General features: G+C 37.5%; 1 protein-coding gene and 2 non-coding genes across 7 annotated transcripts; 1 reads left to right on the forward strand and 2 right to left on the reverse strand.

The window, feature by feature from the left end:
- The first annotated feature begins 40454 nt into the window (after positions 1-40454).
- LOC149941430 (uncharacterized) lies at positions 40455-94426 on the forward strand. 5 transcript variants are annotated; one of them, XR_016481269.1, is made up of 5 exons: positions 40455-40736; positions 85077-85184; positions 86109-86348; positions 93447-93803; positions 93881-94426. XR_016481269.1 is itself a non-coding variant. In XM_090178382.1 (5 exons), exons 3-5 carry the CDS (start codon positions 86134-86136, stop codon positions 93682-93684), a joined length of 381 nt encoding a protein of 126 aa, XP_090034508.1. In that variant the 5' UTR covers positions 40455-40736; positions 85077-85184; positions 86109-86133; the 3' UTR covers positions 93685-94426. The 5 variants fall into 5 exon arrangements, 4 of the variants coding, with proteins under 4 accessions (XP_090034508.1, XP_090034505.1, XP_090034506.1 ...); XM_090178382.1 differs by having other exon boundaries at positions 93447-93607; positions 93680-94426; XM_090178379.1 differs by having other exon boundaries at positions 93447-94426.
- A 697-nt stretch (positions 94427-95123) lies between these two features.
- Positions 95124-95207, reverse strand: TRNAL-CAG (transfer RNA leucine (anticodon CAG)). Its single transcript has one exon. It is a non-coding gene; the product is annotated as a tRNA-Leu (tRNA).
- Positions 95208-95319: 112 nt separating this feature from the next.
- On the reverse strand, positions 95320-95403 carry TRNAL-CAG (transfer RNA leucine (anticodon CAG)). The gene has a single exon. It is a non-coding gene; the product is annotated as a tRNA-Leu (tRNA).
- Positions 95404-114116: the final 18713 nt, after the last annotated feature.

Below are 114116 nucleotides of genomic sequence, written 5' to 3' on the forward strand. Positions count from 1 at the left end.
GAATCGAACACTTGGTGGTAACAGTTGTACGAACTTTTAAATCGGAACATCCGAAAACACAGTATATATAATAGCCTTGGAAAGTTGAGGCACTTGGTTAGAGATCGCGGTTACGCTTCTGTTCTATACGGTATAATTATCATAGAAGTTAGACGAATAACGAGAGTGATTTGAAATTTAAATATAGGATATGACGCATTGTGTTTTCAGCGGGTGCTCGTGGCGTTACTCAATTCGCGTTAAGCGCGCCAATAATTTCCGTCCCGCCGAGCTCTTAAAGGAAAAAATACATATAATAGGAAAATAGGCAATTAGCATCTGGCGCTTGGAAGAAGCTGACGCTTCGGGGGCCCTCATCAACATAATGCCTAATGCCGGGTACATCCGATATTGTTATTTCTAGTCGCGTGGGCCTTCCCGTTGAGGACAGCGGGGGGCAACGCGTGCCGACGACTTTCTCGTCAACGTCATTACGCCACTGCGATTCAATGAACGCTACGGATTCAGTCACCTGGTAACATTGTCCATCCGCCTTTGAGGAAACTTCCAAATTGGTTCGATATATGGCGCGGTATTTCGAGGAACGTCTTCGTTCTCTCGTAGTAGAAAATGCGCATCTGAGAATTAAACTAATTACGCGTGATATTCGGAGATGGCGCAACGAACCTATATTGATATGGTTACGAAAATGTTTGTCACCGAAGGATATTACTACCAGTTAAATAAATAACGATCTCGCTTAAATGCCACGTCTTCTGTTATGGAGATGTACTTGCGTGGGTACTTAACTTGCCTCGGCGGGTAGTCCGAAGTCACTGGAATGGAGCGAGCGAAGCTAGCGAAATCTCAACTCGATTGTAACGCGTGGCGTTGCGAAGGATGCCGCACTTTTGAAAGGGGTGGGAAACAGCCGCAAACAAAGAACGACATTTCTAGCTACGCCACTGGCTATGTAACAAACTAGTTTAACGGAAGTCAATCTTTTAATTTCTTACTGTGAACTGAGATATTTTATTTCATAATTTTTAGTTAATGGGAATTTACGTCCACTTGCATTAATAATATGTTTTAACTTCAAATGGTTGAACAATGAGGCTAACATTTTGGTCGAAATATTTACCATAGATTTAATAGATGTAGCTAGATTTTCAGATACCACATCAAAAGTAACAATTGAACATTAAGTTTTGAAATTATAGGTCTTAATTAGAGAAATAATGAATTCCTTAACACACTTTCTTATTTTTATATTCATATTCAATTTATTTGTCAACTGCATCGGTAAACATTCAGGAAGAGTAGTTAGCGAGCTACGCTCCAGGTGTAGTATTTATAACAATCAGTATGAGTGGGGTAAACTAAGGTTATATCGTATTTAGCAATACACGGTTTAGTCATTTACTGTTTTAATAATTGACTGTACATGCAAGTACAAGAAAATTTTATGTTCAGCATAAACATCACCGTATTTATACGCTGTAATTGAGAAATCGAAAGTTTATGTCGTCTTTTACTACGCGGCCAAAGTAACTCAAGTTCTGAGCGCATCGACCGTCCCGAAGGCATGGAGCGTTTTCAGTTTGACTGCTCTCGAGCGCTCGACAACGCCCCGATCGGATTTTAATTTTCCATTTTTGTGCGTGAATCTGTGCCGATCAATAAATACGTATTCCATTTATTGCTCTCCAGCGCTCTGAGATCACCCTATCGACTTTTAATGTTCCATTTGCCTGCTCGGATCTGCTCCGATCAACAAATGGGTGTTCCATTTGTTGCTCTCGAGTGCTCGAGATCGCTCAAACCGATCTGCCGCTTTCGACAGATCCACTTTTCGGAGAAAGTGTTCCAAGCGACTCGGTTAGCTAGGACCATTTTTTGGCGTGTTCCATTTCAACTCTGGAATAATTACGTCAGTGACGGATTCGGTTAATACTGAAATTTAACCTTTTGACGTAATTTTGGGCAACTCAGTTCTACAGTTTCTAAATTTCCCCGCTATTTAAGCCAAGCGACACTATTGGTATGATTCGGGTTTTAAATCCATCCATACAGTAACGGTAGACGCTTTTCAACAATGAGTTATTAAAAGCTCTGTTTAAATTTCAATACGATAATTTCGGAATTTAGTGGAAAATTTATTAAAATTCAAACTATTTTTGCATTAGGCCCAACTTGATTCAAAATATTTGATATCTTCGACCGAATTAAAATTTAACGCCAGTTTTCAAACGTATGATAATTCTGATCTCCGAAATCGATAAGGCTCTTGCATTGATACTATAATTAGATTTTCGGAACCTGGCAGCCCAGCTGACGAGTACAACGACACTCATTTCGGGTGAATCCGTCTAATGATGTATTTAAAATCTAAACTTTTAAAACAGTTTGAAAAGTTCCCATTAATTTAGACAAGCGGTTTTAAATTCCATTCGAGTACGAATAACGGAATTGTCGCTTTTCATCAATGAGCGTCTTCCACGAAACACGCGCGCAAAGGGATATGGAAGTATCACTCATTGAAAGGTCCGAGCGAGACTGTTTTAATGGGATTCTGGTACGAGCGATCGGAGTGAAGAGCGCCTACCTTTAGTGACAAGTTACCTCGGCCATTCGAACGCTGGCCGAGTCACGGACTCGCGCGCCATTTCATTATTAAAATCGGTCGGGGATTCGGACGACGTCGCGGGTCAGTGCCGATCGAGGCGGGATACATTGACGGACTTCTTCAAAATCTAAGTCGAGCTACTTGGAGACGAACGTATACGGGACTTGTTTACGACTTTGGCGCGCGCGCCTTGAAAAATCGATGTCGCGAAGGGAAGGTTGCACTCGGCGGGAATGACTGGCAGCCAGTCAGTGTGGAGGGAGAGACGCAGAAAATCGAGGATTTTAATATTTAAAGTATGTTTCTCCTTCAGAAACATATCAAGCGTTCTGCCACTCTACTCTTCCATTGATTTTGATTGTATACGATGTGGGTCTAGTTTGTGACACGCAACATTCTTAACTGACTCTTTCATGGGCTTATGCCATATATTATCATATGTAATCTTATCACGCGTAGGTGTACCTTTAAAGAAAAAAATAAATAAATATGGTTTAAAAATAAATTAAATATAGTTTAAAAATAAATTAAATATGGTTTAAAAATAAATTAAATATTGTTTAAAAATAAATTAAATATGGTTTAAAAATAAATTAAATATTGTTTAAAAATAAATTAAATATGGTTTAAAAATAAATTAAATATGGTTTAAAAATAAATTAAATATTGTTTAAAAATAAATTAAATATTGTTTAAAAATAAATTAAATATTGTTTAAAGCTAAATTAAATATTGTTTAAAAATAAATTAAATATTGTTTAAAAATAAATTAAATATTGTTTAAAAATAAATTAAATATTGTTTAAAAATAAATTAAATGTTTAAAAATAAATTAAATATTGTTTAAAAATAAATTAAATGTTTAAAAATTATTAAATATTGTTTAAAAATAAATTAGATTTTTAAGATCTTGTTTAAGAATAAATTAAATATTGTTTAAAAATAAATTAGATTTTTAAGATCTTGTTTAAGAATAAATTAAATATTGTTTAAAAATAAATTAAATATTGTTTAAAAATGAATTAGATGTTTAAAAATAAATTAGATTTTTAAAAATAAATTAGATTTTTAAGATCTTGTTTAAGAATAAATTAGATTTTTAAGATCTTGTTTAAGAATAAATTAGATGTTGTTTAAGAATAAATTAGATGTTGTTTAAGAATAAATTAGATGTTGTTTAAGAATAAATTAGATGTTGTTTAAGAATAAATTAGATGTTGTTGAAGAATAAATTAGATGTTGTTTAAGAATAAAGTAGATGTTGTTTAAGAATAAATTAGATGTTGTTTAAGAATAAATTAGATGTTGTTTAAGAATAAATTAGATGTTGTTTAAGAATAAATTAGATGTTGTTTAAGAATAAATTAGATGTTGTTTAAGAATAAATTAGATGTTGTTAAAGAATAAATTAGATGTTGTTGAAGAATAAATTAGATGTTGTTTAAGAATAAATTAGATGTTGTTTAAGAATAAATTAGATGTTGTTTAAGAATAAAGTAGATGTTGTTAAAGAATAAATTAGATGTTGTTTAAGAATAAATTAGATGTTGTTTAAGAATAAATTAGATGTTGTTTAAGAATAAATTAGATGTTGTTAAAGAATAAATTAGATGTTGTTGAAGAATAAATTAGATGTTGTTTAAGAATAAATTAGATGTTGTTTAAGAATAAATTAGATGTTGTTTAAGAATAAAGTAGATGTTGTTTAAGAATAAATTAGATGTTGTTTAAGAATAAATTAGATGTTGTTTAAGAATAAATTAGATGTTGTTAAAGAATAAATTAGACGTTGTTTAAGAATACATTAGATGTTGTTTAAGAAGAAATTAGATGTTGTTTAAAAATAAATGAAATATTATTTCACGTGGATTTGTAAAGGGGGATGGGAATGAGCTTATATTCCTTACACTTTTGAAAAAGTATATCCGGCTATTTGAACAATTGAAAGCTAATTAAAAAGGTTAAAGGTTTTCAAAATTTCACGAGTTCAAGTTGGCTGGTTATTATCTGATTATTATCTAACTTCTTTAATTACCGTTTGCATGTCTAAATGGTTTCAGTGTGAAAAATACATATATGCCACATTTATTAGTGATTATGTTACGTATGATATTATGTAAGCGATTTCTTCTTACGTAATTTCAAATAAACGGGGCAAATTTTCTGTTTTTGCGAAGTATGGCTTTTTTGAACCATGTAGGCGGTTCCGAGAATTTTCTACCGTATCGCGGGCGGGGAGGGTCGCTGATGTAACCGGCATTCGCGACCCCCCTTTTCTCCGAAAGCGGCTTACGCGAATACGGGGTTTATTAAATTAGTTCACGGAGTTAGAAACAGTAATGACAAACTCGTCACCGCTTAAGATAGTTTACACTAGTGCTTCCAACCGACTGTCAGATAACAGTTGCGTTATTTGAACTGAGGGAATAATCAATAATGTACCCTCGATTTTGGTTCGGGGGGGGGGGGGGAATCACACACATTAAAAATAAAAAAAAATAATTGTACATACGCCTCTGGAAATAATTAAGATAGTTCCAGGGCCGGATTGGCTAGTAGTTGGCCCCACCGGCTATACAATCGTGTGGGCCCCATTTCCCATTAATACAAAATTTTTCCTATTTGGCCACCAATTTGAATCCGGGCCTGGATAGTTCAGATATCAGACAACGTCAAGATATTATCAGATCAGTTGATATTGATCAAAATTCCAAACCAGATAGTTTAACCCCAAAACTAATCTGAATTAATTGTTAACTGAAAAAAACAAGTTGGTCTCACTCTTTGACGCGCACGGAGTGCCGTTAATTTCCGCCCCCTCCAACCCACCGCCTTAAAGGGAGAGTTACCGGAAGAAAAAGTTGGTCTCATTCGATAGAACAATAAAAGTAAAAGATTGGAATCGTCTACGCTCGCGTCAACGTGAAAGAGTGAGACCAAACAATCCAAAGCGGTCAAACTTATGGCCTGTTACAAAAGTCTGCTTTGCTAGAATCACACATGTTAAATTCAATGGGCTAGCACTTTGGCTAGGGCTTTTGCAACAGGCCCTTAAGCTGCAAAGTATGCGACCATGAGGACAGAATCGCCATCTTGCCATATTCTTAGTACATAAATAAGTTCTTGCAATAATATGATTTATGCAGTTGTTAATAATCCATAATAAATATTTGCTCTAAGAAAATACCAATTTAATCACCGAGATAATATAAAATTCGAGAATGACATATTCTATTAATTTCTGTTCTGCAAAATAAATACATTGGTATTTCTCGGTATTTTTTTTTATGAATTTGCGAATTTACATGACTGTTGGTGCCTAAACTACCCAAATGTTTGATATAAATTTCCTAAAATCAACACATTTGAATCCCAGTTTAAGAATTTCTTTAAATCATATTTCCACTAATTTCAATAATTTAAAAGAATTATGTTCGTCGTGTTTTGCTTACCTATTTCACCTTTGATACTTTCCGTCTATCTAACGATAGGAAATCACATGGCCTCAACAGCATTTGTATTAGTTTGCCCACCCGGGTATCCTGAGGGTGGGCGGCATCCACTCTTTAACTTAGGATGGCAATTTATATATCAAACGATAGGAAATCACTTGGCCTCAACAGCTTTTGTATTAAGTTACGGTACGAGTTATTAGTAAGTTTTTTAATTCCTTCAAATTTGTTTAGGATTTAGATATATTATCCCTTTTAATTATGGACTAATCTACTTTTTCGCGTATTTTATCAGCTTTTGTATTAGTTTGCCTACCTGTGTCTACTAAGGGTGTATGGGTTTGCCCACCCTAATACGCCCATGTGGAACTAATATTACGGCCTGGGCCGAATTGTTTATATATTCTTCTATTCGCGACCGCGACGAGTCCAGGTGGCGTAACGGCGCTAGCTTAACTCCGAGGTTGCACCTATGATCTAGCGTCTGCTACAGACAAATTAATAAGTAATAGGAACGTTTTTTCTTAAATAAACTTATCCAAAAGTAATCAAACGATGCAAAGATTATATTACAATGCAATTATCATTATAAGTCAAATTTACGAATAACGATGAGGAAAAACGAATAGCGTCGGCTTTAGCCACCACTACCTATCTAGGTTTCAATGCCGAACCAAAGGGGGTGTAGCGATAGCAGGGTCCCCACTCAAATCTTAAAATTTTTATAAGAAGAATAGGATTATATATATAAAAATATAGGAATATTTTTTCTAAATTATAGGATTTTATAGGACTTTATATGAAATTTATTTACCAACTTTATGCATTTAAAACCAATACTATATTTAGTGAAATAAATCTTTAATTTTCACTTAAAAACCATTTAACCATTTTATCACCAAAATATACTAGTAGGCTAACTATGTTCACAATAACAAAAGTATAGACTAGAATGACTTTGTATATTAGTTTATCCTATAGCTAAATCTAGCAATTTCACTGACTTGTGAGTTGCGGGATTTGAAACGGGCAAAATATCACAATTATAAGATTTTGTAGGACTGTTTGGTGATTTTGCAAAAAATATATAATATTTTAGGACATTTTTGAACTTATAGGATATAATAGGAATTATAGGACCTCTGGAGGCCCCGCGATAGTTTTCGGTCGCGAATTAAATTAATTTATTTTAATTTACTTTCCATGATATTATGTGTATTAAAGTCGGATAAGTGTTCAGAAAAATTAAGCTGATGAGATGAATGATAACAAATCAGTTCAAATCGATTACTTGGGATAATGTATCAGATACAGTTTGAAATCAGATTTATGTTTGAATTAAGGGTCACATAAAAGAGTAACCTGATCTGACTAACTGATTACCTTCAGATATTTTAATATTTCAACCTGAATAACGTGATCAGTTTGGACTATTTCATTTCCACTAGGGTGTCAAAATGAAGTTTAAGGGACCCTTTTTAGGAACTATACTTTCAAGAAAAATTGAAAGAAACATTTCGCCCAGTGACAGAAGAAATTCGAGCCCTGACGAGTCACGAGCTTATTCGGTGTCTCGCTCTGTATCGCACTGATAACTATTTTCTAGGAAACTTAATGTACCTTTTCTTAAGCTATGTTGAGAAACTGTTCAGTTTCTAATAAATGTTTAGACTTGAATCCCCAACGCACGATCGACCAGCCAATATGCCCTCTAAAATCTAGGCTAAAATTGTTTCTACAAGAGTGGGTCCTCTTAAACATTGGACAATACATGTTTAAAATGCTAATGACCTGAAAACTAATATTTTTAGATCGCTCTCGACCATATCTTTATCATAAAGATATAAGTGTATCAGTTCCCTGTTTTTCACACGCTAAATTTTTACTGAGAGGTATTACTAAAATGCCAAAATGAAACAGAACCAGAAGAAGGGGTGAAAAATAGTTTTTAAGTTGCGTATTTGTCTCACTAGAGGGATTTATCGATTTAGGTATAACTTCATTTCTACGTCCTAATTATTTCGAACTGACACAAATAATTACCGACGTTATGAAATATTTTGTAATTTATAACTGTTAAATCTCTACTTAAGTATTTCCCTTAACTTACATTAGATTAAAATTAAAATTTACTACTGTAGGTAGTGCGCGAACTTGGTTTTTGAAAAGACACACGCGTGCACGTCCAAAATTCGATTGCGAACTTCATGTGTGGAGTCGGCTTCGCGTCGCGTCGCTTGCTTTTCGCCTCATGTATTTATCCAACTTTGAGGTCCTTTTATCTACAAATTAAATTTTCGGAAATTCGGAAAGATTTATTTTATCTCTGGTAGTAGACTTCACCCTGGGCTTCGGAGTGATGCGTGAGGAACACTTTTACAGGCGACATTCCGATATTCGTGATATTTACCATATTCGCGGGTTTATTATCCTTAGTCAAAGTAGAGAAGCGCCTTTTTAGTCGTATTTGTGGAAAAAGCCACCAAACTCCGCACACTTTTAAAAGCCCGTAACTAGCGCCGCCTATTGGGAATTATATTAATTTCTGGCGAAAGAAGAAGGCGCTTTAGCGGTGTCTCATCTATATAAGTAATATTATCACTTTCTCCAATAAGGGTTGAAACCAGAATCGATTTCTAAAGCGATATTCATCAGTTTTTTAACGCATTAACCCATTTATCTTAATTAATAAATAATTATTGAATGAAAGCTTTGGTGGACTATTTTTGGCTGGAAGTAAATAGAAAACATGACGCCTAGGAGAACGTGAAGGGTAAACAGTCTGCGCCCAATAAATCTACACTGTCCCCCTATAACTGGTCTAAACTTAAAAACGGTCTTTCTAACAATATTGCAACGTCTTTTTTTGGTCCACAAGAACGACTTTTAGTAGGGCAATGAAATTTCGATCGCAGAGTGCGTGTAGAATTATCATATTTATAGCGTTTTCCATTTGACCGCTCCAGATTCGCTCATTGATCTTCAACGACCGAGAGTGTAATGGAACGTATTTCGACAATTGCAGAGCTTTGTTCTCACGACCAAAGGAACACGCGAAACGGCTTGATCCGAGTACGATCTCGATCCATCTTTCTGGAACGCCCTAGAGCCGCGACAAGCCAATGTTATTAGCTACGAAACGATAGAAAATGTTGCAACTCATTCGTATACCAAATAATGATGTTACGGTTTAATAACTGCTATTGGGTCTCGTGGTTGTTGTCGCTTTTTTATCCGACTGAACAATCTTGCCAGTTTGTGAGGGGAGGTTTGGTAAAGATCCTGTACAGCCTCGGGTTTTTGCCAATCTATAGACTCTCGCGGAAAGGCTCGGCAGTCGAGCTGACTTTTCGTCGTAAACAACCTACCGATTTCCTCCTCACCATCTCTCTCTCTCTCTCTTTGAGATAAGGAAATAAATTTCAGCGGCGTACTTCAGGGGTGGGCGGTTCCGGCTTCATATCCCCCCTTAGACGTAGCATTGTTAATTTTTCACCGACTGCTTGACGAATTTCTGGCTATGCCAATGGAACCCTGACATGTGATTTAACACGGTGAGTTACGTAATCAGGCTCCAGGCCCGCGAAGTCTAACTCAGACTGTCACTCACCCCCTCCCCGATCGATTCGAATAAAATCTCTTTTTTAAGCTCAAACTCTCTAGGTATACACTGAGAGAAAAAACCCTAGTTTTAACAGGATAATTTTACATGAACCGTCTGTATATCCCTTGCACAGAATAATCCTGTGATAATTACTGTTATCCTTTAATTTAACGGAAGATATGTACATGAAACGTGTGTGTACAACTAGTACAGAATAATCCTGTACAAATTACACGAATCCTTTTTTTTATACAGGAACATAAGTACATAAATGGCCTGTATTCTATAAAAATGGGTTGGTCTTGTAAAATGTACAGAAGGACATTGTAAAAATGTTCAGGAATATTTGCAGCTGTATTTATTACACACATCGAGAGTGTAAAATTAACAGTTCATTATGTAAAGTTTTCTTGAATAACAGATATGTACTTAAACGGCTAGCTTCAGTAAGATTAACATTGAAGTTCTTTTAAAACATTTAGCATATCTGACACTGTAGATATACTGGAATCCATTAATTTCAATTTACAAACTTCAAACGTATAATTTATCGGAGAGCCAGTATTTTTGAAAAACTGGTTATTTCAGCACACAAATGTTTTAAACAGTTTTATTTATGGTTTTATTGCTGTGGGGGCGCGCCCCGTACGACCACCCTTCATTTACTACTTGTTAGTTAATAGCATCTAAACCCCGTAAATTTAATTATGCATAAGGCATGGTAATTTCTTTGATAATCCTTCACCCTGCAGACCAAGAAGTGATTTGGAAATGTTTTCGATTCCGACATTGCCCAAAATTATATTTTTGGGTGCACTGCCCAAGGCAGGGATTGACTAAACTCTATTTTGAAATCTATTAATGATAGAGTCATGATATGTTTTGTGGTTATAGTCATCCATTACCGGCCTCAAATTGTTTTAATTAAATTTTAATTAAAACGTTATACAAATTGTAAGAAATAAATAAGAAAAATGAATAAATATAAAAACCCTGAGATATTTTTTACAACCTAGGCGAGAGTTTATTTCGGAAAAGAGCGAGCGTTTTAATATTTAGTCGTTTGTCGAATTGATTTACAGCAATAAACAATTCGGTAAAATACTACTTACGTGATAATTTACTTTGGTTTATAGAGAGGCATAAGGCTCTGCCCGAATTCTCTTGAACCAGAGAGGCTCACAATTAGATTAGTACCTATCTGGCAAACCTGAAAACCCAGTTACCTCGTAAAACATGTAAAATTTTGTTCCAAAGTCTTCCGACTTTATTGTTATTTTTTAAACAAAATCATTTTTACTAGTGAAATAGCTGTGTATCAGTAATTACGTAAACATTTAAATTAAAATCGTGCTATATTTTGAAATATAGTCTCTTTACGTAGGCTACCTTAGCTATATACTACAAATCAACCTTACGCGTGAAACTTTGAAAATACTAACAAAAAAGGGCTGAACATGAGGCGTATTTTAAAAACCGAGAACAAGTTGTGCATTATCGGGTCTCCCTGAGGGATTTGACCCGTTTAGCCCCGGATTTTATCGAATTGTCTGTGCGGATAACCTTTTTTTCCCCTAGCTACCATGTCAAAAATTCAGTTTCATATTCGTAAATTTGACTAAACGTGTTAGTGTATTTTCTACAATAATGTTTGTTGAATTAATTATTTGCTACTTATCGAATTTACTGAGATGTAAAAAGTATTTTCTACCGACGGATGTGTAAAACCAACTTTAATATGCCAATAAAATTACGTATAAGGTTCACGTACTCCAGACTGTTATTCATGTTGATTAACATAAAATTACTTGTAATATTATAATACGGAATAAGCTGCTATATTTACAGAAACGTCTTGGCATCCCCTGCTTCCAACACTTTAATGTAATTTGAACAGGGCTTTTTTCTCTCAGTGTACAGAGCGAAAAGATGCTGTTATTTTCGATGGTTTTGTGACTGGTTGTGGTTAATACGTCGAGACCGAGATTTCATTGAATCGTTGTTCGATTGGTAATAGTTCCCTCTAACTAAAATCTACCATTTCATGGATCGAAAAATGGGGCCTTTGATATCTCTGATACCGATAGGTCAAGAAATGTTAATTATAGTTGGTTTCTTTTCGCTTTGTTCTCGGATTAAAGGGGTACTCTTTTAACCGTAAAACGAACTGTTTCGGGGTTGAGAATCACTCTACACCATAAACTATTCGCTTGTTCCGGAGTATTAGGGCTACTCTTTTTACTCCCGAAAAGGAGGTGTTAAGAGAGTAAATCGGATTTTGTCGTCTGATATCCAGAAATTATCTGCTAGAAAGACCACAGGCAGCCATTTTGGAAAAAACATTTTTACCCCGACTCAAACTATATATTCACCACCACAGAATCGGAGTAAAATGACGTCATAGGGTTACTCGTCTTACCCTACTCCGAAATCCCGAAACAAGCGATAAGAAATTACTTTATTTATCAATCTATAGGGAATATCGAGATTTCACGAATTTAGGCAATCGGCTCGTGTAAAATTGGGCATTTGATTGGGGTAAAAATTGTAAATGCTTCATCGATAGGAAATATCAATCTGGATGGCGATTTTCTCAAGTTGGTGTTGTACTTGAAATAAACGCGTGAAAGCGTATTAAGGCCTAGTCCATATTGTAGGTGTGATTTTTTCTGAAGTACCCCATAAAACTGACAGGGTGGCTGGGACTTATCGAATTTAGCGGAGGAGAGAGAGACGAGAGTCTACTGTTATATCCTGTGCACCCTTGTTCGTAATGTTTTTCCTACTTATGCCGGCCCCCGCAAACCAATTTGAATAAAACCTCTTTTTATCGATGTTTTAGGGCCCTCTGACCCATGTGCCTCTAACCTCGTTTGGGTCTCCTACCATTTGCCAAGTTCCGAGCCCATAACACTATAAGAAATAATACGAAAAATTAATTCAGGTATAGCTTAGAATATGGGACTGCAGATATTCTAAGCGGAGTATCGCCATCTATGTTTAAGTTTGTGATTAAAAAGCTACACAAACTTGCTCACTCTAGAGACAAATGTAAGATAATATCTATTTCGTCCTACGTCAGATAATATCTATTTCGTCCTACGTCAGATAATATCTATTTCGCCCTACGTCAGATAATATCTATTTCGTCTTACGTCAGATAATATCTATTTCACCCTACGTCCGATAATATCTATTTCGTCCTACGTCAGATAATATCTATTTCGTCCTACGTCAGATAATATCTATTTCGTCCTACGTCAGATAATATCTATTTCGTCCTACGTCAGATAATATCTATTTCGTCCTACGTCAGATAATATCTATTTCGCCCTACGTCAGATAATATCTATTTCGTCTTACGTCAGATAATATCTATTTCACCCTACGTCCGATAATATCTATTTCGTCCTACGTCAGATAATATCTATTTCGCCCTACGTCAGATAATATCTATTTCGTCCTACGTCAGATAATATCTATTTCGTCCTACGTCAGATAATATCTATTTCGCCCTACGTCAGATAATATCTATTTCGTCTTACGTCAGATAATATCTATTTCACCCTACGTCCGATAATATCTATTTCGTCCTACGTCAGATAATATCTATTTCGCCCTACGTCAGATAATATCTATTTCATCCTACGTCAGATAATATCTATTTCGTCCTACGTCAGATAATATCTATTTCGCCCTACGTCAGATAATATCTATTTCGTCCTACGTCAGATAATATCTATTTCATCCTACGTCAGATAATATCTATTTCGTCCTACGTCAGATAATATCTATTTCATCCTACGTCAGATAATATCTATTTCGTCCTACGTCAGATAATATCTATTTCGCCCTACGTCAGATAATATCTATTTCGTCCTACGTCAGGTAATATCTTTTAGACGCCTAAATATCGGAGTTTATGATTACTTTACTCGGAATTCAATTGAGGTAAATAGCGGGATCTATATCAGTCGGTTTGGCTGATAACGGCGCTGTATTTATCGGTCTCGAAGAGCGAAGTTGTTTACCTTTTTCGGAAAATGGGTATTTTCTTTTACTTAGTTCCCTCCTTGATCTTTAATACCTGGAAAATGGTTCCTGTTTGTTCTCGAAAAACTGTCAATAATGAAGAAAACATATTGAAGCTCGCGTGGAGCGATTTAAATGGGCTATTTTTGAATGTTGGGTATGGATCGTGCTAAAGCTTACTTACGACGCGTTATTTCGCGACACCCATACGTCGCTTTGTTTTCAGAAAAGTTCGGTGTCGTAAACAAGTTAAGTGTCGCTTCAAAGGAGCGGCGAGACGACGCGCAATAGATCATTTTCATTTTTCTCTACGATGCGCTACTCGCATCCTTTAGTGATTCATTCCTCAGAAAATTCCCCCAAAGGCTCTCATTATTGCGTTTTATTTTAAAAAAATAAGTGTTTCGATTGTGTAATTTAAATTTTGTATAAATATTTCTCTGTTTTTCTAAATTTTTCGTAAAAGAACCGAAGAGATTATATGATTTTTGTGAATGTATACGCTGAAACTCCCCATATGCATATGTAGTTTGCGTGGTTGGAAAATAAATAAACAGATTTTTTAGTTAAAGTGTTATTATTATTTTATTTACTGCTTTATATTAATTTTATCATATATTTTATTCATTAGTAAATACAACAATTTTATCAAATTGTAACTTTTGTAAGTTAACCAAAAATAATATTTGAGTAAAAAATACGGCATTTCTGCGCGTAGATTTTATTTTATTTTTAAATATTACGTTTTAATTTCCTGTTAAAGGCAGGGTTGGAATTTTTAAAAGTTGTTTTAGAATTCAACATTTTGGATAAATTATCTGGGATAAATTAAGTTAAAGCCACACGAATACTATCACCCTCGGTAGGATTTATGAAAAAATATACCGTGCCTTCGAATAGATTACCGTCAATTTCTATCCTGATGGAGATTTACAATAACGAGAAAAACTCTTACAAAACAAGTTATCGAAATAAACAAGAAATAAACAATGAGCGGCGGGCGTAGTAGCGTGCCGTTTGATAACGAGCCGGCGACGTTACGAGGACGGCCTCAGAAACTTGATTCTCCACTAAACCAGTAAAGATAGTGGCCTCCACTATACCACCAGCCATCAGGATCCCGGTAGAAATAATCGAGCAAAAACGGCTTCCCGGTTAACCTTCAAGAATCTCAAATAACGGTACGTAACACCAGATAATCGCCACGTGTTTACCCAATTTTTAGCCATTCTTCGCACCGGGTTAAGCCCACATACTTTACAAAACCAGTCTTCATTTATAATTTAATAATTTTAGTTTCCCAAAAAATGTCGCCTTTTGGCTGGTGCCCTAGGGCGTGTGTACCCTCTGTTCTCCGTTAACCAGGCCCCGTAATCGATTCTTAAATCGTTTGTACACCTAATTAGCGATTTCTCACATTTGATCCGTGATTTACATGTTCGATTCGTACACTTTCAAGAAGTGTATGTATGAAGAACATACGATACGACTTGTTTTTAACGTAATTAACGCCCATTATTAACGACGCTGTAGGTACTAGAAATGTTAAATTAGGTGATACACCATAAATAATAATAATAATTTGTCAGCGATGGACCTTTAACTACGACGTCATTAGACGAGGTTCAACGTAGACGTTGTATTAAAAAGTTGGTATTGGTGGGAGAGGGGGTGGCGAAATGGGTCGTACGGATCACCTACGCTTATAAGGAGTGGCGGGAGATAAATCTGTGACGGAACGGATTAAGGGTAGGGTGGCTGGGTAGTTGGGATCAGTCGTGTGACGTCCCTTCTTCGGCGTCGTAGGTCTTCCCGCCCAGATATGTACGCGATAATGTAATGACGGGTACAGCGCGCGCGCGGGGGGTTTATTTCGCCGCAAACGTGCGCCGCCGAGGAACGTAGACCTTTCCCTCCTCGTGCGTATCCGTTTTCCACGTGCTTTTGTCTCACGTGCTAAAGTGGTCTCATTCTTACCAGGAAAAGTCTGCCGGTCGTTTCCCCCCCGCTTGATCCCTCCCCTCGGCGATGTAAGCGGCACGTGTACGGAACAGCGCGGACTATTCCGTATCGGCCGCTTCCCTTAAGCCAGGCGCTCACTGCTCTTCGTAACGTCTCCGTCCTACTTTTCACGAGCCTTTGTTTCGTAACGGAGACAATGCCTTGTGGAAGGCAGGACGGATACGAAACGAATAGTCAGTGGGCACCTAGCCTTAGTCTTCTCCTCTTCGTTTTTTCTTCTTTCTAGCTATCGTATCTTATATAACGAGCAAGTTCTCCATTTTCACCCAGCGCATGCGCCGAAGAAGACGGAGCCGTATGGTACTTTCGTCTCTTCAACGGGGGAATGTTACTGACTGTCCTTGCTCGGTGGTTTTCCTAGTTTATCTTGGAATATATTATTGTTGCTATGGTGGAGGCGACGTAACGTTTCTCGTTGCTATTTTTAAAGTTAGGGATTACCTTCTTTAAACTCTGTTTCGAAAAGGCGCCTGCAAGCGGGGACGGGCCTAATGCCCACTTTTCTGGGAAATGGATGCCCTACCCCGAGGGCGCCCATGTTTAGAGGCGTGTTATCGAAGATTCCTTTTAGGGAGGAGGGCACTTTTAGACACCTCGGGGTGAAGAATTTGGGGAGCTTCAAACCCACTGGGGAGGGTGGCACCTAGGAGCAACAGCACTGCCCACACAAGGAGAACGCAACTCGCCAAAAGTCGTGCATTTTCTTGTGGACAGTTTTCATTGGTTAGACGCTTTAGCGCCTGCTGCCGTCGAAAGGGGAAAATTCGGAAAATGTCTTCCCCCGCCCGTAAAACGTTCAGCGAAAAGGCTTGTCCAATGAAAGTTGTACACATGTTCACTGCGTTAGCGTGTTTAAAGGCTAGCTGCGTTCTCCCAGCTGCCCCAACTCAAGAGTCGGAGGGAACCAAAAAAGTGCTCCGAAACCGTTACGTATTTCATTGGGAGTTACCAGCGCGAATCCTCTGAGCGCCTCCTACAGAGAGCAGTGACGTCATTCAATAAATCTGAATCACACTCGGAGGATCCCAATGGAAAACGCTATTAGTTGCTCCTAGGTGGCACCGAACATTCCCAATTGTTAAATGGTTGTTAAAGTTTCGATTTTACCAGCTCTGGAAATCGTTTTGGGGATAGCTACCCAACCCCGCCTCATCTCATGTTTTCACTCAGTAGTTAGGTTTTGGCGTTACCATTTGGTTATTTTCGTAAGTTCTACATTTCAAAAGACCCATATTTCTTTATTTTATCGTTTTATCATCTACTTTTGTTTTTGAAGTTTTAGCTTAAACGATATCTTGGCGAGTTTTATCGTCTTTATAATTTATAATTCTGTCGGTGCTACCAATTCACGTACAAGGAAACAAATATAATAATAATAATAATAGTAATAATACTGGATTTGTTGTTTTAACAGATGTCATCACGAATGATTTTTATGTTTAAAAAAAGTTTGATTTGTTGTTTTAAATTATGTTATTTAAATTGTAAATTTTTTCTTGTTTTTACTCAATAAATGCTTACCTGCTAGACAGGTAGGCTTAAAAAAATAAAAAATAAATAATAATAATAATAATAATAATACTAATAATCAGCTAGGCTAATATCCAAGGCACCACCTTAGGCCCAAAGGTTTAAAGTGAACCCTAAGAGGACCGTTTTCAATTCTTTTATTTATATTTATTTAGACGTTTTTGGCTGGAAGGGATTAAATACTTACTACAATTTAATACAAAACCAAATCTGGTACTATTTTTAGCCATGTTTTATATTTTTCGCGGTTTTCAACTTATTTAAAAAAAAATTACAGCTCAGACTGTGAGCGCCGTCTGGTAAGACTACGGGTTTTTAAAATACGGCTTCTAATGGCGTTACCCCTGTGAAAGGATCTTCTCCCTTGTGTACCGTAATTCTATTGAAGAATATCATATTAACTGTAGCGGGCGCTTCTAAGCCCCTCCCCTCTTCTTTACCTCAGTATATTTACTCTGCACTGTCTTAACAGAATTAATAAACGTGTAGGAAAAGGAAGATGATAAATTCCATTGTACGAGCTTAATTATAACCTTTAGATTGTGGTGCGATTTAAAACTTTTCAACATACAGACCGAATTGCTATATTTTTATTTTCAAGTGTATGTGTATCTCATCTGTTATTTGTTAAAGGCACCACCATTACCCCAAGTGAGCTAGCGACTGTTAAAACCATTATTCCAGGTGACAGCTCTCTACATGTACTTACTATTACCGTTAGCCCCAAAAAGTCTGTATGGAAACGGGAAATCGAAGAATTCGAGGGAAAACCTATTCTATCGAGCGGGAAGGTTACCCCCTAACTCTACGCTATGCAGAAGGAGTTGTTCCGAGTTTTCACCTGGCTAGTTTGGGGCCCACAAGCCAAACCATTGGAAATAATATGAGTAAACTGTGAGTGCTAAGAAAAATATATTACATACATGTACTAAACTTTTTTGAAATCAAACCACTTTTACACAGTATAAACACATTTATTAAAAACGCTAGTTTAGTACGTTATGCACAGGTTATAGCCAATTTCTTAGATTTCTTCGATTTACATACATGTATATATCTAATATATATATTATATATATATCTAATATATATATTATATATATATATTATATATATTATATATATATATATATATATATATATATATATATATATATATATATATATATATGCAGTTTACTCATTATTTCGAATGGTTGGGCCCAAATTTTCTGGCTTAATAAACAGCTAAAACTGGTAACTTTTGAAGCCAATTAGCGGATTAAATCGCGTAGGAGGGTGGTGGAAAGCCTTCATGCCGCGCGAACAAACAGCTCCCTATACTTACTATTACCGCTCACCTCTCTGACCTCACTATTTTACTGACGTCAAAGAACGTATAGCGCCGCATCGTAGTCGAAGTCCGAATTGACTGAATTTAATTGAGCCCTAAACGGATTAAAGATGAGACATCTTTAGGCGTTCCCTTTGATAGTGATCCCCTACACAGAAAAAACAACGTTTAGAATCTAAACATTTTCCTAAACGCCATCTTGTAACGCTTTTTTAAGCACGTATTAAACCTAAACGCGTTTAGACATCAAGTGTTTATAAGGTAAACGCGTTTAGACATCAAGTGTTTATAAGGTAAACGCGTTTAGACATCAAGTGTTTATAAGGTAAACGCGTTTAGACATCAAGTGTTTATAAGGTAAACGCGTTTAGACATCAAGTGTTTATAAGGTAAACGCGTTTAGACATCAAGTGTTTATAAGGTAAACGCGTTTAGACATCAAGTGTTTATAAGGTAAACGCGTTTAGTCACTAAGCGTTTAAACGACAAACGCGTTTAGCCGCCAAGCGTTTATACGATAAACGCGTTTAGCCGCCAAACGTTTGTATTATAAACGCGTTTAGCCGCGAAGCGTTTGTATGATAAACGCGTTTAGCCGCCAAGCGTTTATGTTGTAAATGCGTTTAGTCGCCATGCGTGTATGTTATAAATGCGTCAATCCGCCATTCGTTTATGATAAATTCGTCTAGTCGCCATGCGTTTATGTGATAAACGCATTTACGCGCTTGTATATCGTGTGTAATTTCATGTGTATCTGTCTTTCTACTGTACACAAGCCAGTGGACAAACCAGACAAGTTTATTTGCAGCGAGCGTTTTATTTTCGAAACTAGTAAAAGAACATATTTTTATAATAATAATCACTTATTTTTTCGTTAACTAAATTAATCCCTGTTTGAGCTTATCGTGTCCGCATTTGAAACATCGTCCTTGGAAATCTCGATGATGGTGACGACGGCTACGGGCTCTACATCTTGTTACTGCTTCGTCCTTGGGTTCCGAAGTGGAAAAGCGTACCACTCTCCTAACTGGACTAGCTGGCGCGTGCAGAAATTTCACAATTGGTGACCAAGACGAAAATAAAACAATAGTTAGTAACATTATCGAGCTGGTCTAACTATATATAGTTGAAAATTATCTTCATTAGTCTGTGTGCACCCTCTGAGTGTGGTAGCAAGTTAAATTTTTCATTGCATTAACTTTTTTAAATTTAAGTCTGAAATTTTAGTTTCCACATGTCAATGTAAAGTAGTTAAATTGTAAAATCGCTTTAGGATTTAAAAAATACTCAAACGTCATTAAAAAAAATCTATAATGAATAAGAATAATTGTTGCATTAGCTGAACAATTAAAGGGAAACAAGGCTTAAACACTGAACTTGAGATTGGAATTTTTATTATACTAAAGTTTTATCGCTTTTGTTAATAAGATTTGAATAAGTCGACTTACAATAATGAAATAATAAGAAAACTGTAAACTTACCAGATTTCAATTCTCAACGTTAACACGTCGATTAATCGCGGCTGTTCTGTCTGCGTCGGCTATTGTTGAAAAATGACCTCAACTTGCTTTCGGCTTTGGTGACTCGTGTAACACGGTTAATATCTAAACCCCTGGAGGAAGTTTATTGTTTTTTTGTCATTTCTAAACACGTATGTTTTATTAATGTTTAAGAGGCGTTTAGCTGGCGTTTATCTTAGGTAGTGTGTAGTTTTTACACGTGTTTTTAGCAACGGTGACAAGCGATTCTACGTTTAGCATCCATCCGTTTAGAAATTCAACACTTTGGCGTTTACAATTTAAACGCAAAATTTAAGTGTTTAAGTTTTAAACATGTTTATTTATTTTTTGATGTTGAAAATCTAAACGTAGTTTTTTCTGTGTATAAATAACATAAATAAACTGTTGGCGCTCTGGCGGAGTTGGTCTCCGTATGAGGTTCTGTGGCCCTTGCTTCCTCGCTTTTTGGACTTACACCAGTGCTGGGTTGCACTGGATCGCAGTGTGCCCGTTGTCCGTTTTTTGGTGCCTTCACTTCTAGGCGTTGACTCCCGTTCTAAGTGAGCTAGATGTCTGTTGATGGTGCTACAACATCCATATTTACTCCCACCAGCTGCGCGCGAGGTGGGAGTTGGTCATCCTATTACTGCGTCTTTTGGTGGGTGGGGTGGCTCGCGTCTAAGATGTGTAGGGTTAATTCGCTGCCCATTGGCTGTTTCGTCACTCGTCCGGACTGTGGGCGCTTGAGCAGGGCATGTATGATGAGACCACCGGTGATTATAGGATGAATTGATATCCCAGGCGCACCGAAATTAGGAAGAAAGGCTTAAGTAGCACCCACTTTCTCTTTAACGTTCCGCCAACACCTCAGCCCCAAATAGTTCAAGAGCCCATGACAAAATAAGCACGATGGGTCAAGGTATTTTTTAATTAGGTTAGTGATTTGTAACAAAGAACTGTTTGTCTTACGGGTCAAAGTTGGGGCTTTCCGGAAATACGAACCACGTGACGTCACTTCCGGTTACCTTGAAAATTGATATGACCTGATATTGGTATCATTCGATTGGTCTCAACCTGCTCTTACCAAATATCGCTAAATTAACCTTCAAATCTGATCCAAACGGCGTATAAGACTAAAAAAGTAATTTTTTTCTTATACATGTAAAATTGGGAGGGGCTCGAAATTAGTTTTTTAATCTTATACGCCTCGATTTTAGTTGTTGTGTGGTAAAGCAAACCCCAATAGGACCACAAAGTGCAGTTGTCGAAAACTATCTTTTTTAAAGGGATCTTCAAGGTATTACTTACCACTTACGATATGGTGGCCTGAGAACAAAATCAACGTAACTTTATACCCAAATGTCAAAAAGAGACGTGGAATTGGGCTTTCAGGTGAGGATACTTTTATTCCATGTGAAAATGTAGGCTTTGTCCATGAACGCGCAGAGTGACCCAAAAGTGGTTGCGAAATAACGAGAGTTACGTGGGGTTACAGAAGTATTTTTTTCTTCCCGAGATGGGTCATAGATAAGGTTAAAAAAATAAATTTCAGCTCGGCATTATTCTTCTTTGTCATGTTAACAGATGAGAAACAGTCAAATAAATGTCCGACTATGATATATTTACAATTGGGAAAAGGATTCAATATTTTTCTTATCAGCTGGCGGACAAACGTCTCCGAATTTACTTAAAAATTAACCTTTGATCGATGCGCCCGTTATTTTTATTTAATGTATGAGGCTCTTTCCATGAGCGCACCCAGAGCGACCTTTCGGTGTCGACGCATCTGAACGGTCATGGAAACGGGTTAGTGCGATAAAAGTGGTCGACCTTCTTGGCACGACAAAAGAGGTGTTCCGGGGAGAAAATATCGCTCCTTTTTGTTTCTTGGAAACGGTCATCGCATCGTTCTCACTACATTTTGGGTGTTTCTCTCCTTATTCCTTCTATACTCGGTGTGCCTCTTAGCCAATTTCCGAATTGAAAAACAACTGGTAAATCTAGTGCTTCTAATTTCTATCGGAACATATCAATCCGTTATCTTTTTCTCACATGATCAGGTACAATCTGAATTATATATCCAAACTGCTTCACTAATTTCACCGTCAAATTTACATTTATATGAACGTATAAATTTGTGGCGTAAGCGTAAGTCAAATTAGTTTGGGTGAAAGTCGAGTTTGACTTAATCCACCGCATTGAGCTAGAAAGAAGATATTAGGATAAATGCTTCAAAGTGCCAGTTAGTAGCACTACAAATGGAGCGATCTACTCATCAGTGGGGGTTCGATTCGACAATGGAAACAGGCGGCGATATCGCGTCGCGTAATTTTCATGACCGTTCAGATGCGTCGACACCGAAAGGTCGCTCTGGGTGCGCTCATGGAAAGAGCCTCTATAGCTCCCAAAATAACTATCTCTATACTCGATAAAATCTGACGCTTGTAGACAAAATAGCAAGCTTTTCAGTTTTAAACACAGAAAATCTTGTTTCATATTTAGAAAATTTGCATAATCTCTCCCAAATTTTGCCAAATTGTCTGTAATATGCCTTGCGCCGAACAATGACTCAACGTAATTTTTCCTTGTAGGAACCGGGGAATTTAATCCAAGATTTTAATGTATTCGATGATGGCTGTCGGTTGTTTACTTTCAGAGACAAATGTTCAATTACTTATAATTGTGGTACGAAGATTCAATTCTATACGAAAATAAATGGCCATTTCAGTACCAGAAACTCGCTTCTACCAGTGTAATATTGCCGTAGAATCAAATTCTCACCTCTACCGGTAGAATGTTGCCGTAGCCGAATCAAATTCTCAATTCAATCAGTGGAACATTACCGTACCAAATGTACTCTTTTACCAGTAGAATATTGTTGAAGCAGATCCAAATGAGCGGCTCTACCAGTGGCACATTACCGTAGCCGAACAGATACGCCTCTACCAGATGAATGTTGCCATAGCTGAACTAGAAACTAAACCTTTAACCGTACCAGAAGCTCGCCTCTACTATTGGAACGTTGCCATAGAGGGAATGCAGTACCAACCGATACAGAAACAGTTCGGTGTAAATTAACGTGTTCATGAACATAATTTAATTGTTTTGGCTCAGCCTTTTTTTAAACACGTTGGACTAATTAATCTTATTGCATTTACTCCCACTTCCAAGGGGTAAAATATATCAACGGGACGTAGCTCTAGATTTTGAAACAAAACGTGAAAGCTGTAACATAGTCTCGTTCAGTTTCGTTGAACCGCGTCGAAGACCCCAACCGTTCCTTCCGTTATTCCCATTGGCTCAATTTCATTATAATTTCGATGCCATCGAACTGAGATGTACGTGTCACGAGTTGTCCTTATTATTTGACTCGGATGGGGAGGGGGGGGGGGGGCGTACATCATATAACCACCACTTACAGCTTCGATTATTGTTTGGCTTCGATCGAAAACAATATCCTATAATAAGTTCATTTCCCCGGCGATCCCGTGCTAGTTTCTTTCCCCCGCCAAATCTCGAACTGATCCGTGCCTCGTTATTAATCACGCTATATTAGACGAGTTAAGCCCACCCTCGAAAACGTGAACTTGGGAATTTCTAGGAGTGTAGATTTCGCGCAACAAAGTTTTCCCTACACGTTTTCGAAGAGTGACTAAACCATTCTATAGTATCTTGGTTTTGCATTTGGAAGATTTTTCAGAGATTGGCCCGATTGGGGTGGTTGTCGAAGCTGCTGTAAATCTGTAATTGACACACTGCACCCGCAACTCCGAATTTCGCCCGGGTTTTCCTAGTTTTTACCTCTCCGAGGGGACTTTGTACCCTAGGAGGGGTTATACAACCACCGTGTCTGTCTGTCTGTCTGTTTGTGGGTGGGTCTGTCTGTCTGTCTGTCTGTGGGTCTGTCTGTCAGGCCTGCGAACGCGTTCGCATTTTTGAGGCAAAGGGTAATCACTGCGTACGCAGTTTCTTAGAATCAGGGAAAAGGTTTTTCCAAAAGCGCCCTCTTTTTGTCATTGGGTGTAGTATAATTTCTTTAAATCGGCCGGGATTCAAACCCGAGCTCTCTTGAACGACAGGTGAGCGTTCTACCGCAGAACCACGGATAAAGTTACGCTTCACTGAAAATTAAAAACTTTTCCGAGGAGAGGTATATTTTGGCTTGCCAACTTGTTATTTTCGCACTAGACATTCAGCATAAATTATTTTTGGGGTGTTTTGCATTCTTATTTAGAAATAAAGTGATATTTCAAATATAAATTTCGCCCGGATATTTTTTTGATTTTATTTCTGCACTATACCTAAATTGTTTTTGGGTGTTTGGCATTCTTTTTTAGAAATAACTAAAAGAAGTGAATATCAATTGAACTATGTTTTGAAGCTTCTGAGTCGAATCTTGTTTCAGTTAATCGAATTATCACTTAGCAATTACACAAACAAGAAATTGAATCATTAATCAAAACCAACACTTGTTTTAAAACTAAAGTGGGACAGACTTACGTTTGAAATCATTTTTAAGTAAGCAGATCTCGAGAGCGTGGCATGAAGGGCTTGCCACCACCCGCCCACCTAAATTAATGGCAATAAAAGTCTCTAGATGACTTGGGTCTAAGTTAGTATATTGGGTATTAGGCTATCAGACTAGCTGATTATTATTATTAATATTATTATTATCACTCTGTTAAAGATTGTCCTAAATCTGCTAATAATCAAGGTTAAAATTTTTATCTTATCCTATCCTAACCTAAAATCTAAATCTTATCCTGTCCTAACCTACATCTTATCCTGTCCTAACCTACATCTTATCCTGTCCTAACCTACACCTTATCCTGTCCTAACCTAAAATCTAAATCTTATCCTGTCCTAACCTACATCTTATCCTCTCCTAACCTACACCTTATCCTGTCCTAACCTACACCTTATCCGAACCTATCCTAACCTACACCTTATCTGATCCTATCCTAACCTAAAACCTAAATCTTATCCTGTCCTAACCTAAAACCTAAATCTTATCCGGTCCTAACCTACACCTTATCCGATCCTATCCTAACCTAAATATTATATTGTCCTAACCTACACCTTATCCGATCCTATTCTAACCTAAACATAAACCTTATCTGATCCTATCCTAACCTAAACATAAACCTTATCTGATCCTATCCTAACCTAAACATAAACCTAAATCAGATCCTATCCTAACCTAAACACAAACCTTATCTGATCCTATTATAACCTAAACATAATCCTTATCTGATCCTATTCTAACCTAAACATAATCCTTATCAGATCCTATCCTAACTTAAACATAAACCTTATCTGATCCTATTCTAACCTAAACATAAACCTTATCCTATCCTACCATAAAACTTATCCTATCGTAACATAAATTATCCTATCCTAACCTAAACCTTATCCTATCATAACTCAAACCTTTGCCTAAATTAAGCAAAACACTGCGAAAAGCTAACGGAATTTCGGAGAGCCCAGAGAATAGACAAGATGTCGTAGTCCGCACCATAGTTTTAAATTGACTGGCCGGGGGGGGGGGGGGGTGGTGCGAGGTGACCTTGAATTTGAATGCCATCCAATTTCCCACATAGTACTTTCCCTATTTCTGAATTTCACACTAGCGCCACTACGAGGAAAATCGAGCGACGCATTCCTCCGGCGCCTTACGTAAGACACTCGTCGCCCCTTACGTAATCACGCGCTGGCTCCAGATGAGCCAAAAAGGGAGAGCGCTCAGTCTACGCTCTGGGAAAGTTTGACGTTCTTCGAGTTGTTACGAATCGAGATAATTCCTCAATTACGCCGCTCACTTTCGCCACGTCATTTCATTTTATTTTCGTACAATAGCGGATTAAAGATTCTTTAAAAGTTTCCTCCAAGTTAATTTAGTTTTATCGCGTTGAATGACTTTACTTTAGTTGTTTACCGGATATTACAAGTACCTCCAGAAGCAGGGCCGGATTGAGACTTTATGGGGCCCTAGGCCCAAGTTAACTTTGGTGCCCCCTTTCAATAGCGAGCGAAGCGAGCTAGGCGCTTCCTCAATTTATAATTGAGAAATTGAAGGAAAATTCATTTTGCTGACAGATTTAGTATGTCGTCAAGGGCTAGACGGCAATCCGTCAGAGAATGTGACAATCAAACGTTTCTGGTTCATAGGGGTGGACGCATTTATTAAAATTACTCTGGAAAATATTTTGTGAAAAGCAAATGATTAAAGTTTATACTTTTATTTTTTTCGAACCCTCTTGGTGCCCCTTGTAGGCTTGGTGCCCTAGGCCCAGGCCTATTCGGCCTATTGGTTAATCCGGGCCCTGTCCAGAAGTATATAACAAGGCCACAAAAAGGAAGCGTACGCAATGTATACCGCGTTGTATTACTCCGCCTGCCTACGTAAAGCGTTAAAATTATACTACCTATTGATATTTACATTTTTAGAAATCATATTTTCCCAGTGTAATAGTTTTAGAAAGTCAGGATATGTATAACACTAGAGATCAAATTAAATTCCATCGACTGCTATTTTGCCAAAGTTGAAAAACAATTTGTAGGAACGTATAAACGCTGAAAGTGGCATTGAATGGTGTAGGTTTTTATATTGTTCGCGGAGGCCTTTTGTACGAATTTGGTGTAGAATGCGTCTTTCAAGGTTATTCTATTTCTGACCTTTCCGGTTCAAGTATAATAATTTTATTTTTGGTTATTTGTTAACGGTTGGCCATTGTATTTCCACTAAGAAATATACGCCTCAATGTCCATGAAATACTTATTTTCGCGCATTCTCAAATCTATTATAATCATAATCCATATACAACCATATAAAGAATAAAGAACATTGTCATTTTTAAAATTTAAACAGTGCAAAATGAAAGTTTTTATTAAAATAAAAGTACTTAATTCTATTTGAAGATACGGATGAAAAGGATACCGCGAATGTTCTCGGAGCCTTCGAAAGAACCTCATTTCGAAAATTTAATATTAGCCATTCTAAAGAAAAAAGGCCAATTTTTTTCAAGCGATATAGTTTAAAATTTCTAAACTGAAAACGTCATCTTCTGCCTCCATATAAGCCTCAGCGTATAAAGAACGCAATCACCTTGGTTCTTTTAATAGTAGCCCTTCGCTAATGTAAACCATTTCTCGTCTGACTCTTCGGGATCGCCTGTATTATGTAGAGCGAGCCGCGTGAGAAGGTAACCTGGGCTGAGATGAGCGGGGGACTTTATTTCGTCTATGGCGCGATTCAATCTATTTATTGCCACAAGGTTTTTAACGGGCCGAATCCCTCTGAAAGACTTCCTTAACCTTAATCCGTTCTACCATTCCATTCAGCTCCGTTCCTTCTATCCCGGGCGCTGCCAAGTTAAGCTCGTTTAACGTTACTCTCGGCGGGGGAATGGATGAGAACGGTACCTAGTCTTTGTTTCGCCTTTTCAGGGTCAGTCCGTTGCCTGTTACGTAAGACCGACTCATTTATTGCCAAAAGAAAATGGAGGGGAAATCAGCCCACCACTGGCGTAACTGTAGAAAGGCGGATGTTTTTCAAGCTTTTGGGAAACGATTCAGCCCTAATTAATCGGTACTGGGAGGAAATATTTTCGTTACCAAAAAAAATTTACTTTAGGCGGGGTCGTTATTTAAATTTTATGACGCGGTCTTTCCTAAATAGTTTTATTGAAATATTGTTTTTATTCCTTTGGGCGGGTTCTATGTCTAGTACTTCCAACAGATTGTCAGATAAAAGTTATCTGAACTGAAGAAATAATTAAGATAGGTCAGATAATCCGTATTTACGCTCAGATATTATCAGATCAGATGATACTGGTGACTTCATTATATGAACTTGGCCTTATGACCAGTGACCCCCTAGCTTATGAATTATAATAACAGTAAATTACTGTTATTACACTTAATTACAGCAAATTTGGGATAGTACCATAGACTAAACTGTATTGTTTCCACCAATAAAAAGCTCTTTTTTGGCTAAGTATAGAAACGTTTCTTAGTGTTTTTTTTTTTTAAACAATGAGATTTTGAAAAGTCCGGATTTTTTCATGGATTTTTTAACGTGTATTAATCCGGTTTAATCCACGTGGATAAAACCGGACTGGTTACCGTTTACCGTTCCAACCCTGATATGCACCCTTTAAAATTATTTAGTTTTAACTAACAACTAGGCGTTTCAATAATTATATAACTGCATTGGGCTTATACCAATTTTAGCCAACCCTTTTAATTCATAATTCTGGTCGCGTTTTTTTCCAAATAGCGACTTTAGCCGACGTACCGTTGTAAGTACCTTAATAACCTTGAAGAATTGAACGGCACACGTGATAATGCAAATGCAGAGTGAAAGGAAAATAAGTTTAATCGCTATTACGAGCGTTTGTCGAATCCTGTTTTATATAACGTTGGGGCGCTCCTAAGCGTTCATTGGCCCACCCTCTGCCTCCTCAGTCGACTCATTTTCCTTTTTACGATGCGGCATTTTGTTTTTACTCGCCATCTCGACGGAACTCACGTGTCCGAAAAGTTGCCAAGCAAAATAATGAGTTTTCCGGCACCTTCAAAAGCCAGTTTTTATCTCTCCCAGTCTATCATGTCACGTGTAATAGTTATCTACGAATAGTATACACGTAATCACTTACAACATTCTGTTTGGTCATTTAGAAGGGTGTAAGGTGGGACCATAGACAGTATATGTCCCTAAGGGGACGAGAAATCGCCTACCTTCCACTGCATTAACGTCGCTGTTACGCTCTGTTATTGAAAGAGGGGGGAAACACGAGAGCTTCTAACTTTCTAAGCGCTTCAAATGACCTTGAAAGTTCCCGTTTTTAAAGTACGGCCGTCTTTATTCAGTTGGGGCCCTAGCATCGACACGAACTCTTGCAGCTGGCCGCAAAGCGACTGTGATGGGGTCTAAAAATCAGAGCGTATTATCGTCCCCTTAGGGATATATACTGTCTATGGTGGGACGTTTGTGGATTAAGGAGTTTCGCGTTTTGACCGCTAGGAGCACTGCTTATTGTCATTGCGATTATTTGGTCTTTCGCGGAAGTAAATCTAATTAGCGAAGAAATAACTATGCGAGTATGTATTTTAAGTACAACCATTGGCAGTGGCCCCGCCAGCAGTAGTGGGGTGGCGGAGTGGTTAGCACTTTCGCCTCGCAGCAAGAGGAGCCGGGTTCGATCCCAGCTTGTGGCACTGGGTGAAAACTCGGAACTACTCCTTCTGCGTAGAGTTTGCAAGTTCTCTCCCCACTGGTTTAAGGGGTTTTCCCCGAGATCTTCGGTTTCCCCTTCCACAAAAACTTGTTGAGGTTAACGGTAATAGTTAGTGTAGGGAGCTGTTGGCTCGAACGCGTGGCATGCAGGGCTTGCCACCACCCTCCTACGCATTGTAACCCGGCCACCTGAATTAATGGCTTCATAAGTCGCATGATGACTTAGGCCTAAGGTGGTTCCTTGGGTATTAGCCTAGCTGATTATTATTATTATTATTATTATTAGTCGCAAGTAAGCACGTGCCTACGTTGAAATATTTCGGGCCTACTTTAGGGGCTTCCAAATTTGGAAATGTGCCTGTATGGGCTTCTAATATTTGAAGCCACTACATGAAAATTAATGTATTAGACGGTTTTTGTATTTAAAAAGATGATAAACCTTTAAATTGTTGTTTAGAAAATACATTATTTGCGAGCCCTTTCTTCAAAGTTTTATCGTCAGAGTGACACCCGCGATGCGCTCCTTAAAACCGTATTTTAAAATTGGTCACTCCTGAGGAGCGCCAATGTATCTACAACTTTCAAAGCAATTCAGTTATTAGATGTGAATGTTTTGAATAATCCGATAAAGATCAGGGTTATGAAATAATTCCCAAAATGCCACAACGCCGCGACACTAGATGGTGGAGCGAGAAAAAAGGTCTTCATTTTTATAGAATTATGGTTTGATTTCATAATTATAACATTGCAGAATATGGTTGAAAACGGATAACCCGAGGAAGCCGCTGACAGGAGACTACCCGAGGTGGTTATCACCGATTTTGTTGAAACTCGGGGGTTAGGTAAACCTTATGGTAGTATGAAAATTGCTAAAAGGGAAAAGTTGCAATGGGCTTTAGTTTTCCTATGGCAAACGAAAATGTTTTTTTACCTCTCCATTTAAAAAAGCATGGGATTTTCTCGGTTACCCAAATTTTGTTAAAATTTAACCAAAATTGATAAATTTTTACCCAAAATCCTTGATCAATTTTACCCAAAATAGGTCAAATTCATCTTTTTGGGTAAGTTTTGAAAATTTTAATTTTTTAAGTAAGTAAGTACACTGTGAAACCACGAAAATCCCATGCTTTTTTAAATGGAGATTTTTTCGTTTTGAGAGGTCAAAATCATTTTCGGTTGCCATGGGAAAACTAAAGCCCATTGCAACTTTTCCCTTTGGCAATTTTCATACTACCATAAGGTCTACCTAACCTCCGAGTTTCAACAAAATCGGCGATAACCACCTCGGGTAATCTCCTTGTGAGTGTCGCGTGTATGTTTCCCAATTACATAGCTTCAGCATTTTTATTTAATTTGTGGTTTTAGATGAACTGTTAGGTGATACAAATTCTCTAAAGTCGTATTAACGGATACCGTTGCTATCTGTGAAGCTACAGTAGCTATGTGTAAGAAGGTCTGAGTGGTTTGACGTAATTTGGAATGAAGCTGAAAGTTGGAAGACTCCTGCTATTTTCGGGTCCCGGCAGTGCCATTTTAATCCACACCAAAGGTCCCTAGGCTTCGAGCTTCTTTAAGTCCTGAGCCCTTCAACATCGTTAATCATGCAACCGGTTCCAATCCAGTCTCCAATAATTGGTTATTTTAACCCAAATTTCAATTATAATATAAATAACAAAATATTTATTAGAGTACTTTGATTACGAAGTAAATAAATAAATAAATCGCTTTAAGCTCCACTCTAACCTCTAGATACAAGTTCCCTTACATCTACTTTGTTACGACTTATCTAATATTAAAACTAGAGTGACCGGCGATATGTGCATGTTCAAGTGCCATATTCAACTAATCTTATTAATAAAAATTTACTAATAAATCCTTTCTCATGTAAAAATTCACTTTACAATCCAAACCTTTACTAAAGTAACTCATCTCTACCTAAGCATAAACTACACCTGGATTCGAAGTACTAAAACTTATCACTTTAAAATTGAAAACTATACTTTATGTAACTAAGTAATCTAACAACAACGGTGTATAAACATAACAACTAAATTTAACTAAGGTAAGATTTATCGGGGGGCATCGATTACAGGACAAGTTCCTCTAGGGGGGATAAAACACCGGCAAATTCTTTAATTTTTCTAGTATTCCTTAAATCAATATAAATTAGCATAAAAGGGTATCTAATCCTAGTCTTAACCCTAACCTTAAATTCAACAATATATAAAATTTATAAAGGACTAATATTTCACTAACTAATAATTTTTTTTAAATTAAGCCAAAATGCTCATAAACAAACTTTATATAAACCTCACGTCTAACCGCAGCGGCTGGCACGCATTTAGCTGGCTAATTCGCTTTAATCTATATATACAAAAACTAAATAAACATAAGTAATATTTCTACCCCAAACTTCATCAAAAAACGTATAAAACCTTAAAGTAACCATAAAAGATTTTAAATTAATCTAATCTGCTAACCTAGAAAGAGCAATAAATATAAAAAATATATGTATAGCTAAATCACTTGACAATAATGAATGATAATTAATATAAATTTAAGTAATTTAATTTTACTTTTTTTATTTGAATTAGGGGGTAAAAATAAAAAAATAAATTAAGTTTAATAAATAATTATCTCTTGTGTCTCTGCGACTACACCAAAACTTAAAAGTCAGCAAATTAAGCTTTTAGGCCCATAACCTAACGATGAGAATAACTCCTTTTATTATTATAAAACCTGTTAACCTAATTGGGTTTGAAATTTTAAATTTATTTACGTCAGGGATTTTTCCATGTTAAATCCCATAAAGAAAATTTCATACTGAATTTTTCAGTTACACGAAGGTCTACTAAATAACTGAGTTTGAACAAAATCGGTGTAAATCACCTCGATTAGCATTTACCATCGAACCTTTAGTACGATTACTTAAATAATTAATTAAATTGGTGTATTACTAATTACGTTAAATATTTGACGAATGCGACTCTCGAGGGGCGATATTTCAATCTTCGTCATTAATTCAAGAATACTTTCCGCTCAAAGTAAATTTCATCTCGAATTTATGGAGCGAATGCGTGAAATGCGTTCGTAGAATGATGAATTCGTAACGTGTGTTAACGCGAAAAATGTCTGAAACGGTTCCGCCAATGAAGCATCGTGAATTTTTCACGAAAATGTCGTTGGCTGCCTCATCCATTAAAAGCTAGTTTACTTTGAGGGAGCCGATGTTTCTTTCTTTAATTCCTATTATCTCTACTGCAGTCGTTTATTCCTGGAATTCCCCCTTTAAATATGGACGTATCTTTATTTTTATAGCAAACGAAGTTTTTCTCCAAATCTCTCGCATCCATTATAGACGCGACGCACTCACCTTTATATTGCATTCAATTTCAGAATTATATTATTTTAAATGGCTAGACGTAATATTATTCTGAGTAAACACGTGTAAGAATCGGGCTCACCGCGGCTTCAATAATGTATTTAGCTTACAGAGAACGTAGGAAATCGTCTATTTTACACCAATTGTAAAACGCCATCTGGGATCGGTTGTAACAACATTTTCTTTTACACTTAATTATTATATATTTCAATAAATCGAGTAATTAAGAGGAACTCCAATTTAACTCTCAATTTAGTTCGTTCAACTTTAAAAAAGTTTGATATAATGATTTGATTAATTTAATAAATCATAAATAGAAAAATTGTTAGTAGATTCTTGATTATCGTGTCCAGGAAAAATATTTTAAAACAATTCCCCGACAGATGGCACTGCTGCTTCAATTTGAATTTCCAATTTTATGCCTAAGTTTTACTTCTCGCTTCTGTAAGCCGGCTACCAAAACTCCTCAAGTCAGTAACTGAAAATTGTCCGCCACTCTTTCATAGGGAACATTCTACTTTCGTTTAAGAAAAATGACTGTTAAAGCTATGGTGTCACCCATGCACCATACTTTACTGACCATATAACAACATTAACAAAATGTAAGATAAAAAGAAATAATTAAGAAGAGAGTGTCATCTTATAAGGCCCACAGACACTTGTGGCGTTACTGCCAGCTAGGAGCAACAAACACAGCACCCCACACAAAGAGAACGCAACTCGTAAAAAGTCGCGCATTTTCTTGCGTACATTTTTCATTGGTTAGACGCTTTAGCGCCTGCTGCCGTCGGAAGGGGAAAATTCGGAAATTGCCCGTAAAACGTTCAGCGAAAAGGCTCGTCCAATGAAATTTGTACACAACACTGCGTTAGCGTGTTTAAAGGCTAGCTGCGTTCTCCTTGTGTTTGTTGCTCCTAGCTGCGTTGAGTTTGCAAGTTCTCTCCCCACTGGTTTAAGGGGTTTTCCACCGAGTTCTTCGGTTTCCAATTCCCAAAACTTGTTGAGGTTAAAGGTAATAGTTAGTGTAGGGAGCTCGCGTGGCATGAAGGGCTTTCTACCACCCTCCTACGCATTGTAACCCGGCCCCCTGAATTAAAGGCTTTAAGAGTCGCTTGATGACTTAGGCCTAAGGTGGTGCCTTGGGTATTAGCCTAGCTGATTATTATTATAAGCTTATTGCTTCAAAACATTGCGTGTCTGTGGTGATGGAGTTGTTAGCACTTTCGTTAGCCTAACAGCAAATTATCTCCTCGCTGCTTGGGTCTAGGGTGGTGCGGCTGGTGCCTTGTGTATTGGCCTAGCTGATTAATACTTTGGACCAACATATTACATCAGTTAGAATAGTACTAGGCAGTCTACATTTGCTCTACTTAATTACCACGGACCTAATTATAATACAGAATAATAAAATATTAATAACGTAGTTGTATGTTCCTATGGATTCTTACCCCTTAAAATGTGTTAGCCTGCAAGTACTTAGCGGAGGGTGTGTGTGTGTGTGTGTGTGTGTGTGTGTGTGTGTGTGTGTGTGTGTGTGTGTGTGTGTGTGTGTGTGTGTGTGTGTGTGTGTGTGTGTGTGTGTGTGTGTGTGTGTGTGTGTGTGTGTGTGTGTGTGTGTGTGTGTGTGTGTGTGTGTGTGTGTGTGTGTGTGTGTGTGTGTGTGTGTGTGTGTGTGTGTGTGTGTGTGTGTGTGTGTGTGTGTGTGTGTGTGTGTGTGTTTGTGTTTGTGTGTGTGTGTGTGGGTGTGTTTGTCTGTCGGTCTGTCTGTTCGCAGTTTCGGGGCATAGTGTATTCACTGCGTTTCTTGAATTGGCAGTGCTTACACCAAATGTTCACGGTTTACGTTTTATTGTGAATTTGCGATATCATCGGGCGGATTTTAACCAGGCTCACCTGCTTGCCAGGCGAGTGTTCTACCACAGAACCTCCGACACATATTACGCTACACCGATATTTAGAAAAACAGCTTTGGCGAAAGTCCGTTTTCATTTACGCCTTTATAAAAGTATTAACGTCAATTTATCCTATAATATTTTTAATATTTCTGAATTAAATTAAAATTTAAATTATCTAATTATTTTAATATAAAATACGGTCGCGGCCAGGAATCGAACCCGGGTCATATTCTAATCAGACGGATTGTTAACCGCTGAGCCATTGACTTTCATAAAAAGAGTCACAGGCTCTTACGAGGAGAGGTATATTTTGGCTTGCTAACTTGTTTTTGTATTCCGTAGCAGTATCAAACAATTCATTTCACAGAATAGTAATTAAATCCTATATTACTTCAGAAGGCTTACTTTATCAATCGGACTATATTTCCAGCGGAAGACTACTTGACTTGCCTGATGACGTCACTCCTCGAATTGCTTTATATATTTCCCAAATAGACATTCTAACGGAATAATATTATCGACTTATGTCTACAGCAATCAAATAGAATGCGCCTAGACACGAAGCCTTCCGCTATTAGTTACTTTATTTCATTCAAGGTAAAACGTAATTAGAGAAGTATAGAGAGAGAGCGCGACTGAGAATGAAATAAGAGATTAGCACTCTCTAGAGATGAATAAACGCCGTCTAAAAATATCTTGTTTTCGACAGATTTAACATCCCCTCTTTGCGCGTCCCACCCTACTCATGTTTTCCTTCGAAAGTATTTTTTCGGATATAAACCCCCCACTAACCTGTAATTTATTTAAATTTTTGAAAGTTTTCGATCTCGTTTATTTCCTACGAGGTGGCGCTTGGATTTTGTGATTTATCGAAGGAAGTCTGTTTTTCCGGGGCAGGAAACCTTGGGCGTTTTTTCAACCTGTTTACTACGTGGGCGGCTGTTATTTAAATTGCCGCAAAATAATTTTTTTCGCCACAGTCTGTTAAGAAACTGTTGCTATTTGCGAAATCAATAAAGGTTAAATATGGAATCGCGTCGGTTAGATTTTGGTCACCAATGAGATTCAGGGCTGCTTTGAGTTTTATTAGGGGGGGCTTACTTTTTGAGCGTGAGAGGGTACGTTGTGAGTTAAAATCGTCTTAACAATGGCATTATCCCTTAAGCATAAATAAGTCCATTCTTGATGTTTATCATTAAATAATAATAATGGCTCAAAATCGCCATTGGAAAAGTGAACTCTCAAATACGTCTAGTAAAGTTCAGAACGTCACGCTAAGATCCGGAGATTTAATTCTGATTCTATGTAACTTGAGTGGCATCACAGCTCGACTGTGGGATCCGTATACATATTTTTAGCTTAAAATTCCGTACTTAAGTCAATTAAATTTATACTTGAAAGGTATTAGACTTGAATTAATAATTATTATTTAATTAATTATTAATAATTTGTTGATAAATTATTAGTTATTAATTACTTAATTATTAATTATTTGTTGATAAATTATTAGTTATTAATTAATTAATTATTAGTTGATAAATTATTAATTATTAGTTGATAAATTATTAATTATTCGTTGATTAATTATTAATTATTCGTCGATAAATTGTTAATTATTCGTCGATAAATTATTAATTATTCGTTGATAAATTATTAATTATATGTTGATAAATTATTAATTATTCGTTGATACATTATTAATTATTCGTCGATAAATTATTAATTATTCGTCGATAAATTATTAATTATTCGTCGATAAATTATTAATTATTCGTCGATAAATTATTAATTATTCGTCGATAAATTATTAATTATTCATTGACAAATTATTAATTATTCGTCGATAAATTATTAATTATATGTTGATAAATTATTAAGTATTCGTTGATACATTATTAATTATTCGTCGATAAATTATTAATTATTCGTCGATAAATTATTAATTATTCGTCGATAAATTATTAATTATTCGTCGATAAATTATTAATTATTCGTCGATAAATTATTAATTATTCGTCGATAAATTATTAATTATTCGTCGATAAATTATTAATTATTCGTCGATAAATTATTAATTATTCGTCGATAAATTATTAATTATATGTTGATAAATTATTAAGTATTCGTTGATACATTATTAATTATTCGTCGATAAATTATTAATTATTCGTCGATAAATTATTAATTATTCGTCGATAAATTATTAATTATTCGTCGATAAATTATTAATTATTCGTCGATAAATTATTAATTATTCGTCGATAAATTATTAATTATATGTTGATAAATTATTAATTATTCGTCGATAAATTGTTAATTATTCGTCGATAAATTATTAATTATTCGTTGATAAATTATTAATTATTCGTTGATACATTATTAATTATTCGTCGATAAATTATTAATTATTCGTTGATAAATTATTAATTATTCGTCGATAAATTATTAATTATTCGTCGATAAATTATTAATTATTCGTCGATAAATTATTAATTATTCGTCGATAAATTATTAATTATTCGTTGATAAATTATTAATTATTCGTTGATACATTATTAATTATTCGTCGATAAATTATTAATTATTCGTTGATAAATTATTAGTTATTCGTCGATAAATTATTAATTATTCGTCGATAAATTATTAATTATTCGTCGATAAATTATTAATTATTCGTCGATAAATTATTAATTATTCGTCGATAAATTATTACTTATTCGTCGATAAATTATTAATTATTCATTGACAAATTATTAATTATTCGTCGATAAATTATTAATTATTCGTTGATAAATTATTAATTATATGTTGATAAATTATTAATTATTCGTTGATAAATTATTAATTATTCGTTGATACATTATTAAGTATTCGTTGATACATGATTAATTATTCGTCGATAAATTATAAATTATTTGTCGATAAATTATTAATTATTCGTTGATAAATTATTAATTATTCGTTGATAAATTATTAATTATTTTTTTAGAAATTATCAATCATTTTTTAGAAATTATTAATTATTTTTTTAGAAATTATCAATCATTTTTTAGAAATTATTAATTATTCGTTGATAAATTATTCATAATTTTTTTTAGAAATTATCAATTATTTTTTAGAAATTATTAATAATTTGTTTTAGAAATTATCAATTATTTTTTAGAAATTATCAATTATTTGTTGATAAATTATGAATTATTTGTTGATAAATTATGAATTATTTGTTGGTAAATTATCAATAATTATTTGTTGATAAATTATGAATTATTTGTTGGTAAATTATCAATAATTATTTGTTGATAAATTATGAATTATTTGTTGGTAAATTATCAATAATTATTTGTTGATAAATTATGAATTATTTGTTGGTAAATTATCAATAATTTTTTATTAATAAATAAAGACGCATATTCCAAACCGCGCCAATTTCCCGTTAAACGGCGGATGAGTACACCACATCATGGCTTAAAATATAACGCTTGTATTACTCCGCTTAACTATAAATATGTAAAAGGTTCATGTTTCGAGTGAGTAACATTAGCAGCATACTTCTGTCGTAAATACTTCCACTACCGGTAATTGTATATAAGAAATCAGCTGTAAATTAAATTAAATTGAATAGATTGCGTATCCTTCGTTATACACTAAAACGAATCGAGATTTTTGACACGAATTATCACGTTTCGTTATCTGTTGTTTTTCTCGGATTTGGATTTTTAAACGCTGCAATAACCTTTAATAGACAGGTTTTTCTGGCGAAAGGAATGAAAAACACAATAGTGGTCCGTATCCTTCGCCAGCCCAAACACGAGAAAATGTTCATTACCTAGAAGCGTTCTTCCTTGAGATCCGTTTTAAATAACGGCCATGGGGCGCTTTTTAAAAGTAATATGGAAACATTCTTCTTAAAAACCTTCGTTACTTAAATTATAGAAAGTGAAAACTGGAAGCGTAACACCCACCCTTGCCACCGCGACCATCGTCACCTGGCAGTTCCGATTGAAACGCGGAAGCGGGGTGAAGTCGCCGAGCCTACGAACGCCAGGGGTAATATCGTCTATCCGAACGAAAATAAAAGTACGGTAATTATAAAACCTAGGCTATAACGGCAGACTGTTTATCCGTACATTACCTTGGAAATCCTTTAATACCCACGATCTCTAAGGTGAAATAACGCGCTTACTTTGAGAGATTTAGATCCAGAAAGATATAAGAAAGTGCTTATATAAAAAAGAAACTCGCGTGAGTACGTATATTACAATGACTCAGTCTAATTATAATTGTAAAGCGTGGAACTGTAAAGGGAAGAGGGGGCCGGCACTGGGGAAGGGAACAAGGTGACGCAAGATTTTCCGTCAAGGAATTCTGCCTCAATTTCCGCATGAGCATTTTATACCGCATTTCTAAGGTCATTCGAAGCTTACGAGCCTTTCTCTCTTCCTAATTTTAAAAGTTAGATAGGAGTCTAATCTTAAAAAAGGGGTAACGTTTTTCTTAGTTTCTCTCTCGCTACGAGAAGGACACCGTTGGATTAAATTTACGGAATGGAACCTTGTAAATTTCTCCTTCCCCGTGCTTGTATTTTTACCTGCGCGGGTTGTTTTTCGACGTTATCTAGCTCTTCTTGAAAAAAAAAATACATTCCGTATCCGAAGGGTTAATTCGCGTCTCTTTAGATATTTGGGTTGAAACGATCCAGTAGGTCCCGACATCTAGCGGCGAATTTTTCTTGCAATTATTATTAAGTTATAGTTCATTTAAATACATTTTTAATATCTTTTGATTATAATTAAATTTTTGAAAATAAAACTTCTAATTATTTTTTACTATTTTTGTGAATGTTTGATTGGGAACATAGATGGCGCCTGCGTCTCTAACGAAATTGTTAAATCGATTTTGTTCTGAAGCAAAAGATAATATTTGGACAGTGTTTTGTAAAAATGGTCGTTTTATGTAGAGTAGTAGCCATGTGACATCGGACGACACCACTTATGCTTTTCCCATAGGGGAAAAATGCCCCGAAAATGACGGCCATGGTCTAAGGCTAAGCTAGGATGTCAAAGCTATTACGAAGTATATTTTTTCTTACATTTTAGTGTTTGCACTGGAACTCGAAACTTTTAAATTATTTTAATATTTGGAAGAGTTTTAAGTTTTTATTTCATAATTTTATAATAATTTTAAACTTGAATAAAATGGTGATATTAAACTTGAAAGGAAGGGTATCGATCATTTACGAAAGTGCAATAACTTTGGACCATGTATAGTTGGCAATTTAGCTGACGTTTCAATAAAAGCTTATGAAATAGTCCATTGTCAAGAAATGCGTCAATGTGACGTTTGGTGGCGCACTTTAGTCCTTTTAGATTTAATTGGGAGCGCGAGCTGGCGCGGATCCGGTTCGAATGGGACATGACAGCGAAACGCGATGAAAATAACCTTTTCCCGTTCGCTCGCGATATTGCTCGTAAATTGGTTTTGTCGTAGAAGTCCAGTGAGCGTCCGCGTCGTTTCCTATCGCGTGTCCCGCGTCAATACTCTCTTCAAAATCGATGGAATATCGGGCGATCGGACGCGCCAATCCTTGCCGACCGAAACTAGATCAACATAGATATGAGGCGGAGAATGCGAGCCACTCTCCTTGGCTAAATTCATAATAGCATAGAGCGCCGAGAGAAAAGGCTTCGTAATTCCCAGGGAAAGCAATATAGCCCGCGGAAGCCCATCAGCTTCGCTCTCTGATCTATTTAGGCTCCGGCGTTCCGTGACGTCACTTCGCTCGGGGGAGAGGGGGAGCCAAATAAAAGGGAAAAAGAGATGGCGTGAGTTGAGAAGAGGGACCGAATGCTATTCCAACTCAGGTGAGCCGGGCTTAAGGGAGAGTCTCTCGTTTTCCCGGCCGCGCACCCACCTTTTCACCAACAGAAACAGAGAGAGGTATATATTTTGTCGGCGGCGCGTCGTGCTCGCCGCCGCTGCGCCGTTTCCGTGAAAATAAACTGGCGGGAAAAGCGTCCCGGCAGCTCAAACGGATTTGGCTCGCTCGCTTTACACCCCTCTAATCACGCTTCCTTCTCTCGCTCCGTGCCCACGCCGCTGTTCCTGAAATCCTAATGTTCTGGTCTTAGAGCAATCTGTTCAAAGGTAGGATAACTCCCTCCCGATACCGCGTTGTCTGTACATCCTCTAAACGTCTCGTTTGGGTGGTTTTTTTTTTGGCCCTTTTGGTCGACTCTTATTGTAAATTTGGTAAACTTTAAGGAATATATACAAAAGTGGTGTTTACAAAGTGCTCGTTTCACGGATTTTTATATTTCACGTCTCTCGTGTTTCTTCGATTTGGTGTCGGTTATTAGCGCTGTTGGCTCGCCACCACCCTCCTACGCGTTGTAACCCGGCCACGTGAATTAATGGCTTTAAAAGTCGCTTGATGACTTAGCTATAAGGTGGTGCCTTGGGTATTAGCCTAGCTGATTACGTAGCGATGTGATTTTATTGGGTGTAATAAAAATTGCTAATTGATTAATTTTTGTGATAATTAGGTGTAATAAAAATTTATAATTTATTAATTTTGTTCTATCCCAGTTATAATTACTAGTACCTTTAAAAGTAAAATTTTGACGATTCTGTAAATAGGATATCGTTTTGAAAATTTAAAATTTTCAATTCCATCTGATCCTCGACTTTAAAACTCGAAACCTAGTTTCCGTTGCAAAAACATTCTTTTAAAATACATTATTTTACTTTTATCTTCGCAGAAAAAAATGACATCGATAAAATAATTTGAAAACCAATTTCGGCGCTCAATTATTATTCCGTGGGCGACATAAATTTAAAATCCAATTTCAAAAGCAATTTCTCCGCTTAATTAGACGCGCGTTTTAAACTCTAATACGCTTTCACTTGTCCGAACGCCGCAAAAACGACTCCAAACCCCGGGAGGATAATTCCCCGCTAATGCCCGAGGCGGATTACCGACCCTGTTTTATTACAAAGTACGTAAAACAGTCTCGCTCGTTCCACCAGAAGTATATCACATTCCTATTACGAGATAAATATCCATCTGCCTATCCCGCTAAGCATGATCCAGTTGATTTTTCAAAATACTTTTTGGAAGAAAAATAGTGAAAAATTTAAAACCCTATTATGCAGCGAAAGCTATTTTTTTAATAAATATTTTTAACTATTTATTTAGTTGAATTTTTGACTTTTTACATAGTTGATCTTTTGACTTTTTACATAGTTGAGTTTTTGACTTTTTACAAAGTTGAATTTTTGACTTTTTACATAGTTGACTTTTGACTTTTACATAGTTGAATGTTTGACTTTTTGCAGAGTTGAATGTTTGACATTTTACAAAGTTGTATTTTTGCCTTTTTACATAGTTGACTTTTGACTTTTACATAGTTGAATGTTTGACTTTTTACATAGTTGAATGTTTGACATTTTACAAAGTTGTATTTTTGACTTTTTACATAGTTGACTTTTGACTTTTACATAGTTGAATGTTTGACTTTTTACATAGTTGAATGTTTGACTTTTTACATAGTTGAATTTTAGACTTTTTATATAGCTAGGCGGAGTAATACAAGCGGTACATTTCGAGCCGTGATGCAGTGTATACATCCGCGGTTGATCGGGATAGTAGCTCCCATTATGAAGTGCAAAAGCCCGCGAACTAAACTTCTGGTTCCAGTATAATCTCAACTAATATAAAAATATAAACAGTCAAGAAACGCGTCATCTTGGAGCTTTTTTTATTTATCCTCCTCCTTTATTTTTAATATATGTTATATTTGATTCGTCCCATCCCGCGTTTCAGCGTGTCAACCCTCAAACCGCAGCCCCCCCCCTTGTCTTTCTTCTTTGAATGCGCCGCTGACAGTCACCAGAAGATGCACCTTGCCAAGAATATGTTCCACCCCCGCCTCCGAAATGAATTTTGGCATAAATCGACGCGTCTCTCGTCGAAGGCGCGAGCCCAAAAGACAGTGACGACTCGCAAACTGAGACATTCGCCGTGTTGCCGGTTGCCACGTTTTCCCGACCGATTGGGCTGGATCGAGCGGAGCTTTCATCGAGGGGTCCGACATTTGCAAATTTTGCGTACGCGATTTTGAATCTCAAAGTGATTTCAGAAATCAGAAACTGATTTTCAGATTTCAGAGCGCAATTTTATAAAATAGGTTTCATTCTTTAAAGAAATCCACGATAATTTTATTTATTTTTATTAATACAATTTGAAATGGTTGTAGCTGGCAACTCCGTATTATTCGTCGAAAACTCGTCAGCAATTATATTTAGGGAGTTTTCGCCTCCCGCGAACTTGATACCAGGTCCGGCTACGTATACCTTTTGAATATTTATGGGTTATTTTCCATCAGCGCCGTCATTGTCACTGTATACTCGCCGAAGTACGCCGTATGACAGGCCAAGGCCCTTGCTTTCTTTATTCGCGCGGAGATCTTCTGTATGGTCTTCCGCTCATGCATAATCATTCCAAACTTAGAAAAATCGCGCCTACGGCCTCCTACATTCGCTCCAAACTTTGTAAATCGACGCTAGGGGGCTTTCAAATTCCTCTTAGTAAGCGTAATTCCCGTCTGGCGTCTTCAACAGACCCTTTTCGTCTAGTACGCCCGCGAACGCCGCCATCTCTAGTTTACCTCACTTTAATAAGGTAAATAAAACATGGCGGCGCCCGCCTCTCGTTTATGTTGTTAAAGTACGTAAGAAATGCTCTAGATATTATCTCCCCCACGGCGAGACGTAAACTAATCTTTTTTGACTTTTCACTGGAAGAGAAAAGGTGAAAGAATGGACACGGACTATTCGGTATCTGCCTCCACCTGGAGGATGTATTCCGAACTTTTTTCCGAAACTCGAACGTGTGAATCTGGAGAATTTGAACGTACGCGAGAGTGATACCGACGTTTCAAATATTGATCAAGGGATTACGCGCTTTTTGGCATTCGGCGGCTATTGTCCCTGTTTGGTGCCGGCTTTTTGGTGGCCTCACCCGCATACCCCGAAGCCGTTCCTTTTGTTAACTAATTAGCCTTCATTTCTAGGCCCGCCGTTAATTTTCTTAGCTCCACTTTGCTCGTAAATTCGTGATACGTATTCTAACGACCTAATTTTAGCGGATAGAAAGAGCGCTTAGTGTACGACCAGAAGCGTATAATATCGCTTTTACGTGAAAAGTACATTAATCATATTCGCTCGAAACGGGTACCCAGTGATTTTGCAAAATACATTTCTGGAGAAAAAATAGTGTCGGGGAAAAATACGTCATAACATCATTACGAAAATTATTACATCTAACTAAATAAGTCACCTAACTAAATAATTAATCTAAACAATTTCTGGGTGAAAGTGTTTACACCTATTATATTTACCATAAGCCTATCATAAGGACCTTATGATAGGCTTATGTATTTACCTATAATATGTTTATAAATATCTTTCTGAACAACAAATATTTAAAAAAGAGTTAAATTTAAATAATTAAAACAATGTAATGATTTTTTTAACAATCGAAAGATTTAATTTAACCAAGAATATATTTATTTTTACTTTGGAGAATGACTACTTGAGAGACAAAGTCAAACAAGTAGAGATACGTGACTTTTGAAATAAATTCGAAATAACAAGCGTGTTTTTACATTAAATTAACTTAATAATTTATTTTTCTATCGCTTTCACCCTATTTTTTTAGTATATTGTAATTATTAGTTTATTATTGAAATTATCATAGATATATAGAACTAAAGGGTATCTTTTTTAAATTGGGTGTTTTGACTCGTTTGACTTTTGCTCTTGGGTAGTGATCGTAAGTCGGAGTAATAACGGCAGTTCAACACATCCGCGTTGCAACTTCTCTCGTAAAAGGTATATTATACACTTCTGATATAACTATACTTTTACAAAGTGCTTCAAGGGATTTGTACGTTAATTGCGAACCTAATGACTTTGCATGTATTCCCAGAAAGAGGCTTTTGTTAAATTGCATTTACGGCTCTTATATCCGAGAATGTTTTGATTTCTACTTAGGTAGAATGAATGACTATTCACGGGCAGAATTTTCCCTCGGCGCTTCAACCAAGTCGGAATACGCTAGTTTTAGGAAACCCACGAGATACGGGTCTGATTTGATTGTTGTTATATCTGTAAATCTAATTTGGTCGCTGCCCGTTTTAATTGGCATTTACAGTAATATCGAGATTAGAGGTGGTGTGTTTTGTGGAAGGTTCATTAGCGCGGATCAACGTACGCGTGGGCTTGTTATCAATTTTATTTTCTAAAGTAAACCTTTAGTAGCGGCTAGAAAAGGTTACTTTTAACTACTCACGTTTATAGTAATGAGGGTAATGACGCGCTAAAATAAAAGAGGTCAGCACCTGGAAAGAGGTTAATACGGTGATTTAGTATGGCGCCTAAATTTCCAAATCCACGTTCCGACTAAAAGTTGAGCCTCTTTACAAACAGAAACTTGTCGTCTATTTTTGACCTATTTCCGCCTGTATAAGTGTTCCAACCGTCTTACTTTTATGTATTGCCGAGAAGCCTACACAATCCCTTTTACGAATTTCCTCTTCGCTTTGTTTACCCTGTATTTTTTTACTCCCTGATTCAAAAGGGATTTTGAGCTAATAAATATTCATTCATTCATTCGCGTGTTGATGTGAACCGAAGCCTTTATATATATAACGTGAAACTCAATTGGAATCTAATAAATAGCGTGGAAACTGTCCAAACCCTAGACGCGTATTATATTTCTCGTATATTCAATTAAGGTAATATTTTTTTGGCAATATACGACACGGCGTGTTTCGTTTGAAGAGAGCACCGTTCAAGGTCGCAATATATTTACCAATTCGACGAGTCGGGTTAAGTAGTATCAGAAGTGTGTAAAAAATTAGGTACGAGAGAAGTATCCACTAAAAATTGCACCGTTTTATAAACCATATTTCCCCCAATATAATACACGTAGAAAGGCAGTATCTGATGTAGTTCCCCAAGTACTCCCAAAATTAAATGAACCGAAGTTATCAGACTGCTATACTCCCCGTGTTGGAGGTGTTTTCCTTATGAAATTACATTTTGACCTCGAATTTGAAATTTTGCGCTCCTATAGGCCGAAAAAAGTTTTTGTTTTTATTAAACCATTTTTTATACATAGAAATAGCTATATCCACAATTCCCAAGTGCAATTTATCGCGTCAAAAGACGGGGATGGAAATTAGCTTTTATTTGACTCGATTTTCTCATCATTTTCATCAGGAAAACGCCCTGCGATTCTGATCGCTATTTCGATAACTTTGGTTCATTTACTTCTGGTACTACTAACTATAATATACAGATATATATATATATATATATATATATATATATATATATATATATATATATATATATATATATATATACAAAGTGGATAATCTGATTTATGTTATCAATTCATTTGATATTGCTTAACATGCAAACCAGATAGTTTAGTCCCGACTAATCACAATTAATTGTAAACCAACCAGGAGAAGGTGAACAGATTTCAGATGCCTCACGGTTATCTTTTTGCAATTCGTTTCAAAATTTTAATTACTATTTATTTAAATTTTATTTCCACCAAATGTAATAAACGTATAAGTTCAGCCAACTGAATCTGGTGAGATTAATGATAACGGATCAGCTCAGATCGGATATTTGGGAAAATGTATCAGATACAGTTTGAAATCAAATTTGCTGGGTAAATGGAATATTAAAGCTTAACCTGATCTCTAGGCCGCTGGCAGAGCTATATGTAATCTTGAAAGTATTCATCCGCCTGTACTACCTTTTTTCAGGCTCCCTAAAAACAATACTGCTGATGAAAAACATAAAATAGTTACTTTTTTTAAGTTAAAAGGAACCACCTATGGACTGCATTGTAAAGGATGATAAAATTAGCGAATAAGTAGATTAGCCATTATGAAAAGGGATAATAAAGCTAAGCCCTAAACAAATTTGAAGAAATTTAAAAACTTACTAATAGCTCGTACCGATAGGCCTTTGAGCAAACAAAAAGACGCGAAACTTGGACCAAATAGATCTTCGAGTGACAAATTAAATTAAATAAAATAGCCAGAAATTCCAACGGTAGACCGGTTTCGTCCTATTTGGGACTCGTCAGTACCATGCGGGAAATCTGGCTCGCGACTATAACACCGAATAGAGAACGTAAGCCTAAATATTAAAAATTTCAAAACGAGTTGCATAGCAACGGAAAGCCGAATAGGGGGAAGAGTGGTGGAGATTAGTATATGCGCAATGTTAAGTTAAAAGGAACCACTTTTTTTGAAACTATTTCACCGGGCAAAATAAGGTTTATAAATAACTATATATCCCTACGGGGTTTGCAAAAAATCGGGTCTTTTATAATTTTTTGGGTAAAACGATGACTTCTCAAATTGACTATAGCTATATATCTGATGAAATTCATACAAAATGAAATTTTCTCATAAAAATATCAAATATTTTACGGCAAATGATCCTAGCTGGCCGCGACTTTAAGGAAACTTTGGTCCATGTAAAAAAGCGAGGGCATAAATCCATACGGGTAAAGACGAGAAATATTTCGATATACCCTCGATAAAAGGTTCCGTACGAAATATAGAATGCTGCTCTTTTTAAATCGCGGTTTACTTTGAACGGGAAACTACGGCGTAGGGATACAACTCGATGCGAAGCCAACATTTTGGAATATAAGGGGCTCTTTGGGGGCGCTCCCCAGACGTCTGCGCTTTCTGTATTTCAAAGAGAAAAATTGTTGGAATGTCCCCTATACGGTTGCCAGGGTAACGGAGAAGGTTTATTACTGGAATGTAGTAACAAAAGTAAACTTATAGTCGTAAATCGCAACTTCGGAACCGCGTTTCCGTCTGTTTACCTTTACGGAATCCGAGCGGCGTGGAAAGCGCACCAGGCGCGTTCCAGAGTTACGTTCGACGATGGCTGGTGTGTCGGGAAACCAAACGTTCGATCTTTTCCCTGAAGTGCTTATTTGGATGAATTGCAAAACTGGCTTTCGTTCCTGGTCTTGGTGTCTTTCTTGGAAACGAATTTCCATTCAATCGAATATTGTCTCGATGTATCAGTATTTCGTTCTAGCTACCTGTGGCGCCATCTCGTTGAGCTTCTAACAACAAAATTCCTCTTTGTAAGGTTGGCTAGGTGAAATATTTTAATTTTTTCAACAGAACCGAAGTACATAATATATCCAACGCGGCAGACGGTTTCAATATGGACTTAGCAGCATGACGTCACGCTGTAACTTTGGCTGCGTTCAGTAACTCTCAACGAAGTATCTGAAAAATTATTTTCGTTGAGACCGTTGCTAACGTGACGTAGGATCTTGTTGAACGCTTTTTACGCTTGTTGTAAATTTTTGTACAATATCGTCTGTTGCAGCTAGCCTTACTCCGTGCTGCGACGTCACGTGACCTTTGAGCAACGGAAAAACCTACTCTTACAGCCGATGACTTTGTTGTTCAACGGACGGTTAACGTGACGTCAAAACCGGAAGTCAAAAAACCCTTTCAGTAAAAAATCTCTGTCCGTTGAGCTCAGCGCTGAGCTTTTTTAGAGTTACTGAACGCAGCCATAGGCTATGACTGCCATGCTGGTATGTTTTTTTTTTCAATTGGAAAAAGCTTCGGTGACGTATAATCTACGTCATGTTTCCAATTTCCCGACAAACTATGTAAGTACAACTCGAAATTTAGCGAGTGTATTACTGGGCCATACCTTATTCGTTAGAAATGTTTACAGGAAACTAACCCGAGGTAAATGGCTATCCTCAATGACGCTCGTTTCTGAGAAATATTTGTTTCCCGAAGATTGGCGAGTCCAATTACTCGCGAAAGTAGACCTGAAGGCTGAACTGCCGTGCAAAGCACAAAAGCATTAACGACCAAATTTTCGATTTACAAATTTTGGTTTTATTTCACCCTATTTTATACGTTAAATTCAATTTTCAACTAATTTTCGAATTTAAAATTTTTGTTCTTAGAGAAATGACTTGTTGCAAAACGCATTATTTTAGGTTTTTGCTTTATTTTCTAACCAAAAACGCATTTATGTGTTTATTTTCTTTAAAAGTCAAATCAAGACGCATTTTTTCGCGTTTTAAGACATAAATAGTAGAACATATACGTGGTAAAAAGCATTTTTTTAATGATATTTCTGAAATATCGTTTGGCCTGTAAATTGTTTAGTACCAGAATATAATTTGAGTTGAAAAATCCAAGTCTACTATATAAACTTGAAAGAAGTAAGTTGGGGTATCTTAAGGCAAAGAAAGTTTGAATTTCGCGGGTTTTCTCCATATTTTGGTTTTGGTCGTTAATGCTTTTGTGCTTTGCACGGAAGTATACGGTTTCTAATTACTCTAAAGTTAATTAAAATATACCCTGGGACACTCCTTCGTGTAATTTAAAACGCGAACACGTCTTTAATTAGAAAGGTACTCATTGGGGTCACGCGATACCTGGCCCTTCCGAGCTTCTGGTAATTTTAAAAGTCCGGCCAATTTTTCTGACATTGTGGCCAACTAGTTTTTTATTAACGAAATCTAATAGGCATTCTAAAATCCACTCAAAAGAAGAGTTCTTTTGAGTAAGCTATCTTAATTAAGGGTGATGGTCCATCTACCTGCGGCGGATAGTTCGAGGCCAAACTGGAAGAGACGATCGTTCATTGGAAACGGAAGAGGACGAGAGATATTTTCTACTTGGCGCGCCGACCTTCTTTTACCGCCTTTTAATGCCCCGAAAGAAAAGCCCGAAAAGGTGGAATATCCACTCGAATGAAAGCGCGGGGTTCTGGGGCGGCTGCCCCGGCCTCGCCGCGTCTCCGTTATAAGCGATCAGCCTAGCTTAGATGGCAGTTCGGTTGGAAGGCTGCGGGAGAGTGAAATCTGGTCGGTTTCCGAAAACGCGTTTGGCCAATTTGGCTAGACCTTTCCCCGTTAAGCCTCGGCTTTGGCTTTTACGCGCCAGAACGAAGAAGAAGCCCCAAAGAAGCTTTGTCCAATATTTCACTCTCCGGGAAAAAAGAAAAGAAATAACGAAGAATACAGTCACCCGCGCGTTCGATCTTCCATTGTTAAAAGACCACGAAACCGTATAATTCTCCATTCGGGTTGGTGGCGCTTTTAGACGCTGCCATCTACCGGCGAGGAAACAATTTATTCAAATTTGGGGGGTTTGGAAACGCGCGTCTTTTAAAGGTTGTTGAAGATGGCCAAGGCCACGGTCACCTCCGAAGGCGCGTTCTCCTTGATTAATGTCGAAGGCTTCCCTCGAAAATAAAGGGGAAATTAGCTTTTTCCTCTTCGCCCACCTTTTGTACAATCCGGCAGCCGCGAAATCTCGAACGTTGGTGGGCGTCGGGGTTTCGTTCGCTCTAACTTCCTTCTTGACTTATTTATGAGGCGATAGCGGAGCATTTATTTTAATTTGTTCCTAACGCGTGCTCGGGTAGCTGTAAAAGTAGTAGATACAGCTGCTTCCAAAAGCGCCAAATTAATATTAGCAAGTGATTAAAATTCAACTGGCATTAACTAATAAAAAGTTCAAACGCGGGGTAAAATAACAAGCTGTCTGCTTTAGACAGAAGTGACTACACATAGCAACGGTTCCCATTTTATTGGCTGCGGAATATTTTATATGGTTTCCTTTCCGTGGTCATCGTTTGTTAGGTTTCGTTTTCATCATTTTTTTTTGTTTATTTTAGGCAAGGTTAGGTTACGTAAAGGTTAGGGTAGACCAGACTATGCTAGATTAAGGTAAGGTTAGGCTAAACTAGGCTTTCTAAGTTAGAAAAGGTAAGCTCAGATTAGATTAGGTTCAAGTAAGGTTAGGCTAGGCAATACTAGGCTAGGTTAGATTCGGTTCAAGTAAGGTTAGGCTAGGCAATACTAGGCTAGGTTAGATTAGGTTAAAGTAAGGTTAGGCTAGGCAATACTAGGCTAAGTTAGATTCGGTTCATGTAAGGTTAGTCTAGGCAATACTAGGCTAAGTTAGATTCGGTTCATGTAAGGTTAGTCTAGGCAATACTAGGCTAAGTTAGATTCGGTTCAAGTAAGGTTAGGCTATTCAATACTAGGCTAGGTTAGATTCGGTTTATGTAAGGTTGATGAAAAAATAAAATATGGAACCATTCATAACGTTAGTCACACGTTACAAGACTCAAAATTTTCGAGTGTAAGTAATAGATTTCGGAAGCGCGACCGCCGCTAGGTAAATTCAAGTAACTGGAAATTTTAACTATAGCAATATTATAGCTTTTATGTAGTTTTTGAAATAAAAGCATTTCAAGAAACCGGATATTTATAGAGTAGATAGTTTTGAACGGCAAATAATCATTAATTTGAAATCAAGCGTCCTAATTTTATTTATTTTATAACATGTTTGGAAAATCTTCAAAGACGAAAATTATGGTCATATTAATGCTAACAAAACTTGAAAAACTTTAAATTATCCAAAATCACGATGAAAACGGTATCGTATTTTCTGAAAGAGTAATGATTGAATAATATTTACGGTGTAGAAGTTGGAAGTCATTCAGAAATGTAATTTTGATCCATACCTAAGAGTTGTATCTTGGGTTTAACCTAATCCTAGTTCAAAATTTTTCCCAACACTATTACAGTGACGTAATATACGATCGTTGTCTTTTTTTGCCCCTTGAAACGAAAGGAAGAGAAATAAGAGCGTAAAACAGAAAAGCTGGAGAAGGTGTTCGAATGCAGAGGGCGGGGAAGCGGGGGCATTTGTTTTAAAGGAACGCGTTGAACCGGAAGTTTTATGTCGTTCTCTTTTGGCTCCAAATTGACGTTCTTCCGGTTGGACACCTCTCCTCCTTCCTCTCTCTCTTTCCTTCCGCCATTTCTTTTCATTTTTTCTCCGTTTTTTGTGGCGTCTAAAAATTTATTTTCTTCGAACGTATGTCTTGACCCGTTCCTCCACTTAAGTCGTATTCACGACAGTCAACAGTTTCACTTTAATTGGTCAACACAGTTGGCCACTAGAGTCGATCTGACCGTGTTAATGGAAAAATTTTCCATTTTGTTGGATTCATTATAGCTTTTATTTATTACTCAACTTTCTTGGAGCATTTGAAAGAATCCCCTAAAATGCTGGTTCGTGTGAATACCATAATACTAAGAGTTTAAGCTATTTACGATGTTATCATGTTATTCGTTTTTGGATATAATTGGCTATCAGTAGAAGTATATAATAAATTATGTACGAGAGAAGTATTAATCCACCTAGTCTGCTAATGTTATTCGTTCGGTAAATGTAGCTTCGCATGTTTTTTCAAAAGATGTTTCGGGAGGAAACATTGTGTGAGGGAAATTGCTGATTATAGTAATTTTCTAACAACGGTAAAGAGCGTGAGGGGGATTGGGAACAGCAATAAAGAGAGCTAGGGGGATTGTGAACAACGATAAAGAGCGTGAGGTAGATTGGGAACAATGATAAAGAGCGTGAGGTGGATTGGGAACAACGATAAGGAGTGTGAGGGGGATTGTGAACAACGATAAAGAGTGTGAGGGTGATTCGGAACAATGATAGTGAGCGTGAGGGGGATTGAGAACAACGATAAAGAGTGCGAGGTGGATTGTGAGCAACGATAAAGAGTGTGAGGGTGATTCATAAAAACGATAGTGAGCGTGAGGGGGGTTGGGAACAACGATATTAAGCGTGAGGGGGATTGGTAACAGCAATAAAGAGAGCTAGGGGGATTGTGAACAACGATAAAGAGCGTGAGGTAGATTGGGAACAATGATAAAGAGCGTGAGGTGGATTGGGAACAACAATAAGGAGTGAGAGGGGGATTGTGAACAACGATAAAGAGTGTGAGGGTGATTCGGAACAATGATAGTGAGCGTGAGGGGGATTGAGAACAACGATAAAGAGAGCGAGGTGGATTGTGAGCAACGATAAAGAGTGTGAGGGTGATTCATAAAAACGATAGTGAGCGTGAGGGGGGTTGGGAACAACGATATTGAGCGTGAGGGGGATTGGTAACAACGATAGTGAGTGTGAGGGGGATTGGGAACAACGATAGTGAGCGTGAGGGGGATTGGGAACAACGATATTGAGCGTGAGGGGGATTGGTAACAACGATAGTGAGTGTGAGGGGGATTGGGAACAACGATAGTGAGCGTGAGGGGGGTTGGGAACAACGATATTGAGCGTGAGGGGGGTTGGGAACAACGATATTGAGCGTGAGGGGGATTGGTAACAACGATAGTGAGTGTAAGGGGGATTGGGAACAACGATAGTGAGCGTGAGGGGGGTTGGGAACAACGATATTGAGCGTGAGGGGGATTGGTAACAACGATAGTGAGTGTGAGGGGGATTGGGAACATAAAGAGCGCGAGGTGGATTGTGAGCAACGATAAAGAGTGTGAGGGGATTGGGAACAACGATAAAAAGCGCGAGGTGGATTGGGAACAACGATAAAGAGCGCGAGGTGGATTGTGAGCAACGATAAAGAGTGTGAGGGTGATTCATAAAAATGATAGTGAGCGTGAGGGGGGTTGGGAACAACGATAGTGAGCGTGAGGGGGATTGGGAACATAAAGAGCGTGAGGGGGATTGGGAACAACGATAAAGAGCGCGAGGTGGATTCGGAACAACGATAGTGAGCGTGAGGGGGATTGGTAACAACGATAGTGAGTGTGAGGGGGATTGGGAACAACGATAGTGAGCGTGAGGGGGGTTGGGAACAACGATAAAGAGCGTGAGGGGGATTGGGAACAACGATAAAGAGCGCGAGGTGGATTGTGAGCAACGATAAAGAGTGTGAGGGTGATTCATAAAAATGATAGTGAGCGTGAGGGGGGTTGGGAACAACGATATTGAGCGTGAGGGGGATTGGTAACAATGATAGTGAGTGTGAGGGGGATTGGGAACAACGATAGTGAGCGTGAGGGGGATTGTGAACAACGATAGTGAGCGTGAGGGGGATTGAGAACAACGATAGTGAGCGTGAGGGGGATTGGGAACAACGGTAAAAAGCGCGAGGTGGATTGTGAATAACGATAGTGAGCGCGAGGGGGATTGGGAACAACGATAAAGAGTGCGAGGGGGATTGGGAACAACAATAAAAAGCGCGAGGTGGATTGTGAACAACGATATAGAGCGTGAGGGGGATTGGGAACAAAGATAGTGAGCGTGAGGGGGATTGGGAACAACGATAGTGAGCGTGAGAGGGGATTGGTAACAACGATAGTGAAAGTGAGGGGGATTGGGAACAACGATAGTGAGCGTGAGGGGATTGAGAACAACGATAGTGAGCGTGAGGGGGATTGTGAACAACGATAAATAGTGTGAGGGTGATTCATAAAAACGATAGTGAGCGTGAGGGGGATTGGGAACAACGATAGTGAGCGTGAGGGGGATTGGTAACAACGATAGTGAGTGTGAGGGGGATTGGGAACAACTATAGTGAGCGTGAGGGGGATTGAGAACAACGATAAAGAGTGTGAGGGGGATTGTGAACAACGATAAAGAGTGTGAGGGTGATTCGGAACAACGATAGTGAGCGTGAGGGGGATTGGGAACAACGATAAAAAGCGCGAGGTGGATTGTGAACAACGATATAGAGCGGGAGGGGGATTGGGAACAACGATAGTGAGCGTGAGGGGGATTGTGAACAACGATAAATAGTGTGAGGGTGATTCATAAAAACGATAGTGAGCGTGAGGGGGATTGGGAACAACGATAGTGAGCGTGAGGGGGATTGGTAACAACGATAGTGAGTGTGAGGGGGATTGGGAACAACTATAGTGAGCGTGAGGGGGATTGAGAACAACGATAAAGAGTGTGAGGGGGATTGTGAACAACGATAAAGAGTGTGAGGGTGATTCGGAACAACGATAGTGAGCGTGAGGGGGATTGGGAACAACGATAAAAAGCGCGAGGTGGATTGTGAACAACGATATAGAGCGGGAGGGGGATTGGGAACAAAGATAGTGAGCATGAGGGGGATTGGTAACAACGATAGTGAGCGTGAGGGGGATTGGGAACAACGATAGTGAGCGTGAGGGGGATTGAGAACAACGATAGTGAGCGTGAGGGGGATTGTGAACAACGATAAATAGTGTGAGGGGGATTGTGAACAACGATTAAGAGTGTGAGGGTGATTCGGAACAACGATAGTGAGCGTGAGGGGGATTGGGAACATAAAGAGCGCGAGGTGGATTGTGAGCAACGATAAAGAGTGTGAGGGGGATTGGGAACAACGATAAAAAGCGCGAGGTGGATTGTGAACAACGATATAGAGCGTGAGGGGGATTGGGAACAAAGATAGTGAGCGTGAGGGGGATTGGGAACAACGATAGTGAGCGTGAGGGGGATTGGTAACAACGATAGTGAGCGTGAGGGGGATTGGGAACAACGATAGTGAGCGTGAGGGGAATTGAGAACAACGATAGTGAGCGTGAGGGGGATTGTGAACAACGATAAATAGTGTGAGGGGGATTGTGAACAACGATTAAGAGTGTGAGGGTGATTCGGAACAACGATAGTGAGCGTGAGGGGGATTGGGAACATAAAGAGCGTGAGGGGGATTGGGAACAACGATAAAGAGCGCGAGGTGGATTGGGAACAACGAAAAAGAGCGTGAGGTGGATTGGGAACAACGATAAAGAGCGTGAGGTGGATTGGGAACAACGATAAAGAGTTTGAGGGGGATTGGGAACAACGACGGTGAGCGTGAGCGGGATTGGGAACATAAAGAGCGTGAGGTGGATTGTGAGCAATGATAAAGAGTGTGAGGGTGATTCATAAAAACGATAGTGAGCGTGAGGGGGGATTGGGAACAACGATAAAGAGCGTGAGGGGGATTGGGAACAACGATAAAAAGCGCGAGGTGGATTGTGAACAACGATATAGAGCGTGAGGGGGATTGGGAGCAACGACGGTGAGCGTGAGCGGGATTGGGAACATAAAGAGCGTGAGGGGGATTGTGAACAACGATAAAGAGTGTGAGGGGGATTGTGAACAACGATAAAGAGTGTGAGGGGGATTGGGAACAACGATAAAGAGCGTGAGGGGGATTGGGAACATAAAGAGCGTGAGGTGGATTTGGAACAACGGTAAAGCGCGTGAGGGGGGTTGAGAACAACTATAGAGAGCATGAAGGGGATTGGGAACAACGATAAAGAGCGTGACGGGGATTGGGAACATAAAGAGCGTGAGGGGGATTGGGAACAAGGATGAAGAGCGCGAGGGGATTGGGAACAACGATAAAGAGTGTGAGTTGGATTCGGAACAACGATAAAGAGCCTGAGGGATTTTGATCAACGATAAAGAGCGTGAGGGCGATTGGGAACAGCGATAAAGAGCGTGAGGGATTGGGATCAACGATAAAGAGCGTGAGGGCGATTGGGAACAGCGATAAAGAGCGTGAGGTGGATTGGGAACAACGGTAAAGAGCGCGAGGGGGATTGGGAACAACGATAAAGAGCGCGAGGGATTTTGATCAACGATAAAGAGCGTGAGGGCGGTTGGTATCAACGATAAAGAGTGTGAGGTGGATTGGGAACAACGATCCTAGCATTGGCATAACTAAGGACCATATCTAAGGGGTTGTAATTTACGGCACTGCATCCTAGTAGTTTCCGTAGATAAAAAGCCTACCCAAGTATTTTTGAGCTTGCCTCGCTTGTTCCCCACCCCCCTCAAGAGTTAGGAGCGTCTCGAGAAAATGGCTAGCTTATAGTTCGTGCGCATTGAAACAAGGTATATTTAAAAGTTTCTCTTCCGTTTTTGAAAGTGTCGCTTTTCTTTTTTTGATCCTTTTGTTTTCAACCATTTTTGTAGGGTTCTTTTAGGCAAAGGACTAGGAAATATCTCGTTTGTTAAGGGCTGGTTTTTGACCTTTTAACCTCTTTTGGAGAGTACTTCAATGGTTTTTTTCTCCGAGTGTGTCGTTTTGACGGGATTCAAGGACTTTTTTAGAACCGCGAACTTTTACCTACTTTTTTAAGTTTTTTGCGTGTACGAAAAGACATACGCGTTTGCTAATGTTTCGAGAGATATAGTTATGTCACCAGATTGGACACAAAAAATATTAAAAAAAATGTGGAATAAATGTTCCTACGACCGATACTAAATGCAATTGGAACAAGTCGGTCAGGACCGTAATATTACCTCTCCTCGGTGCAATTGTATTAGAGTTTCAAACCTCCTGCGCTGAATGAAATAATTGAGCCGCAACAACCAAGTTCAATTTATTCAAAATATTCTAAACTACATTGTAGCAGTGAAAACATAATACAAGTAAACTCATCATTACAACAAAAATAAAAAAATAAAAATATATAATAACTCAATCGATAAGGTTTAAGAACCAAAATTTAACAATAGAAAAATATACAGTACCCCAATCGATAAGGTTTCAGAACCAAAATAACCAATAGAAATCTTTTTTTATAACCTAATCGGTCAGGCTTCAGAGTCAAAATAACCAATTGCAAAAATATAACAACCCAATCAAGCAACAAATTATTTCAAATTCAAATACTTTGAAACCAAGCCATTTTAAGAACATAAAAACACCTTACCATTAATAATACAAGGCATACAAAGCCACTTGACTGAATATAATTGTGAAATAAATTTAAATGAATTCGACTAAACGACACCTCAAACCAGTTTAAATCGAATAGAAAACCAATAAGATCAAGACGTACTCAACTGCACAAATGAACTATTTCGCGGAAGAAACAAAATCCCTTTTAAAAAAATTAATAGATAATAATATACGGCTGAAAAAAACCCAATAATACTAATGAATAAATATTAAATAAAAACGTTATCTCGATCATTAAACAAAGGTCAACAAAAGTACAAAAAGGCTCTTCCTTAGCCTGGAATTCAGCAACTTAAACATTACCGTATTCGAAAAAAAATATTTCCAATATTGATTTAACGTCATAAGTTAAAATAATTGAGATTTTTTTAACAAGCATAACAGGAATCAATGCTTTGACGGCAGAACATCGAAGTCCGGAAACCGGGTTCCCGATTTAATTTCCCACAGATAAAACAAAATATAATTAAAATAAAAACCTGATCTTAATAAAACGTGAAATTTACATACGTTCTACGTCACGCACATTCAGTTTCGAAAACTAGAGTATCAGAAAAAATAAATAAAAATCTACATACTTTGTTATTTTCCCGCTAAACCAAATCCGGTATTTATTTTTATCTCGGTTTTTACTTCAACAATTGTTTATGATGCTTTCTATTTTCACTACACCCGCATTAAAAAAATTATCTACATAAATTGTTTGTATTCTTCACGTAAAACATTCCTCCAACAGTCTGTTTATGACATCTTTTATTTTTACGGTAACAACATGGACGTCATTGCCCCGCGGTAAGACATCCGCATTGTAACAATGAGACCCGGGTTCGATTCCTGGATATTAACTTCATAACAGCATAAAGGGCTTTTGCCAAAGCTGTTTTTAAAAAACACCGTCGCTTAGCAGGCGTAGGTGGCTCAGTTGTTAGAGTAAATCTCTGGCACGCAGCAGACCCGGGTTCGATTCCGGGCGGCGCCAATAATTCGCAAATTGACACTAAGACGAATACGTGAACAATTGGTGGAAACCCTGCCATTGGACGCTGAGAAGTTGCCATAACACTCAGCACTCGGTCCGTCCCAAAGTCATTAAGTAGAATCTGGAGAGAAAACGCCCGTACAAACACAACAGACTCAACATCCACAACCATCATAACACAAACACCACAAACTCTTCACCCACAACCGTCATAACACGAACTCAACATTCACAACCTACGCATAAACATTACAAAAACGTAATGCACAAAACCGTCACGACGGTGAGCGTTAACCAAAAACCACCATCCAAACCAAACCGCAAATAAATCCGTTAACGCTCACCGTCACACGGTGGTTTTGCCAACCTTCGAGAATCTGCGTACGCAATGATTAACCTTTGCACGGAAAATGCGAACGCGTTCGCAGCCCGGACAGACTCACAGACAGACAGACAGACAGACAGACAGACCCACAGACAGACACGGTGATTGTAATACCCCTCCAGGGTACAAAGTACCCTCGGAGAGGTAAAAACGAACAATTTTCCCTCTAGAAAGGAGATTAAGGGCTGGAAGGTAGATTCAGATGTTCTCAGCACCCTAAATACGTAGTTGTTATTACATAATTACTGCTCTCTTTAAGTACCAACAATTTGATTTCCTGTTGGAAGAGTGTTTGCCAAACGTTTCATAATGGTATATGGAATATAACCACGGAAAGATTTTAGCATGGTTATATTTTTGGGATAAAATGTGTCGCGAGGTGGTCCCCACTTCCGGCATTCCTCGACGTGATTTGTAGAGGCTGTAACCGAACGTACCCGACGGATGACAAATGCCGGTGGTCCAGGTTTAAGGTTTCTCAGAGCGGAACCACCAAAATCGCTTTATTTCCGTATAGTGTCGTATTGTCCAGACGACTTCTAGCTGCCGGATTCCCGAAATTGTTTTTTCTCCTATCATATTGAATGGTTAGTATGTACTTTGTCAAAGGCACCATGTCGTTTTTCGCCCTTTCTTACGTAATTTAATTTTGGCCTCCGAAATATATTTGAAATTTGATCTTGCACGAAAAAAAAAGATGTGTGGTTGGTGTTTCTTATGCCTTTCAAGTTACTAGGTCGTCGCAAAAACCGAAAACGGCATTTTCAACAAAGACTTGAGCGGAGCGAGCTGGAAATACAGTGGTTTACTAGGCTTAGATTAATTAAACCCAAGTAGAGAAAGAAAAGCGAGATAAATAATTTAGTTTACCAAAGATTATTGTTTATTTGGTAAAGATAAAACAAAATAAAAATATCTGTACACAGCCATTGCTTATCTCATTTGAAACTTGGACTATGTGGTAATACCGCAAAGGACTTTCAAGTTATAAACCCGACTTTCTACTCGGAATATTTATTTTATATCTAGGTTAAAATGAAAATTAAATGAGTTAGTCCAGGCAGTTTTATTTAATACCGCTTAAATTCTGAAGCATTTGGTAAATGAAATAACTCGAACTTAAATATTACGTTTTAAGTAGCGATTTATTTGTTTTGAATTTACTTGTGAAATTCTGTTTTAGTATTTAAAATTAGCGTTACTACGCAAACGTTTGCAGTGTGTTGCTAGCGAGTGCTTTTTATTTATTCAACTACAGTTATAAGTAACATATACTATAAGTATGAAATTTCATATTGTTTTAATGGTCATTTTCTTATCGAACCTTTTTTGACACTGATACCCTCGCCATGCTCCGACTTGGACTAACCACATTCAAAATATGAGTAGAATATTATCGTCCTTGGTAGTCGTATATTATCGTCGTTGGTAGTAGAATATTATCATCCTTGGTAGTAAAATATTATCGTCGTTGGTAGTAAAATATTAAGGCCCTTGGTAGTAGAAAATTATCGTCCTCGGTAGTAGAATATTATCGTCCTTGGTAGTAGAATATTATCGTTGGTGAAAATTTTTGCAAGTTGTCATACTTGTAGTGTTACTTATGCTACTACAAAAATTGTAACGCTTGTAAATTGCACATTCGAGATGTTTCATTTTCAGAAATACAAATCACTCCATCCCCTAAAATATGGTTTTTACGACGAAAGGGCAAATTATTTAAATGAACGTTGAACGTTATCCGGCTGTACGCTTACAGAGGGTTTTTCTTCATCGGAAAAGTTGAAATTCGCGTTCTCTTTTTTTATCTGGTATTTTTTTCTGAACGGGCCCGTGATTAACGACCTCGTAAAACGGGGTTTTTTTTTGGCAGGGCACGTTATACCTTTTTACGAAGCGAGGGTGAATTGCAAATATTTGCCTATTTAGAGTTAAAATTGCTGTTTTATCAAGAATGTTTTCAGGTACATAATGATGTTGGAGAATACCATTAGGCTATGGTAGCATGCTAGCGTATTTCGTAGCGAAAGTTCGGCCGCTTTTCAATCACGACACGTGTATCACACGAACTTTCGCTACAAAGTATGTTAGGTTGCACCGAGGGAGTAGCCATTTGGAAAAATAATTGTACACCAGATTTCTGATTTCCAAATATTTCCGATAATTTTAATATTTCCGATATTTCTCAAATATTTACAGTATTTCTCAATTATTTCCAGTATTTCTCAATTATTTCCAGTATTTCTCAATTATTTCCAGTATTTCTCAATTATTTCCGGTATTTCTCAAATATTTCCAGTATTTCTCAATTATTTCCGGTATTTCTCAAATATTTCCGATATTTCCGATAGTTTTAATATTTCCGATATTTCTCAAATATTTCCAGTATTTCTCAAATATTTCCGGTATTTCTCAAATATTTCCGATATTTCCGATAGTTTTAATATTTCCGATAATTTTATTATTTCCGATAATTTTAATATTTCCGATAATTTTAATATTTCCGATATTTCTCAAATATTTCCAATATTTCTCAAATATTTCCAGTATTTCTCAATTATTTCCGGTATTTCTCAAATATTTCCGATATTTCCGATAGTTTTAATATTTCCGATAATTTTATTATTTCCGATAATTTTAATATTTCCGATAATTTTAATATTTCCGATATTTCTCAAATATTTCCAATATTTCTCAAATATTTCCAATATTTCTCAAATATTTCCAATATTTCTCAAATATTTCCAATATTTCTCAAATATTTCCAGTATTTCTCAATTATTTCCGGTATTTCTCAAATATTTCCGATATTTCCGATAGTTTTAATATTTCCGATAATTTTATTATTTCCGATAATTTTAATATTTCCGATAATTTTAATATTTCCGATATTTCTCAAATATTTCCAATATTTCTCAAATATTTCCAATATTTCTCAAATATTTCCAGTATTTCTCAATTATTTCCGGTATTTCTCAAATATTTCCGATATTTCCGATAGTTTTAATATTTCCGATAATTTTATTATTTCCGATAATTTTAATATTTCCGATAATTTTAATATTTCCGATATTTCTCAAATATTTCCAATATTTCTTTGGATTTCTCGAGATTTCTAATATTTATCGTGGATTTCTGATATTTCCTATATTACTTGTGGATTTCTAGATTTCCGGATATAATTGTTTGGATTTCTCGCTATTTGTACACCATATTTCTTAAGTGGCTACCCCCTCGGGTTGGACTAAGAATATCTGCCTTCCCATATTCTTATTCAGGTACCTGAATTTATTCTTGGTTTTATTTATATCATTGCTTAGTCTGGATAAAACCAAGAATACATGTATTTCTACTTTGGGATAATGACTAACGACGTTGCTCCTAATCTCCCTCACGCTAGAAAAGTTAGCTCTTTCCTCCAAACAAAATCAAATCTCATTGGTCCTTAAATCTGACGTCTTCCTTGATGCCCGCAGATCATTCAACATAGTTGAACGAGCTATGTTCGACGTATTTCCAAAAATTATTATATGACCCACATAAACCTAATAATTTCAATTGTACAATTCACATTGTCAGTTTCACGGAATAAAAAAGAATTTGATATCTTCAGAAGTTCCTAATATATCCGAGAAGTATCCTTATCTCGATATACCGCGTGATATAGTGTGTTTCGTTTGAAACTTATGCTTTTCCAAGTACCCACTACTTTGTCAAAAAATGTTTCGAAATATAGATATTTTCAAAAATTCATTGAAACGGAAAAGGTAGTTTTTACATTTTACGTTTCTCGCTGTAAATGCCGCCATTAGCACCGGCGTAGGGACGTGTTTAACTTTTATACCTAAGGTAGATACTTATCTCCTAAAATATCTCTTATCTACTTATGGTGTCATCAGTTCGGTATATACCGCTACTATAGTGAAAAAAGACTAAAAATTAATTTTTTTAAGGGGCGAATAGAATACATGTATATTATTTGAAAGGGCATACTCGAATGAAAACGCTTCTATTTTGATTGAAGTGAACAATGTAGCAGCGACCCATGTCCTATTTTTACGAGAGATCTACTTTAAAATGTGGGTTTTAAAAGAAAGGTAGAAAGGAAAAGGGTATTTTATTCCAAAATCAACTTTAAAGTTGGGGCGGCTGTTGAAAGAAGATTCGGGCGAGCGTGGTTGCCAAAATTGACGGAAATTAAATTTATTTTTTCTCTTCGGAATGGAGGAGAAATATTATCTTCTTGATGATGAAAAGAGACAAGGTCTTTCTCTACCTAGAAGAAAGTTCTGTTTTCTTATCCTTGAGCCAGACGTTCAACCCGCGGGGGAATTGTACGACCACCTCCGCCGCCTGTTTCAGACCTCCCCCGATCTGCTACTCTAAAAAGACGCGTTTAACGGGGAACGGCTCGTTTCATTTGTTTCGTGGTTTTCTTAATCGCCAAAGAGGAATCCGCGGAAGCTAAAAAGACGCGTAATTAATGAAATGATGTTTTAATCCTTATGCCGGAATGTGTTCACCCATTTTCCAAGAACGATTCTCGTTTGTAGATTAAGTAATTTAAGGGATAATAGCTAACATCTGGAATAGGCATTATCATGCAACTAAATCTAAAACCTGATTTTGGTCATGGGTTATGATATTTTGTCATTTTTGAAGCATTGGCGTTATAACTCATGGAGTATCGAAATTTGAATTATTTTCTAAAAACCATGGTGTGTATCATATATCGTACTACCTGAAGTAATTAATACACCTCTTACGATAGAAGTATCCAACTAACCTATAAAAATTTGCTGACTAACGATGTAAAATATAAAAATTACAATCCGTAATGATATTTACTTATTTGTAAGCCACATTTTTCCGCATAAATAGTAATATCAGTCGGTAGCTTTGACCGTGGCCGCCATTTTAGACGCGTTTTTTTAACTGTAGGAAAAAGCACTATTTGGCAGTTTAACGAAGTTGGAATATGCCTGTATTTAGCTCCGCACTTTGTTTAGTAGCTAACTAAGGAGGTAGATCAACACATCGTTACTGAATAGGCAATATAGGCCATTGTCTAGGGCTAGCGCTATCGAAGGGCCTGGATTCTAAAAGGTAGCTTTCTTAATAGTTATTTTAAATACAAAATCCTACGGAAAGGTTAGAAGACTTTGCCCGAAAAACTGCTAACGGGCCCTGAGATAGATACTTCTTTTCGGAAGAGGGATCTTATATACTTCTGGTATCATGCAACTCGAATAATGATCAAGTCCCGCCATCGGAGTTTGCGTTAAATCGCGTGTTCCGATATCGACCAGCGTTCCAATATCTCGCAGATATTTAACGTTTTATAACTCTCCGGTGAAAACGTGCGAAACGCGTCGATGACGGCCGAGATAGTTGTGTTTGAAACGCGAACGTAAACACTAAACAATCTTTCAAACCGCGTGCTATATATATAACTATATCGGTTTAAAAAGGCCCAAATAGTTCCCGAAAGCGGAGAAGCGGAAGATAAAAAGCGCGTATCTCCGTGTGCACGAACTCAAAACGGCGATGCGTGTTTGGAACTACTTTTTCAAAAACGGCCGTCTCTCCGTTATCGGAAGCCAAAACAAAAACTGCCCACCTCCCATACAACAAATATCGACCCGACAAAAAAATGGCTTAAAAAATAACACGCTAAGGCGCGCGAGTCGAGGCTAGGAAATAGGTAGCGGTCTACGTGGCTTTATCGTAAAAATGAAAATGGCCCATCATATTGTCGTTGAGGGTTTTAGCCTATTCCCATCGGCAGCGGGACGACGATTAGTTCTATTCGTCGACCACTAACGATTCATTCTCAACGACGCCGCTAGGAGGCCGTCGAGTTTCCGGATTTTACAGCTTCGGCAAACATGATCTCTCGAGAGGGGATTCTTGATTAGTTTCGGCCGAATTGACTATCTCTCACTCTGGCGTCCGAAACCGCGAATTTCTAATGACTGCCGGACTTATAGGATTGACAAATACGGTGGAAAACGTAATAATTTAACCTTCGAAACTTGGGTGGCGGATTCCGGGAGAAGGTTGGATGAACGCGGGCACCGAGACCAAAGGATGTTTTCACTTTTAGGTCTTCTTCCCTTTTAATATGGACACGGGTTAGGCTGGGCCAAATAGCCCTTTTAGTTTTAATAATGCGACCTTCCGCGTCATCAATCTTAGAGATCGCGCTAAGCCTCGGAACGTCATTCTCCTTCCCCGCCCTCATCCGCATCCGGAAAGTTTAATTAAAGGGGGCGGGATTATTCCACGCCTAATTATTCCCGTCCCTGTCCTTATTTCCTCTACCCTCTTCTACCCTCTTCTCTGCGAGCGCATTTTTGGTCGCTGTCGAAGTCAGCGGAAAATGCGGACAGTGTTGTCTGAAGGTCGCCGCTTGTTTCCCGCCCCCAACTCTTGACTATTTTGTTACCTAATGATTTATAGGAACGAGAATTTGGTAACATAGCCAAAATACATACGATTAAGGAAGACGTTAATTCCAAAGACACCAATATCCTATGGACAATATAATTAGCCTTTTTTTATATGACACGCTACCAAGTACATAGAAATAACCCAAATACAACGGCGGCGATCGAAAAACATTCCTGAGGAGGCCCGGGCCATTATTTTTAATTCAAAAATGAATATACTTAGAACTTAACCAAGAAAATGTACAGCTTTATCTTTATTTCCCATTTTTTTTTAATGTTGTTTCTCCGCCAATAAAATTATTGATAACAAAACTGAAGTCGATGTTTTCAAAACAATAACTGTGTACATGGCTAAATCATTAAGCTTTTCTTGGCCACATGCATTACGAAAATATTTTAGGCTATCTAACATAATTTGGGTAAAACAGGATACACGACGAGTTAATTTCCTGTTTGGATGAATCTAACGAAATCAATTTTATGCTAGTTCATCTTAATGTTACTTGCATCTTCAATATCAAAATATCTTCTGTAAAAAGACTGAATTTGGACCAAAATGAAGGCAGTGAGATTATAATTTTATCCTTGATTGCTATTTATACTCAATTTAATTTCTGTGGGGGCTGTGCTACCGTATGTTTTTCCCTGTGGGGGCTTGAGCCCCAGAGCCCCCACGGAATCTACGCCACTGCCCAAATACCAGATTAAAATGTTAGCCAGGTCGCGGCTAAGGAAAAATATTTAAGGTAGGAACAAATAAAATAGGTTGTGATTTAAAGAAAATATTTGGGAATGAAAAACAAAGAAAGTGGTATAAAAGTAAATATTTAATGCAATCGAAATTTGGTTTCTATTTATAATAACAAAAACATCAAATTGCAAATACCCTCGTCTTTTCTATTTTAAGGGGCCGTTCGCAAATTACGTCACGAGAGGGTGGATTTTACAAGTAATAATAAATTTATTCAAACAGACTCGGAAGTCGAAAGTGGAGTACACTTATTGTGCCATGCGATTACAAAACAAACAAAAAATAAATATGCAACAGTGAGATTAAATCAACAGATACCAATATATACAAATAAAATAAAATAAAATATGCTAGTAAAAATTAAAAAAAAAACACTTTTGCGTAGTTAATTTAAAAATAGTTTTATTTTCACTACACAAAAATGGTCTTTAAAAATTTTTACTAGCAGTTTTAACCAGACGAGATAAACCGTATTCGATCTTGAAGGTCAGAGTAAGGGAGAGTGCGCAAACCCGACACAAGTTTAGTGGCTCGACGTTGTACTCTCTCAGGATTGTCGATCTCCTTGAATGTTACAGTGAGAGGCATATTCGAAAGGTTATGTCACACATGATAATTCTATTCCGGAACTTAAATTATCAATTATTTTATTTAATAATGGATTTTCTTAATGAGTTAGTTTTGTAGAGGTTAAACAATAAATAAACAGATTTAATTTTAAAAGAAATGTAATAATTAGTTGAGGGAGAGTTGAGTTTTTTTAACGTAATTTGGGGGTCTTACCATATTTTACTCTTCGAGGGAGGGTGTCGAAAACGCCGATTCTTTGCGTTACGCAGGGCCGCCTTATCCATAAGGCAGACTAGGCAAAGTGCTTAGGGCCTACGATTCAATATAATCGGGCCTACAAAGGTCCGAAAAGTCAGTAAATGAGAGATTTTTGCCTAAGGCCCACGGAAAGGTTAAAACGGCCCTGGCGTTACGTAATTTGCGAACGGCCCCTGACAGAGAAGCCGGAGTACGCGGTAGTGTTTTGGGTGTAGACAAATAAGGACTCCATCTTAATACGAATAAATTTTTTTTTACGATCGTATTTACCGTTGGTTTACAGTTTGTTTTAATGCCGAAATGTTTTCCAATTTTCAAATCATTAAAACGTCTCGTTTTAATCTTGAAAGATATATTGTTTGAATTTAAGTTATCTTAGCTACGATGGCTGAGATAGTGCTCGGATTTCGATTAATATTTTTCCATGAATAAAATAAGCTCGTTGATATTTAAATAATATTTATTTAAATAACCAATAGTTGAATAAAAATTGTAAAATGTTTAAATAATCAAAAGTGAATAAGCCTATTATTTAAATAAAACAAACAATTATTTAAATAAATGCCACTTTTATTCAAATAAATGCTTGGTTGCGTAAAAACATAATTAAATAAGTTAAAATGATATTCTTTTTACCAACGTTTTTTAAATAAATCGGAAATTTTGTGGATAATGAATAAACAATTCCGAGCACTAGGCTGAGCAACAGAAAAATACTAACTTATTACAGGCTTAATATAACAAATACCATTGTAAATGGATAAAACTATATTTTTCGCTTTCCAGAGCAGATTGAAAATTTGAGATGTATGGTTTTTTATACTTTCAAAGAGAACGTTAGTTTTTTTTTTATTCGGGATTCCGTAACGGAGGAAGGTTCACTGTTTTTGAAAGATGTAAATATTTGATGATTTACGTCTTCCGCGAGTTCATTTTCCGTTCGTCGCCAGCGCCCAGGCTGGGGTCTCCTCCTCTTGAAACTCTGCCAAAAAAGCTCCCTCGCGCGTTCCCACCCTCGGAGGACGTTGATTATCAAAATTTTAATCCCAATATTTTAACGGATGACGTGTTCGGCGAAAATTTTTATTTTTAATCTTCCGTCGTTGCTCCCCGTAGCGTCACATTCCGGATAAATACTAAATTTTTAACTAACCGTGACTAAAAATCTCCCATCGCGGGAACAATTTCTCCTTTGATAGAAATTGCCGATTGAAATCTTCTCTCGCGTATCGGGAAAAGATTAAATTTTAGATAAGATTTACGTGACTAATTCGACTTAAAGAGCGATTCGCTAATTTTACTCAATTTTTCGCTCGGCATTTGACTGCGGAGGGAAATTCGTGCTCGTGCGAACCCGGCTCGAGACCGGGGAAAAGAGTTTGGTCTCGCTCCCTCTTTTTTTTAATTTTGAGCCGCGGTACATCGAGATGTATCTAATCTTCGCGTCAGTTATTTAAAATAAACACTGCATTCATTCGAATCTCGGTTGCACGTACCCTTTTCCTAATTCTGAAAATATCTCCAAAGCTGTCTTGGTTTTAATATTACCTAATCAACGTATAGAAACGACGCTATCTTTCTAAAATCTTATCTTTATCTAAAAAAATATACATTTAATTTTAGTACATTGTGACCAAACGAATGCCCGTTTAAAATCAAACTTTAAAAAACTTAGTGTTGTAAGTCGGAAAATTTTCCGTATTTTTCCGAAAAATATAAAAAAAAGTTATTATTCGATTATTTAGTCTAATATTGTTTGCAAATTTAAATAAAGTGGCATTTTCGCCTCATTTTTTCGAATCTAAAAGTAAAACTAAACCTCTAGAATAGTTTTAAACTGATTAACAATATAACACTATTAATGTTCTGTAGTATGTTTACTGTTATTAGACATTTTATATCGATAAAAAGATAAAAAAAATTAAAAACCCTTAAAAAGTAATTTATGTTTCAATTTTTTATTTTTCCGATTTGCGGACAATTTTCTGGAAATTTTTCCGAATTTTATTTTTCCGGAAAATTAATAACACTCTAAAAACCGTTATTTTTTCCAATTTATCCGGTTAAAAATGAGTGTTAAAAGGTGTTAAATGTGAGGAAATTCGAATAGGTGAAGCCCATCTAAAACCGCCGCGGGAAACGAGTTTAGAAACCATCTACAGGGAAATCCCTTACTAATACATTAAAATTTGGGTATTCCCTTGGGTTCGATTCGAGCACGTTTCGTCGACGTTGCTTCTCGAGTACTAGACACGACGCTTTCAAGCCTTTTGGACACGAAATCGAGAGAGTGCCTTTACTAGACACTCCAATATATTCTTGAAGTCGACTTTACTCGAGCCGAACTAAATTGGACTTAGATTTTCACGATTAAGAAAGCTAATATTTTCGTATTAGAAGCCGTCATAAAAATAGGTAGCTCAATTCCAATTTTTAGCGAACGTGAATGTTCCCAAACGGATTTCTCGCTTAAAGGGAATATAACCTCTGGTATTTCTGTCGCCCTCCGAGGGTTCCAATATTGTCCGCTGCCTCCCACGGCTTTTCATACTTGCGGCGCTGCTAATCGCTGATTGTGAAGGGAATAAAGGAAATTGATGGGGTCTTCCATAATGAACGCGTTGGAGTTTCTGTTCCATTTAAAGTGTAAAGGGTAATTTCGTTCCCAGCTCACTATCTGAGATCCTTTGCGCGATGGTGTAGTTGTTCTTGGCGAGAGAGGATAAATAGGTCGCTGTTCAAACACGTTAAAGCAGATTTCTCCCGCAACAGACTTTCTGAAGAGAAATCGGACCTTTTACACCGTATTTTCTCTAGAGTGGATTTTGAACCGGAACCTATACAAGATTTCACTCATTTTCTTAAGTGGTTATATTTTTAAAATATGAATTAGACCAAAATATGCCAGAAAGTCTCGGAATGAACGCCTATTCTTAATTCTACCATAGCTGACCGCTGACGTGTTTTGAAAAACGCTTAAAGCGGAACGGCCAAGCTTTTCCAAATATGGCCTTATTTCCGTATCAAAAGATTAACAAGACGTTCAATATACTAACACGTACCTTTTTTTGTCTTGAAAAAATAGCTTTTGGCCCAAAAAGTTGAAACGAAAAATAACTGCAGGTGTTTGGGTTGGAATTTTCGCCGCCATCTTAGGGGCTGCCGCCAGCGCCCCTAACCCCGTAAGAGCGATTTGCGAACTATCCTAACTTTTAAAATCGCGCAATTTAGGCTTATGTCTCTTATAACTGAAACGCGCCGCGCGTGCAAAACAAATTTTTTGCGTCTTCAGCAGCGTGCGCTTTTACGTTGTTTTTCTGTCTCACCTACTTATCACCAGGTGTCGCGGCGGACGCGCTCTTTTCGATTTCCCGAAATTTCTTTATTTTATTAAAAATTAACCACTCAATATTTTTTGATGCAGTTTTCGCCATAAATTTTAGTTTTTAATGGGCTATAGGGCTATCTAACTCGTTAAAGCTTGACCGTTCCCCTTTAAGGCTAGGCACCCACTGGCTCTCAGTTTCGTATCTGTCATGCCTTCCACAAGGCATTGTATCCGTTACGAACCAAAGGCTTGTGAAAGGTAGGACGGAGACGTTACGAAGAGCAGTGAGCGACCGGCTTAACTCAAAGATCCAGTCTTTTCTGGGACGTAATTGAGTTATGTTTACATGATGACAAGCTATAGAATCATTTTCTAGTACTATTTCGTCGCTAAAATATGGTTTATCAATATTAAATATACCTACTAGTGTTGTAAGTCAGAAAATTTCCCGTTTGGAAAATTTTCCAGAAAATGACCGAGGCCTTTTTTCCGGAAAATTTTCCGTATTTTTCCGAAAATAATAAAAAAAAGCTTTCATTCCATAATTAGTCTAATATTGTTTGCAAATTTAATTTTTTTCGGATCTAAAAGTAAAACTAAACCTCTACAGTCTACACTAGCTTTAATCTGATGAACAATGTAACACAATTAATGTTTTGTAGTATGTTTACTGATATTAGACATTTTATATCGATAAAAAGTAAAAAATTAAAAACCCTTAAAAAGTAATTTATGTTTAAATTTTTTATTTTTCCGATTTGCGGAAATATTTTGAAAAATTTTCCGCATTTCATTTTTCCGGAAAATTAACAACACTAATCCCTACGCACTGTAATTTTTAAATTTATCATCTTTAATCCCCGAAAGTTCGTACTTCTGACTTTAATTAAAAATAAATATATAAATTGAAATGTATATCTGTCTGAAAACTGTAGAATATATTTATTTTAAACACAAGCAGTTTTAGTTTTGCCTTATCAAAGCTTCAAAAAGACTTCTTTTTGCCGCGGTGGAGTACACTCTTTGATGAAATTCCCGTAAACAGGAATGGGGGATGGAAGCGTTATCTTAAAAATAGGTCATCGCGCAAGCCTACCAAAGTGCGTTATCTTTTCTTCTACTTTCTTTTGATAAACGTACATTAGTTTTCTTAGATCTTTAATACTTTTGAAAAGAAGCGTCTACGTATGACCCATATCTGATATTAAAAGAGGATTTTTGTTCTTTGGTGTTATCGATATCGGCTTACGTATCCAATAAACATATTGTTCCCGGAAATAATTTATTTCTATATCAGTATCTCCTTTTTAATATTAATATTACTGCGAGTCTCCGATTTCGTCAGACTATTAGCGTTGAGATTAATATTAAAATATATTCACTTAATTTGAATATTTTGACGATTTAATTTAGTTGGGTACGATAAATTGGTCTTTAAAAGCAGCCCTTTACCGAAGCCAAACAAATATTTCCTAGAAAGGGAATTCATTCATACGCTGTTTTCGTAAAATTCTGAACAATTTATCTTCGAATTTTAACTCTATTTGAATAACAAATTTGTGCGTGTTATCGTAAACAACGCGTGATTAGACGCCTATCGCAACAGTTTCTCAACACAAATGGAGAGTGAATGGATAATATATTTCCACAACTTTTTGGCCATTCAAACTATTTTGTTGATCAGGTTTCGAAGAACCGTTGTTATTATAACGAAGGCTTAACTTCAAATATTTAAATTAAATAATTATCGTACACCTTTTTAATGAACCAAACTTAATTAAAATATTATTAATGCCAACTTTCACTAATGTAAAAATTACATTTTTACGCGTGACCGTAGCTTTACATTGTGAGGTATAGCAGGCCTATTTACCTTCTTTTATACCCTAACATGGCGGCGTATTTTCCCGCGCAAATTGAATTTTAAGCTCCAACAATTAGCTCCATATTTACCATGGTAACCAACTACGGATAGCGCCCTACAGAAACCGATGGAGGCTGGTTTTTCGGAGGTCACGTGCGGGAAGTGGGTAATCACTTCGTTACAAAACCGTCAATCGTTGAATTTGGTGTTATATATTATATTTGATCTAATCAGAAGGATATGTAGGAAATTTTATAGATTTTATAGCTAAGCCTCGGTCGCCGAAATGAGCTATTCTTTAAAATTTGGGCAACAAAGCGTTCGCGTCGCCAATATCTTGTCGAAACTTTTTCTCCACTTGCACCAAAACTTATACCTTAAGCGTATTTTCATTGCTTTGGTAAATTTGCATTTCTCGATCGATTGAAGTTCAGTAAACAAAAATCCACCAATGCCATACTCGTATTTTGCTATTTCCAGTGACTTCTCTCAGTTTCTCGGTGATTTTTGCTGATTCCTCACATTTTTTACAGGAATTCTTAAAAGCATTCCAGTGTGATTACACCTGATTACTTAAAGGTACCGCGAATCTCGTATACATAGACAAACTAGTAAGTTATCCCTTTTTGTTGATTAGGTTGATGGCGACAAATACTAGTGAACATATTTCAAAATAAATAACTTCAGAAACCAAGCAAGTTAAAATTTATATTCCGTTTTGAAAATCAGTCATTATTTCGCCAAAGTCAGCGACAGTTTTCATTACGAAAGCGTTTTAATTTTCACTAGGCCTTGTTCTCGAGTAAAAATTAGTGGAGATTCCCCGCCATCGTTATCCGCATGTTTCACGCAGCGCCAAGTTTGGTCGTGGCGTACGTGTGAACTTCATAATAAGGTGGGTAATTAAAAAGGTTTCTAGGGCCTTTAAGCGCATATCCGAAGTGCACGGCGTATTCACCAATAGGCTGAGTAGGTTGTTAGAGGTACCATAATAAAGCTCAAGCCTATATTGTTGCGGTTAATCCGCCACTGAATATCCCTCGTCACATACACCATGGGTGCGTCAAAATTCTAAGAAGGAATTCTTCTCAAGAGTTCTTCGTGAGAATTTTGCACCCCGTGAGATCTCGCTAAAAAGCGTTAAATGTAAAAAGATTCTTCTAAAGATGGCGGCTTACGAGAATGCCACGACCGCTGTAAACTAAGCCTTTGACAATAAATATTATTTTTACACGATTTCACGACCATATACAGGGTGGAAGCCTCAGCCGTGATCCAGCCTCGGTACTTCCCCTAGTACACCAGAGTGCTGCGGGTAGAGCACTTACTACAGGCGCTGCCTCGGCTATTTTATCCGTTATTTAATTATCCAACTAGAATTTTTACAGATTCTAGCTGGATGCTACTCAGTCTTTATTTTCATTTTCGATTTTAAATCGTCGTCTGCTATCACGGAAACCAAGTGCGTTACTTTGTTCTTACCAAAATTAGTTAACCGACAAATAAATAACGGATTAAATGGCCAAAGCTGCGCCTGTAGAAGTGTTCCACCCGCAGCACTCTGGTGTACTAGGAGAAGTACCGAGGCTGGACCACGGCTGATACTTCCACCTAGGAGCAACAAACCCAACACCCCACACAAGGAGAACGCAACCCGTAAAAAGTCGTGGATTTTCTTGCGTACGTTTTTCATTGGCTAGACGCTTTAGCGCCTGCTGCCGTCGGAAGGGGAAAATTCGGAAATTGTCTTCCCCCCCGCCCGTAAAACGTTCAGCGTAAAGGCTAGTGACGCTCGTCCAATGAAATTCGTACCCAACCCTTCGTTAGCGTGTTTAAAGGCTAGCCGCGTTCTCCTTGTGTTTGTTACTTCTAGCTTCCACCCTGTATGAAGGAAGAAAACATTTTATTTGTAATTTAAAACGAAATATTTCATCGGAAATTAACTTAACATTCGGTTTTCTCTGAAATTCATTTTCGTCCACAAAAATATCATACTGTTTATTTTCTTCCGCATCAAGTATAATATTAGCTGCCATTTATATTTCTAATTCCCCCCCCCCCCCTTTTTAACCAAGTGAGAATGCTTGGATGCAATTTTTTCTATCATTTTGACCGAGGCGACTATATCAATACAATTTGTTAATTTTGGACCATGTCTACAAACTTTCGCAGACGCTCGATCTCGGATATTTTCTTTTAATTTCCGCCGCATCGTCTGCATTTTCCGCAGACTTAGATTGTTTGCGCAGACAAGAGTGTGAGAAAGAGCGACTATTGACTACCGGTAATAAGAATAGTATGCTTTTCAGGTTTTGCAAAATTTATCATTTGAATTTTGTCAGCGTGGATGGGCATTGGTCGTTCCCTCTCGAAAGTGCTTTTAAAATTGAAACGATTCGAAATTCATAGTGATCCGCGTTCATTTTAATGGACAGACTGCGATGACCCAGAAGAAGTCGCCGTTCCAACTCACTTTCCATACTCCCACTTCGTGTACTTTTATTAAACCGCGCTTTTTCCCAGAAGCGTCCCTATTTTCCAGCGTATTTAGATTTTACTTTTAAGGTAAGGCGATTCTTTTAATACGGTATTTTGATATGCTGATGAGAGTGAATTTTAATGGAAATTTCGAAGAATTTCAAAAAGATGTAGCCGTTTCTTTAACCCCTGAGAACAGCTTACGTTTTTACACACAATACCAAATCGGGATTTGCGTGTATTGCTTTCACGTGGTACGTAGCCGCCGCCGCCGTACTAGGCATAATTCTTCAACCATTTTGGTTAAAATGGTAAATGATATGTCAAAATACAGGGAATTTCAGACCCTCGGTATTCCAATATTAATTTTGGTGACCGGAGGCCCATAAGTTGGTCATTGGCCCTTATTAGTGATATTTGGTGCTTTTCTCCTTCAAACCTACATAAACTAATTATATTTTTAGTTAGGTCTCGGCACCACCAAACTAAGATTATAGTTCCGTAAATAAATTTTATTTTTAAATTAAGGTTTTAGCTAATTTGCGGGACCCTACAATCCGCGTATGGTATACTATTCTGAAATTTTAATTTAGTACCACATGCTATTTATCTCCAAATATTTGATCATCAACCTTGAAATCCTCAACAAAGAGATCTGCAATCAACAGACTAGCGGCAATTTGGGAGCGCGAGGCCTCAATTATGAGACATTGGCTGACCCTCACAATTTCTGTGTCAGAAAGGAAAATTATAGATCAACCGATAATCGATCCTTCGTTGTCTCTATAACACGTTTGGCCATTATACTGCATATGTTGGGCGTTTGCGCGGTTAACAAATTTTCGAGATATTCTTAACACTGACAATTTTTGAATGGACTTTACGTACTGTAATGTCCGTGACATCTTGTTTTTTTAATATTTCGCTTCATTTTGATGTTGAGAGCGTTGTTGAAGATGTAATTCGCATTAATTTCGGTACCAAAGGATGGCGAAAATTTCCTCAGTCAAAAGGATTTTCTCCCAAGTTTAGTGAATTTTAAGTTTCCCCGAGAGCAGTTGTAAAACTAATTAGGAAGAGCTAGGCTTCTAAATAACGATTTTAATGAGAAGCACGCGGATCTGAAGGGCTCTTTTTTTTTGGTTTTCGGAAGTCCGTCCAACTTACGTCCGTAGTTGGCGAACTCTCATTCCCGTATGATAATAGGCCGGCAATCTTTTAATCCGGAAATCGGGCGAAGCGGAGACGAAAACGCTAGTACACTTCCGAATTGGATTAAAAGCGGGGGCAGCTTCGTTGGGTATCGACCGCGCCGTCCCCGCAGCCTCTGTAATGGTAGTCGGTGAAGGGTTCGCTCTCGCGCGGTGATGGGGAAAGTAGGATAAAGGTCGGCGCGGCGTGTAAAGAGGGAGCAACGATCGGTCGAGAGAATCATTAAATATCATTAGGCAAGGCGGCATTACTTTTTAAGTCTCTCTCGGTGGTACCTCCGGCGTGGCGCTGGCTATCTTTCTTTTTGTCGCCGGCAGATGGCGCTTGTTTAATTTAGAAAGCGCGTGTTTGATTAGTCTCTCTCTCGTCTCTCGTAAGCTTGTCGGGTGACTTTTTTTTTGGTCTATCGGTGCCCCTCCCAAATTTTGACGTTGCTCGTACCACCCACGCGATACCACCCAACCTATCCTCGACCTATATTCTATTATTACGAAAGACTTTGCGTAAATAGTAATTAGTTCGGATGTGTATATTGTGAAAGCGCAATCTACATATCAACGCGAATAACAAACGCGCCTATTTTAGATTAATGAAGGACTTTTATTGATATATATATATAAGAATTTACTCTACTCCCTAATTGCAACGCTATTTATTTTAATGAGGGAGAAGACTTGGCCCTCTAGCCTCTTCATTTTAAACATAACGAAATTACCAATACTTTTTAATTTGAATTTGACACTCGACCAAACATTACCTAAAATACCACGTTTAAAAGTGTAAATTTTCTCTCTCCGCTTAAATTTACCGTATTTTTCCGAAAAAAATTAAAAAAGCTTTTCATTCCGTGATTAGTCTAATATTATTTGCAAATTTAAATAAAGCGGCATTTTCGCCTCATTTTTTCGAATCTAAAAGTAAAACTAAACCTCTATACTAGTTTAAACTGATTAACAATGTAACACTATTAATGTTTTGTGGTATGTTTACTGATATTAGACATTTTATATCGATAAAAAGTTAAAAACATTAAAGGGATAATTTGACATATTTTAAGTAAACGATAAGAGCAAATGATTAATTTCTTACGTAAAACTAAAAATTCTGATTCTAAAAATGTTTATATATGATATATTTTAAATTAAAATCATATTAAAACCCTTAAAAAGTAATTTATGTTTCAATTTTTTATTTTTCCGATTTGTGGAAAATTTGCTGGAATTTTATTTTTCCGGAAAATTAACAACTTTAGCTTAAGTAAAGTTGTCGGGTGTTTCAGCGAAGTCGGAGAATTCCTGTCGGCATTAAAACGAGCCCATTTCCCGGCGGCTCTCGAGTTTGGACATCGTGGAATTTGGACTTCTTTGAATTTGTTCATTTTGCGTTAACGCGATCATCATCCGTTAATGGCTGAAAATTACGTTAATGTCATATTTCGAGCTCGGATATCGGGATCGTCGATCGGAGTGGCTCGATCAGCCTTCCAACGACAAGCAATCTTCTCCTAATATTCGAGAGCCTTTGTGGAATTACAATGAGCATTTTCAGGGGCTATAGCTAACAGATTCTCGTCGACGCAATTGCCCGGCCATAAACGCCGCTTTGTATCATCCCGTTCATGAACATCCTCAGCATCAAAATGGCGCGGTTTGAATGCTTCTACATTCTAAGAAAGCTGGTCCAATCCCTACTTAAACAATAGTTACTGAATACCATAAGTCTATAATACTGTTCCATAAGTTTGTCACTTCGGGGAATATTTTATCAAAGGCTACGTGTGACACGTTAGCAAGCGGACGCAAAACGGAGACGATGCCCGTAATGCAGTCTGTCTTGTGAATAGCTCTCAGTAAGACTTTTGCGTGTGAAGAATAGGAAGTGTCACACTTATGTAACAATATTATACACTTACGTTATTAACCAAGATAACAAATTTTTCCAGTTCGCTGGGGCCCCGGTAGCATAAACCGGCTTCCCCTTCTCTCGTCGCGTCGGGCCCGCGGTAGACCCATTTGCAAATTATTAAAGGGAAACAAACATATAGAACGAAGCCCTTAGAGTTTCAAGGTTAATGCTTTTATTACTATTAGATGGTGACATTTTTACTTTTTGGGCGGTAAGCGAATAAAAATATTTATTAAATAAAAACCTTCTAACACGATATTAAAGTTATATAAAATTACTCCAGGAAAAATTCGACATAAAAGAAACGGGAAAAATAATAAATTACGGTCGTTCATAAATGACGTAACGCAAGAAGGTGGAACGGGGAGGTTGCTGAAATGTTACGTCACATATCATATTGAAATATCAATTATTTTCGAGTACATATGCAATTTAATTCTCATTTTTATGATTTACAATAGTATGATTAGTGTTCTAAAGAGAAACTATAAAAAAAATTATAGTATTAATTTTGAAAAAATTTAATTAATTTTAAGGTTTATGTTGATATTGTAATTCAGTAAAAAAGCAAATAACGGAAAAGATTTAGTATATTTTGTATTTCGAAATTTAATAAATAGATTTACGTTGATCTTTAACACAAAAATAGGAATGATTTCGGTAAATTTTAAGAATATTAGGATACAAAACCAATGTTTCTTAACACAATTAAGGAACGTAGGTTAATATTTTATCTATTTAGCCTCTAATATTTTTAATTAGTCAATTCGTAGTTTTTAACCAACCAAAAAGTTGGAGGGGGCAATTACAATATATTTTGGAGGGGCATTGTCCCCCTGCCTCTACCTGCTCCTACACCCATGGGTCTTACTTGTTGAGGTTAACGGTAATAGTGAGTGTAGGGAGCTGTTGGCTCGCGTGGCTTGAAGGGCTTGCCACCACCCTCCTACGCGTCGTAACCCGGCCACCTGAACTAATGGCTTTAAAAGTCGCTCGATGACTTAGGCCTTGGGTATTAGCCTAGCTGATTACTCCTCGTTACGAGAAGGACAAAGGGTGTCTAAAACGTGCGTTACGTAATTTGATAACACTTCGGTTTTTTTCAAATCTATTCGTAGCAGCCCCTTTCGAATCCTCTAGATTTATTTCTGGCTACGCCACTGAAGTCTTTTTTTTTATTTTTTTTTAGTTTCGTCCGAAATCGCGCTGGATACAGAACCGTCACGTACACGCTTAGCGACGCTGAATTTTGAATCGCCCTAATCGTAGCTATGGTTATGAATACTAATGACGCGTTCTTTACCAGCCCGATTATACGATTATCATCCGTGTTACGTTGTCACTTGACAACGCTGTCAAAGGTACGCGGCTATTTAAAAAATCGCTGTCTTTAAATTACGCCGGAATTCACGGTTAAGTACGCACTCTCGTATCCCGGCTGGTCTGTATAATTTCTTTTTAATTCGACAGTGCATATATAGCGTGTAGTTTATTATTTACGTGCGGGGGCTGGATATAATCATCGGGGAGATGTGCTCCGATGAAATATTCATATTCTTCTTTCGTTCTTACGACGGAGAAACGCTCTTCCCCTTTTTTCTCTCCTAGTTTTCGTTAACCGTTACCATGACAACAATCCGAGGGTTTATATTCCGAATCGCGGGAATACGCGGACTGAGACCCTATCAGCCCCATCGAGCGTAGTGCCAAATGAGAAGATCGAAAGGTTGTAAGAGGAAAACATGTTTATAGCCACCGATCCATTTTAATTTATAAGTCCTCACGTGCAGGCGTATTTTTTTTTTATCCATTAGACGCGTATTTGCGTATTAATCACGCGACAAAAAATTGAGATTAAAATTATTTTCTTTCAAAATTTTGACGGTTGGTTTTTCAGTTTTTAACAATTTACACCTCTGTAAATAGCACGCCTAAAATATTTTTTTATTATTATAAAATGCTGTTTATCACGCAAAAAAATATATGGATTAAAAACGTAGGCTTATAAGTTTAAAAACTCTAAATAATGGATTTGTTTTTCGAATTTTTACAACCACCGTGTCTGTCTGTGGGTCTGTGGGTCTGTGGGTCTGTCTGTCAGGCCTGCGAACGCGTTCGCATTTTCGGTTGGGAAAACTACCGTGTGACGGTGAGCGTTAACGGATTCATTTGCGGTTTGGTTTGGATGGTGTTTTTTCACTCACCGTCGTGACGGTTTGGTGTATTACGTTTTGTAATGTTTATGCGTAGGCTGTGAGTGTTGAATTTGTTGTGTTTGTGTTCTGATGGTTGTGCATGTTAAGTCTGTTTGTGTTTATATGGGCGTTTTCTCTCCAACTTCTTCTTAATGACTTTGGGACGGACCGAGTGCTGAGTGTAATGCTACCTCTCAACGTCCAATGGCAGGGTTTCCACCAGTTGTACACGGTATTCGTCTTAGTATCAATTTGCGATCGCATCGGGCGGGATTTGAACCCGAGACCTCCTGCTTGACAGGCGGACGTTCTACCACAGAACCACCGACACTTGTTACGCTTTATTGAAAATTAGACCTTCAGCTTTATCGGAAGCGTATTTAATAGAGTACGAAATTTTGGTTTAATTGAAATAGAATTGAAATTGAAATTATTGCATCGAAGAAATTCTAATTTAGCGTTTCTCTATTGATTAAAAACAAATGCGGCACCCAGGTTTCGAACCCAGACCATTCGGCTTGGCAGTCGAGCGCTCTACCACAGAACCACCGATAGCTGCTTTGGTTCACTGAAATTAAGACACGCATCGTAAGCATAATAGGTAATAAAGTCTTTTTTTATTAATGAATTTATGAAGGCCTAATCTGTTTTTTTTTACGAATGAAATTTTAAAGGTTAAATCTTGTTTTAGCGCAGTCAGCCGAGATAATAGGGTTAAAGGGTAGACCCTGTGGGTGGTCCACTTTGTTAGTTTTTTGTTATTTATTTACGGGTGTCTTAACGACCTATATATAGTTGTGTTAATTCAAAGGCGATAATTTACCGTTTATTGCTTTAAGAGCTGGCGGATAGTCAAGTGGCTCTCTGTGCTTTGTTGATGGTAAGGTTTTTGCTTCTTGTAAATATATTTGGTGTGGATATTTGGATATCTACGATTTCTAACGCAGTCAATGATTTCCTGGGTGTGCGAGTCATTATATGATATTGGAAATTGGACGGCATTGGTCTTTTTCATGCGGTATGTGTCACAACGTCAACTGGAAGTCTACGACGAGGGGCTGATCACTCCGCGTAATCGGTGTACAGAGCCGTACCTTTGACTGTACTAATGGGATTACGTGTAATCTTTGAAGTCCCTGCCTTTGGCAGTGCTAATCTAAGCGTAATCCGGTGTACAGACTTTCTAAGAGTGGTTAGCCCCTCGGTCTACGAGTGTTGAAATAAAATGAGCGTTAAAGATGCGGCAAGTATTTCTGAATATATTAAACTCGATTGTTTCGTCTCAATTATTTAAATTAAAATTAAAATTTTATACCGGGCAGGGTTTGAACCGAGAATACGTTTTTCGTAAATAACTCTGAATTGCGGAGATATCTTTGGGGGTCGTGTCGATAAATTAATACCACTAGGGACCATTCTTCCGAGGAGAGGTATATTTTGGCTTGCCAACTTGTTATAATACACAATTTTGACGGTTGGTTTTTCAATTTTTACAAATTTACACCTTTGTAAATAGCACACCTAAAATATTGTTTTACTATAAAATGCTGTTTATAACGCAACAAATTATATAGATTAAAAACGTGGGCTTCTAAGCCTAAATAATGGATTTGTTTTTCAATTTTTATAACCGAAAATTTTGACGGTTGGTTATTAAATCTTTACAAATTTACACCTCTGTAAAGAACGGTCTTCACGACTATATTTTTTAATATAAATGGTTTTTATCGATATCTTGAAGTTCCATTATGGAATAAAATCGGAGGAAAAGGGGGCCCTATCTCTGCCAGGCCAAATTTTCCACAACAGAAATTCCATCTCACTCAATCTACGGGTTTTTTACGCTTCCGAAATCAATTTTTAGTACGACGTATACAGGCTGCCGAGCTACCAACTAGCCAGCGAATGATCTTCCGCTTTGTGTGCTCACGGCACTTTTCCGGAGAACGGACCAAGAATCGAAAGGGACTGACAGTCTTCTTTCGGGTTCTTTTGATATGGTAAGAGTGGTCTAAACATGGATAGTAGATTTTAGAGGATCGGTAAAAAGCGTGGTTTTTAGCCAACGTAAGCCAATTACACTAAGGGAGTCGGCCAAGGTTATTTGAAAAAAAAAACAAGTATCGCTAAGAGTGGACGATACTGTTCGAAAAAAGAAAAAAGATAAACACAAAGTACATTTTTACGCCAAAAGGTATTTTTTCACGTTTTAATGGATTAAATATGATATACTAAATATCAGTTGATAGTTTTTATTGAATTAAAAAACCAAAATTAAAAATTACTAAAATATAAAGCGCAAAAAATTACGTAACAATATCAACCGCGTTAGATTGCCATTTTGAAATTTTAAGATCACGTGGTACAAACGACCTTGCAAGACTCCCTCGGAGTCTCTCGAGCTGATTGATACGCGGGGAGAAATAAAATGCACTGTGGAAGGGTATCGAAAACCTGTCCTCTTAATTTACTGTCAATGGTCTAAATTTGGACGATAGAAGCTGCTTCTAGTCAAGTCCAGAAGCGTTTGAAGAGTAAATCAGAAATTGAATGCAGCGACACCAAGTTAGTTAGAAATTAGCAAAAATATGCCTTGATTTCCTGATACTCCGTATTAAAGGTAGTATATTCTACAACAAAATACGATGCTAATTCGTTAATTTTAACTTAAGTAACGCCAGTAACCTCTAGCTTCTATTAACTCTGATGGCATAATTGGGTGTTGGCTTGTAGCGTCGTAGGCATACGTCATAACTAAGCCCCGCCTGGAAACGGCCGCCATGACATTAATTTCACGTCACAGATCACGTGGGAAAACGTCACACGATCCGGCGAAATAATGGGATCCTTAATGTCATGGCCGACCTTGAACCGTTTCCATGGCAACGAACACTAGCTCCGTTTAACGGTAACTTTGTGTGCCCGAGACGGGAATCCCTTAAATTCTGGGTCCATGGTCGAAAAACAGACGAATAACGTTCGATGTACATACGATAATAAGAGTGGTCAAGTGTTCGATAACGTCAGCCGCCTGAGATTTTTTTTCTAAGTTATCGAGTCTGACAATTTTGAATAATTACGCGATACATAAGCTACGTTCACACGGTACCGTAGGGCATGTTTCGAATGGTTTCGATCTCAATGTGGTTCCTAATAATCATTCTGGAAAATTTATTAATGATTTTATCATTTTTAAATAAAAGTCGATAACTAACTTGGACCTAAGGCGGTGCCTTCGATATAAGCATAGCTAATTCTTATTATTAATATTTATACAGCAAATATAATTGGATTTAATAATGACTTAATCATAAGAGAATCAAGGAAGTTTCCAGTCCGTTGTTTTGATGAACATGGGGCATATACGCCTATATTCAAAGCCGTATAAGCGATCTTAAAAGCCGAAACATGTTTTGTCACCTCCATTAAGCCACCATTTTGAAATATCTGAATATCTCGTTAACGGTTGATCGCGATGATGTCACGAATCTTTGACAAACTGTCCGGTTAAGCGGTTTGACCAAAGCCAGTGCTTCCAAACGATTCTCAGACAAACGTTGCGTTATCTGAACCGGCCAAATAATTAAGATAGTTCAGATATCAGATTATCTATATTTACGCTCAGATATCAGATTATCTACATTTACGCTCCGATATCAGATTATCTACATTTGCGTTCAGATATCAGATTATCTACATTTGCGTTCAGATATCAGATTATCTATATTTACGCTCAGATATCAGATTATCTCCATTTAATCTCAGATATCAGATTATCTACATTTACTCTCCGATATCAGAGTATCTACATTTACGCTCCGATATCAGATTATCTACATTTACGCTCCGATATCAGATTATCTACATTTGCGTTCAGATATCAGATTATCTATATTTACGCTCAGATATCAGATTATCTACATTTACTCTCCGATATCAGAGTATCTACATTTACGCTCCGATATCAGAGTATCTACATTTACGCTCCGATATCAGATTATCTACATTTGCGTTCAGATATCAGATTATCTATATTTACGCTCAGATATCAGATTATCTACATTCAATCTCAGATATCAGATTATCTACATTTACGCTCCGATATCAGATTATCTACTTTTGCGTTCAGATATCAGATTATCTACATTTGCGTTCAGATATCAGATTATCTATATTTACGCTCAGATATCAGATTATCTACATTTAATCTCAGATATCAGATTATCTACATTTAATCTCAGATATCAGATTATCTCCATTTACTCTCCGATATCAGAGTATCTACATTTACGATCCGATATCAGCTTATCTACATTTGCGTTCAGATATCAGATTATCTATATTTACGCTCAGATATCAGATTATCTACATTCAATCTCAGATATCAGATTATCTACATTCAATCTCAGATATCAGATTATCTACATTTGCGTTCAGATATCAGATTATCTATATTTTCACTCAGATATCAGATTATCTACATTTGCGTTCAGATATCAGATTATCTATATTTACGCGCAGATATCAGATTATCTATATTTACGCTCAGATATCAGAGTATCTACATTTACGCTCCGATATCAGATTATCTACATTTACTCTCCGATATCAGAGTATCTACATTTACGCTCCGATATCAGATTATCTACATTTGCGTTCAGATATCAGAATATCTATATTTACGCTCAGATATCAGATTATCTACATTCAATCTCAGATATCAGATTATCTACATTTACGCTCCGATATCAGATTATCTACTTTTGCGTTCAGATATCAGATTATCTACATTTGCGTTCAGATATCAGATTATCTATATTTACGCTCAGATATCAGATTATCTACATTTAATCTCAGATATCAGATTATCTACATTTAATCTCAGATATCAGATTATCTCCATTTACTCTCCGATATCAGAGTATCTACATTTACGCTCCGATATCAGATTATCTACATTTGCGTTCAGATATCAGATTATCTATATTTACGCTCAGATATCAGATTATCTACATTCAATCTCAGATATCAGATTATCTACATTCAATCTCAGATATCAGATTATCTACATTTGCGTTCAGATATCAGTTTATCTATATTTTCACTCAGATATCAGATTATCTACATTTGCGTTCAGATATCAGATTATCTATATTTACGCTCAGATATCAGATTATCTATATTTACGCTCAGATATCAGATTATCTATATTTACGCTCAGATATCAGATTATCTATATTTACGCTCAGATATCAGATTATCTACATTTAATCTCAGATATCAGATTGCTCACGAGCCACGTTGTGGGATAGATACGAGTGAACGCGGTTACGGGGACAGCGCAAGCTACCAAAGTAGCCGCGTTAGTCCTTTTATAAAACACTCAATTCACTAGCTTAATACCAATTTGAAAAAAGGCCAAAGTAAATGGTAAAAGTGAAACATTTATTTCTTTTCCAGCGTACGTCCCGAAGGCAGCCTTTAGAAACGACGATTGGGGATATAAATGGAATCATTGGACTTTTTGGAAATCCGAATGCGAAATCGTAGATCGGTACCCGAGACAAAGTAAGACTATTTTATTGTATATCGGCGAAAGCATAGAAAATAAAAAAAGGTTTCCCGGGCCATTATTAAAGTTCGCTTTCGGGAAAATGTCCTCCGTGAAAAATGCAATTTTTGGAACGGAATTTTGTTATTATATTTTATAGACTTTTTTCCTTTCATAAGTGGGCTTTATTTTACGAGTGACGGGAATAAGGTACGAAGTAGCTACGAACGCCGATATTATTTCGCGCGAAGAACATTCCAAGCCGTTGTTGTTCTTGATGAAGCTACGTACGTTTAGTTCCTAAAGTATAAATCCGAAATGTCTCTTATTTTTAGTTTGGTACGTTAAAATCCTAAATAAACCTCTTTATGATTGATATAAAGAAGACGGAAAGAACTGCATTACGTTCCGTAATCCGCGGCTCGTCCTGCCACGGAAAAATGTCGTTAAAGAACAAACGCTTCTCTCAAAGGAGGTTGCCAAATAATACGAGGGACAGAGCGCACTTATATAATTCGGGTCTTTTCTTAACTCGCAAAGTATCTTTATCTGGGTGTAGTCAATTTGTATAGACCTACCTAAGAATATAAAAAATTCGAAATAACTTCGTGAATATTTGAAACGTGCCTCTCGTATACCGGAGTTGTTTATCGGGCGATTTCTAAGTGAATAGGTGAAATACGCGTTCTAAAAGGCGGACTTCGATTAAACTGGGAGCTTAAAATAAACTATTTACGGAGGGAGGGTTTGCATTATCTTCTTTCGATCGTTAAAATGTGTAACATTCCTCAAAGTTACTCGCTTTTAGAATCTCGCTTTTGGAATCTGCGTCGCTCTCTTTTTGAAAAATAATTTTCTCGACTAATCTCTCAAATCTTTTCTCTCTCTTTTTGCTCTTTCCGTTGGTCCTTTTCTTTCGCGCGATTTGTTCGTCGTGGCAGTAGCGTCGTCTGGCGTTGATCCAAGATGGAGGCGGCGGCCGTGGTGGCCGAATTCGAGCGTCAAAGGGCACCCTCCTCGCCGTGCAACGCCTCGAGCAGCACGATTTCGCCGGGACACCAGGCGATCCTCGAAGCCCACGCGCAGAGCCACTCCAACGCCATCATCTACGTGGCGGTGGTTCTTCTCATCTACGTCGTCGCCTTACTCATTGTAACCTTACAATACGTGCGAAGCGAAAGGTTCGCTCTATCTTTCTACTCCCTACCCTTCTCCTTACTCCCTACCCTTCTCCTTACTCCCCTCTAAGTTGGCCTCGTTTTATTATTATTAACGGGCTTCATTCTCTCATTTCTTCACCTTTACTCGCCTTTATGACCTCTCGTAGGTAAACGGCTACCGCAATGTCGTTGCGTTACGCCATCTTCCGCCTGTTATTTGAAGTTAAGGTTACCAAGACGCTTATACTCTCGCTGCAAGTTGCCGGCTTTATTACGTGGACCGTAAAGAGAAAATGCAATTTTGTTTATGAGTTTTGGCTGGGTTTTTTTCTTAGAGCCCCTGGGATCCGGGGTTTGCCTAGTTCCCCAGCCACCCAATGGAGCTTGTATACTTTGCGGGTACTTTAACTTCTAAGTCCTAGAGTCTTCTCCGCGAATGGAGCTAAGTTTCTAATTATTGTACTTTACCCGCATTAGCATCTTAAATTTATATCCAAGTCCTTCAACTAATTTTAGTTTTACATTGTTTTGTTTAATAAAAATAATCAGCTAAGCTAATAATACTCAATGTCTTTAAATCCGGTTGTAGGGTGGTATCATTCCCTTCGTGGCAACAGCTCCCTACACTCACTATTACCGATAGCCCCAACAAGTTTTATTGGAAAGGGGAAACCAAAGAACGCCGGAGAAAAAACCATGTAACCCGTGGCGATATTACTTACAAACTCAACGCGGAAGGAGTTGTTCCGAGTTTTTACCCAGTCACACCTAGGAGCAACAAACACCAGGAGAACGCAGCTAGCCTTTAAACACGCTAACGCAGTGTTGCGTACAAATTTTATTGGACGAGCCTTTACGCTGAACGAAGACAATTTCCGAATTTTCCCTTTCCAATGGCAGTAGGCGCTAAAGAGTTAAACAAATGAAAACTGTACACAAGAAGATGCACGACTTTTGACGGGTTGTGTTCTCCTTGTGTGGGGTTCTGTGTTTGTTGCTCCTAAGTGCCGCAACCTGGGATCGAACCCGGCTCCTCTCGCTGTTAGGCTAACGAAAGTGCGAACCACTCCGCCACCCTATTCTAGTAACACGTAACAAGATTTAGGCATTTTTATCTAATTTCACAACAGCAGACGCTAGACCACAGGCGCTACCTCGGAACAGCAGTCTGCCGCGAATAGCGTTATCCTATTGGACTACTCTCGAGCGCTCAGATCTGCTCCGATCAAGTTTCGCGTGCTCTCGGGTGCTCCGAGATCGCCCAAAACCGATCTACCGATTTCGACAGAACAACGAATCGAGATCGGAGCAAATTTTTATGTGTTCCTTTATTTGATATTTTGGCAAAATGGCAGATCATGACGCGAAAATTCAAATTACCAGCAGATGAAAAAAAATAAAGCGCGGGAATATGTTCATGGAAGTTCCATTTGCGGTTTTACTCTAGTCGATCGGGGTGAGATCTATGACGTCAGAGACAGATTCGGAGCGAATATCGAGCAGTCAAATGGAAAACGCACGAAATCGTTTGAATTTTTAAGGTGGAGCTACATAATCACATGTTTTGAGAATCGGGAAGGTTTGCCTGAGTCACGTGACGGAAGGGGAGGAGCAACGGTGTATTCACCGAATACATTATTACGTTTGTCTGCGCGACACTACCTTTACCTTAAGAGGTATATCATGCTTATTTACCCGCTTTTATACCCTAACATGGCGGCGCATTTTCAAGCGTAAAATGAATTTTAAGATCCACCAATTAGCAGAAGTATCCCCAATTATTGTAACTTATATTTGTATGATATGATAAGAAGTTAGCGGGAAAAAACCCTTTCCTACTACTGAGATTGTGCAGTCTTGTACATAAATATTAATAAATATAAAACACAATAGAATGAGAGCTTTTAATTACTTAAGAAGCCGCTGTGGCCGTTGATCGGTGTTTACGCAATGTGATTTCTGGCCAGTGCTCTGAATGCCAAAGTGAAGAAATTCAACCAAGCGTGGGTCATCTAATTAGTGACGCGCGTGAATGGAATAACTACTATCATAAGTAACATAATAACAATAAGTATGACAATTAACGAGATTTACAACCAAACTGATTTTCATAGGTATTGCGTAATCAAGATGTTTTCTCAGCACAGAGCCCTCTAGTGTCTAAAATACGCGAGACTTCCGCTAAGCAGAAATATCTGGTTTCCGATAGATAGGCGGAATATTAGGCTAAAATGACAAAAATTAAAAAAGGTTTCTCGGCGCCACGAGCTCATGTTTTTTATCACGCGTGATTCGCACGCGGGCTTCAAAACCAAGTCAAAGCCCCTCGTGAATCCTGAACGTGCTCTCCGATATTAGGCTTAAATTTTTATCAAAACGTAGTCATCCAAAACGGTAAGTCGCGAGTCCAAGTCACAGCTTGAAGAGAGTATCAGTACCAAAAAAAGGTTCGGTTAGAAAATTAGCATTAAAGCAATAGGAAGTGTCATACTTATTATTGTTATGTTACGTATGCTACTATTAAACAAACCACAGCCAAGGGAACGGGCTTGGCAAAATCAGCTATGCAATGGCTCTTCTCATCTACGCCGTCGCCTTACCCAATCCTGCTACCCTCCCTTCTCCCGATCTCGAAACGGCCGTAGGGGCTTCAAAGTTGCAAATTATTCGTTACCGCCTTAATTTTGTTATTAAACGAAGCGCTTACGTTTAAAATACCCAAATTTAAAGAATCGTTGCTTCCCGTTTCGTAGTTAATTAGAAATAATTAGTAGAACGCCAAAACAATTTGCATTTTAGCGTGGTGATTGACGTCATTGACTACACGTTATTTCTCATTGGCCGCTATCCCCAACATGGAGTTTAGGCTTGGATACAAAATGTAGATGCTACTGATTCCGTGGCTGAAACCTAAAAATCTCCTGTAGAACCATGGGATTCTACTACTGAATTTTGTACGCGGGTGCTTACCATAGAAATAGAAATGAGACTAGAACCACTGCGCTATCCGGTACTCTCAAGGAAAACGGGCAAACTAGAAGACTGACATGAGAGTGGAATCACTACTAATCCACGCAGGAGTGCGCCATCTATTAAAAAATAATTGTAACTTTAAATATTTTTAAATAGATGGTGTGCTCCCACAAAGATTACTGGCGATTCCACTCTCATGGCAGCCTTCTAACTCGTACATCTCACCACAATCTAATCTTGCTTCTAGTCTCATTTCTATTTCTAAGGTGCTCACATCGTTTTAAAAATACGCCATATCTACCAAGGATAATTACAGGTATGATCTTGGTAGGATAGTGGGAAAAATATAATCTACCAGATGCAGTGGGGAAAAATCGGAAAAAACCGTAGTCAATGACGTCACAAACTAAGCGCGATAAAATTATCGTTCAAAATAAAATCCGCGGTGGGGCACTGCACTTAAATTTAATTTTAATATGAAATAAACTTAACGACGGTATTTCATCAAGTGAGTTTCATTTTTGGAAACCCATGTTCAAATGAACGAGAAAAATATAAAGTAGTTTAGTTTCTATTCCGAAAATCTTTTTGAAACTTACTCTTTAAGTAATTAAAAGCTTTTATTGTACAAAGGTTGTAGGTTTTTATACTTAATTAACCATTTCCTAAATAAATTGGGAGTTAAGATAAAACAGGCAACCGCTGCAGTGTTTCCACTCGGTCGACTTTATTTTCCTCATTTTCTGAAGTCACTTCCGAATTTCCCTTTGGAAGTTCGGAACAATTAATGGCACCCGGTCTTAATACATCCTGGCTACGTTCAGTAATTCTTATCGATGACACTGATTAGAAATCGCTGACTGGACGCTTTTTCGCGTTTCCGGTTTGACGTCACACTTCTCATCGAAGTCATCGGCTTGAGGAGTTGGTTTTATCAGTGACGTATTATCGTAAGGATATGTTTTTAAATGAACTGACCTAGGCTTAGCATTATTGTCCAATAAAGCGTCAATCGTGACACCTGTAGTTACTTTTTCAATATAATTGAATTTTTATTTAAACTGATTACGCAAAATCATCATTAGAAAGGACATTAATTAGTTAAAGTATATACTCTTTTTTTTTATCCCAGTTTGCGAACTTCGCAACAAATCGTACAGAATTAGCCTGGTTTTCACTTGACGCCATTCATCGGCGGAAACTTAAAAGTCGGCGGTGGCGTTTTTAACGATTCCGCTCGCTGCCAGCGGTGGAGCATTTTCACTTGGCGATTTTTGTAATAGCATATATTGAATGGTTTCGAATAATTTTAATAACACTCCACATTTAAAGAGCCCTGGCTTAATATAGTATCATGTATGATTTACTTTCAGTTTGGTTGTTTATATAAGTACTGCTGTCTTGCACATTAATTGAATGTTAATTACTATTATTCTAATAATATTTGTTCTTAATAACATGTTATATCTTTATTATTAAAATTAATATTAATATAACAGTAATAATTGCTAAGATGAATTATTCATTGAAAAAACATATAGCAAATTATCCTAGTGTTTAACGGAGAGCCCTGGTAAAACTTCATAATTAATTAATTTAAATATCTAAATAAGAAAAAAGTAATTAACATAACTGTATTTATTTTGAATCGCATTAAATATATTATATAATGGCTATTAATTTGATATACACTAATTAAAGGAGCATTAAATCGCCCAACTCGGCAGAAAAAATAGAAATCAAAATCGCGACACAGAACCGAAAACCGACCGACTTTACGCCCGGGGTCGACGGAAAATATAGCCCATTTTCCGTCGATTGCGAAGTTTTCCGCTCAAAAACCGCCAAGTGAAAACCAGGCTCGCTGCAAATGTGTCAATTGAGCGCTCGATTTTTATGGCGGGTAAAAAGGCATCCAAGTAGTATGTTATATTGCGTGGCGCGGTTTCAATAAGGCATCAAATTGGAAAGCGCATTTCAGGTATAATATTTGAACTGAAATTGGATAGTTCTTGTAGAAAATTAACTCGCCTTCATTGCTCTAAATTCAACGCGAACGTAGATATGATCCAAACACATTTCGAGCGCATTTATTCCTAACGTAAAAATTGTGCTTACAACAATAAATAACGAAAACATAAGTATGACACTTAATATTCTCCCGGTGCAATTTTTTTAACCATAGTCTGTTTCGCCAGTGACCATATTACCTGACATGTTCCGCAAACTCTAGTCTTTGGAAGCGCCAGGTAACAATGGCCGATAAATTGCTGCTATCACATTAACCTGGCGGTCATTTTTTTATTAGAGTTTCTTCATCCGAAACTTCCGATTATGAGATCCCTGCAAACTATCATTAACAGAAATAGTTCAGTGTCATACTCATGATTATTATTATTACGAGGGTACTATGCCCGCCTAACTTAAAAACTCGCTAATTCGTCATTGAATATTTCTAGAAAACGATAATTCTCACCGACCACTAGTCTATTGGATAGTCATTGGTTTATAGTAGGCAAACGGGCCTAGAAACAGAGATTCAACCAGCTATTTCCACGAGCTTTTCGGTTTCCCCATCCAAAAAAATCTGGTTGAGGTTAAGGTAATAGGTGTTTTTACAAAAGATCGGTGGTCACGTGTTTTCAGTAAGTTTGCGTCACTACGGTCAAAATGAAATCTCTAAGTTGGCCGATAATTTAGTGTCGTCCGCTATTTAAGACAAGGCTTACCTGTCGTTTAGTTTAACACTAGTTCTAACTGCTATAGAAGATTATTTATTTTTGCTGAGTATTTTATATCTTTCAAGGTTAGTAAATAAAAAATAACTAAAACCAGACTACCTTATAATAAACATAACACATAAAAGGATATTTTTAATACAACCCTAGCCTTTATTTATCTATTTGTAACGCTGTTAATATTTAACACTAAAATTGTGTATACGCGGGCCTTAGTATCAGCAGCCGGATCTTAGCAGACGATGCCTTGCTCAAACATACTGAATTCCCATGAGCCTCTATAGCGAAAATCTTTTGTAGAACCACCTATTGTAGTGTAGGGAGCTGTTAGCTCGCGTGACATGAAGGGATGGCCACCACCCTAAAACGCATTGTAACCCGGCCACCTGGATTAATGGCTTTAAAAGTCGCTTGATGACTTAGGCCTAAGGTGGTGCCAAGGGTATTAGCGTAGCTGATTATTATTATTATTATTATTATTTAACTCAGTCATAAGTACATTTCACGAAACAGAAGCTAAATTCCCCGGCTCTAGGTGATTTTCCCGGTTTCTTTTTCCCTTCTTACTAATTTTTTGGAGATCTCGTTTTGTGGAAATACCGCGTACTTTACCGTCTTCCGCCGTAGACTGAACTATCAGATAATCGACATATTCGAAAAATATCACTAGGGATTTAAAGAAAAGCTTTTAGTTCGGGAATCTCCATTACTGAATTAGGTCATCTTTGAAATTATACTATAATGTAATTCCCTCTAAAAGTCGGTATATATTTGATTAACCATCCAATTTTTATTTCGCGTATAGATTTTTTTAAGGAGTAGAAGATCCTAAACATTGCTGCAGCTTGTAAAGGCTTTGTGCCCCCAGGGAGAACCGTCTTTATGGCGATTATAGGTTTTAGTAAAACCCAAAAGTAGCCCACCCTCTTTTCTATATAAAAAAACGTTTTTTTAAAGAACGTACTTTTTACTTTCCTTTGAAAAGTACGCTTCTGTTTAAACGGCTTGTTCTACAAGCTCTTTATATAAACTTATAAAGTGCGCTTCCTATCGGTCCTTTTCCATCTCGGATGTCTACTCGGGCCTTTAAACCCTAAAACGTTTCACGTTCGAGAGTATAAAATTCAATTTGAGAGCTCCGCAACGTTGTCAAGTGGAATGGCGGTACATTGCTGCCAGACATTGATTCCAAGGAACTCCTCTTACTCGTGATTCATCACTCCCTCCCTCCCTCCCTCCCTCCCCGTTATATATAAAACGAGGCTTAGCTAGTGCGAATTGCAGAGTGGACAGGCCGATTTTGTATTCCCAAGCTCCCGGTGTAGATGTTTATATTTTCGTAAACCGCGTACTGTTGAAGTTTTATTTTCTACATTGTATGTTTTCGTTTCCGGATGACGTTGTTCAGGTCCGCTGTCCACAGAGGCAGTATTTACCAGAGCTATCACAAGAGAGATCGTACAAGTTCGAAAAAACGGTACGCGCCGCCGGCGCCATCTGGCGAGAGCCCGCAGTCTCCGGAGAAAAATCCCAATTCGAACATTGCCACGCTGATCGGGCCGCCTTCGTGTAAAATCGATAAGATTGACGATGAGTGTATGGTATGACCTACGCTTTCAGCTTTGACCTTATTTTTATTAGGGTGACAAACGCTAAAGCCGTTGTGTTTCGGGGGAATCCAACCGCGACGGAACTGACCATAGGTTGTGACCGAATATCAGCTGCTAACCGGAATCCTGATCCGAATTGCTAAACACCTAAGTTGGTAATGGCGAGTTAACGCGTTTTGCGTTAAGGAGACCGTTTTACAGGTCACTCTTGGCTAAGCTAACTTTGTAACAGGTGGCACGGCTCTCCGCGCTTAAATGTGTTTGTATTTTGTATAAAGTCTCGACCGTTCTAGCACTTACGCGCTCTTCTGGCTTTTCTTCTACACTCGGAAGAGCCTCGTCTGATGATAAGACTGTCTAATGTCCATCAGAAATTGCACTCTTTTCAGATCCGCAGTAAATTAGCTTATCTGGAAACCTTTGGACTACGTTGTATGTTACAATTAACAGGGTGACCACACCTATATTTTATCATTTTTCGTATATTTTCCATATCTTACTAAAACTTCCCATAATTATAGTTTTTTCCCGGATTTTTTTTAAAACTTGCCATTACGATTTTAAACTATAGATAGCAATCAAAAACTACGCAGAATTATGCTACATTTTCGACCTTTTCAGAAATTTATTAATTTTATAAATATTTATTTATTTCCAAAAGAAATTTTGTAAATTAACTATTTTTCTTTATTTATTTTTTGTTATATTTTGAGGGATTTCCCGTGGTCATCCTGAATTAAATGTATATCTAATTTACGATCGAAGGTTGGTGAATGACTTGTCTTAAATCTATTTAAAAACTGTTTGTGTTATATATGCATATTGTTTACATGTTGTTGGAAATAAATATACATTGATATACTCTACTTCTATAAGAAAATATGCGCAAAGATGTATTTTCGAAATTCTATGGGAAAAGATTTTAAGACTTTGTTCGATTTAAAACCAAAATACTTATAATAATAAATTTTGTACTTCGAAAGTTTCACTTTACAAAGTGTGTTCGATATTTAATTTATTAAAATTACGTCAGATGAAATTATGCTTTTAATAAAACACGCAAAATACTGATTATATTTCATATAAAAATCCTTCCTCAGGAAATATCTCGTTTGAAAAATGCGCGGTTTATTGATTGGCGCGAGAATCTAACAACGTGCTGCCATCTGGCCACGGTTTCTAATACTAACATTTTTAGTTGAATATTGGTTAGGATAAATTCATTTCGGTTATTCTTAATCTGATTGGGACAAAATTGCGTTATTATTCTGTAATTAATAATATATATTCTGTAAATATTATTTAATAATTATAATTTTTCTTGAAGTTTTCGGAAAAAATCAAGGATTTTATTTACATTAACGTTTAGATTTAAGCTTTAAAATACTGTATAAAAAAATTTAAAGACCTATTTTATGAATTTAAAATATGAAAACCAAATTATACTAGAAAATAATGAAAAAGTAAAAACTTTGTGTCAGAAGTGGGATTCGAACCCACGCCTGGAGAACCAGACTGCGACCTGAACGCAGCGCCTTAGACCGCTCGGCCATCCTGACGGGTACTGGAGTTCGCAATTTCTATATATCTACTGATTTATAATACTTATGATCAGTAAACATTTCCGTACGGAAAACTTTGGAGATAGGATGTTCAAAAGATTCATCTTATTGTCAGAAGTGGGATTCGAACCCACGCCTGGAGAACCAGACTGCGACCTGAACGCAGCGCCTTAGACCGCTCGGCCATCCTGACTGATAACTCATTGTCAAAGATTATTTATTTATTGGATATCTCTAACTTATAAAGGAATATAATATATATATTCTATAATATAATATATTGGAAATATTGTTCGGAGAAGAGCTCCTAAGTTAAAATTTTATTAAAAATTAAATGAAACAATGATAGCAATCTTTTAAAAATGGACTAATTTATGTAAATCCTGTAATTTAATTTTTTAGGCTATTATTCCAAGACTGTCTTACTCGTTGCAAATTTAAGGAACATTTCAAAGGTGGGTTATGTTTGTTTCTAGTGTTGTTAATTTTCCAGATTTTTTCCGCAAATCGGAAAAATAAAAAATTTAAACATAAATTACTTTTTAAGGATTTTTAATGTTTTTAACTTTTTATTGATATAAAATGTCTAATATCAGTAAACATACTACAAAACATTAATAGTGTTACATTGTTAACCAGTTTAAACTAGTCTAGAGGTTTAGTTTTACTTTTAGACTAGAATAAAGGAGGCGAATATGCCGCTTTATTTTCCGAGCGGGAAATTTTTCGACTTACACCATTTGTTTCCGTCAAACTGAAAAAAGTTTTTAAAAACAGGAAATAAAGAAGAGATATTCATATTTAGGGTTTTCGGTCTGCATACAGCAGGGTCGTCGCTATGAAAAACCTTTAATGGCAATAAGCCCTACCTACAAATTATTGTCTAATAGAATAAATAATAAAAATCTAACACTATAACTAAAAAATTGCCCTACCAAAGGTTTTGGGCTGGCGACGGCCTTAGCATACAGATTACATCATTACATGGTTCAAGGTTAACAAGGCCACGAGCGAGGGGGGGGGGGGATGGTTAATTTGTTTTCAAACGAAGAAAACTGGCAGCCTTGTTATTAACTTGTATATGGTATCTGGGCGTAAGAGTAGAATCCCTGTGATTAATTAGACCATGCAAATATACAGCCGTTATTCACTATTTGAGCTTTGGTCGTCCATCTAGGTCGTAAAAACGAAACCCGTAACTTCGCAGGCGACTTTCTTTGAGAGTGCCTCTTTGTTTTCAAATGACACTTTCTAAATCTGGCAGCCTTGCCTGCCTTCCGGCCTGTATCTCCATACCGAAAATGGCCGACGATTAGGCCGCCGAAAATATTTTACTAAACTGATCGGCGGCGTTTTTGACCGTTATTTTGAATTATGGACTAAGACTCTTGTTGAGACCTTTCGTAACAAAAGTGGGGTCTCTCTCAATAACGATACTTTACGCATACCTTCTGCGTGAGAAACAATAACAGCTATTTTCCTCAACGGAATACTCTAGCCATGGCTGATCTGTATAATACGTTTCCTCGAATGACCTATCTTTATCCTTGAACTTGGTTTTAGGGTATTCTGAAAGTATGGCTTGAGTTATGGTTTTGACAAACCAAGGTCGTTTGCGGTTGCTTTAGGCTATTCCTCTGGGTGTTTGGACGAATTCTGGACAACTGACGGAATGATAACGTTGTGGTTATTTCCATTACCACTAGCAGCTTGAACTAGTTCTAAATCATCTCGAAATGTAGTTTGGGCTTTATTTCTTTGTATTTTTTCCACAAACTGTGATGATATTTTTGGGATTAACTAGAGTTAATAAATAATAAATCAAATAAGCCTAGGCATATGCATTTAGTTGTGAAGAAAAGTAGGAATGTGGGAAAGGTCGCCAAAATCCGCTCCTGGCCAGCTGGGTTTTTACTCGATAATTTCCCCCCCCCCCCCCCCCCGCTTCAACAATAGAACGCAGCAGATAGTTCTTTGGTATATATTTTTAGAAATGGCTCGGTAGGTCAGGGAAATATCGCGAAGGTAGTGACGTAGTTGGTGACGTACTTAAATGAAAGTGTCGGTTAAGAGTGGTGATACCTTGAGGCCCTCCTATAAAAGGGACCAAAAGGGCGCGAAACAGTGATGTTCCAAGCGGTACATTTGTACTTTTTTAATACATTTTTGATTTTGAAGTACAAAAATACATTTGGAGATTTTTAATACGTATTTAGTACATTTTGTAAATTTATGATACCAAAGTAAACTTTTAGATACGTATTTAGTACATTTTGAAAATATATGAAACGAAAATACATTTTTATATTTTTGACATATATTTAGTACATTTTTTTTAATTTGGGGGATTGTTTTAAATTTAACCATCACAAATTTTCTGCTTATCTCCGAATTTCCATTGTAAACCCCCGCTCTCCCACCCTCCCCACCTCAGCCACCTGTATAGATAGGGAAATTCCGCTCATAGCTCGGACTTACTGGAATACTGGTTTTCAAGGGCAGCTGCGTTTTAAAGGCAGTTAATATTTCGGACTTCTTCTTTTGACCGTTCATCAGTATCAATAGGGGGGGGGGGTCAACCCCTTTTGCAGACATAGAGCAGCTTTAAATGCAAGAAGTTAATAGTGAAATCTACTTGGCCGCTCTGAATCACTCGCGGGGTAACAGGTGTACATTTGTTTTGTGTACTTACTATTTTACTGTTTCTTTTCGGGTTTTCACCACACTATAGAGGGGGTGGGTTTTAGGAGACTTTGGACAGTTGAGCTTATCAAAATCAAGGAAACTGTAAACAAGTTTTTGAAAATATGCAAAAAAAATTTAAGTCCACATTTTTGTTTCCACTCATTTCTTGTATTTACAATTTTCGCGTCCATTATCTAATTTTGTGTAATGTAACATCTGAGCTCTACCTACGAACATCTGCGTTATTAAAGTTTGTTCTTTTATTATAGCTTATGTAACATAATTACTGATAAGTACATAGAAATCTCATAGGTAACTAGAATGCTGCCGCCTACGGCCGAGCTTGACGCCAGTTCGCCTTGAACCTTCAGCCAATGAGAGGCCGTAGAGTGGTTCCGCCAAGGAGGATACTAATCCTCCTTGGTTCCGCATTCTCTCTGGTGGCATTAAATTCTTGGCAGAACCACTCTTTGAGCTCTGATTGGCTGAGATCTGGCTATCGTCTGCCACGGCGTTTGGTCCATTTGCCAGTTACACGGCAGCATTCTAGTTACCTATGAGATTTCTATGGATAAGTATCCCTCTCAAAAATACAGAAATGCTTATAATCCTTGCGCTATTGAAAAGGTTACCATGGAAATGAAATCATGTGATCGCGAGGCACGAGCTAAACTTGACATGGGACAAAGCCAGAAACGCGCGAGGAATTCTCACTAACTTCCGTATCCAATCGGTAAAGTTGATGACGCGTATTTCGTCACGGAGTTGTAAGTGACGTAATTTACGTCATATTACGTGAACAAGGTTTCATTAACGAAAATGCTTTTATGGCATCCTTATGAGTGATTATGTTACATATGATCATAGCAATAAGAAAAGTGAAAAACTAGAAACGTTTTGAAATTTCCCGCGCTTTTTGGTAATAAAACTCATAGAGGGCGCGCGCCGCTCAGCTTATAAACGAAAAGTACACTCTGTTTGAAAAGTCTTCGACAGCTGAAATTTTTGCCCTCTTTTTAATTCTGCTAGAAAACTATAATAGATAGCTCGATGAAACCAATTGCAACTTTTATTTATTTTCCAATATCTTTCGTTATTTATCGGTTTCGTCCGCCAAAAATTAATAGTTTGGCGGGAACCGTCGAAACTCATTTTTGACAACTGTTTAAATATTGGTTCTACGGCACTGACTCGCGCGTTTTTGAATTCACAATGGTCGGTTCATATTTAGAAAGTGGAAACATTATCCCTCTACAACCAACGGTTGAGAAGTTATCGCGTTTCCAAATTGTCATCGAAGTTGCGTTATTTATAATCGCTTGATGAATTTTAGGTGTTTCCTAGTTTCGAGGAAAGTTTGGAAACGCTATAACTTCTCAACCGTTGGTTGTAGAGGGATAATTTTTCCACTTTCTAAATATGAATCGACCATTGTGAATTCAAAAACGCACGAGTCAGTGCCGTAGAACCAATATTTAAAAAGTTGTCAAAAATGAGTTTTGACGGTTCCCGCCAAACTATTAATTTTTGGCGGACGAAACCAATAAATAACGAAAGATATTGGAAAATAAATAAAAGTTGCAATTGGTTTCATCGAACTATCTATTATAGTTTTTTAGCAGAATTAAAAAGAGGGCAAAAATTTCAGCTGTCGAAGACTTTTCAAACAGAGTGTACATTTTATCCTCCAAAAGTACATTTTGACATAGGTGGAAAGTACATTCCTAAATCGCGGTGGAACATCACTGGCGCGAAACAAATCAAACAATATACTCGTACTTTGGACAAGCTACAGGAAACTACGTCCGTCGTCAGAGGTCAGAAACTCTGCTCGTCACAGTCGTGAAACTTTAGTTAACCATAGCTAAAACCAGTCGACCGTACAATGTAGCTACGCTCTCCGTGGAAGTCTGCCGATCAAGTCGTCCGTACACTCCGCTGGACCAACCGGACCTCGCCGTCATTGGACGCCGGAGCCGATGCTCAATGAGCTAACGTAGATAAGTACAATCGTCATTAAGCCATTCGTTGGCACCGAACTTCGTCGTTCGTCATACTTAATTGAGGACTTCGTCTCCGTACCAACCGCGCATAGTGCTAAATAGTGGGGCACCCCCGTGTTGTAATTTAACCACCAGAAATCGTGCGTTTAGTTAATCGTCACCACCAAGCCATTTATTAAGTTACTTTTGTTTACGAAATTGTATTAGTGTTTACTAGTTTTAATTAATATTGTAATCTAAAGTGTTTAATTAGTATTTAAGTTAGCTGCATAATAATGATAGGGAAATTGGACACCTAGCTTAGTAGGGTTTAATCTTAATTGTGTGTAAATAATTAACGTGTGTTAAATATTAAATATCTTATCTTAGTTCTGAATCTCTTTCGTTCTAATTTCCCTTAATAACTATTCATTTCACTAGAACTAACTATTAACGTTATCGACTACGCTGGTCAGAGGGTAGTATTGGCCTTCTTACCAGGAAAACGTTACAAAACTTATCCATACTTGTATTAACAATGACTTGATTAATCTCATGCGAGCCAATAGCGACGTGACGCAGATAAAATCCTATTATACTTAACAATAATTATTGTTTTATTTTATAGAATAACCTATTGTTGTAATGCAACGGTTGAAATTGGAGACGCAATTTTTATATATCCAACATACGCCGGTGAGTTACGATCGATAAGCGGAATCTCAGAGTACTTACGCGTCGCTTCATCCGTCAGTTTGATTTTACCGCCTGAAATCCTGCGATGTCCTCTTCTTCTGCCAAGAACAATCCTCGTGCTATTTTTGTCTCGGAGTAGGCTTAATTTAATTTAATTTTGGCACACCGGGGGCGCGTCAAAATTCTAAGAACTCTTTCCTTGATAGTGAGAATTCTCACTTCTCAAAATTTTTACGGTCCGTCTCACAGGAGGTGACGTAATCTCTTCTCACGAGCTCTCTTGAGAAAAAAGGGGGGATAATATAAATAAAAATGGCAGCTAATATTCTAATCAGTTTACTTGATGCTGAAGAAAATAAACATTATGATATTTTTGTGGAGAAAACCGAATTTTAAGTTAATTGATAATGAAATATTTCCTTTAAAATTATAAATAAAATGTTTTCTTCCTTAAAATAATATTTATTGTCAAAGGCTTAGATTACAACGTTCGTGGCATTCTCGTAAGTCGCCATCTTTAGAAGAATCTTTTTACTTTTGACGCTTTTTAGCGAGATCTCACGGGGAGAAAAATTCACACGAAGAACTCTTCTCAAGAGAAGAATTCCTTCTTACAATTTTGACACGCCCCAGGCTAATTCATTTATTTAGGGTGCAAAATATTGCGAAAGCTGAATTGCCAAGTGAGGGTATACAAACGCCGGGCCGGCGTTAGGGGGGTGGGAGGTAAGCGGGGCAAAGGTACCCCGGGCCCGGGCCTCCGAAAGGAGTTCGCCGACCCGGGTGCTTAACTAAAATTTTCTGACTATTTCCAAAAAAAAAATTTTGGAGTAAAAAAATTTGGGGGGCTACCCGAGGCCTGAGAACGCTTACCTGGTGCCCGAAATTCCTAGCACCGGCCCTGTACAAGCGTAAGTCTACATTATTCTTCCAGAAGTATACAGCTTCTTATCAGACCCGACATGAGAGAGGGGAAGCCAGTATAAATTATCGGGGCCCGGGATTGAATAAAAGATGTATACTTCTCCCGGGCTTCTGTCCGAAAACGTCTATAACTATCTGCTGTAATAACGGTTCCCTTTGGGCCCCGGAATTTATATTTTACCGAGGCCCGGGCCCGCTCTCGGCGATAGTCTTCATACGTCATTTTTTAAAGCACGTATCATGGTCGAATTTTCCCCCAGCACGAGAGGGTTAGGGTCAAGGTTCGAGGTTAGCTGATATACCAGGCTAATTTGTTTCTTTTTAGGGGGAAGACCCAACATCCCCCCTCTTTGACGTGGTTTTGATTTAACAAAATATTACCACCTTTTCGTAAAACCTTTGCATTTTACATTTCTGGCAATACTGCTGGTTAAACCAGAGACAATTTTCTTTTTGATAAATATTTGATGAAAAGTCATACTTACATGGAATTATGTATTATCTTATGATAAACATAATCAGTAGAAATTTTATCAAAGCATAGTTAATTTTATGCTTACCAAGAACGTATTTATGTCCCTAGAACCTTGAACCGAGGCAATGCTCTTATGCTTAAACATTCAGAATGACGACATCTTGAAATGTGCTGGTATATAGCGCTATCTGGGAAGCTATACTGTAATTTTTGTAGTTGTCGAACTCGAAAGAGAATCGATCTCGATCGAGATGTGGTATTCTGAGATGTCGATTTTCGACTTCGAGTAGTTTTTTTTATAAAATAACCTTGGCCATCTTGTTGAAATGTTGCCTCCCCGCTTCAGCTGTGGATCCGTTTTCTCTCCCACTAAAGAGCTTATGAACTCATTCTTAGGCATTGGCTGAACTATTCCAGGGCAACATTTCAACAAGTTGGGCGAGCGTAAAGACATTTTATAAAATCAACTGTTGAGAGTCACATGTATGACGCTTTTCCCTTTACTAATGCGCATGCGTTCGGATTTTCAACCAATAAGAAGGCCGCGTTTTATGAAGAAAAGAACAACCAATACTTGAAGTATTTTTTCTTCGTGTAAGTAGATTTAAATACAATGGATAAAATGGGAGAAATAGCCGTGTCTCCCCATCACAACAATTATCGATAATTGAATTTTTGGAGGAAAATGAAAGGCCTAAAACAAGAAAATTTTCAGCTGGTTTTACCAGCAATGATATGGAAAGTTTATGGAACAAACTTGCCCAAACACTTAATAGCGATGAAACAGGACATTGCAAAAGTGTTGATAAATGGAAAAAAGCAAGTTGTTTATTTATTTATTAATAATCTTAAAATAACAATTATTCGTTCATACTCTAGGTCCTTGCTGACTGGAAAAGCAAGACAAAAAATAAGAAATTAAAAATTGTGAAAAATTTCTGAAGGAAATGGAGGTGGAGAAATGTGCACAAACACACTTTCTGATTTAGAAGAAAGGCTTCTGTCAGTTTTTGGCAAAGAATTAACTGAAGGCATAGCAAACGCCCCAGTATTTGGAATTCTTGTAACTTCTTTAATAAGATTAGTAATGTACTAACGAGGGGCTAATCACCACTAAAAATTCTGTACACCGAGTACAGAGAGTACAGCCTTTGGTAGTACAGAGTACGCGTACCCTTTTTAGTACAGTCAAAGCTACAGGCTTGTACACTATGTTAAATAAGTCTTCGGCCGTTGGGATTTTGGCACTTATTTGCGATTATCTGAAAAACTATGAATTATAGCAAGTTGAAACCAATTTTATTTTTAATATTTTACTAATATCTTTCTTACCTATGTCTTGATTTAGCCCGTGATATCAAATGTTTTAAGTTGGTGTTCCTCTTTGAGTTGGTACGAACCAATGGAAAAAAACCTCAGAGCTATTAAAATCTAAATTGATAATAAATTTTAAGTAATTTTCAAAACTAATAATACGTTAAAAATTTCACTCTAGACACTTATCTTAGAATCAACAGGTAGAGAAGAGCTTCTTTGATCTGAAAAAGGCCCACGTAAATCTTCACATAACTCTAAAACTATTGCTTTTTCAAGCCTGTATAATCGCCTAAAATTGAGATTTGATAACTCAAATGCTTTGCCGTCTTAAATTTCTTCTTTGGTCGATTTCAATTGCGATATTTAATATATTTTCGCGAAAAACATTAATAGCTACCTTTTTTCAGCTCGCGAATCTCGCATACCTGCATAGGACGTCTCGGTTATCGAAGTCGAAGTCGACAGCTCCTAACCCCAGGGGCGGATTAACCCTTTCGGCGCCTTTAGGCACAGAAAAATTTGGCGCCCCTTGGCATTGGTCAGCTAAGGAGGGGCGTATCGGCTTATAATAAATAAATATATTTTAGTTTCCCCAAACCTTTTCGGCGTTATTTTGAGTAGGGGCAAGCCAAGTACATGGACAGTGGCTCTTTATCACAGTTTTGGCGCCCCTAGAAAAATGGCGCCCTAGGCACGTGCCTACTTTGCCTAATGGTTAATACGCCCCTGCCTAACCCGTCGAGATCGACTTCGACATCTCTCTCGAAAATCGAGACGAAAAATTCGACAAAGAAGTGAGAGAATACATTTTTTTCCATTTTCGACATCTCCGTTCTTGATCGAGAGATGTCGATCGTCATCTCGCTTCGAAGCTTCCAGAAAAGCCTCCCTGGAGGCTGCAAAACTAGGGTATTTGTCTTATCAGAAGAGAGATCTCGTTCGAGAGAAGTGTCAGTCTAGAAAAGTAAAACATTTCTAGGCAAACCTCGGAAGCGTACGTGGCATCACGACTCAAAATTTAACACCTGTATTACTCCGCCTACCGTTGTAAAAAGTAACAATTGCATTGTGTAAGGATAGTTACCTATACATAGTTTGCATCCCTACGTCATCAATGACGCAGTTCCAAGTATAGATATAAGAACCAAGAATAAATATTTAATTTGAGCAAGAATGAACGGTTCTTTGCCGCCATTTTGCCGGTGTAGATTTCTTAGTAAAACGGGAGGGTTAACAGTTTCAATCGTCTGTTTGCGGATTTTAATTATTTTCAAATGATTAAGAAATTATTTTCACGTTAAAAATGGTTATCTGCCTGGTTAAAAATTGTTCGAGTAGTTCAATTACCAAGGAAGAGCGAAAATTGTTTATTTTATTCGATAGCGAAGGTAATTGTAAAAAGGATGACCGCAAAGGCCTAACTTTGATAAGCTTTGTTAACTTCTTTTCGTAGATATTTCTGTCGTAATTTGATAGAATCTTATCTGGCTTTGTTTAGGGCCCATTTAAAATTTTAAAGCGTAAATCTAATACGTTTTGTAGCTTTGACGAGATTACCAACAAAATGGCTACCTATTTAGTAGCTACGTGCGAAATGGTTTGAATTTTTGATCGCCCTCCCAGTTTCCTTGGAGATCATAGGCCCCTCCCTTCGGTGCAAACTATGAATATATAAACCGTATTTTTCGAATGAAATAGTTTTAAAAATCAACTAGATGTTGTAGTTCCCGGTAACATATTCGTAACAGATTTTTCTATGTACTTTATAAAGATATATTGGGTTACAGAATAGAGTTCCATGCTTTGTATCCGACACGTCATGTTATAATTTATTTTTCTAAAACTTAAAAGTATTAAGCTTGTTTTCCACTAGCGCGCGTCATAATGTTATTTTGTTTACGCGCGTAAAAACGTTTGAACGTTTCAAAGCTGAGAAACGCGTCTTTGCGCGCGCCAGTGGAAAACAAGCTTTATATTTAATATAGAATGTGTATAATAGTATTTTTTTCAATACGTTAAAGCAAGTGTCGGCTCGACGTCAAGTAGCTCTTTTTTCAACAGATGTCGCTATCGTCGACATCAAAACAAGATGCTTAAGGCACATTTTGACCCAAAATGCGATAATTATAGCTACCCCTCACGTTGATTGGATCGTTTGTAAATTGGTCAATAACATACATTACAGCAATTATAAGCAATATTTTTACATGGGATATATACTTTAGGTTAAAGTCCTCAAAATAGTGTATAAGTTGTATAAAACAGGGTGTCCACTAAAAAATGAACCAGGGCGAATATCTCAAAATCTGTTTTAGGTACGAATTTGAAATTTGCATTTCGCATAGAGTGTACAGGGGGAACCCTACTGCGAAAATGTCGATGACCTTGAACCATGTCTTCAAGGTCATTCAAAAACTAACTCGAGAACCATAAGTGTTACAAAGTTGGTTCTAATTAGAAACGTGTTCCACGTGACATTTTATGTACACATAGCTTTGAGTTGATCGGATTTGACCAATAGGAAGCCGATAAATTCTAGATGAAAAGCAAGACGGTCGTTAAGTTGATAACGTGTCGAAAGCGAGGTTCGGGAGCTGATAACTCTAAAGATACTCGTGTTAGAGTACTGAAATTTGCTACACATCCTCATCAGGATTGAGGGTGTTTAGTTTAAAAATTTCCATGACCTTGAACCATGTCTTCAAGGTCATCCAAAAAACAAACGTGAGAACCGTAAGTGTTAGAAATTTGGTTCCAATTAGAAAAGTGTTTCACGTCACATTGTAGGTCTAATTAGCTTTGATTCGATCGAATTTAACCAATAGGAAGTCGAGGAACTGTTTTTCAAAATCACCAAGGTCGTTAAAAAGAAAATTGAAAGAAAACGCACATAACTCGAAACCAATTCGTGTTACATCGAAATTTGCTAGACAAACTTATTATGGTGGGAGTTTTTCAAGTTTGTAAAATTGGATGACCTTGAAGACGTGGAACACTTTTCTAATTGGAACCAACTTTCTAGAGGGTGGGGATGGTTAACTTTTATTCAATAGATAAAGCTCTTAAAATTATTCGTAAAACGTTTTGATCAAGTAATTTATATTTCTGTATTATCCGATTAATTTTTTGATAAATTTGTAAGACTAATCGGAAAAACAACGTTTTCGATAAAAAGCTCAAATTTTACGAATAATACATGTTTTTTATTCATTTTCCGAAATATTAACCAGTAAATTTCTTTGTTTAAATTGTTTTCCCGAAAAAAATCAATTTAAACCGGGATGAGTAGCCGTCACAACTTTCTAACACTTGTTTTTTGGACGACTTTGAAGACATGGTTCAAGGTCATTAAAATTTTTAAACTAAAGACCCTCAATTTTGATGAGAATGTGTAGCAAATTTCAGTACTCTAACACAAGCATCTTTAGAGTTATCAGCTCCCGAACCTCGCTTTCGACACGTTATCAACTTAACGACCTTCTTGTTTTTCATCTAGCATTTCTCGGCTACCTATTAGTCAAATCCGATCAACTCAAAGCTATGTGTACATAAAATGTCACGTGGAACACTTTTCTAATTGGAACCAACTTTGTAACACTTACGGTTCTCGAGTAAATTTTTGGATAACCTTGAAGACATGGTTCAAGGTCATCGAGATTTTCGCAGTAGGGTTCCCCCTGCACACTCTATGCGACATGTAAATTTCAAATTCGTACCTAAAACAGATTTTGAGAAATTCGCCCTGGTTCATTTTTTAGTGGACACCCTGTATAATACTATACAATGCTCTCTGGCGACTTTATCATTTGGCTATTTTGTATTTAACTTCCTTGGCCATTAATAGATGGCACCACGCTCTCCATTAAAGTCGCTTTTTTCCGAATAATCGGATAGATTCATTGCCATCTCTAATAACAGGGGCCTTTCCAAAATACAGGTGGCAATGATAGAGCCGACAGTTGCTTTTTAGGCATTCATGCATTTATTTATACTATGTTCCGTTTATTTTGGGCTCTCTATCCACTTCACTCTCTAACAGTAAATTCCTCCCACCTAAATAAATCAGATAAATCCCGGTTTCTCATTGGTTCCTTAAAGCGTACGTCTTCCGACGCGATTGAAGCACGCACCTTCTCCTAAGAGCAAAAGTCAAGCTAATCCAAACGATCCATTTTAAGAAAGCAACCTTTTAGCTTTAGATCTATGATAATTTCCATAATTAAAGCAATAGAAAAAATGATTATTAAGTCAGTTTAATCTAAGAGCAACAAACACAGCACCCCACACAAGGTGAACTCAGCTAGCCTTTAAACACGCCAACACAGTGTTGTGTACAAATTTCATTGGACGAGCCTTTACGCTGCACGTTTTATGGAAAGGAGGAAGACATTTTCCCCCTTCCTACGGCAGCAGGCGCTAAAGCGTCTAACCAATGAAAACTGTACGCAAGAAAATGCACGACTTTTGACGGGTTGCGTTCTCCTATAGTGTGGGGTGCTGTGTTTGTTACTCCTATAGTGTGGGGTGCTGTGTTTGTTACTCCTATAGTGTGGGGTGCTGTGTTTGTTACTCCTATAGTGTGGGGTGCTGTGTTTGTTACTCCTATAGTGTGGGGTGCTGTGTTTGTTACTCCTATAGTGTGGGGTGCTGTGTTTGTTACTCCTAGGTTTAATGTAAAACACTCTAAGATTCTTATTTCGAATTTCTTTCAAAAGTCACGTATCTCGACTTGTTTGACTTTGGTTTTTAGGTAGCGCGAAGTGACTGTCATTCTCCAAAATAAAAATAAATATATTCTTGGTGAAATTAAATTTTTCGATTGTTAAAAATCATTATATTGTTTTAATTATGGAAAACTTTAATTTAACTCTTTTTTTTTAATATTTTATGTTCAGAAAGATATTTATAAACATATTATAGGTAAATATAATACGTTTAAAAACTTTCATCCAGAAATTGTTTGCACGGTCCTTCAAGTACAGAAATTTCTTAATTTCCCAACCTCCAGATGGCGTCATTCTGAATAACGGAAACCAATGGTAGCGTTAAAGGTTCTTTGAGACCTAGATTGTTTTTATTCGTATGAAATCTCACCTTTTTGCCTTGGGTGTCTCGGGGTCGGGTAGTAATGGAGGTTAACGCCCTATTTGACACCCTCCGGTCGGTGTAGGCGGAAGATGAGTTTGTCCAGCTGGAAATGACATCCCTCCCTCCAATATCGGACAATGTCTGCACTCCCCCCCCTCGAAAAACATCTCGAAAGAGAAGAGGCCGGCCCCAAAAAGAGAAAAAGATAACATTTCCGCTAACGCGTCATGTTTAATACTCAGCTACTGTTTATTCTGAGGGTCTAAGGGCTTACAAAACTTGGGTGATCGCCGTGGGCGTATTATTTACCCAAAATTATTTTTCTTTGGACATTAGGAGTGACGTTAAAGAGAGTATGAACTAAATAAAAAAAGTCGAATGCTAACACGCCCAACGACTGGTCTGGTAACGTAACTAGCGCTTACTGTTAAACCTGGTGGCAGAAATAACAAGTTCGTTGATCCACCGCAAACATAATAATGAGCTTAGGCCTAAGTCATCGAGCGACTTTTAATGTTTACACTTGGTATGGAAGAACGTTATAAATTACCCACGAACGTCTGAAACCAATTTTCTGGGACTTCCATTTGAACCTGGACCATTGAATATCAAAAATATCTTAGTGCCGCAACGTCCAGATAATTCTTGACATGGATTATCATTCTGCCTTGGCCAGGTTATTAGGGATTTTAATCCTGCCTTGGCCAGGCTCTTAAATATTTTAATTCTGCCTTGGCCGGGTTCTTAGGGATTTTAATTCTGCCTTGACCGTGCAAACAATTTCTGGATGAAAGTTTTTAAACGTATTATATTTACCTATAATATGTTTATAAATATCTTTCTGAACATAAAATATTAAAAAAAAAAGAGTTAAATTAAAGTTTTCCATAATTAAAACAATATAATGATTTTTAACAATCGAAAAATTTAATTTCACCAAGAATATATTTATTTTTATTTTGGAGAATGACAGTCACTACGCGCTACCTAAAAACCAAAGTCAAACAAGTCGAGATACGTGACTTTTGAAAGAAATTCGAAATAAGAATCTTAGAGTGTTTTACATTAAACCTAGGAGTAACAAACACAGCACCCCACACTATAGGAGTAACAAACACAGCACCCCACACTATAGGAGTAACAAACACAGCACCCCACACTATAGGAGTAACAAACACAGCACCCCACACTATAGGAGTAACAAACACAGCACCCCACACTATAGGAGAACGCAACCCGTCAAAAGTCGTGCATTTTCTTGCGTACAGTTTTCATTGGTTAGACGCTTTAGCGCCTGCTGCCGTAGGAAGGGGGAAAATGTCTTCCTCCTTTCCATAAAACGTGCAGCGTAAAGGCTCGTCCAATGAAATTTGTACACAACACTGTGTTGGCGTGTTTAAAGGCTAGCTGAGTTCACCTTGTGTGGGGTGCTGTGTTTGTTACTCCTATAGTGTGGGGTGCTGTGTTTGTTACTCCTAGGTTTAATGTAAAACACTCTAAGATTCTTATTTCGAATTTCTTTCAAAAGTCACGTATCTCGACTTGTTTGACTTTGGTTTTTAGGTAGCGCGTAGTGACTGTCATTCTCCAAAATAAAAATAAATATATTCTTGGTGAAATTAAATTTTTCGATTGTTAAAAATCATTATATTGTTTTAATTATGGAAAACTTTAATTTAACTCTTTTTTTTTTAATATTTTATGTTCAGAAAGATATTTATAAACATATTATAGGTAAATATAATACGTTTAAAAACTTTCATCCAGAAATTGTTTGCACGGTCCTTCAAGTACAGAAATTTCTTAATTTCCCAACCTCCAGATGGCGTCATTCTGAATAACGGAAACCAATGGTAGCGTTAAAGGTTCTTTGAGACCTAGATTGTTTTTATTCGTATGAAATCTCACCTTTTTGCCTTGGGTGTCTCGGGGTCGGGTAGTAATGGAGGTTAATGCCCTATTTGACACCCTCCGGTCGGTGTAGGCGGAAGATGAGTTTGTCCAGCTGGAAATGACATCCCTCCCTCCAATATCGGACAATGTCTGCACTCCCCCCCCCCCTCGAAAAACATCTCGAAAGAGAAGAGGCCGGCCCCAAAAAGAGAAAAAGATAACATTTCCGCTAACGCGTCATGTTTAATACTCAGCTACTGTTTATTCTGAGGGTCTAAGGGCTTACAAAACTTGGGTGATCGCCGTGGGCGTATTATTTACCCAAAATTATTTTTCTTTGGACATTAGGAGTGACGTTAAAGAGAGTATGAACTAAATAAAAAAAGTCGAATGCTAACACGCCCAACGACTGGTCTGGTAACGTAACTAGCGCTTACTGTTAAACCTGGTGGCAGAAATAACAAGTTCGTTGATCCACCGCAAACATAATAATGAGCTTAGGCCTAAGTCATCGAGCGACTTTTAATGTTTACACTTGGTATGGAAGAACGTTATAAATTACCCACGAACGTCTGAAACCAATTTTCTGGGACTTCCATTTGAACCTGGACCATTGAATATCAAAAATATCTTAGTGCCGCAACGTCCAGATAATTCTTGACATGGATTATCATTCTGCCTTGGCCAGGTTATTAGGGATTTTAATCCTGCCTTGGCCAGGCTCTTAAATATTTTAATTCTGCCTTGGCCGGGTTCTTAGGGATTTTAATTCTGCCTTGACCGGGTTCTTTGGGATTTTAATTCTGCCTTGACCGGGTTCTTTGGGATTTTAATTCTGCCTTGACCGGGTTCTTTGGGATTTTAATTCTGCCTTGACCGGGTTCTTTGGGATTTTAATTCTGCCTTGGTCAGGCTCTTAGGGATTTTAATCCTGCCTTGGCCAGGCTCTTAAGGATTTTAATTCTGCCTTCGCCAGGCTCTTAGGGATTTTAATTCTGCCTTGACCGGGTTCTTAGGGATTTTAATTCTGCCTTGACCGGGTTCTTTGGGATTTTAATTCTGCCTTGGTCAGGCTCTTAGGGATTTTAATCCTGCCTTGGCCAGGCTCTTAAGGATTTTAATTCTGCCTTCGCCAGGCTCTTAGGGATTTTAATTCTGCCTTGACCGGGTTCTTAGGGATTTTAATTCTGCCTTGACCGGGTTCTTTGGGATTTTAATTCTGCCTTGGTCAGGCTCTTAGGGATTTTAATCCTGCCTTGGCCAGGCTCTTAAGGATTTTAATTCTGCCTTCGCCAGGCTCTTAGGGATTTTAATTCTGCCTTGGCCAGGTTCTTAGGGATTTTAATTCTGCCTTGGACAGGCTCTTAGGGATTTTAATTCTGCCTTGGCCAGGTTTTTAGGGATTTTAATTCTGTATTGGCCAGGCTCTTAGGGATTTTCCTTCTGCATTGAATAGGCTCTTAGGGATTTTAATACGTTCATGGTATTATTTGAATTAGGGATTTTTGAATGGTTCATTGAGCGCACCATGAGAAAAATAAAACTTATGGACACATTATTTTCTGTCTGTTAAAAAATGCACGCCAGAAGAGTATACAATTCTGATAAAACGTAATGTTTACATACACGTTTTGGCTAAAACAAAAGACTGCCGGAATTTGATGATCTTTCATAGGATAAAAATAAGTTAATAAATTAATAAGTATGATACTTGTATATGCATTTTTCTGACTAAAGATCTCTTTTAATTTACCAAATGGATAATGTCGATATGTTATGGCCCTTGATAATGTTCAGAAATATGTAGTTAAACTTCAAATTGATAAATTTCACACACCGAAAGTATCACACTAAATCTCTAAAAAATAGCGCTAAATTTCAATACTTAATTTGTAACTAAAACATTTCGTAAAAAATGTTAGCTAAGTATCTTACTTATGACATAAGTAAAAGAACTTCGTTTTATTTTAAAAACTCGTGGCTTAACTGGCCTTCCAATTAGATTAGTTTATCGCGCGTGAGATCCTTGAATGTTACAAAAGCCAAAAGCCTAATTGTGTTCTTTTATCCTTAAAAATATGGTAATATTGTTCCGATTTCGAGACAAGTTACGGTTAAACGCGAAGTTGTAATAATTCGAGCAACGTTAAGCCTTGTTTGGCTTAGAAGAAAATTACGATTAGTCACGCGGCGCCGACGAAGTCAAACAAAGAAACGCGTCCAGCTATAAGAGGTCGAAAAACCTTTGTTCCGTCGTATAACAAAGGCCATCAGCCGGTGCGAGGAATTACGTAAATTCGGTCTGTCTCTCTCGATTAAGGGAAAACAGGAGAGTACTCCGGCACTAATCCCCGGGTTTTAGCGAAACGAGAGAAGCGTAGCGATTCCCTCAGAGCGCCCACACTAGAGACAGCCCAAGAAAAACATCACCCTGACAAATCTCTCCAACGTCCTTTAATAAAGGGAATCCGGCTCAATTGTTATTTGTTAGAAGAAGGATGATTAAAGTTAACCCTTATCTCCTCAACGGGCGATGGGATAACGAAGTCGAGTCTTAGCCACTACGGACTACGGAATGAAGGTCGTGTTGTTGAACTATTAACGCGTCATCGTGATGTTAGTAGCGGGAAAACGTACCAGCGGGCCGAAGGAAGCTAACAAAAATGGGGTCAGCACCGTGTCTTTTTATGAACCCTGAAACAGCGTGATGTTTCCCGCTGGCGTTCTCTCTTCGACGTCATGAAGCCCCGAATAAAAGACACATTTCCGAGCCCTTCAAGGGTGACGCGCAGGGGCGGATTAACCCTTTGGCGCCTATAGCTTAGGAAATATAGTGAAATCTGCCGTCAACTAAATATGTGAAGAAATAGCAGGCACCTTTTGAATTTCTAGGTTTTCCGGTTGAACTTTCAGCTTTCATATATATAATTTCAAACTCGGTCGGTAGGCGGCGATACTTATGACCAAAATTTAATTTACCCAAGAAGCCTATTGGCATTGTCTAACGGGTTGGTCAGTTAAGTAGGGGCAAGCCAAGAACTTGGACCGTGGGGCTTTATCAGAGTTTTGGCGCCCCTAAAAAAATGCCGCCCTAGGCACGTGCCTACTCTTTGTAGTAGTTTATTACGCCCCTGGTGACGCGTTCAAATTGTTTAACATCGCGACTCCTTACTTTTCCTCCGTGTCTGGAGCGAGTTCACGCCCAAAATAGAAAATTCTGATTGCCGCGTTAAAACTCATACGGCGAAATCGATCTGCTTCCGCGGACTAATAGAACTCGAAGGAAAGAGTCTGATTTTCTTTTAGAAATCCACGAATACACGACGTGTATAACGTTTTCTTTTCGTTAGGCCCGAATTCCCTCGACTAAAAGGCAGCTCGGCCTCGGGTCACGAGGGGCTTCGGGGTTATGAAAGCCTTCAACTTCATCATTATACCCTGGCGAGCAACTTTCAACGCGGATAGACGCCGGATGTTTTATATGGCAGATTGATGAATGATCAACCACCATCTTTCGCTATCAGCTTCGCTTCCTCCTTAAGCCTGACGCTTTACATTTTCGGGGTTTTTTTTAAGTCGAGTGTCTCTTACCAGGCCTTAAGTTAGCGGTCAGTCGCTTTACGTGGAATCTGAACGGTTGCTATAGCTCCGACGTTAGTATTCGGTGACTCCGTTCAGAACGCGGCCACGGCTTCGAAGTCTCGTAAAATGATCACGTTTTTACTACGTTCGTAAACGTTTTTACAAGTTTCGCGGGGTAAAAATGAAGAGAGGGTTGTCGTTGGGAGGGGAAATAGCGTTTTCTCCAAAATGGATGACCTCGCCACTAAATTTATCAACTTTCCA

This window comes from Leiobunum rupestre, chromosome 6 (assembly GCF_980474605.1).
Source record: "Leiobunum rupestre chromosome 6, qqLeiRupe1.1.hap1, whole genome shotgun sequence".
NCBI lineage: Eukaryota > Metazoa > Arthropoda > Arachnida > Opiliones > Sclerosomatidae > Leiobunum > Leiobunum rupestre.

Excerpts from the sequence above, each read along its gene's own strand:
- LOC149941430 (XM_090178379.1), top strand. The coding sequence starts at position 86,134 with ATGGAGGCGGCGGCCGTGGTGGCCGAATTCGAGCGTCAAAGGGCACCC. Across the intron at positions 86,349-93,446 it reads CAATACGTGCGAAGCGAAAG|GTCCGCTGTCCACAGAGGCA; the intron begins GTTCGCTCTATC and ends GACGTTGTTCAG.